The 129,891-nt window shown below is 42.1% G+C and overlaps 4 protein-coding genes across 4 annotated transcripts; 3 read left to right on the forward strand and 1 right to left on the reverse strand.

The window, feature by feature from the left end:
• The first annotated feature begins 11,901 nt into the window (after positions 1 to 11,901).
• On the forward strand, positions 11,902 to 18,595 carry LOC144689972 (G2/mitotic-specific cyclin-B1-like). The gene is made up of 10 exons (XM_078557506.1): positions 11,902 to 11,919; positions 12,024 to 12,063; positions 12,907 to 13,082; positions 13,761 to 13,877; positions 14,703 to 14,879; positions 16,645 to 16,803; positions 17,181 to 17,417; positions 17,797 to 17,937; positions 18,044 to 18,154; positions 18,488 to 18,595. The coding sequence occupies exons 1-10, from the start codon at positions 11,902 to 11,904 to the stop codon at positions 18,593 to 18,595; spliced, it is 1,284 nt and encodes a 427-aa protein (XP_078413632.1).
• Positions 18,596 to 28,896: 10,301 nt separating this feature from the next.
• On the forward strand, positions 28,897 to 39,594 carry LOC144693402 (uncharacterized). The gene is made up of 4 exons (XM_078563285.1): positions 28,897 to 28,930; positions 33,861 to 33,935; positions 38,415 to 38,490; positions 38,908 to 39,594. The coding sequence occupies exons 2-4, from the start codon at positions 33,881 to 33,883 to the stop codon at positions 39,176 to 39,178; spliced, it is 402 nt and encodes a 133-aa protein (XP_078419411.1). The 5' UTR covers positions 28,897 to 28,930; positions 33,861 to 33,880; the 3' UTR covers positions 39,179 to 39,594.
• A 1,703-nt stretch (positions 39,595 to 41,297) lies between these two features.
• On the reverse strand, positions 41,298 to 91,667 carry LOC144693305 (uncharacterized). The gene is made up of 9 exons (XM_078563082.1): positions 91,433 to 91,667; positions 85,016 to 85,257; positions 79,057 to 79,133; positions 67,780 to 67,862; positions 62,954 to 63,071; positions 61,964 to 62,100; positions 56,992 to 57,152; positions 50,236 to 50,353; positions 41,298 to 43,316 (listed from the first exon to the last, which is right to left on the reverse strand). Exons 2-9 carry the CDS (start codon positions 85,231 to 85,233, stop codon positions 43,074 to 43,076), a joined length of 1,155 nt encoding a protein of 384 aa, XP_078419208.1. The 5' UTR covers positions 85,234 to 85,257; positions 91,433 to 91,667; the 3' UTR covers positions 41,298 to 43,073.
• Positions 91,668 to 91,812: 145 nt separating this feature from the next.
• cenph (centromere protein H) lies at positions 91,813 to 119,538 on the forward strand. The gene is made up of 10 exons (XM_078563273.1): positions 91,813 to 91,890; positions 100,693 to 100,836; positions 104,386 to 104,441; positions 107,767 to 107,815; positions 107,984 to 108,055; positions 111,128 to 111,184; positions 112,898 to 112,961; positions 115,211 to 115,262; positions 115,695 to 115,855; positions 118,941 to 119,538. The coding sequence occupies exons 1-10, from the start codon at positions 91,862 to 91,864 to the stop codon at positions 119,046 to 119,048; spliced, it is 792 nt and encodes a 263-aa protein (XP_078419399.1). The 5' UTR covers positions 91,813 to 91,861; the 3' UTR covers positions 119,049 to 119,538.
• Positions 119,539 to 129,891: the final 10,353 nt, after the last annotated feature.

Below are 129,891 nucleotides of genomic sequence, written 5' to 3' on the forward strand. Positions count from 1 at the left end.
TTGAGATACCCCTCTGATTAGGGAGGTGAAGTTCTGATAAGCATGATCTGTAACAAGGGGATCAAGTCACCTTGAGGGCAGTTGACTTAAGTAAATTGACTGACTCAAATATTTGTAGTCATTTCCATTAGGATAAGGAACTTCTGATGTTCATTTGATGTTTCACATAGTGTGAAGCATTATTGGATTGTAATTCTCTACCTTGCTTGAATGCTTTTCATACTTCCAACATCCAAAATACTAACTTTGGAAAGTATCAGTTTACATTAATGCCCACTAGCTAGTTAAAGGTTCACTTCAGAACCCAAGAGAATATTGTACATTTTGGTTTCACAGAGCAATGGTAGACAGGCATGCAATTTAATCCAAAATACCAATAAAGAGTGCAAAACACCATATAGTATTTATCTTCTGTGGTTGTGGTTCTGTTCTACTTGAATGCTAACCTGGAGTTTTGGACATTAAATGATCTGGGCCCCAAGGAAATGGAATCCACATTAGTATGTCTTAGATTTAAAATAAGTTTCAATTAACTTAACCAACATGTGTGCACAATTTGGCTCAACATCTTTAAGAACCTAAAGTCAGGGAAGTTGTGATATTGTCATAATGCATTGCAAAATAATATGGTTGTGGAGGGATAACTTTAAATTAACACAATTGCATTTAAAGACATTTCCTGCTTCACCATCCAAACCTGGTTGTGATGAGACCTCACATGCACAACTGGTCAATAATTGCATTGGGTCTAGGTTGTGGGTGGAATTCATTTGAACAACTGTTCGATGGAAGGATATCGAAGATTTGAGACTTGTGTAGGTGTGCATAGAGCCTCATGTTCTGAGATTGAGGGTGCTACATGTATGCAAGATCACCCTGTTTAGTTATGGGCTACTACCAACAACCTCTAGTCATATAGTATCTTTAACAAATGTCCCAAGGTACTTTATGGGAGTGTTATAAAGCAAAACTTGACATCAAGGTGATATTAGGACAAATGACCAAAAGCTTGGTCAAAAAGTAAGTTTTGAGGAAAGCAAGGTAGTGTCTGAAAAGTGTAGAGGGGGGATTCTAGAGTTTAGGGCTGAGGTGACTGAAGACATAGCCACCAATAGAGCAATTAAAATCTGGGATGGTCAAGAGACCAGAAATAGTGCAGAAAACTCGAGGGTTGTAGGGCTCGAAGTGAGGCCATGGAGAGATTTGAAAACAAAGATGAGAATTTTAAAACCACCAGTGTTTGTATAACACAGCAAGACCTGGACAATATCCAGGCTTGGACTGTCAAGAGGCAAGTAACATTCATGCCAGGCAATGACCATCTCCAACAAAAGAGAATTTAACCATCATCTTGTCATGAAGATATTAATGTATGTTATTGGAAATTAATTTAAATTGGACTTGTAGTAGTGTTTGTGAGTCTCTTAATTGGATTAAAGCCAGCTAGTCTGGGTGCTTTGACATATAATAGTTTTGAGATGTTAAAACTATAAGGTAGGGGGTACATTTTGTTGAATAAACCATTCAAAGACTAGGGGTGAAACATTGCACCTAGCTAGGAGACACCAAGCAATCTGTTTATATTACTAATAAAATTGGTACTATGAAACAGGTATTATTGTTGGAAGATGTGGAGTTCAAAGGCCTTGTGATACAATGAGAATTTGCATTCAAAGGGAAGGCTAGGAATGTGCAGAAAAGAATTTTGTGTGTAAGTCAGAGGCATGCCACCTGTAAGCCTACAACTGTGCGAAGAAACCTCATTTTGAACTTGTAAGATAAAATGTGCTTTGCCTGGTGTCTGTTTAAGTTTATGGTTTATTGTTGCCTTGGTGAAGATATTTACCTGGGAGTGATTAATTTGGAGATTTAATAGTTGTAGTAGTTTGTAGTCACGTGTAGGTGTTTAATTTCTTGTTAAATTAATAAATGTTTAATTTAATTTATAAAGAACAAGGCTTGGTGGGTTTCATTTCTGAATTCAGAGCTGCATCTCAAACATACCAGTTGAAAATATAGGTTATTGCAATTGTTTTAAGTTTCCCTCTGGGATTTTAAATAACTCAGCCTTTTACCAACTGCTGTGTCATAACAGTCCCTTGACATTCAATGGCATTGCCATAGCTGAATCCCCCATCAATATCCTGAGGGTTACCATTGACCAGACACTGAACTGGACTAGCTATATAAATACTGTGGCTACAAGAGCAGGTCAGAGGCTAGGAAACCTGTGGTGAGTTACTCACATCCTGACTCCCCAAAGCCTGTCCACCATCAATGAGGCACAAGTCAGGAGTGTGATGGAATACTAAAACAAAAACAAAAATACCTGGAAAAACTCAGCAGGTCTGACAGCATCTGCGGAGAGGAACACAGTTAACATTTCGAGTCCGTATGACTCTTTAACAGAACTAAGGAAAAATAGAAAAGAGGTGAAATATAAGCTGGTTTAAGGAGGGGTGGGACAGGTTTAGCTGGATAGAGGGCCAGTGATAGGTGGAGATAAGCAAAAGATGTCACAGACAAAAGGACAAAGAGGTGTTGAAGCTGATGATATTATCTAAGGAATGTGGTAATAAAGGTATAGATAGCCCTAGTGGGGGTGGGGTGGGGGGAAGGGATCAAAATAGGCTAAAAGGCGGAGGTAAAACAATGGATGGAAATACATTTAAAAATAATGGAAATAGGTGGGAAAAGAAAAATCTATATAAATATTTGGAAAAAAGGGGGATCAGAAAGGGAGTGGGGATGGAGGAGAGAGTTCATGATCTAAAATTGTTGAATCAACGTTCAGTCCAGAAGGCTGTAAAGTGCCTAGTCGGAAGATGAGGTGCTGTTCCTCCAGTTTGCGTTGAGCTTCACTGGAACAATGCAGCAGGCCAAGGACGGACATGTGGGCTTGAAAGCAGGGTGGAGTGTTGAAGTGGCAAGCGACAGGGAGGTCTGGGTCATGCTTGCAGACAGACCGAAAGTGTTCTGCAAAGCGGTCACCCAGTCTGCGTTTGGTCTCTCCAATGTAGAGGAAACCGCATTGGGAGCAGCGAATGCAGTAGACTAAATTGAGAGAAGTGCAAGTGAAATACTGCTTCACTTGAAAGGAGTGTTTGGGCCCTTGGATGGTGAGGAGAGGGGAAGTAAAGGGGCAGGTGTTGCACCTTCTGTGGTTGCATGGGAAGGTGCCGTGGGAGGGGGTTGAGGTGTAGAGGGTGATGGAGGAGTGGACCAGAGTGTCCCGGAGGGAACGATCCCTGCGGAATGCCCCCGGGGGGGGTGAAGGGAAAATGTGTTTGGTGGTGGCATCATGCTGGAGTTGGCGGAAATGGAGGAGGATGATCCTTTGAATGCAGAGGCTGGTGGGGTGATAAGTGAGGACAAGGGGGACCCTATCATGGTTCTGGGAGGGAGAGGAAGGTGTGAGGGCGGATGCACGGGGGATGGGCCGGACACGGTTGAGGGCCCTGTCAACCATCGTGGGTGGAAAACCTTGGTCAAGGAAGAAGGAAGACATGTCAGAGGAACTGTTTTTGAAAGTGGCATCATCAGAACAGATGCAACGGAGGTGAAGAAACTGAGAGAATGGGATGGAGTCCTTACAGGAAGCAGGGTGTGAGGAGCTGTAGTCGAGGTAGCTGTGGGAGTCGGTAGGCTTGTAATGAATATTGGTGGACAGTCTATCACCAGAAATTGAGACAGAGAGGTCAAGGAAGGGAAGGGAAATGTCAGAGATGGACCATGTGAAAATGATGGAGGGGTGGAAATTGGAAGCAAAATTAATAAATTTTTCTAGGTCCAGACGAGAGCATGAAGCAGCACCGAAGCAATCATTGATGTACCGGAGAAAGAGTTGTGGGAGGGGGCCAGAGTAGGACTGGAACAAGGAATGTTCCACATACCCCAAAAAGAGACAGGCATAACTCGGGCCCATGTGGGTACCCATAGTCACACCTTTTATTTGGAGGAAGTGAGAGGAGTTTAAGGAGAAATTGTTCAGTGTGAGAACAAGTTCAGTCAGACGGAGGAGAGTAGTGGTGGATGTTCAGGCCTCTGTTCGAGGAAGAAAGGGAGAGCGATCAGACCATCCCGGTGGGGGATGGAGGTGTAGAGGGATTGGACGTCCATGGTGAAGAGGAGGCGGTTGGGGCCAGGGAACTGGAAATTGTTGATATGATGTAGGGTGTCAGAGGAATTACAGATGTAGGTGGGAAGGGACTGAACAAGTGGAGAGAGAATGGAGTCAAGATAGCAAGAAATGAGTTCCATGGGACAGGAACAGGCTGACACGATCGGTCTGCCGGGACAGTCCTGTTTGTGGATTTTGGGTAGGAGGTAGAAGTGGGCCGTCCGAGGTTAGGAGACTATCAGGTTGGAAGCTGTGGAAGGAAGATCTCCAGAGGAGATGAGGTCAGTAACAGTCCTGGAAACAATGGCTTGATGCTTGTCCCTCTGTCCCCATCCCATCTTCCAATCCCAGCCCCGGCCATGTATTCCCCATACCCCCTGACCTTCCCCTCTCTGATGCTGAACGTTCAGTGCTCAGCAAAGGACTTAATTTCATACCCTTACGCCCTCATCTCAATGAATTTTGGGTTCGGCACGATGCTGAACTCTTCTTCCGCCGCCTTTGTCTCCATGCTCACTTCTTTAGGCAGGAGTCCTCTCCCGTTCAACGGATCCTTTTACCCACCTCCAATATTCTCCCTCCACCTGGACCCCTCCCTCTGGATTCTTACCTTCTCTTGATCTTTTCATTGAGAACTGTCGGCATGACATCAGACGTCTCAATTTCTCTGCTCCTCTCACCCACTCTAACCTGTCTCTCTCTGAACTTGCTGCACTCCGTTCTCTCAGGTCCAACCCTAACATTGTCATCAAACCTGCTGACAAGGGTGGTGCTGTTGTTGTCTGGCGCACTGACCTCGACCTCGCAGAGGCTGAGCGTCAACTCGCAGACACTTCCTCCTACCTCCCCCTGGGCCATGACCCCACAACTGAACATCAAGCCATTGTTTCCAGGACTGTTACTGACCTCATCTCCTCTGGAGATCTTCCTTCCACAGCTTCCAACCTGATAGTCTCCCAACCTCGGACGGCCCGCTTCTACCTACCCAAAATCCACAAACAGGACTGTCCCGGCAGACCGATCGTGTCAGCCTGTTCCTGCCCCACGGAACTCATTTCTTGCTATCTTGACTCCATTCTCTCTCCCCTTGTCCAGTCCCTTCCCACCTACATCCGTGATTCCTCTGACACCCTACATCATATCAACAATTTCCAGTTCCCTGGCCCCAACCGCCTCCTCTTCACCATGGACGTCCAATCCCTCTACACCTCCATCCCCCACCGGGATGGTCTGATTGCTCTCCACTTCTTCCTCGAACAGAGGCCCAAACAATCCCCATCCACCACTACTCTCCTCCGTCTGACTGAACTTGTTCTCACACTGAACAATTTCTCCTTAAACTCCTCTCACTTCCTCCAAATAAAAGGTGTGGCTATGGGTACCCGCATGGGCCCAAGTTATGCCTGTCTCTTTATGGGGTATGTGGAACATTCCTTGTTCCAGTCCTATTCCGGCCCCCTCCCACAACTCTTTCTCCGGTACATCGATGATTGCTTCGGTGCTGCTTCATGCTCTCGTCTGGACCTGGAAAAATTTATTAATTTTGCTTCCAATTTCCACCTCTCCATTATTTTCACATGGTCCATCTCTGACATTTCCCTTCCCTTCCTTGACCTCTCTGTCTCAATTTCTGGTGATAGACTGTCCACCAATATTCATTACAAGCCTACCGACTCCCACAGCTACCTCGACTACAGCTCCTCACACCCTGCTTCCTGTAAGGACTCCATCCCATTCTCTCAGTTTCTTCGCCTCTGTCGCATCTGTTCTGATGATGCCATTTTCAAAAACAGTTCCTCTGACATGTCTTCCTTCTTCCTTGACCGAGGCTTTCCACCCACGGTAGTTGACAGGGCCCTCAACCGTGTCCGGCCCATCTCCCGTGCATCCGCCCTCACACCTTCCTCTCCCTCCCAGAAACATGATAGGGTCCCCCTTGTCCTCACTTATCACCCCACCAGCCTCCGCATTCAAAGGATCATCCTCCTCCATTTCCGCCAACTCCAGCATGATGCCACCACCAAACACATTTTCCCTTCACCCCCCCCCCGGGGGCATTCCGCAGGGATCGTTCCCTCCGGGACACTCTGGTCCACTCCTCCATCACCCTCTACACCTCAACCCCCTCCCACGGCACCTTCCCATGCAACCACAGAAGGTGCAACACCTGCCCCTTTACTTCCCCTCTCCTCACCATCCAAGGGCCCAAACACTCCTTTCAAGTGAAGCAGTATTTCACTTGCACTTCTCTCAGTTTAGTCTACTGCATTCGCTGCTCCCAATGCGGTTTCCTCTACATTGGAGAGACCAAACGCAGACTGGGTGACCGCTTTGCAGAACACCTTCGGTCTGTCTGCAAGCATGACCCAGACCTCCCTGTCGCTTGCCATTTTAACACTCCACCCTGCTTTCATGCCCACATGTCCGTCCTTGGCCTGCTGCATTGTTCCAGTGAAGTTCAACGCAAGCTGGAGGAACAGCACCTCATCTTCCGACTAGGCACTTTACAGCCTTCCGGACTGAATATTGAGCTCAACAATTTTAGATCATGAACTCTCTCCTCCATCCCCACCCCCTTTCCGATCCCCCTTTTTTCCAAATATTTATATAGATTTTTCTTTTCCCACCTATTTCCATTATTTTTAAATGTATTTCCATCCATTGTTTTACCTCCACCTTTTAGCCTATTTTGATCCCTTCCCCCCACCCCACCCCCACTAGGGCTATCTGTACATTTATTAACACATTCCTTAGCTAATATCACCACCATCAACATCTCTTTGTCCTTTTGTCTGTGACATCTTTTGTTATCTCCACCTATCACTGGCCCTCTATCCAGATCTACATGTCTCACCCCACCCCCGCCCCTTAAACCAGCTTATATTTCACCTCTTTTTTATTTTTCCTTAGTTCTGTTGAAGAGTCATACGGACTCGAAACGTTAACTGTGTTCCTCTCCGCAGATACTGTCAGACCTGCTGAGTTTTTCCAGGTATTTTTGTTTTTGTTTTGGATTTCCAGCATCCGCAGTTTTTTGCTTTTATCTTAGTGTGATGGAATACTCCCCGCTTGCCTGGATGAGTGCAGCTCCAACAACACTCAAGAAGCTTGACACCATCCAGGACAAAGCAGCCTGCTTGATTAGCACCACATCAACAAATATTCACTCCCTCCGTCACTGATGCACAGTGGCAGCAGTGTGTACCATCTACTAGGTGTATTGCAGAAAGTCACTGAGGCTCCTTCAACAGCACCTTCCAAACCCACGACCGCTACCATCTAGAAGGACAAGAGCAGCAGACACATGGGAACACCGCCACCTGGAAGGTCCCTTCCAATCAATGCACCATCCTGACTTGGAAATATATCGCTGTTCCTTCACTGTTGCTGGGTCAAAATCCTGGAACTCCATTCCGAACAGCTCTGTGGGTGTACCTACAACACATGGGCTGCAACAATTCAAGAAGGCAGCTCACCACCACCCTCTCGAGGGCAACTAGGAATGGGCAATAAACGCTGGGCTAGCCAGCAATGCCCACATCCTCTAAATGAATAAAATAAAAACTGGGTCAATTACTTCAATATCTCTTTTCTTTCTTCAGTATGCTACACTTGAGCTCCAGGTAAACAACTCATCATTCTAGGGTCATTGTTTGCGTATACCTATGACTATCTATCTTACTGATCAAGAAGTTCCCAACTACTAAAATTTATGTGACTTAATGACTGTGACTTTGTCCAAGCTATCTTTCAGTTTTAGGTATCTTTTCTTCTATGGCTTTTACATATTGCTAGATGATGCCAGCTGGCACACTTAATGTAGCTTTGTTTCTTGATCGTTTTAACAACATTACTCCATCCAGTACCCTTACTTCCTTTGTTGCCCTCCACATGTCTTCATTTTATGGTGACCTGCCTTGTACCAGTTTCCCAGCTTCATTTCTCAATGATTCCCTAATGAAGTTTAATATTAACCCAGGAATATCATTGACGCATGATGAATCAATGACTGATTGATAGTCACCTTATTGTTGTCTCCATTTGCCAGTTCCTGTACCACCTTCTTTAAAGGCAGAGGCTGATCATTATCAAAGCATAGGTATTTTTGTCTACTTATTAAAACTAATTTACACATATGTTAAATTCCCACAGCAAATATACCTCGTGACCTCCATCTACAATATACTTCATGCAGCTGCTCCCCTTTAATCTACTCTCTTTATGTCTTTATATTTAATCTTTCATGTGCCCTTTATTTATTTTACTTCTCTCATTTGCTACTTGTAATTTTAGTTCTGCCAGGGCTTCCCTTTGAATTTAATTCTCTCAGGTGCTCTCTTTTTAAATTCACTTCCCTCTAGTGCCCTCTTTTAATTGTTAAGTAATTTTCAACCTCCCCGGGTGCCCCTTTTTAATTTGAACTTCCTTCGGGGATACTCCTGTTTTCAATATTTGCTAACCTCAGGTGCTCTATTTTAATTTTGGTGTCCCCTTCTTTTTCTTCCCTTTCAATTTAACTTTGATCAACTGCTTCCCTTTTGATTTCTCTTTGGAGCTCTCTTTTTAAACTTGCTTCTCTTTTTGCTGCCACTTGGAAAGTTCTGGTCAGTGGGTTTCTTTATACATAATTATTTTACTCCCACTGTATCTTGGCTGGTTTTGAGGAAGTTTCCTGCTGAGTCCTGGGACTCCAGATAGTGCAGCTCTGGGTGAAGTGCTGCAAATTTTATTTAACACTGTACATTAATTTTCTTTCTGGTACACTTTAGCAATTTCATACAAGCATCAGTGGCCAGTTTAGCATTCATTGTCATCCCTAAATGCCCTGTGGGTAGTAATTTTCTAGTTTAACTGAGTGGCTTTTTAAATCATTTCAGGGGATAGTCTATTACTATGGTGTGGAGCTAGAGTGACATATAAGTCAGATTCACTTCAGTGAGCCAGCTGGGTTCTTACATCAAACTAGTCATTTTTACTGATACTAATTTGTTTTATTTCCACATATAGTTTAAACTGAATTCACATGTTCAAGGTGCTACGCTGAGATTTGAATCTCGAATTGCAGGATTACTATTCTAGTCATAACCACCACATTATCTCACCAATAGCTTCTTTTGAAGTCTATCACTTGTTTTTACTTCGTTGTGCAGGGCCATCGAGCTTTGGCATTCATCTGCTTCAATGTTTATGGATTTTTATTTGAGATGCAGGAACTTCTTTAGCAGCAGCTACACCAGTTGACCAGAAGTCGTGAGCCCATCGTGTGCAAACTAAACCAATTTAATATAAACCAGGAACAGTAATAGCACCAACGCCAATCCCTGCCTCACTTCACTCATTTTTCACTCAGTACTTTCTTCCCTACCTCCCTCATGTCATCCCCTTCCAGCTGATGCTATGTTTCCTTCAGCTGTTTTCTCACCCACATCTACCTCTTACCTTAACTTCCACTGCTTTTAGTTTCAATATCAGCCATTCATGAGGAACTTAGCCAAAGAATTTCCAGGAATTTAAGTCCGTCACATTATGCATTTTTCATGGTCCATTTGGGAAGTCACTTCCTCAGAAAAGTTGGTCACACAGCATCTTTTCCTTCTGAAGCCATACCTAGGGATTTAGGAGCAGGAGTAGGCCACTCAGCTCTTCGAGCCTGCTCTGCCCTTCCATTAGATCATGGCTGATCAGATTGTTGTCTCAATTCCACTTTCTTGTCTGCCCCGCAGAACCCTTGACTCCCTTATCTGTCAAAAATCTATCCAAATCAGTGATCCAGCCTCATTTACCCTTTTTAAAATTCATTCATGGGATGTGGACATCGCTGGCTAGGCCAGCATTTATTACCCATCCCTAATTGCCCTTGAGAAAGTGGTGGTGAGCTGCCTTCTTGAACTGCTGCAGTCCATGTGGTGTAGATACACCCACAGTGCCATTAGATGGGTTGGTGGAGTGGGCAGTAAAGTGGCAGATGAATTTTAACATAGAGAAGTGTGAGGTCATACATTTAGGGAGGTCAAACAGTTACAGAGATTACACAATAAATGGGAATACACTAAGAGGAGTAGATGAAGTGAGAGACCTTGGCGTACAAGTACACAGGTCTCTGAAGGCAGCAGTTCAAGTAGACAAGGTTGTAAAGAAGGCATATGGAATGCTCTCCTTCATTGGCAGAGGTATAGAATATAAAAGTAAGGATATAATGTTGGAATTGTATAAAACACTGGTGAGGCCACAACTTAAGTATTGTGTGCAGTTCTGGTCACTACATTACAAGAAGGACGTAATAGCTCTGGAGAGAGTGCAGAGGAGGTTTACAAGAATGTTGCCAGGGTTAGAAAAGTGTAGCTACGAGGAGAGATTGGATAGGTTGGGGTTATTTTCCTTAGAACAAAGAAGGCTGAGAGGTGATTGATTGAGGTGTAGAAAATTATGAGGGGAATAGATAGAGTGGACAGGATAAAATTGTTTCCCTTGGTGGAGAATTCTAGAACCACGGGATATAGATTCAAGATAAGTGGCAGAAGGTGTAGGGGAGACATGAGGAAGAACTTTTTTACGCAGAGGGCAGTGGGTGTCTGGAATTCGCTGCCCAAGTTGGTGGCAGAGGCAGAAACTCTAAACTCTTTTAAAAAGTACTTGGATCTGCACCTAAAGTGCTGTAAACTGCAGGGCTATGGGCCGAGTGCAGGAAGGTGGGATTAGAAAAGGTTGTCCTCGGGCTGGCATGGACAAGATGGGCCGAATGGCCTCCTTCTGTGCTGTAACTTTTCTATGGTTCTATGGTTAGGGAGGGAGTTCCAGGATTTTGACCCAGCAACGGTGAAGGAATGGCGATATATTTCCAAGTCAGGATGGTGAGTGACTTGGAGGGGAACCTCCAGGTGGCGGTGTTCCCATGTGTCTGCTGCCCTTGTTGCATATTTATTTTCCCTTATCTATTAGATTATTCTTAGAATTGTTTCTCTTATTTCACCCATTCTTCATGTAAAACTGAGAAGTCCATAGTTATGTTGAAATTCATCCTTCTCTTTTGAACATGAATACAAGCTGCCTGTTTCCAATCAAAACGGTTCTCAACGTTAGCACTGGTCCAGGAATACAACACATAACTTCCAGTTTGCAAAGAACATACTGTATTCACAGATATGTTAAAAACATTGTCACGTTTGAGTCTGAGAGCATACTCGCCTTTTGGGGGAAAGTGGAAAATGGTATCGGGTTATGTGATGTAGCTCCTTCAAACCTACATCTTAATCCTTATTCAGCTTGCTCCAGTCCAGCTGCTTTCAGGACGAAAAAAAAATTCCAAACCCCACCTATACCAAGGAAGACTTTTGCACAGCGTCCCTCAGAAGAGGGCAGCACACAGACTCCCATGGCATGTGATCATGTTTGCACACATTCTGCCAGACCTGCAACGTGACACAGAGGGATGTCCATACCAGTGTATCTACACAACAAATAAAGCTATGGTTTAGAAAGTTCAAAAAAAAATGACGCGAGATCATCATTTTTTCCAACGTCGTTTAGATATTGGTGAGGTTCCTTTGTGCCATGTCACTCTTACAAATCTACATCTTAATACTTACTCAACTTTCTCCACTCGAGTCGGTGAAAGCCGGCCAGAATGGTTGTTTTCAGCCAATAATAGCCCTCAATTAGTTTTTTTCTGGTCTGTTCCAATGAGAATTCGAGGCGATAAGTTTAAAAGACCCGGGGAGCAGTAGGGAATTAGGGTGACTGGAGGTGGTTAGTAGTTTAACAGCAGATAAGGGGGCGAAACAATGGTGCGCGTAAAAAGGGTAAGGTTTCTAGTAGCGTTTTAGTGGTTTCATTGGAAATGTTAGTGCGCCTTCTATAAAGTGAGACTCATTCTTAGTTCTTTAAACTTTGTTGTCAATTGCAGGTGGAGCTTTATCGAAGCCACTTGGCTTTCTGGGCGCAGCGTATAGTTTGAAGCTCCACTCTTTCAAACTTTTCCTATTGTTTTTGTTTGTGCCTAGAGGGAATTTGTATGTTGTACTTGTTCTTCGGTGTCTTCCCCAGTCGACTGAATTAATTCACTTCAGCGCTATGTTAATTAAAGCTGCCTGTATCTTTTACTCGAGCTATCTATGACTATTTTGGTAATTGACCGAAGAGTGCATTGTGATGGCCCTGTCAATAAAACAGGCTGCCTTGTTTCCACTACTTTCATCCTGCACGTTAAGGCTTTTCTAGCTTTGTTTAAATTGTCAGGCTCCTGTTTGACATGTACAGTATGTATATGGTGCTCTTTATTTATATGCTGGCACCATTATGGGGTTTTTTCCTCCAGTGTTAAAATTGAGTTTTTGTGACAAGCAAGTAGACTCTTGAATAAGTTTCCTTGCTTCATAATTTTGTTTCTAATCTTGGAACAGCATTCATATTAAGAATGTCTGGTCTGAAGTACTCTCTGAACTTTTAAGAATTCCATTGCTCCACTGACTACCTGAGACAATGGCTGCAATTTAGTATCTCTGGCATTGTTTAATGCTAGACTCTATGGGACTTCCCCAGGATTAAACATGACTCTCTTCCAAGGAGGTTGGGACTGATGGCCAAAAGCTTGCTCAAGAAGGCAAGTTTTTAAAAATCATGATGTGATAGCATTTTAGACCACAAAGTAACTTGCCTATGTGGGGGGTGGCTTTTAAAAGTCAGAAGAAACAATGTGGGGAAAGCAATGCTAATAAATGCCTGGTTGCATAATAAACACCTTTTTTCAAACATGACAATTATCATTAATTGACTCCTTTCTTTCCTAGTCTACAATAAACCCTCCTCAGTAACTGCAGTATTTTTCTTCCAGGTTACTCAACCTGCTGCTACTGCAGCTGATGTCCAAACAAAAAATTGTCAACCAATGAGTGGCTTGGAGCGTAGAGTTGCTTTGGTGGATATCATAAATAAACCTTGTGGACCTCGGATGGCTCTGAAAAAGGCGAGTCTGCTTTAATACTGAATTCCTGTAACTGGGCAATTCCACATCTATTCCCCTTTGCCCTGTGCAATGGCTTCTTTTGAGTTGTGTTAAACCATTTGTAGCCTAGCAACACTCTAAGCAAATAAAATATTCTTTCAAATTTAATTTTTTAGCATCTAGTTTATGGCAATTGGAATTTTAAACCTGGCCTTCCTTACCTACTTGCATGTAATTATATGCAGGTACACTTGACATAGCTACTTTGGTTTGCTTGTCAATTTTGACTGACTACACCAACTGAATACTTTTTTTAGCCTCATTAAATCTTATTTTTTGTTTTGGGGTGTTAGTTGACTAAGAACCATAGTTGTAAATAAACTTGCATTTGACTAGCTCCTTGATTATAGGTGAGGGGTTTATAATGCACTTATGGTTGAGTGCTTTTGTCATTGGAGGTTAATAATATCCATCAATGATATTATGGTTTTATGATAGTCTCAATGAAGTAGACATTTTTCTAGTTTTGGGGCAATGGGAAGACTCTTGACAGAATTGTCTTCTCCAGCAGATGCTAAGATTTGAACTAGTTGCACCTGGTGTTCTTGACTTACCTATTTTCTCTTAACCATGATGATTTTGCTGGATTGTTTTGGTTAGTGCAGGTATAAATGACTCCAATTGTATTTTAACCTGTAGGAACAAACTGTGATCACTTCAAAAATGGCCCCCAAAATGGAACAAGTGAAGATGTGCAAACAACTGGAATTTCTACCACCAAAAGAGCACTCCACTGAAGATGTAGTAAAGCATGAGGTTTGGATATCAAGTGTATTATAAACAGTATGTTTAAACATTAGCCCTTGCTTGGTAGTGTATAATTTTGTTTCTAGAAAATGAACTTCTGTTGCTTAGCTAAACCTCTAGTTAAATAAAATAGTAACTTGAAATTCAACTTTAAACAAAAGGAACTAATTAACATTAGAGCTCTCAATAGAATATAATATACCCCTAGGACCTGTTGAGACTGATTTAATTAAGCTAGGAATAGTTTTTCCCCCAACATATGTACAACATCCCAGAACTGTGGGATGGATTCAAAGTGAAGGAAATTTTAAACCTTGGACTATATCAACAGTAATTTTGTTGATCGCTAAATGTTAAAGTCAGTGGCTCTTTTTTTTTAAAAAACTAGTTTCTACATATGAATGATTTCATGGTTCTTAAGGGAATTTCACAATCTAGATATGACTTTTGTTCCAAAAGGCAGAAGCAAAATAAATAAATAAAATGTAAAAGCAAATAACTGGTTTTAAACCATAATCATTTTTCCATGAAGGAGTGAGGACACTTGTTACTCTTTTTTTTCAGTAGTTGGGCTGACTGCCAGAAACAGTAGTAGGAAAAAACTTATTGCACAAATACAAATTATACACAGCAATCTATAGCCAGTGAAGGGTGAATTTTGGTGGGTTACAAAACTATTTAAGAGACATAATTTTTCTCCTGGAGCTATGATTTATTTTGAGCATCTTTTCAGTAAGATGGCAAATGATATGCAATTGAAAAATCAGAATGCTTGATTTAACTCGTGTCTAGCCTGTCCAATCATCTGGTTACTCATTGTATCTATTGTAGCAGGTACCGACATTACCAACATCCCCAATGGACATTTCAGCATGCATGACTGAAGAGTCACCTGAAGCCTTTTCTAACGAAATCTTACCTGTTGAAGATGTTGATATAAGTGATGGCAACAATCCAATGCTGTGCAGTGAATATGTTAAAGATGTCTACAAATATTTACATGAACTTGAGGTCTGTTTTTCCTTCTTAACCATGACAACACTAAGTCTAGAGCATTCTGTTGCTGGGCTAGTGGATTCTGTCACACTGAAAACCATTTGAACCTCAAACAAGAGTAACTGGATAAATTTAATAAGACAGGCTATGGCTAATAAATTATAAATGACAAATACTGTTTTGTAGGAAGTGGACCTTGTTGATCTACTTATCAAATTGACACTTAAGGTGTGTGTGAGAGATATGTGGTGTTGAGCCTTTCTCATAATCAAAATATCCATTGCCTTTGGATGGAGATTGAGTGGCGACTTGATAGAAGTTTACAAAATTGAGTGGCATGGACAGAGGGGATAGTGACAAGCTTTTTCCCAGGGTAGAAGAGTCAATTACTAGGGGACATAGATTTAAGGTGAGAGGAGAAAACTATAGAGATGTGCAGGGCAAGTTTTTTTTTTTACACAGAAGGTAGAGTGTCTGGAATTTGCTGCCAGAGGAGGTGGTGGAAGCAGGTACGATAGTGGTGTTTAAGAGGCAGTTTGACAAATACATGAATAGGATGGGAATAGAGGGATACGGACCCCGGAAGTGCAAAATGTTTTAGTTTGATAGGCAATATGATTGGCGCAGGCTTGAAGGGCCTGTTCCTGTGCTGTACTTTTCTTTGTTCTATAACCAGGATTTCTTGATTTAGTAACTTGCTGATGTGGTAGTCAGTGGTACTAAGATTGGTATGAACTAAGAATTCATTGTGACAATAGTCCCAACCAATTTTGGACTTGTGATATATGTCAATTTAAAGTTCACCCTTGAGAGCAATTCAGTTTGGAGCTTGGCAATAGGAGCAGCCCAGGGTTTGCACCTGGCTGCTCCAATAGTAACTGGAACTCTAGAAGGGAAAAGGCAAACTTCTGCCTATTGAAACTAAAATGAGCAGTGTTTCAGTCCGTAGGCAGAGAAATAACTTGCTGGGGAATAACTATAGCATCTGACTGATCAACGACCCTTGATGTGAGACAGCAATAAACAAAAGCAAATGAGTTATTTTTCAAATTGGATGTTGGATCCTATGGAGCATGTGGAAGGTGTATGATGCCTTGGTTAGATTGAATTGGAATGTGTATGTACAACTCTAAATTCTGTATCATGAGAACATTCTTCTACACCTTTTGATGTAGACCAAGAGCTCAATTCCCATTGAGAGCTATTAGGTGTCTGAAGGTACCCTTTGAGCCAAATGTATATAGCCAAATATCAAGTCCAAAACAGTACACTGATCTAGCAAGATGAAAACGTACAACATTTGGGAAAGATATTTATTTAATGAACAGTTAGTTTAGATTACTGAGCTGGGTGAAGTTGAACTTCAGCCATTATCAAGACATGGGTAGCTATTTAAATGTAAAGATGTATATGGATGGTTTTCTAGAGATACAATCAAATGATCTGAAGGAAGACCCATTTTTGTTCTCCAATTTTAATAGTGGCTTCCCAGCAACCTGAAGCAAACCTTCCCTTGCCTCAAATTGTACACGTACTCCCTAAGAGTGGCGAAAAAAAATCATCTTTGCCCAACCCCACTACCACTCAGTCTACTGTAGCAACTCTGGCAATGTGGTTTTTAAAACTGTGCTGTCTTCTCTTGATCTTGATATTGAATTCCTGTTTATATTTGAAGCCCTGTTTATACTTGAGGCTTTAACATAACTGCTCAATGCAAAAAGTTCAAATCAAATGAGCATGTGGTAGCTAGTCAATTGTTTTACATCTGTTTTATTTACAGACCAAGCAGGCAGTGAGACCAGACTACTTGATGGGGCAAACAATAACTGGAAGCATGCGTGCTATCCTAATTGACTGGCTTGTGCAGGTTCAGATAAAATTCAGGTTACTTCAAGAAACTATGTACTTGACTGTGTCTATCTTGGACAGATTTCTTCAGGTAAGATTGATTTTTTTTTTTAACTGGGAGAAATATGGCCTCATTTCTCTTTTCACACTTGTTTCCCCTTTGTAAGTTGGCCCACCCAACTATTCTGACCCAGAACAAACCTTTGAAAGAAATGTTAGCTCTAGGGACATGATCCATTACTAGTTTACATCAAAATGAATGCCATACTCTATACTACAACTTCTCTGCAGATGAATTTATGGTGTAAACATTTAACTTTACCCTCTTTAACTTTTGATTTTTCACTTTTGAAATGTTTGTGATACAGCCCATTTAAGTCTTGACCCTAGTCAATTGTAATCATGCCTGAAAAATTCAGGACTCATTAAATGAGGCTCTAAATTCTACACAACTGACTACTTTCTTAGGATAACCCAGTAACCAAGAAGAATCTACAACTTGTTGGTATAACAGCAATGCTTGTCGCTTCCAAGTATGAAGAGATTTATCCTCCGGAAATTGGGGACTTTGTCATCATCACTGATGAAGCTTACACTAGTGCTCAAATACGGCAAATGGAGAGGTTGATTTTAAAGAAACTTGACTTTTCTTTGGGCAAACCACTTCCACTACACTTTCTCAGAAGAGCATCAAAGGTTGCAGAAGTAAGCTTTCAGTCTCTCTAATGAGACAAACATTGCTTCTATCAGTATATGCAAATAACCAATGGAAAGTATTCCTAAACTTAATTTCAGAGTTGAATTTTCTAAAGGCTTAGTTTCCCCAAACTAACCTGTCATTATAGAACTTTGGCAAGTGAAATTGAGATCTTAGTTCAAACTTCATTTCTTGTACTTAATCACTGCCTAATTTTAACAAATGGAATGCCTAACCTTATGGCATAAACACCACCATAATTTTGACAAGATTAGATGCCCTATTGCATAGGCTAAAATTCCTTGGTCACTGAGCATCTGGAGAATACTACTAAGAACAATTTATTTTCAATTTTTATTTGAATAATGTAAACTCTACTTTGTTCAGGTTAGCACTGAACACCATGCTCTTGCCAAATACCTCATGGAGTTGACAATGGGGGATTATGAGATGGTGCATTATCCTCCATCTCTGATTGCTTCATCTGCCTTCAACCTTGCTCAGAAACTCTTCAATTGTGGTGAATGGGTAAGTACGTTTTCTTAAAAGCAATGGCAATGTTTTGGAGCTAACTGATACATCACATTGCTCCATATGCTGAGTCTTGGCTATTATCTGATTTTTTGCTTTTCAGACTCCCCTCTTGCAGTACTACCTGTCCTATCAAGAAGATGAACTACTCCCTGTTATGCAACACATGGCTAAGAATGTTGTGCAGGTCAATAACCACCTCACAAAGCACATGGTAAGTTTGAAGACAGCATTATTTTTTCTCTTGGAATTCTACAGGCTACATCTTGTTTCTCCGATTAATGCACTAGAAATGCATAGATACCTGAGGTTCTCTTGAGGGACATTGTGCAAGCTGGAAAAAATACAACTAGACTTATTTTAACAAGTCTGACCAGATAATGTACTGTTGACCACCAGCTGAGATTTACAGGTGTACAGCAAAAACTAGCAATTAAAATATAAATGTACTACACTCTAGACCTTAGACTATAATGTTAACAGTCTGCTGGATAATTCTTCATAGAATATGACTTGCTAAAGAGTCCTCTTATTGTCTTTTATGCAGACTGTTAAGAACAAGTATGCTAAAAACAGCCAAATGAGGATCAGCACCATCTTGCAGCTGACATCTGTATTTATTTTCAATTTATCAAAACCATTAACGTCCTCCTGAACTGCTTCAAAATCCTTAAAGCAATATTGTCTGAACCCATTACTGGTACTGTTTTAAATTATAATTCATTTTTAACTCTTGCCCAATCTTTTATTCTGTCAGTCAATAAAGTAGTTTTTAAATGCAATTCATTAAATGCTTCAACTTTTACTTCTAATGTAGCACTACCACTGGAACCAGAAGTATGGAAGCTCTATCTGCTCTCACTTGCACTTCATAAACTAGCTGTTGCAGTTTGTGTAATGATGGGCTTTCCAAAAATATATCTTTTTGAGGACTTCTGGAGCTATCTTTGCCTTTCTGGCACCCTGGTGTGGTTTGCTCTAGTAATGTCTATTTTCTCAGCTTTTTACTGGGGGCTTTCTATCCCTCCCTTTTAAGCTCTGTGCAATCCACAATTTGATTCAGATATGTGAAAGGCTTAATATTGCATTAATATCTTGCATTAAAGATTGCTTCCTCTGGGCTCACCATGAGTATAAAAAGGATTCTTTCTAACTTTCTCCTTGGACCTGATATACTCCAATGGTTTATAAATTCTCTTCAGGATGCTAAATTTTTTTTCATTGGGATTGTCCCAGATGAGTTTAAATATAGGTTCTACTTTTAAGAGCTTTCTGAATTTCAAGATTGCATTGCCATTCACCTAGAGATGAGGGATTTCCCAGTAATGGTGGGCTTGCTCTGCCTGAGAAATTTTCAATAATGGCTGCCTGGAACAATTGCCTGCAGAGTTCTCTTGCTCAGCATTATACTTTCAAAGTCGTGAATTGTCAATCCTGGCTTTTGCTTTGTCTTGGTTGTATTTAGAAGTTGTGATTCTCTTGGATTATTTGTGTGTGTGTGGCTGGATATTGGGATCTTAAACACTTTGAATGAGAGAGGTAAATAGTGCATTTCTTGTCATTGCATGGGAAGATGATGTTGGAGGGGTGTTGCCCTTAATGTGGCCACCCTCTTCCAAGCATCTAACCTTGTGGAGTATCTAAAGACTCTTGACATAATTCAACTGTAAAGTGAAATAAGCAACAGCTTATATAGCAAAAGTTTGCATACAGGGGAGAGTACCCTTTGTCAAGAAATATCATGTTTTCCTAATGTGGGATATTTTAAAGTGGGTTTGTGTATTGGTTGGTTCTGTCTGGCTAATTTAATTAAACTCAAGACAAATGGACTGCAAGGTTAAGAGGTGCAAAACAGACATTTGAAATGGAGGTAAGTAAAGCTAAGAGTCTCAGCAGAGACTCTTTACTCTTTTTTAGAATAGTGTTTGGCTTTTTCAAAAGGATAAGGAAGATGTTTACAGCTGGCAAGATAAACTATCACTTTGCCTTTTTTCCCCAAAAGTACTGATAATATGAGATTTTTGTATATTCGGGGGAAAGTAACTTCAAAAGACAAGTTGAAATTCTTCAAAGAGCATTTAAAGAAGGATGAAAGGCTGTGAAGTGCGGCCATGTGAAATTTTGAAAGGTGACTAACAGACTTTGTGGGGAGGGGGGAAGGAAGGGAAGTGGGGAGAGCCTCGAGCCATCCTGCAGAGCTTTGCTGCTCCAGTAACAAAAGTGGTGTTAAAAGTCTTTTGGAGGCCAATTGTCCAGTGGGTGCTTGTGATAAAATTAGTGGATGACTTTATAAAATTTGAAATCTGTGGTGCGCCACCGGCCTTGTGCGCCACCGGCCTTGTGCGCCACCGGCCTTGTGCGCCACCGGCCTTGTGCGCCACCGGCCTTGTGCGCCACCGGCCTTGTGCGCCACCGGCCTTGTGCGCCACCGGCCTTGTGCGCCACCGGCCTTGTGCGCCACCGGCCTTGTGCGCCACCGGCCTTGTGCGCCACCGGCCTTGTGCGCCACCGGCCTTGTGCGCCACCGGCCTTTCCTTTTGCAAGTAGCACTATATTGTCTAATCAGCTTATCTTGGTCATATATCTCACTGCACTCACTCCCTCGTTGGCTTTTGCTGCAAAACACATTTTAAATCTTTATACCAGCAATTTTGGTCAAGGCTGAGTATACCAGAGTGCACCACTTCATCAATACGGTGCATGGTTTTTATCCAATATAATTTTCTTTTGGGCTTCCTTACTACTTTAGCAATTTATGCTGGGGTCCTCTATTCCTGCAGTCATACTTCAACCTGAAATGCTGATCCAGATTAGTACTTAACACCCAATCTTTCCTCATCTGTCAACCTTGGTACTGCTCCATGGGTCGGTGAACCAATTACAGGATTTATACCCCTTCAGAGCAGGAGTTTTGTAAAGTACAGCATTTTTCTACTATCCCCTAAACAGATGAATTGTTCACCAACATTGCTGTGCACAACTGTTTTTATCTCTTGCTACATAACAGCTGTTCAAAGGAGTGCCACATCCAAAGCATGAGGGGCTATCTAAATGCATGGGTTTCTGTTTGCCTTGCTGCTTGTATGGTATTGCTCCCAGAGCTCTAATTTTCCTAATTTCCTTGTAAGTAAAGGCATTCTGGGGAAATAAGACTAAAACAAACTCTGGCTTAATGAGACAATACTTTCATCTGGGCGTAATGGGGAAAGTTCAGCTGCTATTCCCAGTAGGTCTGGGAACCCAGAAGCAAAACATCTCAATATGACTGCAGTCTGTGTGGGGTGTTATTTGAAAAATGCAACACACAGCCTTTATTTTGGAGCCATTCAAGGCCATGCTGAATAATCCATGTTGTCCTTGATTAGGACATAATCCTCAAGCCTGCTTTGCGTTCAAGATTGCAGCTGAATTTCTAGATCAATTCCATTTTCAAACTGAAAATCTGCAGCCCTTGGTTTCAGATAACTTAACTTAAATTTCTCTGCATCTCAGTCTTAAAATTGTCAATTCCTTATCTTGAGCCTATGGGCAGAATCAGCCAGTCCCATTGGCAGTGGGCATGAGCAGACAATATGGCAAAGGTCAAAAAGCAGTATCATGCCATTGTGACACCATTTTGAGATCATCTGCTCAGGCCACATTTCCTGCCACCTCATGTTGGGAACCTAACTTTAATACTTTAGAATCTCATCATAAGCCCTGCTTGTTGGAATCATCGCCCAACTCTGGATCATCTGGGCACATCAGTGTGATTGCATGCTGATGTCGCTTATGTACAGTTGTGCAACACATGTACTTGGTGAGCTGCACTTTGCTCAGGACTGAGGTTTGTTTACCTACCTTGCTTCAGTCAGCACTTGCGGTCATCAGCGCCAGGCTTTGCAGGCAGCACCACATCACTTTTAGGGGGGCTGTTAGGCAGCCATAAGGCGGGGTGACTTTTCAACGGCCGCAGGACTAGGTCTTGCTTGGGGGGAAGGGGGAGAAGTGGCCTCAGGTCAGGGAAGAGGCTGCAGGGCAAGGGCTGTCCTAGGGAAGGGAGGTATCCCAGGCTGGTGGGTTAGTGTTTTTCACACCACTACTGCACTTAATGCAAATCTGGGACAATTCATGACTCTTAGTTCTAGACTGCTAATTCATAGATTTGAGGTGTTTGTGAATGATTAAGGACCACACATACAGACAGTCACAATAGATTTATTAAGCAACACAAGTTTAACTATGTAGTACTTTACATGGGTGGCAGTATATAGCTGTGTCTTCCATGACTCCAGTCCTTGGCTCCTGAATCACTGGTACTGTTTCCAAGTGTTCTGTTGATTGGTCTTTGATCCTTCTATTAATATCCACTGTTTCAAAGCACCTCCCCTTTTATACTTATTCTGATGGTCTACCCTGTTGGTCATATTCCAGTCTCTACATTGGCTTAGTCTGATGTCATAATCTCTTTACATTTCAGTTCACAGACACTCAGGTTTTCTCTTTTTTCTTAACCATTCTTGCAAAAGAATCCATGGTCACCATTCTACACAGCATTCTAAAGCTGTTCATATTACAACAAATTCTAAACATTGTAACTACATTTGCTATTCCAAAGCATTGATACATATGATTAGACTATTAATTCACTTCTCAACAAAGACTTGTTCCTTAAACTTCATGTCACAAACTACAATACTATATAATAGCTAATAGCTATTTCAGCATAAAGTGTCAGCCTGTGTTAAAGTTTGTTAAATGCCTTAACTATTTTGTCCTTGCCACTGCTTGCTTAACCACATTATTTAACAATCACATCCTGACATATTTTTCTGGACTGGATTAACCATTATACTTTGCAATTTGCCCTTAACATAAAAAGACAACTAACATCATAACCCTACAAAACTCTCCAGCCAAAGGAAATAGGCCCACAGCATCTCCCCTGCCAAGCACTCCCAAGAATTTGTTGTTTTCCCCTGAAAATCACACTTCATAAATATAGGCCCATTCTCCTGAGGCCAGCCCTCTGATTCCAAAACCAATCTAATGCACCTTCATTGCACCCCCTTCAAGACAAGTATATTCTTCCTTTGGTAAGGAGACCAGTAGTATGTACATCATTCCAGGTGCAGTCTCAAGTCCTATATAATTGCAATAAGACGTCCTTATACTGTAGCCCCCTTGCAATAAAAGTTAACACATCATTTGTCTTCCTAAATGCTTGCTGTGCCTGCATATTAATTTTCCATGATTTGTGAACAAGGACCTCCTTGCCCTCTATATATACACACGCACCATTTATTAGTGTCCCCTTTTTATTTTTAAAATAACTGCTTTTCCACTCTTCCTATATCTCCTTTGGAGCCTGTTTGCATCATTCTCATTGCTTAGTTTCCCTCCTAGTTTTGTGCTGCCGGCCAACATGGATACACTACACTTGGTTTCCTCATCAAGCCATTAAAATAGGTTGCAAGTAGCTCAGGCTCGAGCATTCCACCAGTCACATTAACCTTTCAGGATGGCAGGCTGTAAGTAATTCATTTAATAGTCAGAAGAGACTTGGAGAGATGTAATGTAAAGGATTAATTTAACTAGTTTACATCAGTGATGTAAGATCACATGGCAACAGCATGCCAAGTTCTATGTGGACCCTTGTGCTAAACTTTCTTGTATGTGGTTAGAATGTTAAAGTTTACCAACAACATTGCCTGCAGCAGTCTCTAGCATTCCTAACTAAGGACAGCCTCAGCTAAGACTCACTCTCCACTCAATCCATGTTAATATATTACCCTGTCCTGTGAGCCCAAATCTTGTGTAAAAACCTATTGTGTGGCACCTTGTCAAATACCCTCTGAAAATCCAAATACACTACAGCCACTGGTTTTCCCCTTTATCTACCCAGCTAGTTATATCCAGCAAAAAACCTCTAGCAGATGATTTCCATTTCACCAAATCTGTCTAATCATATCGTGACTTTCAAGTGCCTTGCTAGATGTCCTTACTGCTATCTGTCCAACTGTTCACATTCTGTGACCATAAATGGTCATGGAGTTGGCAAATAGCCTTTTTAAAAATTAACTTTTTGGAGTCAAACGAGGAGAGCTATTTGATCCCTCCTCACCCAATCATAATCTCATCAGATCTGTAGTTCCCTGCAATCTTCAAGTATTTTCTTGTCTTTAACTGCATCCAAGAAACCAGCTAATCCAAATCAGCCATAGCTGACCTACACCTCAAAGGACGCTAAACCAAACCTTTTTTTATTGGATTCCAATTCCTCTTATTTCTGGTGTGTGTGCCCTAAGGGCTGCAGGCTTGACATTGCATTTTTATTACTTTTCTCAGGTTTAGTGGTTAATAAATTTGCTCTTTCTTTGACTCAAGAAAACCTTGCTTGATTGGCTCCTTATTGCTCACAGCTTAAATAGTTAAATACATTCTGATCATGCCAAAGAAATTTAAACCTTTGTGACTAACTGAGGAGGTTCAATAGAACCTGGTCGTAACAGTAGTTAGTTTCCTAGTTTAAAACCATTATTGCCTCAAATATTATTCAAATCGCTACGTGTTAAAATACAAAGTGAACGTCTTTCCGCCTCGCACCAATTTCCCACACAGCAAATTCTCAACTTTCCACTCTAGTTGCGATACATTCCGTTAACGTGGCGATCTGTGGTTACGCTCTGTCTTAGTAGACACCTTTTGAGTAATAATAAAAAACTACTGCGGATGCTGGAAATCCAAAACAAAAACAGAATTACCTAGAAAAACTCAGAAGGTCTGGTAGCATCGGTGGAGAAAAGAGTCGACGTTTCGAGTCCACACGACCCTTCAACAGAACAGTTCTGTTGAAGGGTCGTGTGGACTCGAAACGTCGACTCTTTTCTTCTCCACCGATGCTGCCAGACCTCCTGAGTTTTTCTAGGTAATTCTGTTTTTACCTTTTGAGTAATACTCAAGTTACAAGGTGCTTGGTCAGCTTTCGCTTCACAGTAATTACCCCCTCTTCGGCCAGTTGCTCTTTTCTGGTTCCCGTGCAACCACCTTGTGTATCCCAACAATAGGGGTTGTTTTCTGGTAATCATCCATTAACCAGATGAAATCAAGCCCCTCTTTGCTCCTTACTTATTGCGAAGTTATCCCTCCGTGGCTCTGCTAAGCAACTCACTTAAATCCCGATGCTGCCTAGCAACTATATACAACAAATACAGAAGACACACTTCACACTTTATCCCGCCTCTGTGGGCTCTGCGCGAGTGTTGATAAGTAGTGGCACTCACTTGAGGGAGACGCCTGTGAATAAACTTCCCTGAGATGGGTCGCCAGGCCGCTGGCGCTTGGAACTGGAGCAGAGGTCAAGCCCCTTGTGGACTGGGCTGCAGGGGGCTCGGCACTGCCAGATGATGCCAGCGTAGCTTCCTCGCTTTTCTCAATTCACGAAGGCGGCCTTCAAGCGATGTCCCGATCGGTCAGCAACCGAAAAAAGAAAGTAACTTTTAGAGAGCAGCTAAATTATTGTGAGTTCCTGCGCTGAATCCTTTCCCTGTGACAGATGTGATTTCAGTTCTGGGCTGGATGCAATTGCTAAAAGTACAGTAACCGGGTGTATATTCCACCTACACTTGGCTGTTCCGGGATGTGTGTATTTAACCTGTAATAATACAGAATTTCAGCAGAATCTCTGTCTTCATAGCAGGGCTTTAATAATCATTCTTATATCTTTTTAAAATTAGGTGAAAAGACTGGCAGAAGAGGGAACTTCCATTCCAATGTAATTCGATCCTATTTCCCTTTCCTAGTCAAACAACTCAAGTTGTCTCCTCCTCTATATCGAAGTTTGAAGGAGAAGGGGGTCTTAACCACTGACCAAATAGGACAGATTGAGGTAGGGGTCTCTTCGATTTCCCTCTTTTCCATTGGAAATTTGACCACCATTCACCTTGGTGTGTCTATGAAATGACTGGCAGGTGCATCAGACTGGACACTGGGAGGCCTCTGATTTTCCTTCTATGTAGGAGTAGTGCCTGGGCTGTCTTCGCTGGGGAGGACTGCCCCATGGTGACTTTGTAAGGAAGCCAAAGTGACTGGGACAAGGAGCAGGACCACCACCCCCCCTCCCCACCCCGGCTCCCAGAGCCCTTGAATGTTGAACCTGTTAATCAAACAGCAAACTCGCCTTGCTTTGTACCTCTGTTGGTGGTTTTTTGACTACAGATGTTTTTCTTTTAGTTGCATTAAATTACAGAATGGTTACAGCACAGAAGGAGGCCATTCAGCCCATTGTGTCTGTGCTGGCTCTCTGCAAGAGCAATTCACCTAGTACCACTGCCCCGCGTTTTCCACGTAGTTCAGCAAAGTTTTCCTTTTCAGATAATGATCCAGCTCCCTTGTGAACGGGAGGTGTGAATCTGCCTCCAGCATACTCTCAAGCAGTGCATTAAAGATCCTAACCACTTTCTGCATTCAAAATGTTCTCCTCACGTCATCATTGCTTGCTCTTTTGCCAATTTCTTTCAATCCATACCCTCTGGTTCTCAATCCTTCCACCAATGGGAACAGTTTCTCTCTATATAGTTTGTCCAGACCCCTCCTGATTTTCACTGTAGTGTTGCTTCCGTTTTTGTCATAATATAAATCATCATTCTGTCTAAAAAGAGCAAGCTAGAAATATTTTACTGAAGTTAAATAATTTTCTGAGGTTGGTTCCTTTCCAGTAAGGATTATTGGCGCTGACAGCAGCTTAAGAATGTGAGCTGCCCTCCATCTCTATAATTGCCAGTAATTGTTAGTCATTCTAGGACCTGTCAATAGTAATACATGTATTTTTGACTGGGGCCTTTCTGTATTTTGACTGGGGCCTTTGCTGGATCTCTGCCACGAGTCTAATCCCATGATCATTGACCCATGCAACTAATTCTCAAGTCCTTTTCACCTTGTTCTCAATGCAGCACCTATGAAAATGCAAATGTTGGAAGTTTGAAATACAAACCAAAAATGCTGCAAATACACAGCGGACTAGTCAGCATGCTCAAAAAGAAAGAAAGGTTTAATATTTGGGGTGTAACTGAACAAATGTGACCAAGGATTAACTTGATCTGCTGTATATTTCCAACATTTTCTGTGAAAATAACACTGCAATTTTAAATGGTGTACTCTCGGGGTGGTTATCAGACTGATCAGCAACTATGTCTATAGTTTTCTTCTACTTAATGAAAGCCTAATTTTATTTTTAAATCTCCATTTTACTGACACTTCTGTAATCTTTAATTAACATCACATTTTAGTCTTAACTTGGTTAATTTAGCTTGTCAATGTAACATGGTAATGGTAACAGAACAGGGTCTAGCCTGGAGGTTAGAGCAGGTGAATTCTCAAGACGTGCCTTAATGGTATGGTTACCGAACAGCTCCATGCAATTCGGCGCGCTCCCCCAGCGGGGTTAATATTGATGGATTCCACCGTAAGTGTCAAGATTTTTGGCCCTCAAGGGACTAGATTGCAGTAAGGAGGAAGTTATGCTTCAGCTAAATAGAGCCGGACCTCAACTCGGAAACTGAGTTCAGTTTTGGGCAATTTGAAATCTGTACATCAGAGATTCAACAGAATGATACCAGGACTTAGAGGTTGTGTTATGGGGAGAGTTTGAATAAACTTGTTTGCACTCCCTTGAGGATAAAAGATTGGGGGTGCGGGGTTCATCAGATCGAGGTGTTTAAGATGTTAAAAGGAGTTGATAGGCAAACTACTTCCTCTGGTGGGGTAATCAAGAACAAAGGGCCATATATTTAGAGCTAGATTATTCAGAAGCAAAGCGAGGGCACATTTTTTTCTTAATGGAAATCTGGAACCCTTTTCCTCAGAATGCTTTGGATGCTGGGACAATTGGGGCTTTCAAGACTGAAATTGATAGATTTTTGTTAGGCATGGGTTGTTATGGAGTAAAAGCAGGGGGAGGGAGTTGAGCTGCAGATCAACCTTCATCTAATTGAATGGTGGAGAAGGCTGGAGAAGCTGAATGCCTGTTCCTCTTCCTTTTGCACCACATATGTAAATTCAGGGCCTAAATGTTTGCTTCAATTTAAGTACGACGTATAAAATTTCCACTGAAGTTCTCTAGCTGAAACTTGTTAGAACTCCCGGAGAAATGGCGTAAGCAAATAAGACACACATTTAAATTTCCAAGGATTCCGTCAATCTCGCTGAAATTACAGCAGTAATTCAGTTTCTGAGAGTTTATGGATGTTCCTGCAATGTTTCAATTAAATACAACTAGTCAAAACCATACTTGCCAAGTAAGTCAGTTTGCAAGATGGAATTTGTAAGTTACAGATTGAGTTGCTGAATGTTGCCTGAAGATAAAATTATTTTAGCCACAATAAATCTAGTTGTTGCTTTATTATTTAATGCTGTATTATAGGGCCACATTAATGATTTAATGTAAGAACACAGAGTATTCATCAGCAAAGGTGAAAGTATTTGGATGTGATTACTGATGCAGTTTTCGGCAATTCATTTTACACAAATTGTGATTGTAAATCTGGGGAACAGGAGAAGGACATCAGCAAGATCTCAAGTAAGATTAGAAATGAGAATTTTTTTCTTTTGTGGAATAGACTCCAAGGAAAAGTGGTTGATAGTGTATCAATCACCTCTTTCAGAACATCTGGTTAAGAAACCAGACTGAATGTTATGACACAGATGTTAAATTTATCTATGGAATATCAACAATAGAATACAGCTCGGGGGTTATCAGTAGGAATAAATACAATTTATTAAAAAAAAACAAATCTTTTTAAAGAGACCAAACAAACTAACACAGTTAATTGCTAATCCATACAGTTAGAGGACTTGGCAGATCTGAAGGTGGCCAAACTTCTTGAGATTGTTAGAAATGCTGATGGCCACGTGTTCAAGTCATTTTGCAGTGTTCTGGGTGAGATGGGATACTGGTACCTTGCTCAGACTCTTCAAACAGCTGCTGAAGGAAAGGATTGCACATCTTCTACAGGTAAAGAGTGAACTGAACTGAAACAGATTCTTCAAACATTGGCGTAGCTATTTTGTCCATTTTGGAAATATTAGGTCCTAGTAAAACCTTTTATACATTTCCAACTGCTTTTTATAAAGTTCATTGAGATAATGTATCAGCATCCAGATTTAAATTTACTTTGAATATTATTTGTTTTGTTTATCTAAGTAAATATTACCATTTTTTATTAATTGGATCAGATTGTCCAAAGGAGTTATAGAGATTGTTAATTTTAAAAATGGAAGTTAAACCTCATATTTCACATAGGGGCACATGCCCTTTATCTTTTCCTATGCTGTTGACTCAAATTTCACAGTTTATTGGACAAACAACATTTCCAATGTTAGTGGGTGGTTAAATTCAAGATGTCAGGATATATTTTACCCGTATGTTTACAGTTAAGATAAATTATTTTATTTAGCTATCACAGTTTAATAAAGCATTCTTTCTATCTCTACAAACAAAAAATATACCCTTTTAATGTATTTGTGAACAAAATTCAGTGTTATGATCTGCATAGAGACTATTAACATTTAAAGAGAAATTTGAACACCCAGTTTAATGAAGCCACAAGATTCTACAGTTTAATACGAATAATTTTACTATATATGAGTCAAGTAAAGTAAACAGTACTAAATAAAAACTCTTAGGTAATTACTTATACTTTACATTGAAAATCACAGATCCTTTAGACTAAAACTTCAACTGAACCTTCCAATTTCCACTATGACTCGTCCCCAGAAAATCATTGGCTACTTATCGGGTTCTTGAACGTTATTCATTTTCCTGGGACCAGCTCCAAACTTTTCCCCAACTGCCTTGCAAGGTCTGAGACTTTTCAGCTTGAGACTGAGCTTCACGTGTAATTCCTGCTCAGTAATTTCAACAGAAATTTAGAAACACCCTGGTTTCTAATAGCTCTAACCTCCTGGTCCACAGCTGTTCCACAGTTCTTGGCAGATTTCTCTCTCTGGCTGATTCCAAGCTGAAAGGCTTGTTTTCACTATGAGGGTTACCGTAGATTTCTTCCTCAAGCTCCAAGCTGGAAAAACCTTTTGGCCTCTTTTTCCCTCATGAACTCTGTCTCCAGACTTACCGCGAGCTCCCACATTCCACGTGGTGAATAAAGTTTGTATTTTCTCTGCTTAAGGTGGCTTTATATCTATCTCTTTTGCTCCCTTTGCTCAGTGAGCTGCAAACTACACAAGACCAAAGCTGAACTGCTTCTATCTGCTTCTATGAGTCCAGTGTCCAGAGTCTGGAGGGGTGAATAAATTAATAAGATGAATTAAAAACAAAGGAACCTCCCTAACCTGACAGCTCACTTCCTTGGCAATGTGGCATATCTGGGATGCTCCAAACAGAAGTGTAAACAAATTATCTTTTACCTTCAACACAGCCCTTTGATTCTGGGACCCACATGAATAATTTATATCTGTAATGGAGTTATTAGCCCTCTTTCCAGACTCTGGTTCCACCAAGAAACTCCATTGTTTACAAAGGGTACTTTTAGTTTCTTTGATCTGGGAACTACATGTATAATCCAAATCCCTCATTGAAGTAACTGTAGATCTCCTGTCCCTACCAAAAGCTCGAATATAGTTTTAGGATTTCTCCATTCTAACTCTTTAAACTATAATTACTCCAGGTCTGTTTGAATAGTACTTACTTCAGGCTTGTTTATCAGTTTCTCAATCAGATGTTTCCATTTATCTTAAATTTAACATTTTAATTCCTAAAACTGGAAGTTATACGTCTAAAACACATGAATTATGAAATTAGATATTTACGGCATCAGGCAGAAAACCTATTTTTAAACTGAAGATTAATTTTTTGATCGTGTTATTCATTGTGTTGCAAAGTAACCATAACTATCAGTGCTGAGGACTCTATCCATAACAAATTTACTTTATTAAATAGTATCATTTGATTGGCATTCATGGGTATTGTAGAGGTGCAGTCCTGTATAGCCATTCAAAAACTGACCAATACTGGGCATTAAAACCAAGAAATTGGTGTGAAATGAAGGATAAATTCTACTTCCAATCTTCCAAGTGGTGAGACTGTCAATTGTCTAATGGCCAACTAGTGTTAAATCTCCTTGGGGGAGGAGTTAAGTGGCCTCTGATTGGCTTCAAGATGACATACCTTGTGATGTGAGATCCGTGCCAAGTCTGATAGTGGACTTGGGAACCTGATTCTTCTTATCATGTCCACAGACAGTCTATACATGGCCCAGCCAGAACTGGACACATTTTTGCGCCTTGTTGTTGAATTCAGCAAGATCTGCAGCAGTGCAGGGTTCCTCTAGCGATAGGCATTGCAGGAGATGTTGCATAGTCTGTGGCTCAGTTCCACATTCACAAGTTGTCGGGCTGGTTGTATATCCCCATTTGCTTAGTGACAACTTTAAACGACCTACACCAGTCCTAAGCCTGTTAAGGCACTTCCAGGTTGCCCAGTTGCAATTAGCTCCTGGGGGAAGGCTTTCATCCGGTAGAATTTCCATCGCTGGGGGTTGTTCGAGACTGGCGAGCCGGTCTTTCCACAAGGCGATGCGGGCTTCAGATGGGGTTGATTGTAATGGAACAACACTGTTCATGAAGCTCTTCCTTGACGTTAGGCGGCTGGGTGTAGGTGTATGACCATGTAGAGGGTGCCTCTCACCTGATGTTTGACGGAGTCGCTCTTTCTTGCTGGCTACCGTTCTTCTTATATCAGGGGGAGTGATACCCGCCAGGATATATAGGCTGTTGGTGTTTGTTGGTTTTAAACAACCTGTGATAAGTTGGCAGCTTGCATTCAGAATGGCATCCATCTTCTTAGCATGAGTAGATCTTTCCCATGCATGGCAGGCGTATTTGGCAGTAGAATAGCAAAGAGCAAATGCACTGGTTCGCAATGTTTTCGGGCTTGCTCCCCATTTTGTGTTAGTGAGCTTATTCAGGATGTTGTTTCGTGCGTTCACTTTTGCCTTTGTCTTTTCGATGTGGTTCTTGAAGGTGAGGCATCTGTCAAGGGTGACTCCTAAGTAGATAGGGTGCTCGCAATGTGTCAGTGTTTCTCCACACCAGGTTACTGTAAGCTGGCATTTGGCTTCACGGTTTCTGAGGTGGAATGCACAAACTTGCGTCTTTGATGGGTTTGCGCGAAGGTGGTTTTCTTCATAGTAGGATGTTAGTCCCTCCAAGGCCTCAGAAAGCGTTTTCTCCACGGTGTTAAAATCAGTGCTTTGGGCAAGGAACCTGATACTTGAGCCAGATACATCCAGTGCATCATTGATGTTTGGGCAGCAACCCTCACTGCCCCTCTATCTGTTATAAACATTCTCAGAACCCAGATTTTCAGCCAAGTTTTTGTTAATCCCTTCTATCTCTTCTTGGCTTGGTAACTCTTTCCTTACACCTAGTTTTAAAGTCCCTTGAAATGTTTCTTTATATTAAAGATGCTATATAAATGAAAGTTACTTCTCTTATTGCTTTTAAGTTGTGCAGTTTTAGCTGGTTCATCTAACAATACAGCTGCACACTATTGGTGTCCTAAGCTACATCTCTTGGCAACTTTCACTTAAATATTCTGGACTTAAATAAGTTGTATTTTTATATATGTATAATTGTAAACTAAATACTAAGAAATATTCAATTGACTAAATGCTAACAAAAGAAAAGCGATGTGATTTATGTTGGTAACTAATGAAGAATGAGCAAGTAGCAGAGCGCAGTCATAAATTTACACGTTTAATTTGTCCACTTTATCAAAGCTTTATTCTTTTTAATTATCGTATTGGTTAAAAGTTCCTATCTACAGGGTTCTGATGTAAAATTCTTCCATCTACTTCACATCTTTTTTTCTTTAATTCCCCAGATTTATTATGCTTAAATATTCAAGAAGGGGGCTCACCGCCACCTTCTCAAGAGCAAGCAGGGGTGGACAGTAAATGTTGGCTTTGCAAGGGATGCCCATATCTTGAGAATAAATAATATTTTAAATAGGATTGTCCTGCTGCATGCCCAAGTCCCTGCCTGAGAGCACAAGCAGGTGGTCTGCTCTCAGGAGAATAGCAATATTCTATAGGGCGGGGAGTGCAATATGGCCTGTGCACAAATGAGCAGACCTAACTGAACAAGGCAAGGTAATCTACTTACATAATTTTCTGGTGATTCTAGTGTGTCTCTCCATACTGTGCAGAAAACACCGGGATCGCACTGTCAGGTATCAGTAGCCAATGAAGGGCTACTGGTTGCCTGTTGTGTGCCAGCTACAGGAGGGAGGGACACTAGGCATGATGCATACAAAGGACAGGAAGGGCCCAACGGAGGCCCAACGGACTCAGGATTGTAAAAGGCAGGGGCTCTTCCTTTTTTAAAAAAAAAAAAAATTGAATGCGGGACTTCCTTTCAGTTCACGTTACATAAGTCTGGCTAGAGTGTTGCTCACGGATTTCAGCCAAATGGAGCAGCTGCCTAATTAACATAGAAGACTGCAGCCTAATGAGTCATGGTCACAGCTTATGTGAAGGCCCTTGGACTCCTTGTACTTTACACCTGGTTTGGAGTGCAGTGGTCACCTCAGGCATGTTTGAGGCCTTGGTGATGATTTTCCAGGGATGCATGATACACTTCATCTTCTGACGTTATCTTTGAAAATAGTGCTGGTTTAAATGTAAGAGCCACCAGATGCTTCCATGAATAAAATGGCGTACTGTACAGTCTGATTACCGTGTACTCTTGTAGAGATAGCTAGACCTCCACAAGCCTGAGACTTTAATTAAAGGTGCTTCATTTTGCATAGCCTGAGCTGCTTTCCTGGTACTGTTTGTGCTGCTTTTAAAATGTTGTTTCTGTAAGTTATGCCATTTAGCCAACACTCTCTGATATGTTTGTTTTTATGGGGGGGGTGGGGAATCAAGGTAGTTCCAAGACGATACACATGGAGATGGAAGATTGGAACTCAGTGAAGCTCAGTAATCTAATGCCTGAGCCAGGTAAGACATACAGTACTTCAGGGAACTGATCATGTTTGGCTAGCCATTTGAATCAACCAAAGAATGTGGGTGAGTAGATCCTGCTGATTACCACATACTGCCCTCTCACAGCTGATGAATCAGTGCTCCTCCATGTTGAGCATCACTTGGAGGAAGCACTGAGGGTGGCAAGGGTGCAGAATGTACTCTGGGTGGGAGACTTAAACATCCATCACCAAGAGTGGCTCGGTAGCACGACTACTAACTGAGCTGGCTGAGTCCTAAAGGACATAGTTGCTAGACTGGGTCTGCAGCAGGTGGGGAGGGAACCAACAAGAGGGAAAAACATACTTGACATCATCCTTACCAACCTGCCTGCTGCTGCAGACGCATCTGTCCATGACAGTATCAGTAGGAGTGACCACTGTGTGGAGACTAAGTCCCGCCTTTACATTGACGATACCCTCCATCATGTGTGGGACTACCACCGTGCTAAATGGGATAGATTTTAAACAGAGATAGCAACTCAAGACTGGGCAGCCATGAAGTGCTGTAGGCCATCAGCAGCAGCAGAATTGTACTAAACCACAATCTGTAACCTCATGACCCGGCATATCCCCCACTCTACCATTACCATCAAGCCAGGGGATAAACCCTGGTCCAATGAAGAGTGCAGGAGGGCGTGCCAGGAGCAGCACCAGGCATACCTAAAAACGAGGTGTCAACCTGGTGAAGCTATAACACAGGACTACTTGCGTGCAAATCAGCATAAGCAGCAAAAGCAGCAAATGATAAACAGAGCTAAGTGATCTCACAATCAATGGATCAGATCCAAGCTCTGCAGTCCTGCCACATGCAGTCGTGAATGGTGGTGGACAATTAAACAACTCACTGGAGGAGGAGGCTCCACAAATATCCCCATCCTCAATGATGGAGGAACCCAGCACATATGTGCAAAAGATAAGGCTGACGTGTTCGCAACAAACTTTGGCCAGAAGTGCCGAGTAGATGATCCATCTCGGCCTCCTCTGGAGCTCCTCAGTATCACAGATGCCAGTCTTCAGCTAATTTGATTCACTCCACGTGATATCAAAACACAGCTGAAGGCACTGGATACTGCAAAGGCTATGGGCCCTGACAATTTTCCAGCAATAGTACTGAAGGCTTGTGTTCCAAAACTTGCCGCACCCCTAGTCAAGCTGTCCCACTACAACTACAGCACTGGCATCTACCCGGCTATGTGAAAAATTGCCCAGATATGCCTTGTAAACGAAAAGCAGGACTAATTCAAGCTGCCCCATCCGTCTACTCTCGATCATCAGTAAAGTAATGGAAGGGGCCATCATCCGTGCTATCAAGCGGCATTTGCTTAGCAATAACCTGCTCACTGACGCTCAGTTTGGGTTCTGCCAGGGCCATTCAGCTCCTGACCTCATTACAGCCTTGGTTCAAACATGGACAAAAGAGCTGAACTCCCGAGGAGAGATGAGAGTGACTGACCTTGACATCCAGGCAGCATTTGACCGAGTGTGGCATCAAGGAACTTTTGTTAAACTGGAATTAATGGGAATCAGGGGGAAAACGTTCCATTGGTTGGAGTCACACCTAGCACAAAGGAAAATGGTTGTGGTTGTTGGAGGTCAATCATCTCAGATCCAGGACATCATTGCGGGAGTTCCTCAGGGTATTGGGTGAGGCAAGGGAGGAGATAGCAGGGACGCTGGCAATAATTTTCAATACCTCTCTGGCCACAGGAGAGGTGCCAGAGGACTGGAGGGCAGCCAATGTGGTACTGTTATTCAAGAAGGGAGGAAGGGATAAACCAGGGAACTACAGGCCAGTTAGTCTAACCTCAGTGGTGGGGAAACTACTGGAAGCAATTCTGAGAGACAGAATTAACGTACACTTGGAGAGGCAGGGATTAATCAAGGATAGTCAGCATGGTTTTGTTAAGGGGAGGTCATGTCTGACCAATTTGATTGAATTTTTCGAAGAGGCGACCAGGTGTTTAGATGAGAGCAATGCATTTGACGTCGTCTACTTGGACTTCAGCAAGGCTTTTGATAAGGTCCTGCATGGGAGACTGATAATGAAGGTAAGAGCCCATGGGATCCAAGGCAATTTGGCAAATTGGATCCAGGATTGGCAGAGTGGCAGGAAACAGAGGGTGATGGTCGAGAGGTGTTTTTGTGACTGGATGCCTGTGTCCAGTGGGGTTCCACAGGGATCGGTGTTGGGTCCCTTGCTGTTTGCGGCATATATAAATGATTTAGACTTGAATGTAGGAGGGTTGATCAGTAAGTTCGCAGATGACATGAAAATTGGTGGGATGGTAAATAGTGAGGAGGATAGCCTTAGATTACAGGAGGATATAGATGGGCTGGTCAGATGGGCTGATCAGTGGCAAATGGAATTTAATCCAGATAAGTGTGAGATGATGCACTCAGGCAGGACAAACAAGGCACGGGAATACACAATGAATGGTAGGACCCTGGGAAGTACCAAGGATCAGAGGGACCTTGGTGTACATGTCCACCGGTCCCTTAAGATAGCGGGACAGGTTGGTAAGATGGTTAAGAAGGCATATGGGATACTTGCCTTTATTAGCCGAGGCATAGAATATAAGAGCATGGAGGTTATGCTGGAACTGTATAAAATGCTGGTTAGGCCACTGCTAGAGCATTGCATGCATTTCTGGAATCCGCATTATAGGAAGGATGTGATTGCACTAGAGAGAGTGCAGAGGAGATTTATCAGGATGTTGCCTGGGCTGGAGAGTTTTGGTTATGAGGAGAGATTGGATAGACTGGGGTTATTTTCCCTGGAGCAGAGGAGATTGAGGGGGGGACATGATTGAGGTGTATAAAATTATGAGGAGCACAGAGAGGGTAGACAGGAAGGAACTTTTCCCCTTGGTGGAGGGATCATTAACCAGGGGACATAGATTTAAGGTAAGGGGCAGGAGATTTAGAGGGGATGAGAGGAAGAATATTTTCACCCTGTGGGCGGTGGGAACCTGGAACTCACTGCCTGATGGGGTGGTAGAGGCAGAAACCCTCATAACATTTAAGAAGTACTTGGATGTGCATTCTCGATGCCATGGCATACAAGGCTATGGGCCAAGTGCTGGAAAATAGGATTAGAATAGTTAGGTACTTGTTTGACTGGCGCAGACTCGATGGGCCGAAGGGCCTTTTTCTGAGCTGTAGACTTCTATGACTCTATGAGGGTAGTGTCCTAGGCCCAACCATCTTCAGCTGCTTCATCAATGATCTTCCTTCCATCATAAATCAGAAGTGGGGATGTTCGCTGATGATAGCACATTGTTCAGCACCATTCGCGACTCCTCAGATACTGAAGCAGTTCATCCAAATGCAGCAAGACCTGGACAATATCCGGGCTTGGGCTGACAAGTGGCAAGTAACACAAATTTCAGGCAATGACCATCTCCAACAAGATAGAATCTAACCAGCACCCTTTGACATTTAATGGCATTACCATTGCCAAATCCCCCCACTATCAACATCCTGGGGGGGGGGTTACCATTGACCAGAAACTGAACTGGACTACCCATATAAATACTGTGGCTACAACAGCAGGTCAAAGGCTAGGAATCCTGTGGCGAGTAACTCACCTACTGACTCCCCAAAGCCGGTCCACCATCTACAAGGCACAAGTCAGGAGTGTGATGGAATACTCTCCGCTTGCCTGGATGAGTGCAGCTCCCACAACACTCAAGAAGTTTGACACCATCCAGGACAAAGCAGCCCGCTTGATTGGCACCACATCCACAAACATTCACTTCCTCCACCATCCATGCACAGTAGCAGCAATGTGTACCATCTATAAGATGCACTGCATAAACTCACCAAGACGCCTTAGGCAGCATCTTCCAAACCCATGAACACTACTATCTAAAATGACAATGGCAGCAGACATTTGGAAATATATCACCATTCCTTCACTGTTATTGGGTCAAAATCCTGGAACTCTTTCCCTAATAGCACTGTGGATGTACCTACACCACATGGATTGCAGCGGTTCAAGAAGGCAGCTCACCATCACCTTCTCAAGGCAATTAGGGATGGGCAATAAATGCTGGCTTAGCCAGCGACACCCACATGCCATGAATGAATAGAAAAAAAATTATGTAATTTGATAGGTTGATGTATTGTTAGATGTGTTTGTGTAATTTTCTGTAATATTGTATTCATTTTATATTTTTTATTGATGTATGTTTCTGATGCTCATCTATTTAATTTCTAATTTTATAATGTGGGTAAGGTCGGGTACAAATTTGTCAATGCTTATAATTGCAATGTTATGGGGTTTTGTTTTTTTATTCCAGTGAATTTGGTGGGCAAGGGGAGTTTTTAAAATTTACATAGATTTATTGCAGTGTATTTTTGAGATACAACAGCTGTATATTAATCTCACTGTAACATGCATCTATTTGTGAAAAACAAACCTTGAAAGAAATTTTGCTCCTTTCTCTTACAGCTTACAGAAATCTGAAAGAAGACAATCTGGAGTTAAGTCAAAAGGTGCAGCATATGAGGAAGGAATATTTGCAGAGGTAACATCAAAAACGTAAACTGTTTCCGAAATGTGAACAGAAAAGTTAGTACAATGGTGCTAAATTCCCATGTTAACATTCTATTAAGTGCTGGTCTCTAATTCTCAAAAATTCTGGATTTATGATCTCTGTAAAATGTAACAGTAAGGAGAAATTGGAGGGCACATCAACCAGAACTGCTTTCTGGTCACTGAGCAACACTGGCAGAGATTTATTACCTTCTCGGACTGGCCCTAAGTATGAGGGTAGGCCTTGGAAATAAAAAAAGAATCCAGAGTGGAAATGGCTCATAAAATGAATGTGGTCCGATATTCAGCACCATAAATTCTCTTTTTGATTCACAATTGGGATGCCCAAGATTGCATCTGTGTAATAATGTCAAGGCTTTATTATAACATTAACTAATTTCAACTTCAGAATAAAAGAACTTGAAGAAGAGTTGGCTTTGGTGAGCCGGGAAAGAGATATGACTGTGAGGGAACGTAATATCACAGTTGCAGAAAATCAAGAACTACAAGATCTTAACCACGAACTCCAGGAACTTATAACAAAGCTCGAAAATTCTAGACTTAATATAACATTGAAGTGCCCTCGACACAGTGTGCACATGCTACCTGTAAGGCATATGACTGATGGACAGACAAGCCTGCTGATCACCTTCAATCAACAAAGGCAAACATTTGATTGATGTAATGCAATCGAATTGGACACCTGCACACCTGTTGAATGGTCTGTGACACAACGTGCAAGCTGGTATTTTAGAAAAAGTCAACTATCTCAAGAAGATTCACATGGAACTACAGTTACAATTGCCCGGAACTTCAGATATCCGGGGGTGTCGTATCTGGGAGGTGCCCAAGAAGATGCGCTGGGGACCCCCTGGAAGTCTCCGCACAAAGACTGCATGGCAGTTGCCAGGAAGCCCAAACTTCCGTTGGGCAATTACCCTGCACTGGGAACCACCCGATACTTGATTTAAATCGGATGGTTCAAACTCTCTTAGCAGAATAGTTACCCAGGAAAAGTTAGAAGGACTGAAACCACTTCTAATTCCTGGGTAACTATACTACTGGCCCCCGCGCCCTCCACTGAAGTCCCCACTGGACCCCCTCAACTACACCCCCCCCCCCCACTGGACTTCCCACCTATTCCCCCACTGCCCAACTACCCTCCAGAACCCCAACTACCCACCCAAACCTCGACTAACACCCCCACTCCCCTGCTCACCCCCCACCACACCTTACCCACCTGACTATGACCACCAGACTCATCCTACCCCACCCACCCCATGATTAACCCCACTACTCCCACCTGATCTATCCATCCAACCCCCCCTCCTCCCCAAACTACCCACTTACCTTCTCCCAGGCTTCTCAAAGTGGCTGGGACCTTTAAACTTACCTGGTTTCAGCAGCTAGTGTCGTAAAAAGGGGGCGTCACTTTGCTTCCCCCGAGCAGGTTTGCTGTACATTTCTTATAGGCCTGAATTGGAAGGTTGGGTGAGAAACGTTCAGCTCCCGCCTAAGTTAAGTTAAAAGGAGCAGAGTGTCAATCTGACTGTGATTGCCACTTCTCAGGAGTTGGCTCAAAAGTTTTTTTCCACTGTCTTACTGTGTGTTCCTTGTAAGTGTGGACCTTTAGCATTAGTAAATGCTGCCCACTCAAAATAGCCTAAATCTTGTGGGGTTTTTTTTTGTGTTTCATGGGATATGGACATCACTGGCTAGGCCAGCATTTTGTTGCCCATCTCTAATTGTCCTTGAGAAAGTGGTGGTGAGCTGCCTTCTTGAACCGCTGCAGTTTTTCTGGCAAGGTACACCCACAGTGCTAGTGGAAATGGAGTTCCAGGATTTTGAACCCATGACAGTGAAGGAACAGTGACATAGTTCCAAGTTAGAATGGTGTGACTTGGAGGGGAAGTTGCAGGCAGTGATGTTCCCATGTGTCTGCTGCCCTTGTCCATCTAGGTGGTAAATGCTGCAAGTTTGTAAGGTGCTGTTGAAGGAGCCTTAGTGAGATGCTGCAATGCACCTTGTATATAGTACGCATTATTGCCATTGTGCATAGTGGTGAAGGGAGTGAATGTTTAAGTTGGTGGATGGGGTGCTGATCTGGTGGGCTGCTTTGTTTTGGATGGTGTCAAGCTTCACAAGTGTTGTTGGAGCCGCATTCATCCAAGCAAGTGGAGTTTTCCATTACACTCCTGACTTGTGCCTTGTAAATGGTGGATAGGCTTGGGGAGTCAGGACGTGAGTTACTTGCCTCAAAATTCCTTGCTCTCGTAGCCACAGTATTTATATGGCTGGTCCAGTTTGGTTTCTGGTCAATAGTAACCCCCAAGATGTTGATAGTGGGGGAATTCAGCAATGGAAATGCTATTGAATGTCAGGGATGGTTAGATTCTCTTGTTGGAGATGGTCACTGCTTGGCACTTGTGTGGCGCAAATATTACTTGTCATTTAGAGTGTACGAGCCATTGGTTAGCACTCATTGACCTATGGTGTTTGATGCTCCCTGAACATGGCCACTCTTTGCACAGATGAAGACATAAGATCAAAGGCCTGCAATATCATATTTCATACTGTAGATTAATTCTTCCAATCTCTTTCCAGTTATGCAGTGCAGCCTGCCAATATCTTAGGGATGTCAGTAACTCTGAAATGGCAATAACTTCAAATTGCTAATAGCAATCAAATCAATAACAATCAACAAAAAGGAGAAAAATCATAACAATCAGTTCATTTTCCTCCATTGTGGAATGTGATAACACTAAACAGAAGTTAGGAATAAGATGGGAAGAGAACGGGTACCAGAAGTACAACGCTTTATTAACAATGCAGTGCTTCATTGTGTGATTTTTACATTCAGTAATTATTCAAAAAGCCAGTCTAGATGTAGAGTATGGCCTGCTTTTCATATTGTGCCTTGACTAAGTCACACTGGAGGTAGATTGTGTTAAGTTTTCCATCTGATCTACGTGTTTTAAGTTGAAACTGAAAGCTTGAAGTTGAGTAATTGTGTGTAAAATCAATTATCTAATGCAGATTTTTCATGATATAATAGTTGGACAAAAGACTGAAGATGGGTTCAATTGAGTTTATGTAAAAAGTTTTTTTTACTTTCACCCATCACAATTTCATACTCGTGTATTACAGAAACAAGATAATTAGGGTTCTCACTACAGTCTTATAACTGCTACAAAATTTTCCAGTCTTATTTCAGCTTCTGTCATTCACAGTCTAGCTTCCCAATTTGCAGTGTGCATTACCAGGCTCTTCAACTGCAGGGAATATCACAAATGAACCAATCTTTCCTGCACCAGACGTCCACATATACACAATCATCAAGGATCATTGAATAGCAACCTTGTCTGGAAACCCTGGCTGATTTGTCCACTCCTTGACTTAAGTGGTTGAGGCTAATTGTAGTGAAGGTGAGCTGACTCAGTACAGTCCAGGGATTGAAACTTTGGACCTTCCTGGCTCTGTATGGCTTAGGTACTTGTGCATAATATAAGAATGGCATAATTAATGCACATTTTCTGTCCATCACATTTCAAGTATCAACTTTAAACTTCTGTGTTGCATTTGCAAGTGTAACAAAAAAGGGAACTAAATCTAGTATATCCTCTAATTTATCAGCATACCAGTTACATTGAGGTTTACTAATATCATGTTAAAAAGTGCGCACTTCCTGTCCATTACACTTCATCGGACAGTCAACTGAAAATTTGACACAAGTTGGAAAAAAAACTAAGGAAACAACAGCACTCATTTGGAATGTGCAAACTCCCCTAGGCAAAGATCATGGTGGGAAGTGCAAATTAATTTGTCCTGAGAAACTAAGGCATAGCCTTACTGAATTTCAGAACAAGGAGTACTAGCCATGGTATTATCAGACACCTTTGTGTTTTATACATCAAGTTGGAACCACTATTTTATATGGAGCAAAAGTGGGTTTGTGAAGTTGGGGTTCAGATCAGCCATCATCTAATGGAATGGAGCAGCAGGTTCAAGGGGCTAAATAGCCTATTCTGCTCTTACGTGAGGTACGGTACATGATTATATCCAGTTATAGCTAAAATCATCTCAAAGTCAAACCCCTTTTTAAAACTGTATTCATAAATCTTTTGCACAAATGTACAAGTCTATTCTAAATTACAATTCAAAATCACTTGGGAGTGCAGAACTTGAATATTGCTGAAAAGAGAGACATGTTGCTGAAGCTTTTCATCTTGTACTCAATGATGAGTGCAAGACGAAAAACTTCAGGAACGTGTGTCTCTTTTCAGCAATATACAAGTCAAAATGTTGGTCCAGAATAAAAGAGTTACATTACTTTTAAAACAAGCAGTTATATAGACCAGTGAGAGAGTAATAAGTTTTTAAGACCAGTCTGCTCTAGAATTAGTTACAATTTTGACAATATTATTGACCAATATTGCTAGCAAAACAAGTAGCACCTAAAAAATCAGAATACAAAAATTGATCATTATCAGTTATATATATTTTTAAACAGTGACATAGCATTTTTAATTAGACATATAATCTGATTTGGAAGAAAGTTAAAATTGCACAGTCTGTTTAGCAGACACGTGGCCTGCTGTAGATAGTCTTCAATGCAAGTAATAGTTTAATAACTGGTGTACACAATGCAGTAATCACTGGCAGGCTATAGTAATGAAAGTAAAAGGAGATATCGTGGACTTTAATTAATCCGAAGATGTTCAGTATCCCACGGGTTGTTGGAGGAAGGCATCGGAATCGCCAATAGGTAACAATGTCATGGTAGCAGCGAAGATCATGACCAGTTACTGCCAGGTTGGCCTGAAATTATAAAGCACATGTTAATTAGTGATCATCATCACAACTTAAAATGAACCTCCCAATTTTGCAGAGGAGTGCTTTCTTCCATGGGGTAGCTTTGTCTTTGTTGTAAACTTTAGACTTAAAAAATCAAAGTCACTGAATCTGGTTCTATTGCAATCTACTCTAAGAAATATACTGTTGAGAGAAGAACATGCTAGTTCCAAAATATCAGCTAAATATGAAATACACAAGAATCCAAACATTGGAGATCACCAAAACCCCACTGCAACCGTATAGTATTGACAAGCACACATCTGATGCTATAAGTCAGTAGTGTGTGTTGCTAGGTTATTCTGGTCGGAAGGATCAGGCATGGTCTTGGTCATATCAATTCTTTTTTTATTCATTCACGGGTTGTGGGCTTCACTTGCTGGGCCAACATTTATTGCCCATCCCTAGTTGCCTTTGAGAAGGTGGTGGTGAGCTGCCTTCTTGAACTGCTGCAGTCCATGTGCTGTAGGTACATCCACAGTGCTGTTAGGAAGGGAAGTTCCAGGATTTTGACCCAACGACAGTGAAGGAATGGCAATATATTTCCAAGTCAGGATGGTGAGTGACTTGGAGGGCAACTTCCAGGTGGCAGCGTTCCCATCTATCTGCTGCCCTTGCCTTTCTTGATAATCAAGAAACTGACAATAAAAAGCAAAAAATTCTGAAGATACTCAGTGGTGCTGTAACTGGAAGATAGTGCTTGGCACTAGCTGGCAATCAAGCCCAATCTCAAGGCCATGCTAGTCAGACAGACATAAATGCACCAAATAAGGCCTAACCGATGACAAACTGTTAACCTCAAACATTGTGGGAGCAGATTTGGGGAGGATCCTGATATCAAATTGTGAGGCATATTGATGCTTGGGGGAGACATAATCCAGGGCAGAGCAATTCACTTGATCTATATCCCTGAGCCAGGACTCGTTATCCACTTTCTACACCACAGATGCAATATAGGATCTACAGGACACACTACAGAAATTCTCAAAGATTTCTACAAAGAGCACCTCCTTCCCGTGTGATCCTGACCACAAAAGTAGCAATGCTAAGTGAACTCCAGTGCCTCCAAGCTACCTAAATCATCCAACATTTTGAGTTGGATGTATATTATTGTTCCTTCATTATCAATATCCTGATATTCCTAACATAACACCATTGTGGGAGAACCGTCAGTGCAAAACACTGGATACTGGAGATCTGAAATAAAAACAGAATACTGGAGAAACTCAGGTCTGTGGAGGGAGAAAGAGTTAACATCAAGTCCAATATGACTTTCCTTCGGAACAAAGTAGAGGAAAAAAATGGGATGGGTTTTATGCTGTTGAAAAAAGGGAGGGGGTCAGGTGAAACAAAAGGAAAGGTCAAGAAAAGGCTAGAGGGAGGGGGAGATTAAATACTAAAGCTGCCATGGAACAAAAGCAAAGGAAGCGGTAATGGTTGTAGTAAAGAAACAAAGCATAGGTCCAGAGTAGGTGTTTATAGCAGGATAAAAGTCAGTTTAGTCTGAAAGCAAAAACTAGAGATAGACTGGCACTTGATTTTTAAAAAATCAAAATGGAGGACAGAGTTCATGGTCTGAAATTGTTGAACTCAACATTGAGTCCAGAAGGCTGTAAAGTGCCTGAGGTGCTGTTCCTCCAGCTTGCGTTGAGCTTCACTGGAACATTGTAGCAGCCCGAGGACAGAAATGTGAGCATGAGAGTAAGATGGTGAATTGAAATTGCAAAAGACCAGAGGAAGTGTTGACTGACTGAGGGGAAGTGTTCTGCAAAGCTGTGCCCAAGTCTGCTTTTGGTCTCCCTAATGTAGAGGAGACCGCATTGTGAGTGGCAAATACAGTATACTAGCTTGGTAGAAGTCCAGGTAAATCACTGCTTTACCTTGAAGGTGTGCCTTGGACCTTGGACAGAGAAGAGGGAGGAGGTAAAGGGGCAGGTGAATGCATGGGAAAGTGCCATGGGAAGGGGATGAGGTGTTGGGGGCGGTGGAGGATAGATATACTCCTGCGTTTAAAAAGGTATGCCACCAGCTTCTCAGCACAACTGGGATGGGCAGCTTTATAAGCATTGCCCAGATCTTGAGAACAAAAGAATGAGATGTGGGCATGTATATGCCTGGGAACTTGGGTTTAAGAGTAGCTGAAGGATGGAGGTGGAGAAACCAGTGAGAAGTACATTTGAGAAACAAATTCTTTTGTAGTCAAGGTGTAGGTTACAACAGGGCTGGAAGTGAGATGGAATCAAGAAAGATCAGAGTCAGATTGGACACCAGGTTTTAAGTTCTGCTCAAGATCAAATGACATTCAGAGAGGTTACACGTCACATGGTTCAGCCAAAGAGACTGAAGAAATCAGTGGCACATGTGTAAATGAAAGATGTACAAGATGCCTGTGCACTTGTGTTCAGAATTTCAGAGGAAACCTGACCATCAATTGAAGTCACACAGTATGATCCAGGGCAAAGCAAAGTAGGTACAATTAACTAATTCTCTCAATGCTGCTCAGATTAGAAGGCAATAACTGGAGGTGAAAGTAAAAAGTGTAATGCAATGAGAATATTTATTCACATGCTTATTACAACAAAGATTTCAGATTCTTTACAGAAATTCACTGTGAACCATGACTACAGTCTTTAGGTTTTGTAGATTAATCTCATTCTATAGAAATCACGATGCAAGCGACCAAAATCAGAACGAAAAAAAAGGCACAGGAATGCAGGTGTGCAATTTAAACCATTCTCTAATGCTTCTCCCCTTTGTCAAGGCACTCCTCTGTGCCAAGTGCCATAATTAGACTAGGACCATGGGTGTTATTGTGCAAAATTGAACTGCTGGTTCATTTTAAGATCATTGCAGTAGTCTAAAAATAAATTTTTTGCATCAGACTTGACTCCTGTACTATTTTTACACTGTAATATGGGCCTATATGTAGCTTTAATGTGTCACCGGCTTTGACTTCCTCCCAAGTGTTTTTTTTCCCAAAACTGTGTTACTTGTTCTCGTTATTAGCTGTCCCAATCTTTGTGTCAACAATGACCCTGCTTCTCTGGCAGCTCACAAGTTTAATTAAAGTTTCCAAAAAAATGAAAGCTGCATTTTCTAAATTTCACAACCTTTGAAGATTCAAGGGGAGACACAGTTCTCAGATTTATTGTACCTGCACAAAATCCACATTCTTATCTGTAAAATGTACTTCTGGAAAGCCAGATAAGAATGTGGATTTTGTGCAAGTACAATTTCTCATGAGATATATTTTCTGGAGCACATTTAGAAACATATCTATTACATACACACACGGAAGGTAATTGAGTCAAGATCAATCAGCACTTCTACAAAATGAACAGCATTAATATTTATTATGATTTATTTATTTATGCATTCATTCATGGGACATGGGCTTCGCTGGCTGGGCCAGCATTTATTGCCTATCCCTAGTTGCCCTTGAGAAGGTGGTGGTTAGCTGCCTTCTTGAACTGCTGCAGTCCACGTGCTGTAGGTACTCCCACAGTGCTGTTAGAAAAGGCAGTTCCAGGATTTTGACCCACTGACAGTGAAGAAACGGCGATATATTTTCAAGTCAGGATGGTGAGTGACTTGGAGGGGAACTTCCAGGTGGCAGCGTTCCCATCTATCTGCTGCCTTTGCCCTTCTCGGTCATCAAGAAACTGATAATAAAATGGAAAAAATGCTGATGATACTCAGTGGTGCTGTAACTGGAAGAGAGTGCTTGGCACTAGCTGGCAATCAAGCCTAATCTCAAGGCCATGCTAGTCAGACAGACATAATTGCACCAAATAAGGCCTACCCGATGACAACCAACGGCATTCCCATCCATCTGCTGCCTTTGTCCTTCTAGATGGTAATGGTCATGGGTTTGGAAGGTGCTGTTGAAGAAATCTTGCTGAATTCCTGCAACGCACCTTGTAGATGGTACACACTGCTGCTACTGTGCGTTGGTGGTGGAAAGAGTGAATGTTTGTGGATGTGGTACCAATCAAGCAGACTACTTTGTCCTGGACAGTGTCAAGCTTTTTGAGTGTTGTGGGAAACTCGTCGCACAATTCCTAGCCTCTGACCTGCATTTGTAGCCACAGTATTTATATGGCTGGTCCAGTTCAGTTTCTGGTCAATGGTAATCCCCAGCATGTTGATAGTGGGGGATTCAGTGATGGTAATGCCATTGAACATCAAGGGACGATGGTTGGATTCTCTCTTGTTGGAGATGGTCATTGCCTGACACTTGTGTGGCACGAATGTTACTTGCCACTTGTCAGCCCAAGCCTGGATATTGTCCAGGTCTTGCTACATTTGGACATGGGCCGCTTCAGTATCTGAGGAGTCGCGAATGGTGCTGAACATTGTGCGAACATCTCCACTTCTGACCTTGTGATGGAAGGAAGGTCATTGATGAAGCAGCTGAAGATGGGTGGGCTGAGAGCACTATCCTGAGGAACTCCTGCAGTGATGTCCTGGAGCTGAAATGACTGACCTCCAATAATCACAGCCATTTTCCTTTGTGCTAGGTATGACTCCAACCAGCAGAGAGTTTTCCCCCCTGATTCCCACTAACTCCAGTTTTGCTAGGGCTCTTTTATGGCACACTCTATCAAACGCTGCCTTGATGTCAAGGGCAGTCACTCTCACCTCACCTCGGCAGTTCAGCTCTTTTGTCCATGTTTGAACCAAGGCTGTAATGAGGTCAGGAGCTGAGTGGCCCTGGCGGAACCCAAAACAGGCGTCAGTGAGCAGGTTATCTCTAAGCAAGTGCTGCTTGATAGCACTGTTGATGACCCCTTTCATTACCTTATTGATGATCGAGAGTAGACTGATGGGGCGGTAATTGACCAGGGTGGATTTGTCTTGCTTTTTGTGTACGGGACATACCTGGGCAATTTTCCACATAGCTAGGTGGAATCCAGTGTTGTAGCTGTACTGGAACAGCTTGGCTAGGGGGTGCGGCAAGTTCTGGAGCACAAGTCTTCAGTACTATTGCCGAAATATTGTCAGGGCCCATAGCCTTCGCAGTATCCAGTGCCTTCAGCCATTTCTTGATATATCACATGGAGTGAATCGAATTGGCTGAAAACTGGCATCTGTGGTGCTGGGGACCTCTGGAGGAGGCCAAGATGGATCGTCCACTCGGCACTTCTGGTTGAAGATTGTAGTAAATGCTTCAGCCTCATCTTTTGCACTGATGTGCTGGGCTCCTCCGCCATTAAGGATGGGGTATTTGTGCAGCCTCCTCCTCCAGTGAGTTGTTTAATTGTCCACCACCATTCACGACTGAATGTGGCAGCGCTGCAGAGTTTAGATCTAATCCGTTGGTTGTGGAATCGCTTAGCTCTGTCTATCACTTGTTGCGTATGCTGTTTAGCATGCAAGTAGTTCTCTGTTATAGCTTCATCAGGTTGACACTTAAGTTTTAGGTATGCCTGGTGCTGCTCCTGGCATGCCCTCCTGCACTCTTCATTGAACCAGGGTTGATCTCTTGGCATGATGGTAATGGTAGTGTGGGGGATAAGCCAGGCCACGAGGTTACAGATTGTGTTCGAGTACAATTCTGCTGCTGCAGATGGTCCACAGCGCCCCATGGATGCCCAGCCTTGACTTGCTGTGAAGGCAGGACTTCGTCTCCACAATGATTGTGCAGTGGCCACTCCTACTGATACTGTCATGGACAGATGCATCAGCAGCAGGCAGGTTGGTGAGGTTGAGATCAAGTATGTTTTTCCTCCTTCTTGGTTCCCTCGTCACCTGCCGCAGACCCAGTCTAGCAGCTATGTCATTTAGGACTCGGCCAGCTCGGTCGGTAATGGTGCTACCAAGCCACTCTTGGTGATAGACATTGAAATCTCCCACCCAGAGTACATTCTGCACCCTTGCCACCTGCAGTGCTTCAATACGGTGTTCAACATGGAGGAGCACTGGTTCATCAGCTGAGGGATGTTGTTAAGTGGTAATCAGCAGGAAGTTTCCTTGCCCATGTTTGGCCTGATGCCATAAGACCTCGTGGGGTCTGGAGTCGATGTTGAGGATGCCCAGGGCAACTCCCTCCTGAGTGTATACCACTGTGCCGACACCTCTGCTGATCCTGTCCTGCCAGCAGGACAGGACATACCCAGGGATGGTGATGGTGGTGTATGGGACATTATCTGTGTGGTATGATTCCATGAGGATGACTATGTCAATTTTGGCACTGGTCCCCAGATGTTGGTAAGCAGGACTTTGCAGGGTTGACAGGGCTGAGATTGCCGTTGTCATTTCCGGTGCCTAGGTCGATGCCGGGTGGTCCTTCCAGTTTCATTCCTTTTTTGTGACTTTGTAGCGGTTTGTTACAACTGAGTGGCTTGCCAGGCCATTTCAGAGGGCATTTAAGAGTCAACGGGCCTGGAGTCACATGTAGGCCTGACCATTAGTGAACCAGATGGGTTTTTACAACAATTATTAGACTTTTAATTCCAGATTTTTATTGAATCCACCATCTACCGTGGTGGGATTCGAACCTAGGTCCCCAGAGTATTACTAGTCCAGCAACAATACCACTACGCCATCACCTCCCCCTGCCTATGATGTAGAATGCAATATTCTAGAGATATTAAATAGCACTGTTTGTTTTTTTTCCCCCTTCCAGGAAAGGGAAACTGGTGTTCTCTAAAAAAAAAAGGGATCAACACGTCAGGTGGAGTTCCTGATCTAATAATTATCCATTGACTCAGGATAGAGAAGGTTCAAGGGGGCTAATGACCTTTTCTTGCTCTGGATTTTATTATATTCCTGTGTTTATTGTTTCAACCATTCATAAAAAGTGTAGAATCCGTCTCGCTAGAATCTAATTTGTATGTTGTGGTGATAAATCAAAGGTTATGATGTGATAAACCATGTCCCTTACCAGTTCTTCTATCAATGTGTACACTGTTCCTTCAATTGCTTGTTCCAGGTGGTGTGCAGCAACCAGCAGCTTTATCATAAGAAAGGTCCAGGATGCAGTAACCACCAGCAGAGTCAACCTATTTAAAAGAGTAAATACATTTCTTATAATGACAGCAACATCAATGGTTTTGCCAGCAGACAGTATTACAATGTGAAGGCATAAGAAAGGGTGCAGAAAAGATTCACAAGAATAGTTCCAGAGACGAGGAGCTTCAGTGACATAGAGAGATTGGACAAGTTAGGACTGTTCTCCTTGAAGAAGAGAAGGTTGAGAGGAGATTTGACGGAGGTCTAGACAGAGTAGATAGGGAGAAACTGCTCCAGATTAAAGGTAATTGGCAAAAGAAGCTATGGCCTCATGAGGAAAAAAATTTTCATGCAGCGAGTGTTTAGGATCTAGAATGCACTACCTGAAATTGTGGAGGAGACGGGGTCAATTGAGAATCGGATCATTATCTGAAAAAGAAAACTTTGCAAAACTACAAGGAAAGGCATGGGAATGGCACTCGGCAAACTGCTCTTTCAGAGGGCAAGCACAAACACGATAGGCCAAATGTCCTCCTTTTGTACTGTAGCTATTCTACGATAATAGTGACATTAGACAGTCCTCTTTAAGGTGTCCTAATGTATCTATGTTTATTGCAATACACACATTGTACACATTGCATGTAAATATCTTTTAGCAGACATATGGGAACACCACTACTTGGAAGCTCCCCTCCAAGCCACACACCATTCTGACTTAGAAATATATCGCCACTCCTTTGCTGTCGCTGGATCAAAATCCTGGAACTCCCTCCCTAACAGCACTGTGAGTGTACCTACTCAGATCCCATAAATGAATTTAAAAAAATTATAAGACACCGGTCACGTGCGATGAAATGGTCAAGTTGTGGATTCCTTTAGTCTTATTAGTACAGGCTACATCAATATCTCATATTGTTGTTATGCTATATATCTGGTACTTAATTCATGGCCTGCAACCAAATCAAAAAAACTCTTTTCAGTGAGATTCACCCAAGATAAATCAGCCAACACTAGATTAGTGTCATACTGTAAACTGGCTAATCAATTTACTGGAGTCAAAGTCCACCATGCTCTCACCCACCACACTCACCCCATCTTCCCAGCAGCAGATTCACACAAGTAAAATCATGTGGCTTCTGAAGTAACCCTTACACACAGGCATCATTCTAGGAAGGTATCATCACTTGCACCAGTATCTTAGATCAGAGGAAGCATCAAAGGGACTTTAAAAAAAAATTCAAATATCTAGGTTGTGTCACAGTTCTACAAGCATAGATAATCTAAAATATATTGCAACAAGAAAATCTTTTAAAAAGTCAAACAGCTTCCAAAATGTGAGCCTTGAACTATATTCCACACAAGCATGGGAACTTCACTCTACATGTGCATACAGATTGGATTAGAAACAACATTTGACAGGCAGGTGCAAAATTCTGCTGTTAATAGTTCAATCACTGTTCCAGCATTAACAATATAAGGAGTGCTATTTGTTCCACTGATAACTGCCAGCCATTTCTTACCACAGAAAGTTGCAAGTCCATCACCATCTGGTAGGTTGGCTTAAAGAGGATTGCCTGGTACCATATTTCAGCAACAAGTCCACAACTGCAGGAAACGCATTTGATTTCCTCCAGATTCTACGACTGATCAGCTCAACGCTAACCATGACATCGTGTGATCAATGAGGAAAAAAAAATTGGATAGGTTCTACACAGGTAGGCAATTCACTAGCTAGGTTACTGCCCAGGCAATGAAGGTGAAAATTACCCCCATAAAATCTTTTGAACCAGTCAAGTTTTCCCCTGTATTAAGTGTGTTGGTGACATCCAGTGATAGTAAGAAGTTACTACAAGAAAATTCTGTAATTTTCCCCAAGGACCCGTCAATAACTGTTTTAAGAAATTGATGATGTTGCACTAATAAAATTACATAAATCTATTTTGGTTCACTTAAAACAAGTTAAGAAGAATCTAAGCAGTCCTGATGTGAAATGGCATAGGGAGAACAATATAGAACTTTAAATAACAATGGACTAAAATACCTCATACAGTATAACTCCTTAAAGCATCCTTTAAATAAATAACCATATTTCATACATAGCACAGTACACAACTCTCAACTCTCTCCTGCACCAAGCACAATTCTGTTACTTGCAGAAGATGTCAAGAAACATATTGTAGATCTTTTTCCATAAGTATGTTCTGATTTAACTCATTGATTACAGGGTGGAAGGTCATATAACATTAAAAAAACTCCTAAAAATATTTGACATTAAATTCTATTAACTTCAGCAATGATTGAAAACAGAGTAGAAATAGATCCAAATTGTGGTTGATTATTTTAACTGTCATTCATTTTGCATCTGTAATTTACAATGAAGCAACATACTGTAGAATGTACTGATGGATTTCAAGCACAAACTTTGTAACAATTCAGAACAGATATTTGCATTTTGCCACCGATTTCAAAACGAGAACCAAAAATATTTAGCTAATAGATGTTTACAAGTAGAGTCAAATTCCAGTGATCAAATCTGGGTGAGATTAGGTTGTGTATTGTTTAGACCACTATTCTCCAATACATTAGCCACTTGCTTATGTGGCTAATTGGGAATCCAGATATGGCAAATTGTATTTTTAATTGGTAAGTAAAAATAAGTAGTACACCCAATCATTGGATTAATGGAATCTTATTTCAATAATCATATTTTACCATGTATGCATATGTTTGTTAACTGTTTTGTGCATTTGTTGATTAAATGGCAAAAATGAAAAGCCATGTGCGTGTGTTTTTTATGGTTTGTGCTTTACTTCCTTAGTTCCTGCTTATTGATTATCTGCTAAAATGGTGTTTCTCCCATATTGATGAAAAGGTGAAGGAGGAAGACTGAAAATACTTGCAAAGAATAATGAGAGATATGTTTTAAGTTATATACACATGAAGTACATTTACCTGCATTGTGTGTAAGGTGTTTTCTACTAAAATGATAACACTGCTAAAATAGTGTTGCCATAGCCACAACTGTAGCTAGTCAGCAATATTTATTGGACAAAACAGATTTTAACTCTCCAGTCTAAACCAATGATTAGAACAGTTAGTATATGATGTACTGGACAATGTCCACAGACTCCAATGTCCTCACCCAGGGCTTAAACTTGTGATAACAAAAGGTGTGATTATAGTGGCTGCACTAGAGAATAATATTTTTGGGTAAATAGTCGATTCATGTTGGTAGAACCATAGAAAAGTTACAGCACAGAAGGAGGCCATTTGGCCCATCTTGTCCATGCCAGCCTGGGGACACCCAGGTGCCCTTTCTAATCCCACCTTTCTACACCCGGCCCATAGCCCTGCAGTTTACAGCACTTTAGGTGCAGATCCAGGTACTTTTTAAAAGAGTTTAAAGTTTCTGCCTCTACCACCAACTTGGGCAGCGAATTCCAGACACCTACTACCCTCTGCGTAAAAAAGTTCTTCCTCATGTCCCCCCTACACCTTCTGCCACTTATCTTGAATCTATGTCTCCTGGTTCTAGAATTCTCCATCAAGGGAAACAATTTTATCCTGTCCACTCTATCTATTCCCCTCATAATTTTGTACACCTCAATGAAGTTACCTCTCAGCCTTCTTTGTTCTAAGGAAAATAGCCCCAACCTATCCAATCTCTCCTCGTAGCTACACTTTTCTAACCCTGGCAACATTCTTGTAAACCTCCTCTGCACTCTCTCCAGAGCTATTACATCCTTCCTGTAATGTGGTGACCAGAACTGCACACAATACTCCAGTTGTGGCCTCACCAATGTTTTATACAATTCCAACATTATATCCTTACTTTTATATTCTATACCTCTGCCAATGAAGGAGAGCATTCCATATGCCTTTTTTACAACCTTGTCTACTTGAACTGCTGCCTTCAGGGGCCTGTGTACTTGTACGCCAAGATCTCTCACTTCATCTACCCCTCTTAGTATATTCCCATTTATTTTGTAATCCCTGTAACTGTTTGACCTTACTAAATGTATGACCTCACACTTCTCTATGTTAAAATCCATCTGCCACTTTACCACCCACTCCACCAACCCATCTATATCGTTTTGGAGATTATGGCTATCTTCTACACTATTCACTATTCGGCCAATCTTTGTGTCATCTGCAAATTTTCCAATCGTGCCCCCCACGTTCACGTCCAAATCGTTAATATATAACACAAACAGCAAGGGTCCCAACACCGAGCCCTGTGGAACACCACTTGAGACAACTTTCCATTCGCAAGGGCATCCATCAACCATTACCCTTTGTTTCCTGTTACAAAGCCAACCTTTTATCCAGTTTGCCACATTATCCTGAATCCCATGGGCTTTTACTTTCCTGACCAATCTGCCATGTGGAACCTTGTCAAATGCCTTGCTAAAATCCACGTACACAACATCCACTGCACTACCTTCATCAACCCTTCTTGTCACTTCCTCAAAAATTCAATCAAATTTGTGAGGCAAGACCTTCCTTTAACAAATCCATGTTGACCATCCCTGACTAGCCCATGCCTTTCCACATGACACTTAATCCTATCTTTTAGGATTGATTCTACTCACCACTGATGTAAGACTAACTGGCCTATAATTGTTTGGCATTTCCTTTGATCCCTTTTTAAACAATGGAACTACGTTTGCATTTCTCCAGTCCTCCGGTACCTCCCCTGTATCTAGTGAAGATTGGAAAATCATCCTCAGAGCATCTGCTATCTCCTCCCTGACTTCCATCAGCAGCCTCGGAAACAATCCATCTGGCCCTGGTGACTTATCAACTTTCAAGGATTTCAACCTTTCGAGTACTTCCTCTCTCTTTATGACTATCCCGTCCAATATCTCACAGTGTTCCTCCTGGACTACTATATCTGCATCCTCCCTTTCCTTTGTAAACACGGAGACAAAATACTCATTCAAAACCCTTCCCACAGCCTCTGCATCTACACACAAGTTTCCATCTTCATCTCTGATAGGCCCCACTTTTTCCTTAGCCATATAAAAGCATACAGCTGTGTTTCAGTAGCATGAACATAACACCAGGATACTATTTAGAGGTTATAGCAACTGGTTATTGTATATCTTGCAATAGAGTGAAAATCCTTAATATTTATGCAGACTTCAATTTAAAAATAAATTCTGCATTTCAGATATTAAGGGGCAAGACAAAACAACCATACTGTGTTTGCTTTATGGAGACTAGGAATGCTTTTTATATATGGCACCACTTGTGAGGTCACAAAAATAACCTGCTTACAAAATACATTTTAAAGGAAAAGAGTAAATTTAATTTTGCATTTTTAATCCTTGTTCAGGATATAGCTCCTAATTTGACTCGTTAGTGTTGTTGTAGTGAAAGTGGACTGGTAATAATTCAGAGAATGACAGTTCAAATTCCACCATAGAATTTAAATTATTTGCTCATTTAAATTAAGTCTGGAAATAAGAAATCTGATGTCAGTAATGAAACCATGAAACAGTCAGATTGTTGTAAAAGCCTGACTGGTTTGATAATATCCTTTAAGAAAGGAAAAAAACAGGTAAGGAAAATAGGATATATGTGAATAAAAACAAAATACTGCTGGAGATCTGAAATAAAAACACAAAATGCTGGAAAAACTCAACAGGTCTGACAGCAACTGTGTGGAGAGAAACAGAGTTAACACTGAGTCCAATATGACTCTTCTTCAAAACTGAAGAGAGGTTGGGATGTGATGGGGTTTTATGCTGTTGAAAAGTGGGAGGGCGGCCAGGTGGAGCGCAAGAGAATGTCAGGGCTAGGTTAGAGGGCAGGGAGATTAAATAACAAAGATGCCATGGACACAAGGCAAACAGAGTGGCAATGATAGTATTAAAGGCACAAAGCATTGGTCCAGTGTTGGCGTTAATAGCAGAATAAAAGGTCAACCCTGTCTGAAAGCAAAAAACATGGGAAGATGCAGAATGGGGAAATAAATGCGACTCCAGTCCCATATCAACATGACTGCTCTCTTAAATAACCTAGCACGCCATTGAGATGTGTCAAAGGACCAGCACCATCTTTTCATGGTAGCTAGGGATGGGCAATGTCAGCCTTGTAAATGATGCCCACATCCCAGGAAGAAAGCAAAAATATTACAAGTAGGCATGTAAGTAGAGATCTAACCAGCGCAGGATTGCAGTATAAATCTAACAGTTAAAGCACACTCCATTTAGCACACTGTAAATACACTATTTTATTTGTTCTTGGAATGTAGCAATGCTGGTAAGACAGTATTTTATGCCCATCCCTAGTTGCCCTAAAGGCATCAATGGTTAACCACATACTGTGGGACTTGAGTCACACATAGGTCAGATGAGGCAGTTTGCACTGTAAAGCTCTACAAACAGCAATGAGATAATAACTGAACAACTCTGTTTTTCAGATAGGTTGAGTGTGGAAAGTGACAGACTCCCTTAACAAGAGTTTCATGTTCCACAACTTTTGAAAGATTAGAAGCAACATTGAAAGTGGCCATGGTGAAGTGTAGAAAACTGCTTCTAGCATACAGACAGCACAGATATGATAGGTCAAATTACCACCTTCTTGTATGGTTTTATGGTTTTGGCATTCCTCTCGAGGAGACAGATGGGAAACAAAAGGTTGTGGCTGTGCACGTATGGATATTAAGCAATGGGAAACTTACCAGATCTTTATTCTCTTTGGAGTGAGTCTACTTTTCTGAATCATGTTATCCACTAGGTAGTAAAGCAGCACTGTTATTCCGGCAATGTAAAACATTATATACAGGATGAAGGTCACGTGCACACAATGAAAGGGTGCTTCAAACTGCCGTTGAATGTTATCCTGTAGTTTAAGCAAATTACACCAAGAAAGAAATGACGTCATTTAATATCGATGGAAATAATTTATTCATTATCTGAGGTTTCATCTAAATAACATTAAAAATACCAGCTCAAAGAACGGCTGTGATATCATTGTTAGAGTCCAACTGCAACACCAGATTCCCACTCAGTTTTCACACCGATCTGAAATATTAGCAGCCTGAGGAAAAGAGGAAAGAGCGTCTGGAAGCAGCAGATATCCCTTTTCACTCTTGGATAGTAGAAAGCCCGACATTCCTCAGGTACTGAAGCGTCCGTGTCCATATGCAGCAAGACCTGGACAACCTTTAGGCTTGGGACGATGAGTAACATTCATGCCACATAAGTGCCAGGCAATGACCATCTCCAACAAGAGAGAATCTAACCATCTCCCCATGACATTCAATGGCATCACCATCACTGAATACCCCACTATCGACATCCTGGAGTTACCATTGGTCAGAAATGGCACTGGAAAGACCATTTAAATACTGTGATCACAAGAGCAGGTAGGTCAGAGGTTGCCAATTCTGTGGTGAGCAACACACCTCCTGACTCCCTAAAGCCTGTCCACCATCTACAAGGCACACACAAGGAGTATGATGGAATACTCTCCACTTGCTTAGATAAGAGTGGCTCCAACAAAACTCAAGAAGCTGGACACCATCCAGGACAAAGCAATCCACTTGATCAGCACCCCATGCACCAACTTATACATTCACTCCCTCCACCACTGGTGCACAACAGCAGCAGTGTGTACCATATACAAGATGCACTGCAGCAACTCACCAAGGCTCCTTCGACAACATCTTCCAAATCCACAATCTCTACCACCAAAGGAGGACATGGACTGCAGATACATGGGAACAACAACACATGCAAGTTCCCCTCCAAGCCACATCATCCTGACTTGGAAGTTCCTTCATTATCACTGGATCAAAATCCTTGAAATCCCTTCCTAACAGCACTGTCGGTGTACCTGCACCAGGTGGACTCAGCAGTTCAAGGCAGCCCCTCACCACCACCTTAAGGGCAATTTGGGGTGGGCAACAAATGCTGGCCCTGCCAGGGACACCCACATCCCACAATCAAAAGTCAAAGAATTAACATAATCCTCCTAAACAAACATCTTGTTATTCTGTACAAACTGAGAGTTGGAAAAAGGAGGAAAAATACATTTCACTGAAGGAACCCACCACTGATAAACCAGTAAGTAAATGCAGACATTTAACATCACACAGAGAGGGGATAAGAGAATTTGTTTAAAAAACACAGAAGATTGCTAGAACAGCAATTAAACACAATGCTAAATGTGCTCAACAATCAACAAAACTAACAGAAGATTGAACGATATAATCAGAATGGTAAAGTACAAGTCAGAGAATCAAACTGCACATTGTGCTGTTCAGACTATATCTCAAGTAGTGTCCACTTCTGATTACCAAGGCCAAAGGAGAAATCTGAGAGCTGGATGCAATTTCTCAGATAATGACGCAGTACATGCCTGCATTCAAGACGACCTGGGAGTTGGTGGCTGATAAGTGGCAAGTAACTTTTGTGCTATATACATGCCAGGCACTGACAACCTCCAACAATCACTTCCCCATGTCATTCAATGGCATCATCATTGCTGAATCTCCCACCATCAACATTCTGGGGGTCACCACTGGCCAGTAACTTTACTGAAATAGCCACATAAAGGTCATGACTAATAGAGCAAGTCAGAGACTGGGCATTCAGTAGCATTTATTCTACGGCATTTATTTCCAATCCCTGATTGCCCTGGATGGATGAATCAAAATGGGCTGAATGCTTTCAAGTCATAATTATCTTGTGTGACATGGAATGCCCTACCAGAAACAGCGGTTAAAGCAAAATCCAAAAAAGCATTTAGAATGATTTGAAAGAAAAAAGGAAATGGAGAAAAGACAGAGGAATTGGACTAAGTGGGCAAGTCTTTTAGAAAGTTGGCCAAGGTGTAATGAGTCAAATGGTATCCTATGCCACAGGGCTCCTATGATTCTGTAACACAAGATTGCTTTCAATGCAGCAATAAGCTAATAAGCTCTCTTTCATGCAGTGCTAAATGCACACATTTGAAATAATATTCAGTAATTTAGCGTACTACGTTTAGGGAAGGCTTTCATAACATGAGTTAACAGCTCGACAAGAAACGTGGAGAAACACACCATACTTTCAGGACCTCATTGTGAATATTGTGTATTCAATAAATTAACTGTCTAAGTACTCCAAGCAATCTGGAATTAATTAAGGGGTAGGAATTGACTAAAGCTAGATCAAAAAATTGCATTTTAAGGATGCATTCACACTATGCAATACACAAACTCAAGATGGAAATTTACTAAGTATTAACATCAAACAAAAGTAGTAAACAGTTATACAACTTGTATTGATAGAGACTTTAATGTAATATTATTAATAATAATAATAAAACGGTCGCAGTACCGTTTTAAAGCAAACAATGGCACTGAGCCACTAGGATGATATTCGTGCAGATGGCCAAAAGCTTGGTCAAAGAGGTAGGTTTTAAGGAGCATCTTAAAGGAGGAAAGCGAGATAGAGAGGCAGAGAGGTTTAAGGAGGGAATTCTTGAGTATAGGGGTTAGGCAGCCGAAGGCACAGCCGCCAATGTTGAGTAATTAAAATCTGGGTTGCTCAAGGGGCCAGAATTAGACGAGCACAGCTATCAGGGGGTAGTGGGACTGGAGGAGACTACAGAGATAGGGAGTGGCAAGGCTATGGAGGGACTTGAAAACAAGGATGAGAACTTCCCCTCCCTGCTTGGTTTTTTTTAAAGTTATTAGGACATTGTTATTAGCTTTCTGAAATCAGCATAATTTAGTTGAAGTTTATTTAACATTCAAACAGCACAAAAATGCTAACGTTGGGATCCTCCTGCTAACGTAATAGCCAAAATTCAAGTCAATACTGGATTTTTAGTCCAATGTGTACAATACATTCATTTTGTGCTCATCTTTTCTCACTTGCCCTATTAGAAAACATGAAGGATTAAGACAATTGTGACTAGAACAAGTCAGACTACAAAACTGAAATAGCAGATCCATGCACTATTTTGTAACAGTTCATCAAGCTGTTTCCAGGACAATAAATGTCAATACTTGCATAAAATATTTAGTCTAATCATACGTTAGTATTCAAATTTACAATTTGAACAAATATGCATCATGTATTTTAAGTATATGATCAGATTTTTTTTAAAAAACCTAATTTAGATCTCCGAAGCACCATAACCAGTACCTGCCTGCAAGCACAAGCAAGCAATCTAGTTACAGCTCAGCAAACATGCTTTGGAGATGCAGGATAGTGGTACAGGCTAAGTCCTTATTTTTCTTAGAGATGACTTGGAGATGACCAGTCCATCAGTGAATAGATGGCTGTATGATCAGTTGTTATTAATATATAATTTAATCTCAACACAATAATTTGTGTACTGTAGCTTGTTTCATCATTTTTATCTGTAGGTTAAAAGCACTTTAACTGTTTTCAGTCTGCCAGGACATCATTTTATATTCATATTCTGCCTAATATCATCCAACTTTTTAAAAAATTTCTTGTCCTAAGAACATAGGAACATCTTCTATGTGGCACTTGGTCACCAATAAACTGCCTAGTTGGGGTTCCACCAGGACCACTTAGCTCCAGACCTCATTACAGCCTTGGTTCAAGCATAGACAAAAGACCTGAATTCAAGAGATGAGAGTGACAGCCCTAGATAACAAGCCAACATTTGACTGAGTGTTGCATTAACAGTGAAATTGAAGTCAATGTGAATCAGGGGAAAAATCTCCACTGACTGGAGTCATTTATAAGCACAAAGAAAGATGTTTTTGTTGTTGGGGGACAATCATCTCAGCACCAGGACATTGCTGCAGGAGTTCCTCAGGACAATGTCCCAGGCTCAACCATTTTCAGCTACCTGATTAGTGACCTTCCCTCCAACATCTGTTCAGAAGTGACGTTATTGGCTGATGATTGCCCAGTGTTCAGTTTCAATCGCGACTCCTCAGATAATGAAGCCGTCCATCCCTGAAAGCAGCAAGACCTGAACAACGTTAAGGCTGGGGCTGATAAGTATAATATTCACAACACACCAATCAGGCAATGATCATCTTCTAACAAGAGAATTAGATTATGAGCTTAAGTCCCTGGAATGGGGCTTGAACCCATAACCTACTGACTCAGAAGCAAGAGAGCCACCACACGGCTATCCTATTTAATGGATAAATAGGGGAGCAAAACATTGTTTGGGACATTGGGACCTGATAGAGATGTATAAGATTATGAGGGGCATAGAAAGGCATTTTTTCCATTAGTAGCAGGAGTCAATAACCAGGGGGCATAGATTTAAAGTAAGAGGTAGAAGGCCAAGAGGGGAGTTGAGAAGAAATTTTTTCACCCAGAGGGTGGTGGGAGTCTGGAACTCACTGCCTGAAAGGGTGGTCGAGTCAGAAACCCCCGTAACATTTAAGAAGTATTTAGATATTCACTTGCGTTGCCATAGCCTCCAGGGCTATGGGCCAAGCGCTGGAAAATGGGATTAGTGTAGTCAGATCTTGGTTGACCGGCGCAGACATGATGGGCCAAATGGCATCTTTGTGCTGTAAACATCTATAAGTCTATTGTTCATGATAATAGCTAAGCAATGGAGCTTTGAACCAGTTGTAGTTTATGCAGGACTGCTGGTAAGGAAAGCATCAGAGAACTCTAACTTTGATTTTCTATTAATAGGTTCTCCAGCTGTTCATTACTCACCAATAGTTTCCAGAAATCCTTGTGCCACCTTATGAGTGATTGGTTGAGTGCTACTTCTGAGCTGCTTATAATAGGGTGGCACCCATGGAATGTCCTCACTCTACCATTGTAGTAATTCAAATGCAACAGTAGTGGACCTAAAAGCAAATAGAAGTTCAATTATTAACAATGTTATGGTGACTTAGTGTGCCCTATTAAAGTTAAAGGATAACGAGATTCAAGAATAAATTGCTTAAATTGTACAAAACACCATGGGGAAGGAAGATTCTCCTAGGATCAGAGACTCGAATATGATTAAACTGAGCACGGTCTCAGGGGAGACGGTGGCATAGTGGCAATGGACTAGTAATCAAGAGACCCAGGCTAATATTCTGGGGACATGGGTTCAAATTTAAATTCAACTAATAAAATCCGGATTTAAAAGCTACTCCATAGTCAGTAACGTTGACTGTCACAAAAAAAAAACCCATCTGGTCCTTAAGGGAAGGAAATCTGCTGCCCTTATCTGGTCTGGCCGACATGTAACTCCAGACCCACAGCAGTATGGTGGACTCTTAACTATCCTCGGAAATGGCCCAGCAAGCCACTCAGTTCAAGGGCAATTAGGGATGGGCAACAAATGTTGGCTTTGCCAGCAATGCTCATATCCCTGAAAGAATAAATTAAAAACACGAAAGAGCTGAAATACAAAATCCCATTAAGCCTGCTCCTGCCAGATCACAAACCAGAGTGCAAAAATTCAACAGCTTCAAATAAAACAATTTAATCTGAAGAAAAAATGTAGATGATAGATTTTAAAATAAAAATAAAACATTGGGACCAATGTGTATTTCCATCAACATTTGAAAAAAGAAAAGCATTTTGGAGAGAAGCCCTTCATCAGAATTTCCTCTGCTCCACATAGGTTATCTTTTGCAGCTAAAACTGCAGTGAAATAATGGATATTTTAAATCAGACTTTGACCCTTCCAGTACTAAACTGAACACATACCATGCAAGTATTCAAACAAGATGACGACAGCAAAAATTAGGAGCAAAGATGATATAATGAGAACAAGTACTTCTCTTTTAGTAAGTCTCATATCATCCATTTCTGGCCATAGGCTGATCTGAAAATATAGAAATTGGATCATTAGACGCCTATGCTAAGTACAAGATTTTTCTGTTAGCGTAATTCTTAAGGTGATTCTTTTTGCTAATCAACATGATGATCTTCCATGTTTGAGAATGGAAACATTTTGGACATCCAAGTTAGATATAGTAGAGCTAGATATGGAGTAAAACTCCCCCTATTCTGCACTATCATATCTTAGTCTCAACTCCATGGTGATATTCTTACCTTTCCAATGTTTTGCAATCTTCTAAACTTAATAAAATTTACAATTGTGCTATTTATGTCAGATTTGGAGGATTTAGTTCCCCTAAGCGCATACATTCACTAGTAATTGGCTTGTCTACTCAGAGGTTTTACATAATATCTTTATAGCTGACAGAGGGAGAGGATTTATCACATCAAGTTAAGCTGTTTTCAACTACAGATCCCACAGGTGATTTTGTGCTCCACCTTTAATGTGCTTCTCTCTCTCCACCCTGCATCATGCACAAAACTTATAATTGAAAATAAATTGATTAAATTGAGATTAAATAAATTGAGATTAAATATGATGTTATGTTATTTAGTCTGGATGGACCTACTTAGATAACTGCTTAACAAATAGGAGAGAGAGAGAATGACAAAGACTCTGTATAATTATGGACTGCCACATTGATTTGTGACACTAAGGACTTGAAGTACTGCAGCTTACAGTTCCCCAACAATGCAACACTATTTCAAATACAAGACATCTCCTCCAGCAAACAGCAGGAGATGTCACTTCATAACAGGAAACAAGGGAGAGACAAGAGTAGAGATTAGAAAACAGAAATAAATTGCTTGTTTCAAAATCCAATTTCTTAAGCTTAAATAAAAAGGATACAACTCCCATAATCACTACCTTAGCTACTTTTACTACTGATTGTGCTACAAAGTTCGAGATTTTGGAATGCTTTAGTTACAGTAATTTTGTGACGGCAGCACATGTTCAAGATGATGTTGTGACCCGAAGGAACTGTGATAATAATGGCATGTGCCAGAAGTGCAATGTTATTGTTTGCAGTCTGGTTACATCCACACGTTCTCCTCTTCACAACACAGGAAAGGTAGACTGACAAAGAAGCTACATTCTGCACGGATTGAAAATTGCCATCAACATCCTTCTCCATACTCAATAGCACCTTTCAATTCACTCTTACTTGCCACATTAGTGTAACATCACACTGTATAATCAAACACTCAAAATTTTTACCACCCAATTTATTCAGATTAGTAAATTCAGCTTTGACATTTCATCTATTTCCTATACAGTTAGTGCTCATGTATAAAGATATTTTAAATCATTTTAAAATAATTGCACTTATCTAATGAGTAAAAGATGTTGAAAGTATTACACAAGGGGATAAAAATTCATTATGGCATTTTCCAAGGCAAAATAATGAAAAGTTTCACTTAATCCTTCAGAACAAGGAATTTCTCTACTGTGGTAGCTTTCTAACTGGTTAAATCTCTGTTTGCCACACTGCTGTGAGCGTTTTGAATCTCATTTTAATTGACTTTCTCTTGTAAGACAGTTGCACACTTCTAATGGCTATCTACATCATTTAAAATATGCAGCCGCATGTTGGCACATGATGCCATCCAGGACAAAGCAGCCTGCTCGATTGATAACCCATCCAACAGCTTAAACATTCACTCCCTCCACCACTGAAGCACAGTTGTAGTAGTGTGTACCATCTACAAGATATACTGCTGCAACTCATCAAGACTCCTTTGACAGTACCTTCCAAACCCATGACTTTACCTCCTAGAAAGGCAAGGGCAGCAGACACATGGGAACATCACCACCTACAAATTCCCCTCCAAGCCACACACCATCATGACTTGGAACTATACAAGTTCTTTCACTGGATCAAAATCTTGCAACTCTCTTCCTAACAGCACTGTGGGTGTACCTACACCACATGGATTGCAGTGGCTCAAGGCGGCAGCTGAACATCACCTTCGCAAGGGCAATCAGGGATAGGCAACATAGGCTGGCCTTGCCAGCAATATCCACATCCGTTGAAATATATTTTTAAAAATAGCCTGCTGCTCACAGACCTGAAGCTTCAAAGGAGAGAGGGGGTCATTAGAGTGGTGCAGCTTGCAGAAGGTTACACAGGCAGTGGATAAGCTTCCTTGACATGTCGGAACAGAAGTGAAGTGCTTCAGGAGGCTCAGGGTCTCCTGTCAAGTGGTGGCAGACATGTGTAGCTTCCTGGAACAAGACCTACTGGCCACACTGCCCTCAATTTCTTTGCTTATGGCTCCTTCCAGGACCCGGTGGGAGATATTTGCAGTCAACAGTCCACAAATGCATAAATCAGGTACTGACTGCATTGGAGTGTCAACCTTCTTATTCGGAGGTCAGAATGCTACCAACAGAGCCATGCCTTAATCTCAATTTTAAAAAAAACTCCATACTGCTAAGAATTGTTTGTGGTGCCTTTTATCTACAACCAAAACATAAAGCAGTTATGGAAACTAAAACCTCAATAGGTCAAGTTATTATTACCGTAGTTAAAAATGGCACACAGTGAACTTTATTTGAACATTTTGATATTAAAGTAAAACATATTAGCTAACAAAGAAGTGGTTATAGTACTGGACTATAAATCCAGAGGTTGAGAGTTCAAACCCTACTTTATAAAATTGGGAAATTAAATTTAATAAAGCAACTAACATGGGCTAGGTCTAGAAAATGAATTACTGTAAAATTTGCCCTAGCCTCATAAAATACCAACAAGCTCACAAATATTCTTTAGGAATGGGAAGTTGACATCAGTTCCTGGTCTGGCCTACACATGCCTCTGGTCTCATCCCAGTTTTTAAATTCCTTCATGGCCACACCTCTCCCAGCTCTGTAATCTTCACCAGCCCACCAAGATCTCTGTGCTCTTCCAATTCTTGCCTCTTTCCCGTTCTGCATTTAAAATCACTCCGTCATTGGCAGCCATGCCTACAGCTGCCTAGGCCCTAAACTTTGCAATTTCCTCCCTAAACCTCCATGCCTCTCTATTCTCCATTAAGACCCTCCCTAAAACCTACCTCTTTTACCAAGCTTTTGGACATTTGTCTTAATATGTTCTTTTGTGGTTCAGTGTCAAATTTTTGTTTAATGTTCCTGCAAAATTATCTTGGGGCATTTTACTATGTTAAAGGTGCCATATAAATCTAAGTTGTTGCAGTCCACACTATATGTTTGTCTCTTAATGCCTTTTTCTAGTAGTCTAGTAAGCCACTCCATGTAAACCGCACTGCTACCATCTGAAGGCAAGTGGCATGGGCAATAATCATGGCCTTGTCAGCCACAAAGCTCTTAAGGATAAAAAAAATAGTTTAAAATGACCCATCAATTGGTGCCAATTGATGTCAATCATCCTTCATTATGGACATCACTGCACAATTATATGAAACATTTTTCTCATTTCTTCCACATCATCCACAAGTGAGGGATGTGAGTACACTGCTCCCAGGCTCACCAATGCTTGCCTTAAACCACTGGTTAGAAGGCAGATGAGCACACACCAGGGTATTTCTGGATTTCTCCTCCATGTTATGAAGGGTTTTGTGGCTGGTCAGCACCTCCCGTGACAACATCACTAAGATGGATCACTTACAAAAGAGAGGAATTGAAGTCATGGGCCAGGAGGGAGACCTGCCTCAGAGTTGCTAGCCAATCTATTGGCCAACAGCTCTCGAGTCCTTGCAACGCTAGAGGTCGTGGTGGAAAGGACTGGGACTGCGAGCGGTCCCAAAGACCAAGTCCCGGAAGTCCAGGAAAGTTTTGGGGTTCTCAGGGCAGGATGGGGAGGTGAGGCCCATGGGGATGTGCAGAATGGGGTGGGGGGATTGTGGAGTTCAGGGAGGGCGGGTGGGGGTGAGGGGGGAGTGGAGAAAGAGGTGCCCGATGTTAATAGGAGGCTGCTGATGAAGGCGCACCCCCCACCCCCTTTCCTACCCAGGACCTGAACAGGGTTACATTTTGGGCATTTCCCCCGCCACTGCTCCTGAATTGCCAGCCTGAAAATTGAGGCTTAGTGGGAAGTGGCCCTTAAAGTGGTCAATAATTCTCCACTTAACCGCCTCAACTGGACAAAGGGTGGGCAAACTGGCATAGGCCTCGCCCGTCTCAGTGTAGAATTGCGGAGTGGTTGGGGTGGGGGGGGGGGGGGGGGGGGGGGGTGTGTAGCGGGAACCCAGTGGGAAGGTCATCCGAGAAATTTTACAGGCGACCCCCGCTGCTTACAAACCCACCTGCGGGGGAATGTAAAATACTTCCCGTAAACCCATGTCTCATCGTTCTAAAGTGCACCACATTATCCACTGGTGTCTCTGTGTTCTTAAGTGATGGATATCTGGAGTAAGGTCAAGGCTATAGATTAAATTTTTTTCCCCTAATCAACTATCTGGTACTAATACTTTAAATAACTGCAGGAAAATAAATGATTTCTTTAGTTTGCACCTGTTCATTTAGGAACTTGAATTTTATTTTTAAAGGTGTAGCTCTTAATGAGAAAATAAATGCACCTTTTATCCACTAATGGAACACCACAGACATGCAAAGGAAATGCAACGATGCTTGCATAGATGCCCCATTATCCAGTACACTGTGTTCTCAGCAAACATCAGAATGTATTCTAATACAAGGAAAAGCATTCAGAACAGAGATAAATACTTACCCCACCTCCCACAGGCATCTTGTCCACTGAGGATTTTGCCTTCAAATGCTTTTCCTGTAAAAGCTTTTGTTTCTGTTGAAGACCTGGTTTATCAAATATGCAAAATATAGGTTAAAAGACTTACAATTTTACTTGACATGCTACAATTCTGCAAGTGCAAACAATAGCTTTTATAAGAACAGTTTGACAGTTTAAGCACATTATACACTAATGTTGCTGAAATCAAGGTCAGGTCAGGTTTGATGAGCAAATATGCTTCAGACAGTTCACAATAGTTTTAAGAGAACGAGCATTGTTAATTGTCAGGGGCTTTCATTGATTTAGCATGGATCAAACAGCAGGGAGAGGCCATAATTGCTTGTTTCTTGCAGGAAAATCATCAGCAGGTAAAATATGAGCCAAATAAGAAAAAGTGGAATATTTGAGAAGTTTATATAATATGCTCAACTGTAACACACCGTTACATGTTACAACTGCAAATGATGCCAAAGTGTACTTCTCTTGCTTTCGGTTCCAGTTAGCAATATAAATGTCAAATTCCTGTTCTATCAATAGCAGAGATCCATCTTTCTCATGAGTCTTAGGAGCTGCTGGCTGGATTCACCAGTTCTGCTTCTGCTCAACATACAATGAAGAACAGTACAAGATGGACATTAAGAGGCAGCCTGATGTAGCACTGCTCTCTCAAAACTAGCCTTGAAATATAAAGGCAAAGAGACTTTTCAATTCATAGCCAAAGTTACTGCCAGATCTTTCATAATTCCTTGGGCTCCCTTCCATTCATAGTTGCATTGTTCTCTCAATAACCAAACAACTCTGGTTGAAATACTTCATCCAATTTGTAGCGAGTTTTTATGGTAGGACATCCCATCCTTATGTGTTTATGGGTTATATAGATGCATACCACAAGCTTCTTGAGGGGACAGCACATAAATTTTGAATCCATGTTTTACTATTTTGCCTGCATAGTAAATTACATCAATTGATTTGACGGTTCTTAGCATTTTTATTTAGATTTATTCACCGACGAGGTAACAGCATCAGGAACAATGCTTTCCAAACAGGACAAACCATTAAAGAAAACAGAAATGGGCCCCAGTTGGCTGGGCTCTAACAGCCACATTACCCAGATGCAGGGGCTACTCAAGGTCAACATGTGACAGTTTGGCCTGTTAATTGTTTGCAGGGTGGGCATGAAGTAGGATTTTGTGCCCCTATAAAAAGGAAGACGCTGAAACTTTGGGGGTTGACTTAGGAGGTGAATGCTTGTAATGTGTAGCTCTAACTAAATGCTCATAGTGTGTAAAAATTGGTGACAGTTTTATCCTTCAACCGGCTTTCTGGATTAAACAGTCATTGTTCAACATTGAGGAGAGGTAATACTGCTGATTCTGCTGCTGCCAGTGTAAGCTGAAGCCTGGAGAGGATTGTGCCAGACCAGTTCCTGCTGTCCCAGGTGAAGACATCTCCCACCACCACCAGCAAGATCACTACTTAAGAGACTAATAATCTCGAGAAAATGCCCCCTGCAGCACCCACCTACCAAACTTGGCTTTGAGTGGCGACCCTGTCCCTGTAAAATTTTCACTGTCCCTCCTTTTATCTTTTGCTCACTCTCTAATTCTGATAGGCAACCGACACAATCTTCATTCTTCTCACTAAGTGTTGTTTATAATTTAGAAGTGCACAGGAGAAAAGCCAATCTCCCATCATTATTTAATGGTGTTTTTTTTCCTTTTCAGTGCCCTTCTGTGCAGATGAAGGTCATTGTCAGAAACATCAGGCCTGAGACTTGGGGCGAATGTAACTCGTAAAACTACAACGGTGACTCTGTGGCAGGGTCTGCAAGAACCTACATGGGAAAGGCTGCCACTTCTACTCCCACTGCTTCTGTGGCCACCATTTATGCTAATTACTAAAAAGTATGGGGGTGAAGAGCTACACTCACTCCAATTTGGCATGCATCCAGATCATGCCTGGGGTTGTCGGCCCTTCAGCCATTCTAGCTTCCTCAAAGATGTATGGTAAGGCTGTGCCCATTCTGAAGACCAACCGGGGTGGAGCACCTGGCCTTCGAAAGGGGGCTCATGGTGGGTGGGGTCTGCCTTCCAATGGACTCTCTGGAGGCCAGTGTGCTGCCGATTGTTACCTCCAAGATCCTGCCCTTTATCTGGGTGTACTCTTCCTCCGACACCTTCACCAACTGGGGGAGGTGAGATTGGGGATAGTGCTGATCCTGCTCAGCTTTAGCAAGAGCAGCCTTCACCATATCTTCTTCAAAGAACAAAGAAAAGTACAGCACAGGAACAAGCCTGCGCCAATCATATTGCCTGTCAAACTAAAACATTTTGCACTTCCGGGGTCCGTATCCCTCTATTCCCATCCTATTCATGTATTTGTCGAGCTGCCTCTTAAACACCACTATCGTACCTGCTTCCACCACCTCCTCTGGCAGCGAATTCCAGACACTCATTACCCTCTGCGTAAAAAACTTGCCCCGCACATCTCCTCTAGAGTTTTCTCCCCTCACCTTATATCTATGTCCCCTAGTAATTGACTCTTCCACCCTGGGAAAAACCTTCTGACTATCTACTCTGTCCATGCCACTCATAATTTTGTAAACTTTTATCAAGTCGCCCCTCAATCCCCGTCACTCTAGTGAGAACAATCCGAGTTTCTCCAACCTCTCCTCATAGCTAATAACCTCCAGACCAGGCAGCATCCTGGTAAACCTCCTCTGCACCCTCTCCAACGCTTCCATATCCTTCTGGTAATGTGGCGACCAGAATTGCACGCAATATTCCAAGTGTGGCCTAACCATGGTTCTATACAGCTGCAGCATGACTTCCCAACTTTTATACTCAATACCCCTGCCGATGAAGGTAAGCATGCCATATGCCTTCCTGACTACCTTATCCACCTGTGTTGCCACTTTTAGTGACCTGCGAACTTGTATACCCAGATCCCTCTGCCCGTCGATGCACTTAAGGGTTCTGCCATTTACTGTATAATTCCTACCTGTATTAGACCTTCCAAAATGCATTACCTCGCATTTGTCCGGATTAAACTCCATCTGCCATTTCTCCGCCCAAGTCTCCAATCGATCTATATCCCATTGTATCCTTTGACAATCCTCTTCACTATCTGCAACTCCTCCAACCTTAGTGTCATCTGCAAACTTACTAATTAGCCCAGTTACATTTTCCTCCAAATCAGTAACGTATACTACAAACAGCAACGGTCCCAGCACTGATCCCTGCGGAACACCACTAGTCACAGCTCTCCATTCAGAAAAGCACCCTTCCACTGCTACCCTCTGTCTTCTATGACCAAGCCAATTCTGTATCCATCTTGCCAGCTCACCTCTGATCCCGTGCGACTTTACCTTTTGTACCAGTCTGCCATGAGGGACCTTGTTAAAGGCCTTACTGAAACCCATGTGGATAACATCCACTGCCCTTCCATCGTCGATCATCTTTGTTACTTCCTTGAAAAAGTTAGTGAGACATGACCTCCCCTTCACAAAACCATGCTGCCTCTCACTAATACGCCCATTTGCTTCCAAATGGTAGTAAATCCTGTCACGAAGAATCTTCCTGTGCCAAATCTTTGTGCAAATGGCAGAGGGCATAGATAAGGCATTTGGCATTCAATACCTGGGGGACCGTCTCCCATGTCTTTGAGGCATCTGGTGGCATCGATATCATGCCTGTAAGGAAATGGGGCAGCTACAAAAAAAAACGTCCCACCTCATGGGTCACCAGAACAGCCAAAGCAGCTGAGGCTTAATGGGAATGGTGGCATAGTGGTATTATCACTGGACTAGTAATCCAGAGACCCAGGGTAATGCTCTGGGGACCCAGGTTCGAATTCCGCCATGGCAGGTGTGAAATTTGAATTCAATAAAAATCTGGTGATGACCATATTGATTTTTGTAAAAACCCATCTGGTTCACTAATTTCCTTTAGGGAAGGAAATCTGCTGTTCGTACCTAGTGTGACCTACATGTGGCTCCAGAACAACGGCAATGTAGTTGACTCTTAGCAAGCCACTCCGTTCTATCAAACCACTAAGAAGTCTCAAAGGAATTAAACCGGATGGACCACCCGGCATTGGCCTAGGCACCGGAAATGACAATGGCAAACTCAGCCCTGTTGACCCTGCAAAGTCCTCCTTACTAACATCTGGGGGCTAGTGCCAAAATTGGGAGTGCTGTCTCACAGGCTAGTCAGGCAACAGCCTGACATAGCCATACTCACGGAATCATATCTTACAGATAATGTCCTGGACACCACCTTCACCATTCACGTCCTCTCCCATCGGCAGGACAGACCTAGCAGAGGTGGTGGCACGGTGGTATACAGTAGGGAGGGAGTTGCCCTGGGAGTCCTCAACATCGACTCTGGACCTCCTGAAGTCTCAGACAACAGGTGAAATATAGGCAGAGAAACTTCCTGCTGATTACCACGTACCAACCCCCCACCCTCAGCTGATGAGTCAGTGCTCCTTCATGTTGAACACCACTTGGACAAAGCACTGAGGGTGCCAAGGGCACAGAATGTACTCTGGGTGGGGGACTTCAATGTCCATCATCAAGAGTGGTTCGGTAGCACCATTACAGACCAAGTTGTTCGAGTCCTAAACATAGTTGCTAGACTGGGTCTGCAGCAGGTGGGGAGGGAAACAACAAAAGGGAAACACATGCTTGACCTCACCCTCACTAACCTACCTGCTGCAGATGCATCTGTCCATGACAGTATCGGTAACTCTGTTTCTCTCTACAGATGCTGTCAGACCTGCTGAGTTTTTCCAGCAGCTTTTGTTTTTGTTACACTATTGGTAGGAGTGACCAGATGTGGAGACGAAGTCCCATCTTCGGACTTGAGGATACCCTCCATCGTGTTGTGTGGTACTACCATCGTGCTAAATGGGATAGATTTTGAACAGATCAAGCAACTCAAGGCTGGGCAACCATGAGGTGCTGTGGGCTAACAGCAGCAGGATTGTATTCAACCACAATCTATAACCTGATGGTCTGGCCTGGCATATCCCCCACTCTACCATTACCATCAAGCCAGAGGATCAACCCTGGTTCAATGAAGAGTGCAGGAGGGCATGCCAAGAGCAGCACCAGGCATACCAAAAAATGAGGTGTCAACCTGGTGAAGCTACAACACAGTACTACTTGCATGCCAAACAGCATAAGCAGCAAATGATAGTCAGAGCTTAGCGATTCCACAACCAACGGATCAGATCTAAGCTCTGCAGTCCTGCCAAATCCAGCCGTGAATGGGAGTGGACAATTAGACAACTAACTGGAGGAGGAGGCTCCACAAATATCCCTATCCTCAATGATGGGGGGAGCCCAGCACGTTAGTGCAAAAAATAAAGCTCAAGCATTTGCTACAATCTTCAGCCAGAAGTGCCGAGTGGATGATCCATCTCAGTCTCTTCCAGAGGACCCCAGCATCACAGATGCCAGGCTTCAGCCAATTTTATTCACTCCATGTGATATCAAGAAACGGCTGAAAGTACTGGATAGCGCAAAGGCTAAGGGCCCTGACAATATTGTGGCAATCGTACTGAAGACTTGTGCTCCAGAACTTGCCGCGCCCCCCACCAAGCTGTTCCAGTACAGCTACAACACAGGCATCTACCCAGCAATGTGGAAATTGCCCAGGTATGTCCTGTACACAAAATGCAGGACAAATCCAACCCAACTAATTACCGCCCCATCAGTCTACTCTTGATCATCAGTAAAATGATGGCAGGGGTCATAAACAGTGCTATCAAGTGGCACTTGCTTAGCAATAACCTGCTCACTGATGCTCAGTTTGGGTTCCCCCAGGACCACTTAGCTCCTGGCCTCATTACAGCCTTCGTTCAAACACGGTTAAAAGAGCCGAACTCCAGGGGTGAAGTGAGAGTGACTGTCCTTAACATCAAGGCCACATTTGACCAAGTGTGGCATTAAGGAGCCCTAGCAAAACTGGACTCAAAATGAATAAGGGAGAAAAGCTCTTTGCTGGTTGGAGTCATACCTAGCACAAAGGAAGATGGTTGTGGCTGTTGGAGGTCAGTCATCTCAGCTCCAGAACATCACAGCAGAAGTTCCTCAGGGTAGTGTCCTAGGCCCAACCATCTTCAGCTGCTTCATCAATGATCTTCCTTCCATCGCAAGATCAAAAATGGGGATGTTCACTGATGATTGCACAATGTTCAGCACCATTCGCAACTCCTGAGATACTGAAGCAGTGCATGTCCAAATGGAGCAAGAAACAGAGGTGACGGAGGTGGAGGTGTCAGAGGTGGAGGTGACAGAGGAGATGGAGATGGAGGTCTCCCTCCGAGAAAAGGAAGCAACAGTGCTCGGAAGTGGGGGGAGAACCTGGAAAAGGGATGTTTCACCGTGGAAGAGGGATTGATGCCCATTGCAGATCCTGTTATGTCCTCCAGCCACCATGTGCTGTTGGTGGGTTATTCAACCCTCAGGGAGGGCAAGACAGATCCCTCTATCCAGCCTGTGCCTCCCATGGATGGGAGGGAGGAGCAGGGGATACACTTGGCATAATCCAGGCACCAGTTACCAGGTTTAGCATCTTGGAGGCTGAGCTCGCCCTTCAACCAGACATGGTGCAGGAATTGTTCAACCTAGCCAAGGATTTGAATAAAATGCCCCCACATGCTAGGTCACTGACTGGCAATGAGGGAGGGGAACACCCCCCTTTCTCAGTCTCTGACTTTGGCATCAGGGGTATAGTGCTGGGCATGGTATCCATGTCGTGGTACAGGCCAGTGCCTGAGGCGGGGCAGAACCACAATTCTCTGCTGCCCTCTGGCCTAGACCCTCAAAGAAGCCCATGAAGAGCCTATCTGCTGTCAACCCTGGGAGTGGGATGGTGTCAGAGGTAGGGCCAACTAGGCCACCTGCTGCACCCTGTGCTGTAGGCGCGTCAGTCGCTAGTGATGACGAACTGGAGGAGGACCATGGCTCGGTGGAGAGCACCAGGGATAATCTGGGAGTCCATCATTAGCAAGGTGGTCGACGCTCTTGTGCCCTCTACTGAGCTTCCTCTCATCCCTTTTGCAGAACTGAAGGAGTACCTGGCCAATAGCTTAGGTCGTTGTGACAAGCTTCAGCTGGCACTCAAGTAATGGTTGGGGCTAGCACTGCTGGTCAGATCTGTCTACTCTGCTATAAAGACCACAGGCATGAGTAAGGACATGTCAACTCGACCTGGCGATGAGGGAGGGGAACACCCTCCTTTCTCAGTCTCTGACTTTGGCATCAGGGATATAGTGCTGGGCATGGTATTCATGTCATGGTACAGGCCAGGGCCACAACAACGTGCTGCTGCCCTCTGGCCTAGACCCCCAAAGAAGCCCACGAAGAGCCAATCTGCTGTCGCAGGCCCAAGGCATTCCTCACTGAGCTATTGAGAGATTGAGGATCACCAGTGACTCTGCCCCCTCCCCACTATAGAGAGTGTATGGTGGTTCCAGTAGACTCGTACCATGAAGAAAACCATAACCAGCCTCAACAACAAAGGCAGCAGAGATTTCTCAACTTCTCAGAAAGGGGAAGGATGCAGTGTGCTTCCTGCAGGAAACCCACATTGTACCAGGAGACAAAGCTAAATAGCTCCTTGAGCGGCAAGGAAGGCTCCACTTGAGCCACTTCACCTCCAGTTCAGGGAGGGTGGCTATCTTGCTTCATCTCACTTTCTGGTTGGGCAACATGCTGCTTCACCCAGTGAACGTATTTGCTCCCCAGGCCAGCACACAGTAGGCTTACTTCTTTGAAGTGTCAGCTAACCTTGACTCCAATGATGCTACCGCAAGCAGTGATTTCAACTGTACCCTTGAGCCGAGGGATCACGCAGATACCCCAAGCAGCCAGCCGGCATTGGAGAAGTTGAGACACCTGGTTGGGTCCTATGATTTGGTGGATGTCTGGCAAAATCTCCCCCAGGATACCAGCACTTTCACTTTCTTGAGGTTTGGAGGAGGGGGGTCCAGAATAGATCACCTTGACATTTCTTGAGTGTATGTCTTCTGCATTTCAGTGGCTTCTACGTGGCCAGTGCTGTGCTCGGACCACCAACCGAGGGGCGGATAGAGTCTGTGTGCTGGCATTTTAACAACCTCCTTCTGGAAGATGAATGATTCTAGGTCGACCAGTGAAGGAAGCAGGGGGCCTTTCCCTCCTTGAGGCTCTGGTGGGAAGTGGCCAAGGCTCACATCCATATCCTCTTTCAGCAGTACATGAGGGAGTCAACCAGGGAGTGGAAGGCCAGCATCAAGCGTTGGAGCAGGCGGTTTTTGAACTGGAGGCCTGTCTTGGTTAGGCCAAAGACCTAGCCCTGAGTAAGATGTACGAAGAGAAGGAAGGCATGCTAAAGGACCTGCAGTTTGTTAAAATCACATGGAGCATTTGCAAGGTCGTGGATTTGGTCCCTCCAGAACTGGAATGCAGCTCCCCCTGCTACTCACTGGAAAAAAAAGTCAAGGGTTCATGAGCAGCTTTTGGGGTCGTTGGCTGGTGACAGGTTCCTTGTCTTGAATCCAGAGGGCATCATTGCCCAGGCCCAAGCCTTTGATGGTGCTCTGTTTACTCAAGATCTGTCCAGCAAAGATACCTAGAGTTTTGCAGGAGGACCTACCAAAGGGTTGCCTGGAGGGCGCTGAGTGACTCGATGCTCTGCTTAGCCTGGCTTTCTCTACCTGCTTAAAAACTGGCAGTTCTTAGCGTGGTCTAGCAGAGCCATGTCTGATTGCCTCAGTACCGTGCTGGCCCACGAGCTGCCCTGACCAGTCCTACACGGTCCAGCTGGACAGTCCACGATAACATTCACTTGGTCTGGGACCTGATCCAACATTCCCAGACGGTTGGTCTGTCAGTCACTTTCCTTTGCCTATTTCAGGCGGTGTTGGACAGGGTGGATCACACATACTTATCCAGGACTCTGTGGGCATTCGGGTTTAGGCATGTTTTATCGCCCAGATCTGACTTTGTACACCACTGCAGAGTATCTGATTAAGGTTAAGGATATCTCACTTCAGGAGAGGATGGCATCAGGGGTGCCTCATGTCTGGCCAGTTGCATGTCATCAGTGCAGAGGCTTTGTTACAAATATGAGGTTTATGAGATTGTTATATTTTGTGAGTGTGTCTTTAATTTAGGGTAAAACGAACAGGGTCATGTGCCTGTTCTGAAGTCTGCCTGACAACAGGTCTGGGTGATGTGGCTGTTAAAGATTAAAAGGGAAGCCCAGATTGTTTTGCTGGGAAGAAGGTGTAAGTGTGAACACCTTACAATGGCAGTAGCAATTTTGTTTAATGTTAGTCTCCAAAGTCCCAGGAAGCTGCTGAGTGTGTAAGGTTGTAAACAGTTCCAAGATAGATGAGAGTTTAGAGTCTAAAGAATACCTAATCAGCATTTCTACCTGGATACAAGGCACTTGTGATTCACGTTGCCTTGGAGGTGGACTTTGAGAGGGGTAGAGTCCTTAGGAAGCTATTGTGAGATTGCATTGCAAGCTTCTAAATATTATTGAATATCACAGACAGGTTAGTCTGCCAGGAGAGAGCGAGCAACTAGAAGCTGAAACTCACTGTGGTTCACTGCTCAGGAATGTGGGTGGGAGCTTGCACTTGGATTGAAAAGACCAAATTCATGAGTTGAAACGAGACTGGAAGATTTGCCTAGCTTGCACTAGAGAGAGAATCTTCAGGAAAACGCTCACAGTTAAGGATAGTTCCAGGGTTAAAAATTACCAGGCTGACAAAGGAAAAGAATAGGAGTAAACCCTCAGGAGCAAAGAATCATTTTGGATTGATTCCAGGAGAATTGAATGTCTACTTCAAGGTAAGTACAACGTACACCTGTAAAATGTTTTTTTTCGGTTGTGCTATAAGTAACAAGGGAAAGTTCTGTTCTGTAGTTTAAACAACAAGTTGCCTACAAAAAAAAAAGTGCATAGTCAATAGTGCCTTTAGGCTGTTTGTAACGTTACACATCTTAAAATGCGAAACGTTGTGTTAGTCTTTCAGTTATTAACTGGAAGTTTGAATTTCTTTTTAAAATTTATCAGACTCACAGGGATTGGTCCTGTGCCTCCTCACATGAGCTCCCTGTCTTTACTCAGGAACTGATCAGGGTCTGGAACTTGGGCTGACTCCACCTGGAGCTCTCTCCATTAGGAGTGGCGGTTATCCTCTGGGAGCTACAGTTCAGGAATCCGCACCTCCATCAGTACAGGTTTGTAAGGCTGATGGGGAAGAAAGCATGAGCTGCTAAAGTGACCAGAGTCAGGGCGTCGGAGGAGCAGGGTGGATGCCACCAGAAAAGCTCACATGCATCCTTGGGTGGTAACCAGCCTGCAGCCAAAGCCATTGAGGATCATAAAGTAGTGCTAAGTCCCAACTACACTGTGGTGAGTGGCTTAGGCATGTAGGACACTTCCGTCCGAGCTGACCCCTGTTTGGACAGAATTTCTCATCAGTGCTCCGAAACCTTTGTGCAGAAGGGATTCCTGATAGACTGCATTTGCACATCCTCCTCCCTTGTCCGCTATCTGGAAGTGCTGTGATGTCCTTTTCTGCCATCTGGAGGAGCAGGGGGTCCCAGGTGGGAGGCTCCCTATGTGGAAGTCCTTCTTTTCTCCATTGAGGATTTGGGCATGGAGGGAGTTGCACACGAAAGTCCAGTGCAATAGACTGTTAAGCCAATTCAAAGACTCCCAGACCACCTGCAATTTCTGTGGCCTGGAGTAGTCCATGTTTCACGTCCATTTAAGATGTACGAGTTTGCAGTCCTTGTTTCATTACGAGGAGGCTGTTCCTCAATTTCCTCAATTCATTTCCATCCCATGCTCCTGATCTTTGGCCATCTGGCGTGGAGGGGGGTGGTGGGCAGATTAGAGGTCCTCCTCATGGATTTCCTCCTGTGCCTGGCCAAACATCACTTTAATTTAACTGGTTCACCAAAGTTTTAAATTTTTGTTGGTGTGTTAGTGGGCACTTAGTTCCTCTTTATTGGCAACTTTCTGGTTGGATCAAAAGAGGTATAAAAATGAACAGACTAAAACTGTGGGGGTTGGTTAGGAGGTGCATGTTTGTAATGTAGATCTCTCTAAATAAATGCTTATAAAGTGTGTAAAAATTGGCTCCAGTGCCATATCCTACACCACCTGGCTTTCTGGAATATAGCAAGAACACTCCACATTTATAACATTTAATTTGAAGTGTAAGATTTTTATCAAACCACCAACTCACCCGGTGTCATTCTAAGCATCTCAAGATTTGGGCTGACCGGTTTTTCTGACTTTCTTTGACTGTTTTCAACACTAGAGCTGTATAACACAAAACATTTTTTTTTTTAAAACAAAGGAAACTAAAAAGTTTTCTTTCCTGTCCTGATGATACCAGAATTTTAACCTTCATTGGTGGCAGAAAGCAGAAAGCAGTGGGTTGGCCACTTACTTTACATCTCCCCTCAATGAGTGACTGATCCATTACTACACATTTCCCACCATCAAAAGTTAAAATCAGTTCTACCGATTCTTATTGGTTATTCTTTATTGTGAGCTCAGACAGTGGGAGGTGGTATCATAGCCAAACCCAAACCTGCCATCACCCCATTCATTTTCAAGTGGGTGTATGGTGTATATATACCAAGCCAGAGTGGGAATCGTCGCTGGTTTTCCATCTTCTCCTACCCAACACAATAGCAACTCAACCATTGACCAGGCTAAGATGAACCAGCTCAGCAAAATTCAGGAATTGAACCCCATACTTCCGTTCTCGGTGATTCAGTTCCACACCAAAGAGCACATTTATTCACTGGACTACCAGGGAGCACAACAAAATATTTAAAGAGGTTTCTATCCATCCCTTATAATGTATTAACAGGTAAATATTTTAATGGTGAAGAATATATAACAACAGTACAATGCATTTTAAAAAATATTTTCTCAATAAAATCAAATGAATGCCATGACTTCCTTGGCATGGAAAACACTCTGCAGACGATGCTGGAGTGAGATTTTCCAAGTGGTGGGTCACTGCAGTGACATCTGAGCTACTGTGGGAAAAAACAACAGCATGCAAACACCAGGGAAAAAAGTGGAGGTCATGGAAAAAATCAAAACATCTGCCACCCATTCAAGGATAGGACTCTGGAGATAGAGTGCATTTTCCCACACTCAGTGGGCGTGCTGACAAAATGCAAAGTTCTACTTGTGTTTTAATGTAACGTTAACTTAAAATGTTGGCTGCCCCACACCCAGACTTTTTTTTTCTTTATTCTTTCGTGGAATGTGGGCATCACTGGCAAGGCCAGCATTTGTTGCTCATCCCTAATTGCCCTTCAACTGAGTGGCTTATTAGGCTATTTTAGAGGGTGGTTAAGAGTCAACCACATTTCTCATAGAGGTCGACAGCATAGAAAAAGGCCCTTCGGCCCATCGAGTCTGCACCGGTCAAACAAGTACCTAACTATTCTAATCCCATTTTCCAGCACTAGGCCCATAGCCTTGTGTGCCATGGCATCGCAAGTGCACATCCAAATACTTCTTAAATGTTCTGAGGGTTTCTACCTTTACCACCCTATCAGGCAGAGATTTCCAGGTTCCCACCACCCACAGGGTGAAAAAATTCTTCCTCACATCCCCTCTAAACCTCCTGCCCCTTACCTTAAATCTATGCCCCTGGTTATTGATCCCACCACCAAGGGGAAAAGTTCCTTCCTGTATATCCTATCTATGCCCCTCATAATTTTATACACCTCAATCATGTCCCCCATCAATCTCCTCTACTCCAGGGAAAATAACCCCAGTCTATCCAATCTCTCCTCATAATTAAAACTCTCCAGCCCAGGCAACATCCTGGTAAATCTCCTTTGCACCCTCTTTAGTGCAATCGCATCCTTCCTATAATGCGGATTCCAGAAATGCACACAATGCTCTAGCTGTGGCCTAACCAGTGTTTTATACAGTTCCAGCAGAACCTCCCTGCTCTTATATTCTATGCCTCGGCTAATAAAGGCAAGTATTCCATATGCCTTCTTAGCCATCTTATCTACCTGCCTCGCTACCTTAAGGGACCGGTGGACATGCACACCAAGGTCCCTCTGATTCTCGGTACTTCCCAGGGTCCTACCATTCATCACGTATTCCTGTGCCTTGTTTGTCCTGCCCAATTGCATCACCTCACACTTATCCCGATTAAATTCCATTTGCCACTGATCAGCCTATCTGACCAGCCCATCTACATCCTCCTGTAATCTAAGGCTATCCTCCTCACTACTTACCACCCCAATTTTCATGTCATCTGCGAACTTACTGATCAACCCTCTTACATTCAAGTCTAAATCGTTTATATATGCCACAAACAGCAAGGGACCCAACACCGATCCCTGTGCAACCCCACTGGACACAGGCATCCAGTCACAAATACACTCCTCAACCATCATCCTTTGCTTCCTGCCACTCAGCCAACTCTAGATCCAATTTGCCAATTTGTTATCAGTCTCCCATGCGGGATCTTATCAAAAGCCTTGCTGAAGTCCAAGTAGACTACGTCAAATGCATTGCTCTCATCTACACACCGGGTCACCTCTTCGAAAAATTCAATCAAATTGGTTAGACACGACCTCCCCTTAACAAAACCATGCTGACTGTCCTTGATTAATCCCCGGCTCTCCAAGCGTAGATTAATTCTGTCCCTTAGAATTGCTTCCAATAGTTTCCCCACCACGGAGATTAGACTGACTGGCCTGTAGTTCCCTGGTTTATTCCTTCCTCCCTTCTTGAATAATACTGCCACACTGGCTGTCCTTCAGTCCTCTGGCACCTCTCCTGTGGCCAGAGAGATATTGAAAATTATTGCCAGCGCCCCTGCTATCTCCTCCCTTGCTTCACTCAACAGCCTGGGATACGTTTCATCCGGGCCTGGAGATTTATCTACTTTCAAGCCTGCCAGACCACTTGGAACCTCCTCCCTTTCTATGCTAATTTCTATAATTATATCACAGTCCTTCTGCCTGATTTCCATACTCATGTTGTCCCTCTCACTTGTGAACACGGGCACAAGGTATTCATTTAGAACCCAACCTACATCTTCTAGCTCTACACACAAATTACCACTATGGTCCTTAATGGGCCCTACTCTTTCCCTAGTTAGCCTCTTACTTTTAACATACTTGTAAAATAACTTTGGATTTTCCTTTATTTTACCTGCCAATGTTTTTTTATGCCCCCTTTTTGCTCTCCGAATTTCCTTTTTAAGTTCCCCCTCCACATTCTATACTCCTCTAGGGCTTCTGCTGCTTTGAGCCCTCGTTATCTGCCATAAGCCTCCCTTTTTCTCTTTATCCAATCCTGTATATCCCTCGACATCCAGGTTTCCCTGGATTTGTTGGTCCCACCCTTTCTCTTTACTGGAATATGTTGGCCCTGTACTCTCCCTATTTCCTTCTTGAATGAGTCCCACTGCTCTGACGCAGGTTTACCTAAAAGTAGCTGGCCAAATTATATCTGATCTTATTAAAAATTGGCCTTCCCCCAACTTAGAACTCAGATTTCTGGCCCATCCTTTTCTATAACAACCTTGAATCCAACGGAGTTATGATCATTATCTGCAAAATGCTCCCCCACTGATACCTCTACCACTTGCCCGGCTTCATTCCCTAAAATTAAGACCAGGTCCGCCCCCTCTCTTGTAGGACCTTCTACGTACTGGCTTGAAAAGCTCTCCCCGGATGCATTTTGAGAATCCTGCAACCTCTAAACCTATCACATTATGACTAACCCAGTTAATGCTGGGGAAATTGAAATCCCCCACTATTATTACCCTATTATTTTTACACTTCTCTGAAATTTGCCTACATATCTGTTCTTCTATTTCTCTCTGACTGTTTGGGGGCCTATAGTACACTCCCAACAATGTGATTGCTCCTTTTTTATTCTTAAGTTCTATCCATATGGCTTCATTTGAGGAGCCTTCTAAGATGTCATCTCTCCTTACTGCTGTAATTTGTTCCTTGATCAATATTGCGATACCACCTCCTCTTTTACCTCCTTCCCTGTCTCGCCTGAAGACCCTATATCCTAGAATATTGAGCTGCCAATCCTTCCCCTCTCTCAACCATGTCTCTGTGACAGCAATGACATCATACTTCCATGTGTTAATTTGTGCCCTCAACTCATCTGCCTTATTTGTCAGACCCCTTGCATTAAAATAAACACCATCCAACCTTGCCAAACTCCCTTGTGCCTTAACAGGCCTATAATTTCTATGCCTTCCAGACTCACTTGCTCTCTCTTCTAATTTTGACTGTACATCTCCCCCTGCTGAACCTCCTCTCAGGATCCCATCTCCCTCCAAGTTAGTTTAAACCCTCCCCAACAGCACTAGCAAACCTCCCCGCAAGGATGTTGGTCTCATTCCAATTCAGGTGCAACTTGTCCGCCTTGTACAGGTCCCACTGCTCCCAGAAACGGTCCCAATGTCCCAGGAATCTAAATCTAAAGCCTTTCTGCATCATCTCTCCAGCCACGCATTCATCTGGACTAACCTCTTATTTCTATACTCACTAGCACGAGTGCGTCTGGACTCACATGTAGGTGAGACTAGGTAAGGATGGCTGATTTCCTTCCCTAAAGGACATTAGTGAACCAGATGGGTTTTAACAATAATCTATGACTGTTGTCATGGTCACTATTACTGAGACGAGCTTTCAATTCAAGCTTTATTAATTGAATTTAAATTCCACCAGTTGCAATGGTGGGATTTGAACCCGTGACCTCAGAACATTAGCCTGGGCCTCTGCATTACTAGTCCAAGGACATTACCACTATGCCACCATCTCCCCTTATATCCCACTAATTTAGACCAAATGTCTATGCAAACCTGACTTTCATCATCTTTTCTATATAAAAAAAGGAATTGAATATCCTCAGCAGTAAACATTTGATTTATCTGTGCACAGGTAACCTAGTTAACTTAGTCAGCCATTGAGTCAGAAAGGGAATATCTACATCCCACTGTGAAATTCCTGATGACTTGATGTATCTGAGCTTTTAAAAAGGTATTTGAGGAAGATTCACATGAAAGGCTATTAGTTAAATTCAAAGCTGAGAGATTCAGGAAAATTCTTGGGAACTGTTAAGGGAGGGCTGAAGGGTAGAAAATAAGGAGGACTCTTTAGAAGAGTGGTTTTGGGGAGTACTGAAAGGGCATCTCAGCTTATTGTTGGGTCTGCCAAGCTTACTAATTTACATAAATTACCTCCATGCAAATGCTCAAACTTGCAGATGGCACCAAAATAGGAATAGTAGATGCAGGGAGGCAGCTCATAAATCAGACTGAATTGGACAAAATATAAATATGGGCAGATAAACGACCGATGAATTTTCATGCAAAATGTAAAATGACTGTACATGGGAGTAAGAAAAAACAGCATGGATGGTGCTGAAATAGCTACAGGTGAAGGTGAAAGTGAAAGAGGAGTCTTGGTAGATTCAATGCTAAACTTGCCCAGTCAATGCAAAGCAGTAATCAGCAAATGCAATATTGAACTAGTGATCAAAATAGGGTACGAGTGGGGAAAGTTTCAATCAAACTGCACAAACAGTTCTCTGGTTAGACTGCATGGTGAGTTGTGTCTTGTTCTGGTTGTCACAACATTCGACCACTGGAGGGAAAGGTTTGAATTATGGGGGAAGACTACAGAAACTTGGACTATGAAGCCTGGAAAGAATGCACTCGAGGGGATGATCTTACCGAGATCAACAAGATACTTAAGGGAACCAAATACTTTAGGCAAATCTAGAATGACACTTCCCTGCAATGCTGAAGGAGTGCTGCATTGTCAAAGGTGTCACATTTTGGATGAGACATTAGACAGGGTCTAATGGCCATTCAGGATCCAGCGGTATATTAAAAAAAGCAGCAGCAGTCCCAGTGTCTTGGGGATTAACTTTGCTGTGTCCACCAATTATGCCAAAATGCACAGTTCATTCATGTCAACATGGACATGCTTATGGACAATGACTTCTCCTTTTGTCCACATAACAGTAACTGCACTTAAGGTAATTTATACTGTGAATTTGAGATATTTTGATGTGATAAAATTTTATACAAATGCAATAATTTAATATTGAGAAGCAAGACTGTATGCAGTAAATCATTTGAATTTTTTGCCTGCTTTTCTATAGTTAACCCCAATACTTACATCAGATGATTCAGTGTGTTTGAAATTAGTGGCGTCACCAATCGCTGTCGTGGAATAAAAGCAGTTCTGTTTTTCTCAATAGGTGTCTCCATGTTTTCTCTTCTGTTTGTGAAGAGGTTTTGAGATTGCATTTTAACTCCTATTTGGAGGTTCTTGCATCCATGGTATGGTGTGCCTTCTACTTGTTGAAATTTGTTTGATCTAGGAGTAAGAGCCATCTTGTGGTACTATGCACAACTAACCTAGAAAAACAACAGATTATATTTAGATTGACACAAATTCCTTATTAAAAACTGAAATCTATGCACTGTCTGGCTTAGGGTAATCAGCAGTGGTAAACCAAGCACTAAAAATTTACACTGTACATACTGTTGAATTCATAGCCAGCAATGTACTGTGACATTGGGCAACATTTGCACCAAATAAGTTGACCAATGTTGTTGTGCTGATGCTAGCAGGAGAAACAAAGCAGAGCATTGAGTATGCTTCGAATGTGGCATGATGTCAAAAAGACAAAGTTAAGGGCACTCTGCCTGAATGCATGTAGCATTCAAAATAAGGTAGATGATCTAAAGGCACAAGTAGAGGTAAATGGGTATCATATAACTGCCATTCTGGAAACATGACCAAGACTGGGAACTGAATATTCAAGGATATCCAACGTTTAGGAAGGACAGATAAGAAGGGAAAAGAGGTGGAGTTGTGCTGATAAAAGATGGGTTCAGTGCATTAGTAAGGGAGGATCTCAGATTGGAAGAACAATGTGTGGAATCCGTTTGAGTGGAGCTAACAAACAGCAAAGGGCAGCACACATTGGTTGGAGTTGTTTATCGACCACCAAATAGTAGTGATAATGTGGGGCATGGTATTAATCAGGAGATGAGAGAAGCATGTAGCAGAGACAATACAGTAATCATGGGTGACTTCAATCTCCATATAGACTGGTAAACCAATTGAGCACTAATGCTGTGGAAGGCGAGTTTCTGGAGTGTGTTGGGGATGGTTTTCTAGAGCAGTGTGTGGAGGAGCCGACTAGAGGCAGGTTATTTTAGATCTTGTATTATGTAATGAAAACAGGCTAATTAATAATCTTGGAGAAACTCAGCAGGTCTGGCAGCATCGGCGGAGAAGAAAAGAGTCGACGTTTCAAGTCCTCACGACCCTTCAACAGAACAGTCGTGAGGACTCGAAACGTCGACTCTTTTCTTCACCGCCGATGCTGCCAGACCTGCTGAGTTTTTCCAGGTAATTCTGTTTTTGTTTTGGATTTCCAGCATCCGCAGTAGTTTTTTGTAATTAATAATCTTGTTGTAAAAGAACCTACAGGGGTAAGTGACCACAATATGATAGAAATTTGAAAGTGAGATAGTTCACTCTGAAGCAAGGGTGTTAAAGTTGAATAAAAGAAATTATGAAGGCTTGAGGGACAAATTGGCTGAGCTCGATTGGGAAAATACATTAAAAAGTATGACTGTACATAGGCAATGGATAGTCTTCAAAGAACTATTACGTAGCTTACGGCACCTATACGTTCCTTCAAGGTGCAAAAAACCAAACAAAGTCAGTCAACCGTGGCTGACAAAGGAAGTTAAGGGTTGTATAAGAATAAAAGAAAAGGCTTATAAAGTTGCCAGTAGTAGTAGTAAATCTGAGGATTGGGAGGTTTTTAGAATACAGCAAAGGAAGACCAAGAAACTGGTAAAGAAAGGGAGAATAGAAATGAATGCAATCTAACAAAAAACATAAAAATGGACTGCAAAAGCTTCTATAGGTATGTAAAAAGGAAGCATTTGGTTAAGACAAATGTGGGTCCATTACAGGCAGAGTCAGGAGAATTCATCATGGGGAATAGAGAAATGGCAGAGAAGCTAAGTGATTACTTTGTGTCTGTTTTCACTGAGGAAGATACAGGAAATCTCCCAGCTTTAGAGGTCCAATGGACTAGGGAGAATGAGGAGTTGAAAGAAATTAGTATAAATAAGAAGGTTGTATTGGAGAAATTAATGGGACTGAAAGTTGATAAGTTCCCAGGATCTGATATTCTATTGAAAGAGGTTGCTATAGAGATAGTGGATGTATTCGTGGTCATTTTCCAAAATTCTGTAGATTCTGGAATGGTTCCTGAAGATTGGAAGGTAGCAAATGCCACCCCACTATTTAAGAAGGGAGGGAGAGAGAAAACAGGGAACTACAGACCTGTTAGCCTTATATCAGTAGTAGGGAAACAGCTGGAATCTATAATAAAGGACGTGATAAATAGATACTTGGATAACCATGATCTGATTGGGCATCATCAGCATGGATTTGCAAATGGTAAACCATATTTGACAAACTTGGAGTTTTTTGAGGATGCCACTAACAAAATTGATAAAGGAGAGTCAATGGATGTGGTATACTTGGATTTTCAGAAGGCTTTTGATAAAATCCCGTACAGGAGGTTGATTAGCAAAATAAAAGCACATGGGATAGGAGGCAATATACTGGCATGGATTAAGGATTGGCTAACAGGCAGAAAACAGAGAATAAGAATAAACAGGTCATTCTCGCATTGGCAGGCTGTGACAAGTTGGGTACCGCAAGGATCAGTACTTGGGCCCCAGCTGTTCACAATATATATGAACGGTTTGGATGTGGGGACCAAATGCAATATTTTCAAGTTCGTAGATGATACAAAGCTAGGCGGGAATGTGTGTTGCGAGGGCGATGTAAAGCTGCTACAGAAGGGTTTGGACAGACTTAGTGAGCGGGCAAGAACATGGCAGCTTGAATATAATGTGGAAAAATGCGAGTTTATCCACTTTGGTAGAAGGAACAGCTGTGCAGAGTATTTCCTAAATGCTAAGAGATTAGAAAGTGTAGACATACAAAGGGGCCTGGGTGTCCTTGTCCATAAGTTACTGAAAGCTAACATGCAGGTGCAGCAAACAATTAGGAAGGCTAATGGAACGTTAGCCTTTATCGCAAGAGGATTTGAGTACAGGAGTAGTGAAGTCTTGCTTCAATTGTATAGAAGCTTGGTTAGACCGCACCTGGAGTACTGTGTAGTTTTGGTCCCCTTACCTTAGAAAGGATATTATTGCGATAGAGGGAGTGCAATGAAGGTTCACTATTCTGGGGATGGAAGGGCTGCCTTATGAAGAGAGATTGGGGAGACTGGGCCTGTATTCTCCAGCATTTCGAAGAATGAGAGGTGATATCATTGAAACCTAAAAAATACTTGAAGGGATAGACAGGGTAGATGCAGGTAGGATGTTTCCCCTGGTTTGGGAATTTAGAAAAAGGGGACACAATTTCAAAATAAGGGGGAAGCCACTTAGGATGGCGATAAGGAAAAATTTCTTTCTTCAGAGGGTTGTGAATCTTTGGGATTCTCTACCCCGGACGGCTGTGGAAGCTCAGTCATTGAGTATGTTTAAGGTAGAGATTAATAGATTTCTGATTAACAATAACGTAAAGGGTTATGGGGATAGTATGGGTAAAAGGCATTGAAGTGTTCGATCAGCCATGATTGTATTGAATGGCAGGCTTGACAGGCTGAATGGCCTTCCTATGTTCCTTTATGGGTTAATTTATGTCCGCTTACTGCACTGTTCACATTGAAATATAAGGCAGTATACATACAGTATAGAATGTGGTCATTTGGCCAATTGTGCCCATGCCGTGGACTTGCAAAGAGCTTGTTAAGGCACAGCGGATGGTAAATGCTGAGCTGCTCAAATCCCAGAGGGAAACTTGAAACAGTTGCCATAACTGTTTTGCAATTTGTATTTTTATTTTGAGATGTGTGCCTTGAATTCAGTAGTAATAAGTCCATTGAGTCTTAGAGGGTTTTTTTAGAAAACTAAATTAAACAGTTATTAATAGTAGAAAAGATTTTTGAAGCACACACATAGGTCTACAAATTACTACTATAAGAACACCTAACTCCCCTAATTAACCTGACTCCCAGTTACACCTCAGTTTAAGGCAACAATAAAACAACATAGATTTCAACAGACCCAGGCAAAGCACACAATACCCTGGACAGGGAGATTCAAAGTGAGTTAACTTTGGATCCTGTAGTCAGCAACTTAATGCATAGAGGCTGGAGGCTTTTCACACTTGTGTTAGATCTTAGAATGCCTTCCTCCTTTATACATGTTTCTCCATTTTTAATGTAAATTCCATTGTTCCAATATGTCTTTGCAACTTCACTTATTCCATTATATAAATCTTTCAGAGTAGTAATATCATCAGTAATCTTTGGGAAAAATAAACACACTGGCCTAGCTTCATATGGCTAGGCGTAACATCTCATCATCTCTGAAATTCAAACTACCCTGGTTTATCTAAAAATGCAAATGTTCCTCACACTTCAGTCTAAAACTTCAGCCATGATTACGTATTTAGTATTTCAAACCTAGCTTCCCTTTTTGATACATCAAAGCTCCAGACTAGCTATTTCTAATTCAATTAAATCCACACACACATCCACACAGAGAAATTAATCCAAACCCTATTATTAACCTATGTTTACAATGAAATTATGAAAACTATTATATTTTCATGACAGAGCTATCCAATTAGTTGCACTCCCTGCTTCTTCATAACACTGCAAACTTGTCCTTTTCAAGTATATATTAAAATCCCTGTTTGAATGATGCTATTGAATCTGCTTCAACAACCCTTTCAGGAATGCAATCCAAATATACCAACTCACTGCATTAAACAATTCCTCCTCTCCCCTCTGGTTCGTTTGCCAATTACCTTTAACCTGTGTCCTCTGGTTACTGATCCTCCTCAGTGGAAACTTTTTTTCCCTTATTTACTCCTAGTGAGAGGTTCTTAAATCCATGGGATGGCCCTTCATAACACAAAATCAAAACCTTTCATAAATTTTGAATTCCTCTCAAATCTTCCCTCTGCCCTGTGCAAATAATCTCAACTTCATTAGTCTCAGAAGGCTTAAGAATTTAAAAAATAATTAAAGACATTAGTACCTGAAAATTGGGCTGGGTCCTTGAAACAGGTATATAACTAATCCATAATGCCCAAAACATAGTAACACATGCTGTAGCAAAATCTTAAATACAATAATGCCAGTACAAAGATTTACAAATTAAGTAAAACCCATTTCACACCAAATAAACTCATTTTTAATTCAAAATTGCGACAATATCATAAGTGCAGATATAGGAATGCCTGGATAAAATCAGTTAATGCAGTCACACAGGTAACTGTACTCCTTAAAGAAATAGCTGCAACTAATCTTGAAAAAAAATATTTACAACAGAACAGTCAGGCATCCCCACAAAAAGTTCCTTCAGGAAAAATGAAGTTTTTTTAAGGACTGCCTTTCAGCAACTTAGTTCTTTGGAGACATACACAAAACTACAACTCTCAAACTACCACCTCATCTAAAAAAAACTCTCTCCTACACAGGCAATAATAGGAGAAAGCAACACCTGACTGTTTTGAACATAAAAAATATTTAGAGGGGTAGGCCACACAATCTTTCCTCATAGCACAACCCTTTCATCGCAGGAACCTTTGTTGCACCTCCATTAAGATTAAAACTATACACAGTATACCAGGCGTTGTAAGACTACCTTACTCTTATAATCCAACAGCCTTGCAATAAAGACCAGCATACCATTTGCCTTTCCAATTTCTTGCTGTATCTGTATGCTAACTTTCTATGATTTGTGTACAAGGACAACCTAGCCCTTGCCCCTGAATACCAACATTTGTTAGTTTCTCACCTTGCAAAAAATACTCTGCATTTCCCTATGAAAGTGGATACTTTCAGACTTCCCAATCATTTAACGATCTTGTATCCCTTTGTAGCCCTCTTCCCATCATTCTCTCAGCTTATTATCCCACCTAGTTTTAAGCTTCGGCAAAGTGTGCATGTAGCACTCAGTCCCTTCAACTAAATCTTTGACGTCGATATGGTTTCAACAGGCTCCAGTCCTGCCTTCTATCTGTTCTGACATTTGTAACGGGAAACCAGGGTGGGAGCGGGTTTGGTGATGGTCTTTCTGGTGAAGTACCAAGAAGTTGAAATTGTTTACAATCTAACGGTCGACATGCCCGCTACCACGGCCTTTCAGAAACTAGGAAACACACTGAGGGTCTGTGAGCAGCTACAAAGAGAGATTTATATTTCATCAAAATCGAACACTGAAAAATCAGTAAACGTTTTGTAGTTTCTTGAGGAGAGAAGTTATATTAGTCCTGTTTATGCAACTGTTTCACCCCCCCAGTTTCCAGTCCTTCCCAAACATTAACACTTCCCATTTATAGATGCTGATGCATATTTCCAGTATTCTCTATTTTCATTTCCCATTGCCAGTTTGCAAAGCCTCCTCCGTCAGGGGCTCCTCTCTACAAAACTGCTTGTGAACTCAGGGAAGTCCCTGTCCCAACCGCCCATACCTCACTTTGTGCTTCTGTTTCCTGGCCATTAGCTCATGTTGTAATCAGTCTGTAGGCTAGGCCGGGCCCGGCCGGTTCTGCCCTGTTCCCCCGCCCCAGGCCTGCGCCCAGTCACTCCGCCTCTACACCCGGACCAGCTGCTCCGTTCCAACCGCTCCCGCTTCAAATTGAACTTGACCCGGCTGATCAGACGTAACGAATCGACCGAGCATCAACCCCCTCCCCATTCCCATCCATGTACGCTGCAGTCGATTGGGTGGGGGTGCTGGTGATTGACGTGCCTCAGAACCAATCGGAGGCCCGGGCTAGGTACATTTTCCCCCGCCCCTCCCCTTTCCCTTGCTTGCTGAATAGACCAATCGGCACGGTGGATGGGTGGAGACAGGGCCAACGGCGGGCAGCGGTTGAAAAAGTGTCTGTGGGTCGGCGATGGAGCCGGGAGCGGTGCAGAATATGGGGTAAGAGAGCGGTCCCCTTCGTTAACGCAAGGAGTTCGTTCGAGGCATATTATAACGGTTGGAGAAATCCCCCCGGGATTGGGAATGTTTCAGTTGGATTTTCGCTGTTGCTGGCTGGTGATAGACCTGCGGACGCTGCTGGTCCTCCCTCAGGGCCAGTCCCTGTGAAACTCTTTCGAGTTATCAACAGTCACAGATTGCAACTCTTTCGAGTACAATCACAGTTCTTGGTTTCCGGGAGTGGGACGTGAACCCACAACCCTCTGATTCAAAGGCGAGGGTGCTATGAACAGGGACAGTGGGTGCTAGCAGATTACTGGCCTGTGTCTGTTGGGCTCTATAGCATGAGATTGCTAGGGAATATAAAAGAACAATGGCGAGTTCACGGCGCTTGCTATTATTGGTGCGTAAACCTCCAGCAATTTGAGGGGGGGGGGGGGGGGGGGAAAAAGAAGAGACACATTGTAAACAAAAACAAAAATACCTGGGAAAAACTCAGCAGGTCTGGCAACGTCTGCAGAGAGGAACACAGTTAACGTTTCGAGTCCGAATGACCCTTCAACAGAACTAAGTAAAAATAGAAGAGGTGAAATATAAGCTGGTTTAAGGGGGGAGGGTGGGGTGGGACAAGTAGAGCTGGTTAAAGGGCCAGTGATAGGTGGAGATAACCAAAAGATGTCACAGACAAAAGGACAAAGAGGTGTTGAAGGTGGTGATATTATCTAAAGGAATGTGCTAATTAAGGGTAGAAAGCAGGACAAGCAAGGTACAGATAGCCCTAGTGGGGGTGGGGTGAAGGAATCGAAAAAGGCTAAAAGGTGGAGATAAAACAATGGATGGAAATACATTTAAAAATAATGGAAATAGGTGGGAAAAGAAAAATCTATATAAATTATTGGAAAAAAAGGGGGGGAGATTGGAAAGGGGGTGGGGATGGAGGAGAGAGTTCATGATCTAAAATTGTTGAACTCAATATTCAGTCCGGAAGGCTGTAAAGTGCCTAGTCGGAAGATGAGGTGCTGTTCCTCCAGTTTGGGTTGAGCTTCACTGGAACAATGCAGCAGGCCAAGGACAGACATGTGGGCATGAGAGCAGGGTGGAGTGTTGAAATGGCAAGCGACAGGGAGGTCTGGGTAATGCTTGCGGACAGGCCGAAGGTGTTCTGCAAAGCGGTCACCCAGTCTGCATTTGGTGTCTCCAATGTAGAGGAAACCACATTGGGAGCAACGAATGCAGTAGACTAAATTGAGGGAAGTGCAAGTGAAATGCTGCTTCATTTGAAAGGAGTGTTTGGGTCCAGTCCTACTCCGGCCCCCTCCCACAACTCTTTCTCCGGTACATCGATGATTACTTCGGTGCTGCTTCATGCTCTCATCTGGACCTGGAAAAATTTATTGATTTTGCTTCCAATTTCCACCCCTCCATCATTTTCACATGGTCCATCTCTGACACTTCCCTTCCCTTCCTTGACCTCTCTGTCTCAATTTCTGGTCATAGACTGCCCACCAATATCCATTACAAGCCTACCGACTCCCATAGCTACCTCGACTACAGCTCCTCACACCCCACTTCCTGTAAGGACTCCATCGCATTCTCTCAGTTCCTTTGCTTCCGTTGCATCTGTTCTGATGATGCCACTTTCAAAAACAGTTCCTCTGACATGTCTTCTTTCTTCCTTAACTGAGGTTTTCCACCCACGGAGTTGACAGGGCCCTCAACCGTGTCCAGCCCATCTCCCACACCTTCCTCTCCCTCCCAGAAACATGATAGGGTCCCCCTTGTCCTCACTTATCACTCCACCAGCCTCCGCATTCAAAGGATCATCCTCCGCCATTTCCGCCAACTCCAGCATGATGCCACCACCAAACACATCTTCCCTTCAGCCCCTGGCGGCATTCCGCAGGGATCGTTCCCTCCGGGCCACCCTGGTCCACTCCTCCATCACCCCCTACACCTCAACCACCTCCCACGGCACCTTCCCATGCAACCGCAGAAGGTGCAACACCTGCCCCTTTACTTCCCCTCTCCTCCCTGTCCAAGGGCCCAAACACTCCTTTCAAGTGAAGCAGCATTTCACTTGCACTTCCCTCAACTTAGTCTACTGCATTCGTTGCTCCCAATGTGGTTTCCTCTACATTGGAGAGACCAAACGCAGACTGGGTGACAGCTTTGTAGAACACCTTCGGTCTGTCCGCAAGCATTACCCAGACCTCCCTGTCGCTTGCCATTTCAACACTCCACCCTGCTCTCATGCCCACATGTCCATCCTTGGCCTGCTGCATTGTTCCAGTGAAGCCCCACACAAACTGGAGGAACAGCACCTCATCTTCCGACTAGGCACTTTACAGCCTTCTGGGCTGAATATTGAGTTCAACAATTTTAGATCATGAACTCTCTCCTCCATCCCCACCCACTTTCCGATTCCACCCCCCCCCCACCCCCCCCTCTTTTTTTCCAATAATTTATATAGATTTTTCTTTTCCCACCTATTTCCATTATTTTTTAATGTATTTCCATCCATTGTTTTATCTCTACCTTTTAGCCTTTTTCGATTCCTTCCCCCCCACCCCACCCCCACTAGGGCTATCTGTACCTTGCTTGTCCTGCTTTCTACCCTTAATTAGCACATTCCTTAGATAATATCACCACCTTCAACCCCTCTTTGTCCTTTTGTCTGTGACATCTTTTGGTTATCTCCACCTATCACTGGCCCTTTATCCAGCTCTACTTGACCCACCCCCCCTTAAACCAGCTTATATTTCACCTATTTTTACTTAGTTCTGTTGAAGGGTCATTCGGACTCGAAACGTTAACTGTGTTCCTCTCCGCAGATGCTGCCAGACCTGCTGAGTTTTTCCAGGTATTTTTGTTTTTGTTTTGGATTTCCAGCATCTGCAGTTTTTTGCTTTTATCTTAGACACATCATGAGTTCAGGTGGGCACAGAAATTGTTGGAGTGGTGTGTATCTTCCACTGTGAGTGAGCGAGCCAGCCACACTTAACTTTTCACTGCACCTTATTTGTATTTGTGCTGCATATGTGAATTGATAATGGTGCACGTGAACGTTGTGTGCAACCTCCTTGGCCAGTGAAGAAACAGAGTAAATGATGGCGAAGGAAAAAGGATCAAATAGAGACAAAAGACAAATAGAAAAAGAACCAAAGAGAATGGATTGAAAGAGCGAAAGAGATTGAAGGGAAAGAATAAGCAAAATAAAAGCAAAATACTGCAGATGCTGGAAATCAGAAATAAAAACAGAAAATGCTGGAAAAACTCAGCAAGTCTGGCAGCATCTGTGGAGAGAGAAAGAGTTATGTTTCAAGTCCGTATGACATCTTTGGAGCCCTTTAGCTCTAAGAAGAGTCATACGGACTTGTAAAGAATACACAGTTGTGTTTGGAATTTTTAAAAAATTGGTCCTTGTTGTGAATGGCAGATTACTTGCGTGAGATGTACAAATATTCTTGAGCCGTCAAACATTGAACCAGCATGATCCTTATGATTAGGGACAGTGAAACTGTTTTTATCAGAATATGGGAATTGTTGGTAGTTGCATGATATAAATGACATGACTGGAGGATGGCAAGATATGGACAAAAATACTATCAGGATGGATTTAATTTTAAATTAAAACTTCTAGGAACAATTTGCAAGATATGGGGATGAGGCTGTACTGTTCATTCCCTTTTTCAACTCAAATGGTGAGTGGCATGTCTGGACCATAACTTATGTTATTAATGGAGTTGTTAGATCATAAATCACTATGGCTGAATGGCTGTGATGAGATGATTTCATATAACATGTAAATCCAGCAATATTATAACATTCAGTTTATTTTAATGAAGTTACTTTTTTTTGCCTTTGTCAATGCTTAGCCATACTTAGAATATTGTGTATAGTTTTGGCCTCCATTTTAGAAAAGAATATAATACACTGGAGAACGTGTAGAAAAGATTGAATAATTCTAGAACTGCGAAGTTACAACTGTCAGGAACGACTGAATAGGCTGTTGTTGTTTTTTCTAGAAAAGAGAAAGCTGAAAGGTGACCTAACAGAGACTTTTAAAATTATGAAGGAGATAGGCAAATGGTAAAATGCTTCCACTTGTGGGAGTCCCAAACTAGGGGCCATAAACATGAGATAGTCATTAATAAATCCAAAAAGGAATTCAGAAGAATTTCTCTACCCATACAGTTCTTAAAATGTGGATTAGTTGATATGAATAGCATAGATGCACTTAAAGGGAAGCTTGGTAAAGACGAGGGATTGAAGGATATGCTAATAGGATTAGATGTGGGAGAAGGCTTGTGTGGAGCATAAAAACGTAGATCAAACAGTTGGGCTGAATAGTCTGTTTCTGTGCTGAAAATGCTACGTAATTAATGTCAGCAGTGCAAATCGCCTGGTAATTTGTGGGAAATGGAACTCCTGGAATATCCCTTCACAAGTTGCTGCAAACTTAATGACTAATGAACGCTGTGAACTCGTCGTTCTTTTTCAAGCAAATGCTCACCTATTAAGTCTCCTGTTGTCTGCGCAGATACTGACTGACTTGCAGAGTCTTACCGGCATTTTATATTCTTTTTTCAAATTTTCAGGTTTTGTTTAAGGTTTGCTAAACTTGGGAGATGGAATTAGGATCTGTGTGGTCCAATAATGTATGCGATGGTTTGATTGCACACTGAACAAATTGAAAAAACTCCCTGCTGTGTATTTTTCTTTATATACATTTTGTAAAGCAGCCCTATTATTGTAATTTAAAAATAGAATGTTGGCAGAAGAAAATTTCCAAACTTGGATGAGGCTGTATTGACAATTTTTAATTCCAACTCCATGTTAGTTGTAAACTAGGGAAACACAGCATCCAATTTACAAACATCAAGTCTCCCCAATCATCGATAAGAAGAATGAGTGAATAATCTGTTTTTGGTGATGTTAATTGAAGGATAAATTACCTGCTTTCAGTGTCAGCCATGGCCTCTGCATCAGAGGATTTTTTTTTAAAATTGCGCATGGGATGTGAATGTCACTACCAAGGTCAGCATTTATTGCCCAACTCTAACTGCCCTTGAGAAGGTGATGGTGAGCCACCTTCTTGAACCGCTGCAGTAAATATGGTGTAGGCACATCTACAGTGCTATTAGGATGGAAGTTGCAGCAGCAACAGTGAAGGAATGGTGATATAGTTCTAAGTCAGGATGGCATCCGGCTTGGAGGGAAACTTGCAAATGGAGGAGTTCCCATGCATTGGCTGCCCTTGTCCTTCTAGGTAGTAGAGGCCATGTGTTTGGATGGTGCTGTCAGAGGAGGCTCGGTGAGTTGCAGCAGTGCATCATGTAGATGGTACACACTGACACTGTGCCGGTGGTGGGGGAGAGTGAATGTTTAAGGTGGTGGATGGGGTGCCGATCAACCAGGCTGCTTTGTCCTTTATGGTGTCGAGCTTCTTGAGTGTTGTTGAATCTGCACGCTCAGACTTGTGGAGAACATTCCATCACACTCTGGACTTGTGCCCTGTGGATGGTGAATAGGCTTTGGGGAGTCAGAAGGTGAGTTACTCGCTGCAGAATTCATAGCCTCTGATCTGGTCTTTTAACCACGGTATTTATATCGCTGGTTTAGTTAAGTTTCTGGGCAATCATAGCCCCCAGCATGTGATAGGGGATTCAGCAATGGTAATGCAGGTGAACGTCAGGGGGAGATGGTTAGATTCTCTATTGTTTGAGGTAGTCACTGCCTGGCACTTGTGTGTCACGAATGTTACTTGCAACTTATTAACCAAGCCTAAATATTGTCCAGGAGGTCTTGACTGCTTCAATTTGAGGATTTGTGAATGGTATTGAACGCTGTAAACACCCGCACTTCTGAACATATGATGGAGGGAATGCCATTGAAGAAGCAGCTGAAGATGGTTGGACACTAGGACAAAGATCTCCTGCATTAGTGGCATGAGGCTGAGTTGATTGGCTCCAACAAACACAGCCATCTTCCTTTGTGCTCCCCAACCAGAGTAGAGCTTTTGGGCCATGAAGTTACAGATTATTGTTGAATACAATTTTGCTGCTGCTGCTAGCACAGTGCTTCATGGATGCCCAGTTTTGAGCTACTAGGTCTGTTCTGAATCTATCCCATTTAGCACTATGGTAGTGCCACACAACATGATGGATGGTATCCTCAATTTGAAGATTTTGTCTCCACAAGGACTGTGTGGTAGTCCCTCTTACCAATACTGTCATTGACAGGTGCATTTGCAACAGGTAAATTGGTGAGAATGAGGTCAAGGAAGCAAAAGAAAAGGAAAGATCTTCACTCTTATTTTCTCGCTTCACCTGCTGCAGGCCTGGTCTGGCAGAATCAAAATACTGCAGATGCTGGAAATAAATAAAAACAAAAAATGCTAGAAGTACTCAGCAGATCAGGCAGCATCTGTGGAGACAAAAACAGAGTTAAGGTTTTAAGTCTGACCTACTGAATTCTAGTATTTTCTGTTTATGTTCCAGTCTGGCAGATATGTCCTCTAGGACTCTGCCTGCTCAGTCAGTAGTGGTGCTACTGAGCCACTGTTGATGGATATTGAGGTCCCACACCCAGAGTACATTCTGTGCCTTTGCTACTCTCCAGTGCTTCAGTGTTCAATATGGAGGTGTACTGATTCATCAGCTGAGGGAGGGCAATAGGCGGTAATCAACAAGAGGTTTCCTTGCCCACATTTGATCTGAGTCCTTGAAATTTCATGGGGACCAGAGTCAATGTTGAGGACTCCCAGGGCCATTTCCTCATGACTGTATAGTATACCACTGTGCCACCACCTCTGGTGGGCCTGTGCTGCTGGTGGGAAGTGATAGAGAAGTTTGGGACATGGGCTGTTGTAAATTTCCACAGCTTCCATGGTCTCTGAAGCATTAATCCAGGCCTTTAGATCATTAATCCAGTATCATGATCACCTTTCTACTATTCCCATTGTGGGTTCAGTTCCACTTCAGCAGCTTGAGCTGAAATGTCAGTGCTGTGTTGATAGTGGAGCATTGTAGGAGGTTCTGTCTTTCAGATGAGGCCCGGACACGTGTCTGGAAAAGATTCCATGACACTATTTCAAAGCTGAGCAGAAGGAGTTCTCCTCAGTGCCCTGACCAATGTTTATCCCTCAGTCAACATCACAAACAGATTATCTGATCATTATCTCTCTATTTGTAGGACCTTGCTGTATGCAAATTACACACTGCAGCAACTATAATTTCCAAAAAATTATCAACTTTTGGTGCATTATTCTCCGGTGAAGCATGTTGAGACATTTTACTGCAAATGAGATGTATATAAATGCATTTGCTGTTCATTGACTTTCAACCCCAATGGGACATCCTGAAGTCATGAAAGACACCATATGATTGGAAGTTCTTTCTTGCTATTTGAATAGTGCCATGGAATTCTTTAACAAGCCATAAAGATCTAAACTTAACATCTTATCTGAAAGGTGGCAACTCTGATAGTACAACATTTAACAGGGCACTGAAATGGTAGCCTAAATTCAGTGCTAAAGTCCTGGAATATGGCTTGAACCCCCAATCTTCTGACTTAGAGGTGAGAGTGCTATCACTGAGGGCGCAGGCAAAAATATATAAATGGGAGATGCCAGAGTATGAACCAATGTCTTCAAATGCAAAGTGTTACGGTATGGCAGATGATATGTGCCAGGCGGATCAAATCCACGAGGGAAACTTGATCACAACAGTTTTGCAATTTGTATTTATTTTGAGATGCATGCACTGAATTCAGAAGTATTAAGTCCACCAAGACTGTTAGAATATTTTTTAAACTAAATTAAAATGTTTATTAAAAGAGATTTCAAGCAAATACATAGAACTACAAATTACTACTGTAATAACTCCTAAAATCCCTAATTAACCTGACTCCCAGTTACACCTCCTTTAATGCAACTGTCCAAAAATAAATTTTTAGATTTTAAACAGATCCAGCAAATTAACACAATACCCTGGACGGTGGAATTCCAAATGACCACGTCCTCCAGTGTCAGTTTCAGTAGGCAGCCAGCTTATGCACAAATGCTGGAGGCTTAATTAAAGCTATTTCAAACACTTCTGTTAGGTCTCATAATGCCTTCTTCTGACACACAGCCTCATTCTCCTTTATATATGATTCTTTCCTTTTAATATGTAAATTCCATTGTTTCCATATGTCTTTGCACTTTACCTTTCTCATTATATAAATATTTTCGTGTTGCCAATAGTCTCATTAACCTCTTTGAAATTCAAACTCCCTTCATCTATCTTACAAATGAAAATTCCTATCACACCTTACATGCTAAGACCCCAACCATGTTTACCTACTTAGCATTTTAAAGACACTTCTACACCTTACTACTTTTGATAACTTCAACTTGCCATCTGCTTGGTTACAAAATGTAATTAAATTACACCCAGGCAGGGAAACAAATTATTATACTTTTGTGACAAAAGCCTCCTTCCTTTTTCCAGTTTTTCCATTTGGGGGAATCTCTGACCCCTATAGAAGACGTGACTGACATCTATCCACTCTGGAAACAAGGGTACACTTCTAAGCAAACAGTTCTATTTCATGTATCCAGTGTTGGCATCAAGTACTGACTTTTAGAAGTTGTGTAATGGTAGCTCAGTTCTTCTTCTCCTTTCCTCTCGTTGGGGAGGCCTCTGCAGAAGCTGTGACTATGATTCACTCTGCAATTCTTAGAAATCGCATGTTCTCTTTTTTTCCTTTTTTGCACATTCTCTGTTTTCCATCTTGTGATACTTGTTCTCTGTATGTCAGTTATGAAGCAGATACACGTATTCTTCAGGAGCTTGGTAATTCCTGCATGAAGCTTGGACAGCTAGCACTTGATAACTTCCATGTAACACCAGCAGTTGGTCAAGAAAATCCTGTGGTAATGGACTCCATTCTGCATCTCATGTGGTGAGTAATGGTTGTGCATTGATGTAAAGTATGATAGATTTTCTATATCACTTTGTCACAATAATTGGAATAGTAATAATGAAAGTGTTAAATTCAGGAAAGAAGTTTACTTTTGAAAATGTTTCAGTTTGAAGTTAAATTTTAGAACTTCCTTTTATTCTCTGGTGGATTCCTAATTAAGTGCTTCATCTGAACTTTCAGTGGGCTCGTATTCATAGAATCATATTGCATAGAAGGAGGCCATTTGGCTCATCATACTTGTGCTACTCTTTGAAATACTGTTGCTAACGAATTCATCCCACTCACCTCTTTCCCCATAGCTCTACAAATTTTACTCCTTCAAGTACATATCCAGTTCCATTTTGAAAATTTGTATTAAATCTGCTTCTGCTACCCCTTCACATCATCATAACTTGCTGTGTTTTAAAGAAAAACATCCCATCTCCCTTTTGGATTTTTTGCCAATTACGTTAAACCAGTTGAAACACATGTTCTGGCTAATGACCCTCCTACCAGTGAAAATAGTATTCAGTTTTGTATGGAGATGACTTATTTTATTGTATCAAGATGCATTTTCCTTGCAAGCATTAAGAACAAGTGTGCATATACTTCTATTTAAATATCGATTGCTATTTTTCTAAGGAAAGGGTGTGTATTATGGCAGGATGGTATAATTATAGCATGCCAAGTTTACAATGGTTTCCATTGTAAATGTGGGCAGACAAATGTTGTCAGCTGTAAATTTAAAACAACATAATGATTTATGTCTGGCCTTGTCACAGCAAGTGTTCATGAGTCCCCTTCAAACATATTGAAGAGCACCTGTGTTAAGGGTGCAACCACCTAGTTCTGATCACAAGGGGATACTATTGCATAAGTAGATATAGTACAGCAAGAGTCAACTCTCACAAAGCAAAGAATCCTGTGTAGCACCTCAGTTTGTTGATCCCTGAAAATTTTTAGCTTTAAGATATTTCTTCAAGTTCTAATTTTATCCTAATGGCACAACATGAAGAAATTTTAATTGTCAAAATGTGTTTATAACTTAGACTTCTATGGAGCTTAGTGAAATGTAATCTTCTTTCTTATTCACTCAACCTGCACATAAAAGTAGGATAATAACATCGTGTGTAGGGTGGGCAGGGGAAACCCTGAGGACATTTTTCCATGAAATATATTGGCCTAGATCTTCCAATCTCTGGATCGTTAGAGACTGGCTATACCCCCAAAAATGTGCTTCAGGAACCTGCAGAAATCTGATGCAATTATTCAATAGGATTTGCCTTGGAAGTTTGAACTTCTGACAGGCAACTCCCCTTCCCCTTTGGGACCCACCCACCCCCTGACCTCACACGACCAGCCCCCACCACCCAATATTTTTTTTCTCTTCCCCCAACCCAATCTGACTGACTCCCACCACCTGACTCAACCATCCCCCTGCCAACCACACCTGACTAAGCCCCAACCTGACAACCCCTCTCTGACTACCCCCAATTCACCTACTCACCTCATCCGCCCTGTTCCAATCACCACCCTGCCCACTTACACACTTATCTCATCCAACCTACCCACTTATGCATCTACACGTTCACTAACACACTGAAAAGCTGTTTAAAGTCCCAAATCTTTTTAGTGTGTTAGTGAACACTTACCAGCTAGTGCCGTAAAATGGGGGCGTGACTTGTGTTGCCCTGACAATCCAGTGCTACGAGGAAGCTGTTTGATGGAAGACTGCTCCACATTTCTGAAGAAGCCAGGATCAGAAGACTCGGCCAGAAATGCGGAGCTCCATCGTGGCATGGAAAAGTAGGAGCGGAGTTGCAATCCGATGGTGATTGCTGCTCCTTGGAAGATTTGGGCCATTGTCTTACCTAGGTGATCTCCCCACTCATCATTGGTGTTAAGTATGGCCTATTCTGAACATTGTCTTGATCCATTTCCCCCTTGTTTCTGGAAATTTTGGTTTCCTGTGGCACACTTCATTATATATAGAGGTTGAAAAACACAGAATTACCCGAATTCAGTAGGTCTTATTTCTTGAGCGCGATTCACCCTCCGCATTTGAAACTCCTTATGTTGACATTTCTTTTTCCTCTAACATGGCTTGTCTTATATTGTTTTGTTATAAGTAATGCCTCAATTTTAAACTTCTCATCCTTGTTTTCAAATCCCTCCATGGCCTAACCGCTCCCTATCTCCGCAATCGCCTCCGGCCCCTCCAACTTTCCATTACATCTGTACTTCTCCAATTCTGGCCTCTTGAACATCCCTGATTTGAATCACTGCACCATGCATGTCCATGCTGTCAGCTGCCAAAGCCCTAAGCTCTGTAATTCCCTTCCTAAACCTCTCCACTTTCTCTATCTCTCCTCTCTAAAATGCTCCTTCAAATGCTTGGGCCAAGACATGAGTTTTGTCATCTGCTTTAATATCTCCTTATTTAGCTCACTGTCAAATTTTGTTTGTTAATACCTTGTGAAGCACCTTGGGACATTTTTCTACATTAAAGGCAATACATAAATGCAAGTTGTTGTTAGGTGCCAGTGCTCTTGTTATGAACCAAGGTCCTGGTGCTATTTTCTTCAAGCAAACTGCTGGGCTACAGACTAAATTGTAGCCTAATGTACAGCAAAGTCAGAAGACCATGATAGTGTACAGGATGTGTATTTCCTTAAGAGGCAGCACCTTAAGTTTCCCCTCTTCTATGCCCCTAACCCATGAGTTGACAATATTCTACAACAGCAAAACTTTTCAAAACTCTTCACAAGAAAATGTGAATTAAGCAGGACTTTAGAGAATAGTTAGATCAAAGCCCTGTTGAAGAAGTAGGCTTCTGAAGGCGAGGAATGATTTTCAAGGTGGGAGGCTTTAAAGAGAGAATTCCATAGAGTGGAGCATTCTGGCTACAGGCTCTGTCTCCAATGTTGGAATGGAGGGTGGAAAGAAGATACAGTATACCTGAATTAAAAGAGCGAAGTCTTCGGGTTGGAAGAGTTTGCAGATGTAGAGGGGGTCGTGCCCATGGTGGAATTTGTAAATAAGAATTTTTGAAATAAATGCAAAGCTAGAAGAAGAGGCACATTGGGAGCCATTGAGGACTGTGGGTAGGTGAGCAGGACTTAGCACAACATAGAATGTAAGTCGTGAAGTGAATGGTTGCCATTTGTGTAGGGTTGAAAACAAGAGGTCAATGAGAAGAGCACTGAAGAAGTTGGGTCTGGAGACACTTCAGCAGTGATGGGAGAAAATAAGCAACCTTGGTGTTTGACTGAGTATTGAAGCTTGGCTCAACTAAGCAGTACATCAAACTTGCAAGTTGCTAGGTTTCCTATGTATATGGAGGATCAACGTTGCTCAATGTCAAGTAAGTATTTCCTTTTTCAAACGGAACTCTATGGTAATAAGATAAGCCCAATGCTGGTTTTACTCCTGAAAATATACGAAATCAGCACATTTTGTTTTCCCATCTTGGTGGTCCTCACCTGCCCTGGAATGTACAACAGAAAACATTTGTTATTCTTATCATTTCTGTATGTTTTTTCTTCTTAGGTTAAAGGATCAAGTAATCCAACAAACAGTGGAACTGGAGACGAGTGTAAAAGCTTGTAAGTTCTTATGAATTGTATGATAGGTCATTTGGGTACACCTTCAGGGCTGCCTTTAGTAATGAAATGTTGTAGCTTTTATTTCTTTTTGTTAAAACCAATGTACTTAATTTGAAAATATGTGTTATGGACAGGAGGGGGATTTAATTTAAACAGCCCTGATTTCTCCTCTCGCAGCCCATCCGTAAACAGAAAAGTGTTTTTGCTTTTTGATTTCCCCCTTTTATAACTATTTTCTCCGATCCCTCAATTTTGGAGTGATCCAATCCTCTATTAATAACCCCACAGCAAACTCGAGATAGAATTAATTTATTTTACACACAATCAAAATGTGGGGAAGGGGTGTCATTCATACTCTAAAAGAGGGATAAGGGAAAGAAAGAGGTACAGGGGAAAGACCACAGAAAAAGCAAAAATTATTGTTTCACAGAATCAAAAGTCCAGTGGTGTATTCCTTCAGAGTCGGCAGTTGAAGACTGATGCTGGATAATTCACTCTTCCAATAGGAATGACTTCCACAATGAGATGGGCCCATAGGGATGAATTAGTCTTGTAGACACGAGTACAGAAGTTCTTGTAGAAACAGTGTAAATGCGGGCAAGGCAATTTAAACCTGGGCAGAGCTCTGGTCTGCTGCGACAGACTGCCTTTTGCAGCTTCACAAGGCAATATTACAGGTTCAAGCAGCTTGTGGGTTGGGGGAGGGAGGGGGGCATGTGACATAATTCCTACTTCCCCAGCTTGGTTTGGACAAAGAATGCATCTTTATTATCTGGATTCTTGAGATGGTTAATGTTTCATCCATTAATAAGTTCAGCAGAGGTTTCAGGATCCTTTGCCCTCACAATTGCATCATTCAGTTAGCCAGAGCCTGGCATTATAAATATAAATAGTCTTTGTACAACTCCTTGGGATTTGATCTTGGTAGTCACAGGGGGCATTAGCTCCTCTTTAGAGACAACAAGGTTGCTGCTGTTTCTGAAGGCCAGAAATTCTTTTTGTGTGAGTCATAGCAGTTTTTATAAAAATAGAGTGAGGTCTTAGCCCCCTGACATGTAATAGAATAACTCTTTCAACAAATAGATTTATTTAAAATAAAAATAGGAAATACTGGAAAAACTCAGTAGGCCTAGCAGCATCTGTGGAGAGAGAAACAGAGTTAACGGTTCAAGTCTGTATGACTCTTCTTCAGAACTGAAGAAGTCACATAGACTCAAAACGTTAACTCTGGGAGGGGGGTAGAAAACAGAAAACTATGGGCCAGTAGCTTGACATCTGTCATGGGGAAGGTATTAGAATCAATTATTAAGGAGGTTATAGCAGGGCATTTAGAAAAACTCAAGGCAACCAGGAAGAGTCAGCATGATTTTGTGAAAGGGAAATCATGTTTAACCAATTTATTGGAGTTCTTTGAAAGAGCAGTATGCACTGTGGATAAAGGGGAACCTGTACTGCACTTGGATTTCCAGAAGGCATTTGATAAGGTGCCACATCAAATGTTGTTATGAAAAATAAAAGCTTATGGTGTAGGGGGTAACTTATTAGCATGAGTAGAAGATTAGCTGGCTGGCTGGCAGAAAACAGAATATACATAAATGGGTCTTTTTCTGATTGGCAGGATGTGACAAGTGGAGTCCCACAGGGATCAGTGCTGGAGCCTCAACTTTTTTGCAATCTATATCAATGACTTGGTTGAGGGGAGGAAGGCATGGTAGCTAAATTTGCAGATGACACAAAGGTAGGTAAGAAAGTAGGTTGTGAAAAGGACATAAGGAGGCTGCAGACGGATATAGATAGGTTAAATGAGTGGGCAAAAATCTGGCAGATGGATTATAATGTGGGAAAATGTGAAGTTGTTCATTTTGTTTGGAAGAATAAAAAAGCAGAGTATTACTTAAATGGAAAACGACTGCAGAATTCCTAGGTGCAGAGGGATCTAGGTGTTCTAGTGCATAAGTCACAAAAAGTTAGTATGCAGGTACAGCAAGTAATTGAGAAGGCTAATGTAATGCTATCCTTTATGAGAGGAATTGAACATAAAACTAGGGATGTTATGCTTCAGTTATACGGGGCATTGGTGAGACCACATCTCGAATAGTGTGTGCAGTTTTGGTCTCCTTATTTAAGGAAGAAAGTAAATATGTTGTAGGCAGTTCAGAGGAGGTTTACTAGATTGGTACCTGAAATGAGCAGGTTTTCTTATGAGGATAGGTTAGACATACTGTGCTTGTTTCCACTGGAGTTTTGAAGAGTGAGGGGTGACTTGATTGAAGTATATAAGATCCTGAACAGTCTCAACAAGGTGGACATGGAAAGGCTGTTTCCTCTTGTGGGTGAGTCCAGAAGTAGGGGGCACTGTTTTAACATTGGTGGTCTCCCTTTTAAGACAGAGATGAGGAGAAACTTTTTCTCAGAGGGTTGTGCGACTTTGGAACTCTGCCTCAGAAGACAGTAGAGGTGGGGTAATTGAATATTTTTAGGGTGGAGGTAGATAGATCCTTGTTAGGCAAAATAATCAAAGGTTATTGGGGGTAGATGGGAATATGGAATTTGAAACAAATCAGCCATGAACTTATTGAGTGGCAGAACAGGCTCAAGGGGCCAAATGGCCTACTTCTCCTATTTCACATATTTGTATGTTCGTACATGATTCCCCAGTGGATCCAGTAGTAAAAGCCTGCTTTGTGTGAAACTGAGCCATAAAAAGTAGAAAAATCACAGGTTCAATGCTTAGTCTAGATCCAGTTATCTAGTATCAGCCTTGGCAACACTGGGCCTGATAATTGGTCTTAGTTATAGAAGTATAGAATAGTTACAGCACAAGAGGTGGCCATTTGGCCTGTTGTACTCTTACTGAGTCCCTGTGAGAGTAATTCACCTAGTCCCACTCCCCCATCTTTTTCCAGGAATTTTACAAATTTTTTCTCTTCAAAAAAGACTAGATAATCATCTGAAGGTCTCCAATGCACTTAGGCAGTGCATTCCAGATCCTAACCACTCCTTGCGTAAGGTTTTCCTCATGTTGTCATTGCCTCTTTTGCCAGTCATTGTTGTCCTCAGGTTTTGGATCCTTTCTCCATAGGGGAGTCAAAAGATCAAACAGGATTCCTACTGGAGATAGGTTCTCGCGTACCAAAAATCAATATTTGTAACGTGTGAGGTATTAGGAATGTTAATACTCGCAGATACATAAAGCGGCATGAGTAATGACTATTGTGAATCGTGTGACTGCTTTGTCACATACACGCACACTCCGCATTCTCACTCGCTCACTCTGATTCGCTTTTAAATTCTAACTTAATTGGTATCTGTATTTTATTACCAGGCGCTGAAACCAATACTGAGGCTGTATCAGAAGACAACCTTAAAGAAGTGTATGTTTTTAGCAACTTACCATCTTACTATGAACTAAAATATAGATTATCTTTCATTTCTATCATTACAAAATTATTTTAAATACTGAGAAGCGTAATGGTAGGGCAAGGTGACCTGTCAGTTATTTATAAAATTATTACTTTCTTTCACCTCTTTTAATCCTGTAGGATTCAAGTGCTTGAAAAGGAATTAGAAGATGTTTCAGTATCTTTCCAGCACAAAACCATGGCTCTTCACAGGTATGAAAAAATCCTGATCCCATTTTTGTCCAAGAACTTTTACCTTGTTTGTGATTCAGCTCCAAATTTAAAACATTCCAACTAGCTACCCTTGGTGGTAGGCTGCCTCCTTGAACTGCTACAATCCATGTGGAGAAAGTGCTGTTAGGTCGGGAGTTCCAGGATTTTGGCCCTATGATGGTGAAAGAATGACATTGTATGCCAAGTCAGGATGGTGTGTAACTTTGAAGGGAACTTTAATTTTTTTAAATTAAAATCTTCACTAGACTACAACAAACCTTTGCTACTATTTGCTTCCAAATAATAATAATATATGGTGTTTTGGTGGCTTAAATTTTCCATCCATGCCCTGTCAACATTTTTCTTTTAATATACCTGGGATGGGCATTGGTGAAAACTTGCTCTGGAATATGCTCCACCACATCCCCACATCTTCTAATCTACCGCAAACCCCCACCCATTTTCTAGTTGGCAAACAGGGCATATCGCCATATGTGGGAAGGTGCATGAAAATTGAATTAAATTAAGGTAAATAGGGACTCCGCCATATTCTTTTCACTGTTTTCTCCAGTTGTATGCTGGGACAGTCTTTTGGGCTCTAATGTTGTAAGGACAGCAGAGTTGGGGGTGCTTTAGGGCTCTAATTAAGAGGGGTCTCTTGCTGTTGCTGTGCACAAGCCCCATCAGCAACAGGCATGTTTTTATTTGCAGGTAGTCCTTGGCTTCCGTTTTCCTATTATGATAGGCTCCTAATGCCCACAGTAAGGTGAAACTCTCTGCAGAGACCAGGGTCTCTGTTTCCCATCTGCAAATAATTCCAAGCCAGATATTTGGCCAGGGTCAGGAACATCTCCAATACTAAAGCACCCTCAGTTTAAAATCCAGGCTAACATCTTTAAATCAAGGTATTGAACTTCCTCTTAAGAGTGCAAGCTGTAATCTCAGACATGTCAACCTTAAGCTGGATCAATCTGTCAAGCAGCTGAAAAAGACAGAACAATCCTTCATGATGGGCATCAGTCTTGTACTTCCTGAAAAATTTCATTAAAGAAACTTATGAGCAAATTATATTGGGACCCTGTTACAATTTGGTCTGCTATAGTGTGGAATTCTAAGATTCAGGTCTGTCATGGACCCAACAATTTTCATGTAAATTTATCATTTCAGAATGAATTGCAGAAGTATAAATGTTCCACAGATTATCTGGAAAAAAGCTAATGAGAAGGCAGCCTCATGACTAATTAAGGGGACAGTTTTCTCTGTATAAATACTGGTCAAACTTGAACTTATACCAATACAATGATCAATGCAAAATCATATATACTAATTCGGGAAAGAGAAAATCTTACACCATTGCCAAGAAGTTGAAATTCATCGCCCAGATCTAGAAGATGCTACGCAAGAATCCATTTCACAAAGAATGGGGATCGCTGAATCAATGCTTCATGGATAGCTTAAAGATGAAGGGAAGCTGAGGAGGGTGTCAACTGAGATGGCTGAAGGTGGCCAAGCAAGAAAGAAAGCTCAATGCCAACAGCACGCCTCTCAACAAGGCTGTACCCATGTGGTTTACCCAGCAGAGAGTTGATGGCATACCCATTTCTGGTTCTGTTATTCGAGCTCAGGCTAAGAAGTTGTGCCTTAAAATGAATGGAAATACCAATGACCCAATGAAGATTGGAGCTAGCAAAGGATGGCGAGCAAGATTCAAGAACTGGCACGGCATTTTGAAAGAGGAGAACAACAGTGCAAAGAAGCCAGCCACATAATTTCCCGCTGAATTAAGGAAAATTTTCCAGTCCTCTTGTTGCTGTCACAAAACTGGTCTACACAAGCTGACTTTACTTGTCATCAGAAGTTTTGCCAAACCATGCTGCTTCCATCATCTAAATCTAAAATCACTGCCATACCATACTCATGTGGCTTCAAGGTCAGAATGACTTCATCAGTTTCCAAAGACTGGTTTCACCATGAATTCATATCAACTGCCAAAAAACATCTCAAACAGAACAATTGAAGAAGCCATCTTGCTGCTTGGCAACTGCCTTGCACACTTACCCCAGAAAACCTAGTAACACAAGATGAGAACATCATCTGTTTCTACCTACTGAAAACCACAATGTCAAAAGTTCAACCCCTTGACCAAGGCATCATTACGACCTTCAAATGTAACTACAGAAGAGAATTGATCAAGAGAATGGTGGATATTAAGGATGACGTGACAGCTCACCTGAAAAAAATTCAACGTGAACGAAGGAATCTGCATATGTGGCTGTGCCTGACAAGAAGCGACAATCAACTGTATCAAAAATTCCTGGAGAACACATCCTAGGTGCTGTATTTGAAATGGAAACCAACAGCAAAGAAATGGAGGCTTTTGAAGGGTTCACTCAAAAAGTAATACTTGAAAATAAGAAGACAGTTGTAGATTACGATCTGAACAACACCAGGTTGTATTTGAAGCTGAATTAGATATGGATGGCTTCAATGCATGGCTGAATATTGACACCCAAGAAGCTACCAATATTGACACCCAAGAAGCTGAAATATTGATCCAAACCCTAAAAATATCCAGCAAACTAAAGATGATGATGATAAGTATACTGCAAACTGAACCACTGCCATTATCCCATACAGTCATTCACTGCCTAGACAAATCACTAAGTTGGTTGCAAGTCAATGAAAAATCAACTGCCAAAAGTGTTACACAACTTTAGAACATCCTACACCTAGCAAAGGCAGAGGTGAGGAGTAAATGTGACCAGTTAAAAATTACTGATTTCTTCAACTTGTGCCCAACTGTTCAATAATGATCAGTTGTGCATGTATATTCCCATTATTTGAAGTTAATGTCTTCATTTTGTTTGTTTTATTATCCTGGCTACTGGCTTGGCACTTTGGAGAGAACCTCGTTATAAAGCGATCTCACCTATAATGTGGCTATGTAATGTGGGCCACAGAATAGTGGAGTCCTAGTGTACAGTTTTTCCACCTTTAGTTAGAAACTTTCTTGGGAATCAAAAAGAAGAAACACACAAAGTAACTAGCTGTTACATTCCTTTTGGTTTACAGGATTCAATTCACACATGCAATTCGAGAAGCAGTGCAGATGAATGATGAAGAAGGGAAGTAAGTATTTCCAGTACATGAATTTTAGTGAATGCTCTATTGCCTTTTCCATTTGCGTGTATCTGTTAAAGTCAAAGTAGGTGCTTAAGTCAAATTTCTGCTTAATTTCTGTCTGCTTTTTTTCTTGATTGCTAAAGTTAAATTTGGCCTTTAGTACAACTGACCTGATTTAGTACAATGACAGCTTTTATATAGTGCCTTTTAACATAGTCAATCATCCCAAGGTGCTTCACAGGAACAATATGAAATGAAACATGACACCTTGCTTTGGCTCCCTCTCCCCCTCTTCCTCCCGCTCTCCCTCCCCATCCACAATAAGTTCATGGATAGCAAGGGCCTTGTTCACAAGTGAACAAACGTTCTGGGGGGGAGATGCATGGAAAGGCGGTCAGAGCTGATCTGCTGGCAGAGTCCATGGGGTCAGCAGTGGGAGGGATGAGTTAGTTAGGAAGAAGATTGGCCTCCACTGGGCACACTGGGTGTAAAGGACGATGGAAGAGTTAAGAGTTATCAGGGAGCTGTTCACTTGATTTTTATCAAATAATTATCCATTTTTATTGTTGTAAAATTACAGCCACACAATTTTTCTAAAGTTCATTGTTCTAAAAGTATTTTCCACTCTTTCACATTCATTTTATTGATGGCAAAGCTTCTTAAAAATATGCTGCATAAGGCAATTTGGGCATGATTTTTGGCAGATATTTCAGACACTAAAGAGGTGGCCAAGGTGAGGTCTTGAGTGAGATGCATGTTTAGCCTGCATTTAGTGTAAGATGTCATCTTGTTTAAGGAGTTAAAGCCAGCAATAAGAATGGCTGCACAGAGGTAAGTTATACAGCTGACTGTCACTTTAATGAGCACTAGCAGGCATTTTAGGAGGCTGCATGGCATTTTGGTGGCTGGCGCTTAACTAGCGCCCTCTCCTAACAGCAACCAGTTATTTGGGAATAAAAACATTGCCGATGTCTGTTACAAGCACCACTTAAAGGGCTACTCACCGCTTCATGGTCATTGCTGCTGGAAGAGGACATTCAAAACACATCGGGAGACCAGACGTTTTGTCAAGATGTCACCAACACTTAAAGAATTTTTGGAATAAATGATGTTAAGGATTTCACCTAAAAAGAGTAGGTGCTGTACTACTCCATCATATATGAGTCACCAGGAGAAAGGGAATGCTTGGTCATCAGCATCTTGCTAGGGGCCTCTTTGATCTGACCAAAAAATGGGAGGAGGACGTGAGGCCAGGGAGAGCAGCACTGGCTGAGGCAGGAGGCAGGGCGAGGCAGCATTGTGCATGCAGGACACCCATCCTCTGCCAGGACCTCCAGTGCTGCATCTGATAACCTGGACGCTCTCTCCATTAGTCCCTGAGCCATCCTGCAACATGCTTCTTGTGCCAGTCTGCATACTCCACACTTTTGATAGAAGTGGGTGCAAAGAGTCAACATCTTCCATGAAAATTTCATCTAATTAGCACTTGAGTGCTAAACCTGCTGGTTTCTCTTTAATGCCTGCAGGCAAGTTTTAATCTTGGTAATCATCACTAGCCTGAAATTGCCTGCTAAATCTATCAAACAGATGTTTCTTATTAGTGCAGCACCCAATTAATGCTTGTTTTCAACCTTTGGCTAAAATAATGAAAACCAATGTTTATTGTAGTATGCAACTCAAGTCTTTAGCTTTTTTTCATAAATTATTGCTTGTTTTTAGGTTGATAATGAAAACAATCAAGCACTCTTTAGATCTTTGTTTTGAGATTCAAGCAACGCAGAAAGTAAGTCTAATATGATTAATAACTCCTGTATTTTGGGGTTGAAAATTGTTGCCAACATTATGTAATGTTTTATTATCTGCAGGTACTTTACATAGCAGCATCTTCAGTTATAAGCTATTGTAGTTCACTTTCTTTTTGTATAGCAACAGGGATAGGTCATTTAGCCACTCACGCCTGTTCTGCCATTCAGACAAATTTTGACTGATCTGTGACCCAACTCCATATACCTGCATTTGTCCCATATCCCTTAATACCTTAGATTTTTGTTAACCAATCAGTTTAAGATTTAAAATTAATCAAACATCTAGCATCAACTGCTGTTTGCAAAAGAGTGTTCCATACCCCTACCACCCTTTTTTGTGTGGAAATGTTTAACTTCACACCTGAAAGGCCTGGCTCTAACTTTTCAGCTGTGCCTCCCAGTCCTTGACACCCCAACCAATGGAAGTGGTTTCTCTCTATCTACCCTATCTGCTCCCCTTGATATCTTGTAAGCTTTTCCTTCTAAATTCCAGGGAATGCAACCCTAGTTTATGTAATTTTTCCTGGTATTTAACCCTCATAATCCAGGTATTATGCTGATAAATCTGCTGTTCCCTTTCCAAAGCCAATATGCTTCCTAAGGTATAATTCCCAGAACTACTCATAGTATTTCAGGTGAGGTCTAACCAGGGAATTTTGTATCTGTAGCATGATGCCTACCCCTTTGTATTCAAGTCCTCTTGATATAAAGGCCAAAGGTGCGTTTTCTTGTGAGGTCCCTGTTTATTCAGAGTTCTTCCAGTGTTCGAGCCAACATTTACTCTTCAACGAACTGCCAAAAAGACAGATTATCTGATTATTTGCCTCAGTGCTGCTTGTGGGACCTTGCCTTACTGTGCGAAGATTGGCTGCTGTGTTTACCTACAGAACAAGTGACTACAATTGAAAAGTAATTAATAGGCTGTAAAGCACTTTTGGAATGTCTGAAGGATGTGAAAAGCACGTTTGTTTGCACTTCCTTTCTATCTGCGGCCAAGGTGCACTCTTTCCATATAGAGCTGACAAATTATTTGCTGCATAGTTTTGTACTTAACCACAGAAAATGCTGGAAAAACTAAGCAGGTCTGACAGCATCTGTGGAGAGAGAAAAACAAAGTTAATGTTTCGAGTCTGTAGGACCCTCCTTCAGAGCTCTAAGAGGGGTCATACGGACTCGAAACGTTAACTTTGTTTTTCTCTCTCCACAGATGCTGTCAGACCTGCTGAGTTTTTCCAGCATTTTCTGTTTTTTGTTTCCAGCATCCGCAGTATTTTGCTTTTATCTTTGTACTTAATCATCCTGTCAATGCAGGCTAACGCTTTTAAAAAAAATATTCAAAGCATACAAAATGTCCACAGCACTACTTGTGGATCTTCAAAGATTTGTACAGAATTAAAATACCCAGCTCATTTTCTTACTTGGCAGCCTTGAGCAGTCAAGCCTACTTGGTTTACACATGCTTGGTGCTGGCCCTGCCCATGTGCGTAACATAATCTTGGAGATGCAGGTCCACTGCCCCTCCTCTTCCCCCACCTCCCCAAACTAGATCCACTGGAAATCTATTTTCTCATCTAAGGTTTTAACACACGCACATTTCTTTGTATCATCCACAAATTTGCAGATGGTTGACCTTCACCCAGATCATTGATAAAGATGGTGAAAAGCAGTGGTTAACACCAATCCCTATGGACTCTGTAACTGGTCCTTGTGCAGAACCACTATTATTAATCTATCTTACGAGATTTAGACCAGTTCTTTATCCAACCCCAAATCTCCCTGCTACTCCACCAAGACTTCTATCTTATTTAGTAGCCTATTATGTAGCACCTTATGAAAGGCTTTTTGAAAATCAAGACTGGACTACCTGTATGCACCAACTTGGTGACTTCCTCAAAAAGTTCAACCAGGTTGGGGTGAGAAAATCATTCCCAGAAGCCATACTGAGATTGAATAGTGCTCTTCTGGGGTTGTTGAGGCAGAATGGAGGAGACATTACTTTGAATTTGGCTGTGCTGTAACTGACCTGAGAATGCTTGATGCAAATGCTGCCTGAAATGGGAAGCATTCCATTCCTCAGCACTAATACGAGCATACAAAACATGCTGCTGACACTTTTACTCCATTTGTTTAATTAAGTGGTTAATTATTATTATAGTAAACACTTAATTAATATTCAACATTGAGAGATTTTGATGTAAACCAATTACTGATTTTTTTTTTGTTGTAGGAAGTTCACACTTTGGAGAATGCAGTTCTTGAAGTTCAAAAGCAGAGGCTAAGTAATTACAGTAGAGATACATTTGTTTCATTACTGTATAATTGTAAATATTTTGGTAACATTATTTTAGGCCACTACTGTGTTGTATCAATTATTGGTTAGCTAGCTAGACTATATCATTCCACTCCGTTTTAATTTCAAAATGAAGAATGATTTTTTTTTTTGTTTTGGTCAGGAAGGCATCAATAGCTCACTGACTGCATCCAGACCTAACAATGCCTCCTTTAGCCAACTGCTAGGAGGCACAAGTAGAAACAAATTGCTAATATTTACAACAGACACATGTGGTTTAATATAGTTATTAGGTAAATAAGTACAAACAAGTTTGAGATAGTATCGGTCTCTTCTGAAAATAAATACAAAGTTGGGTGTACATCCTCAATCTTCCACAAACTTGAAACAGCGATGTATGTATTTTTTTTTATTTACTTAGTGTTAAAACGAAAGATGCAAGGTGTGTTGCAGGACATGAGAGCTGAAAAGAAAAAACAGCAACAGTTGCTTCAACAACTGGAGAATGAGCTTCCAAAACGTGGAGAAAAAAACTTGCTGGAGCATGTGAAGATGGTGACATTGATTCAGAAGGTTTTGCAGGTAGCGTTTGTCAACATTTAATAACTAAAGCAAATATTTAAATACCATACATTTGTTTTATTTTGTATATTTACATATTGATCATGGAATTTTCTAGTTTGCATTTTAAGATGTTCTCCCCTCCTTTCCTGATTGCCTTGACTGCCTCGCATGTACAGTTTGGGCATCATCTAGAACCTCACCAGATATTTGTGCTTCATATGCAGTCCTGGCCACCAAGACCATGGTTTTCAGGATTTTCCCCTGTGGACTTGCAGCTCCAATAAAATAATGATAAAATAAATAGGTTTGCAACTGTACAGGTATAAAACTCTGCCCTAATATTGGAAGGTTATTCAACTGCTAGGAGCATCACCACTGAGTCCAAACCTAGCCTCTTCCAACATCCACACATGCGCACAAACCCACGTTTTCAGGCAGGATCATTGAAGGCAAACCAAAACTTGCCTTTACGTACTCCTGTATTATATCTCATGGAAATGCTTCAAAACATTTCAAAAACAATCATTTCAATTTAAAAGTGTTTTGACAGTCATGCAGGAAAATGCAGTGGTCATTTTGGTCACAGACAGCTGCTACAAAGTGTAATGAGGCAAGTGGTCAATTAATCTTATCTTGACAGTATTGGTTTCCAGAAGAAGATTACCTGGGACACCAGGAGAACACTTACACCAATCAAATAGTGCCACAAGAATAGCAAATAGGAAATAAAATTCTGCAGATGCTGGAAATCTGAAATTTAAACAGAAATTGCTGGAAACACTCAGCACGTTATCCAGCCTCTGTAAGGAGAGGAAGATAGGGTTAATGCTTTATTGACCTTTTGTCAGAACCAGTTGACGTTACAGCAGACTAGCAATAGAGAAGGGAAACATGGAAAATTTGGAAAGGCAGAGGCCCAGGAGTAAGGTAGAAATAAAATTAAGAGTCCTGTCAACTGTTAAGTTTAGTGGTTGGCACAAAAGCTTAATGGTGCTACAAAATCTTTTAGAATGTCCATGGACTAAGCAGTCCCTTTTACTGTTCTTGGACCGGTGCGATGGTACTTTTAGGCTTTTAATATATCTGTTAGTAGATGTTGATAAAATGTTTCCCCTACAATTATTTCTTAATTTTGCTATTCTGTTTTGCTATTCTATTGTCAACACTCACATATTCTCCTTGTCTTTGCTACATCTTTTATTTCTCTACTTTCTATATAGGATATATGGCACGGAGAAAAGCCATTTGGCCCAATCAGCCCCAACCCCACTCGAGCCTCTTCCCATCTTTTGTCGTCTAAATCTACCATTGTAACCCTCAATTCCCTCCTCCCTCATATTCTTGTCTAGTTTCCCCTTAAATGATCTATACTATTTGCTTCAGCCACTTCCTGTGACTATTTGCTTCAACTATTCCCTGTGGTGGCAAGTTCTACATTCTCACCACTCTTTGGGTAAAGAAGTTTCTTCTGAATACCCTATTAGATGTCTTGGTGACTATCTAATATTAATGGCCTCTGGGAAACATTGTCTCTGTATCCACCCTGTCAAAACCTTTGATAATTTCAAATACCTCTATTCAGCCACCCCTCAGCCTTCTTTTTTGAAGAGAAAAGAGACGCAGCTTGTCAAAACTTTCCTGATATATTTACATTTATATGCATTTCTGGTATCATCCTTGTTAATTTCCCTACACTCTCTTCAGTGCCTTTATATAATATGGCGACCAGAACTGCACTGAGTACTCTAGTTTAACCGTGGTTCACGACAAGTTTCACGTAACTTCCCTATTTTTCAATTCTATCCCTCTAGAAATAAAGCCTTTTGCTTGGCTTGCTTGTTTTATGGCCTTGTTAACCTTTGGTGCTACTCCCAGTGATTGGTGAATTTGCACTTCTAAATTTCTTTGTTTCTCTACCCACTCCCCTCACCCTAGACTTGCACCTCCCAAGTAATAAGTGAACTCCCTATTCTTCCTATCATAATGTACTAACTCACATTTATCTGTGTTCAATTTCATTTGCCCATTTTGCAAGTTTATTAATTTGTTGCAGTACACCTCAGTATTGACTATTCCTCCCAATTTCATGTCATCTGCAAATCTAGAAATTGTGTTTTTGATTCCAAAGTTCAAATCGTTAATGTAAACTGTGAACAGCACTGATCCTGTGGAATGTCACTTTCTACCTTCTTTCATAGTGAATACCTACCCCCCTACCCTTCACTTCCATTATCTGCTTTCAGTCTTGAAGCCAGTTAGCTATCCATTCTGTCACTTGTCCCCTTACTCCACCTTCTCTGACCTTATTCATTAGTCTATTATGGGGCACCTTATCGAAGACCTTTTGAAAATTCAAATAAATTACATCTACATTATCATTGTCTATTCCCTCTGTTGTCTTCTCAAGTTCAGTAACATTAGTCAAGCGTAATGTTTCCCTTTTGAAATCCATGCTGACTATCCATTATTATTTTTCACATTTCTAGATTGTTCTCCTATTCTCTCCTTTTAATAGAGATTCCATTATTTTTCCTACCACCAATCTTAAGCTGGCTGGTTTATGATTCTCAGGACGTGTTCTGTCCCCCTTCTCTCATTATTGCCTTTTTTCTCATCCCATCACAACTTGATCATCTCCTGCCCTCTGCCTAGTTACATTTGTTCCCTCGGCTCTGTTCCTCTTTGCTGGCTCTTCCTCTGTACTATCTCCCAGTTTGACATAAGGTCGTCAGTATGCAATGTTAACCCTACCCTCATACTGTTTCCATTATTTTCTTTTATAATTCGAGGCAGTTAGGATCTTTGTTTGTAATGTCACCTGAAGGATGATACCTCTGATAATGATCAGGAACTGTGACTGACTGGTCCAGAAGTTAGTTACTGTGCCTCTATTGAAATCCCAGCTGAGGTCATCTACCTTGACACAAGCTGGAAATTAAATCTGTTATGCTGTGGTTCATAAAGCTTTGTTACATGTTGGCTTTATTAATTGTGTCACTGGGGAACCATATAATTTTGTATGGAAAATGTGTAAAACAGTTTTAGTACTAAGTTTTTTGATAATTTGATGAGTAATTACAAGTATTGACTTTTACTTTAACAGGGTGTTATTCTTTCCAGTGGAGTGAACTGGGCCAAGGATCCTGAATTGAAGGAAATTGTTTTGCAGCTAGAGAATAATCCACTTGATGATGCAGATTCATGCAATTGATTTTTTCCAATTGTATTCAGTGGTGAAGAGCAAAGTGAAGCACAATTTAATGTGCTAAGTATCTATACCATCCCATCACTGCCTCCTTTCTACTACAGTTGGTAAATAGATGTGCTGAATATGAAATGTGAACAGTCCCAGGATTTTGTTTCAATTTTCTTTTAAGTATATCTTTCTTTTAAATTCAACTTTTTTGATATGCTAATTTCATGTTGCAGTGAATTTAAACTGCAATTGTGTTTGGTCTTCAATTCATATATAAATATAAACAAACCTTTTAAATTAGTTTTTGATGATTATTTAAATTGCCCTTATAGTAAGGTGTGATGTTTTGAACCTGTGTCAAGTATGATGTGTTGAGCGATTTTAAAATGTAATATATCTACACATATTTACATTCTGCCATCAGTGGCAAATCCAAGTGCCTGCTGTTAATACTGTATGTATAATTTTATCTTTGTAATATAAATAAAATGCTCAGTCCTATAAACTTTATTTTTCCTGTATTTGTGAGTATGTATATGGATAGATACTGTGTGTGGCTGACTAAGTCTAAAGAAGTGCTATTTTATTGTGTTAGTGACAGAAGTCAATCAACAGTTTGCTTGTGGCTCTCCTGCTTTTATTTTTTCAGTGTCAGATTTATTAAATTTGTGACTGACATGATTCCCAAAGGTAAATTTTATTTACTCGGTATATTTTAATTAATTGTGTAAGTCACAGTTATTGGCTCATGCTTGTTGTCCAAGTCCATGTATTTAAGCCAAAATCATTTATTTATTGAATTCCTTCCAGGTCTGCTCCTCCGAGACAGAATACGTGGATTAATGAATTTACTTAATGCCCAAAGGCCCGTTTACTCAAAACTACATTTAATTGATCTATTTTCCAACTGGTTCCCCCTCCCTCCTTTTGCCTTTGCTTAACTGACTTTTAACTGACTTAATTTAGATGGATTTACTTAATTGATGATTCTTGTAAATGACAGCACTATAACGGACTTCAGTGTTTAAATGCATTTTTTTCAAAATCTAGTAACTTCACAGTTGCTGTCGGTACTATTTCATTTTGCTGAAATTGAATACAATTCAAATTCACTTCAGTTCAATCGATGGATAATGACTCCAATGCTGTTTTATTCCAACAAAAAGCAAACGACTGTAGACGCTGTAAGCCTGAAACAAAAACAGAAAATTCTGGAGATACTCAGCAGGTCAGCTACAACTGGCAAGGAAATGCAAGACGACTGAACTTTCAGGTTAAAAAAAAACATTCTTTAGAACTAAAGATATGACAGATCAACAGCATTTAGAAGGAACAGAACAGGAGAAAGGAGAGAAAAACACAGACACAAACTCAGAAAACAGCATGAAATGATCTATAAGGTGAGGATCAGGAAATTGTTAAAGATCGGAAGAGATATGCGCAAGAGGCATTATGAGAGAAATAAAAGATATGTAAGGCAGAATGGAAGAAGAGCCAGAGGGATCAATAAGTAGAATAGGAAGTATGAAAAACTGGTGAAGTGAAGCAAACTCCAGCAATCGGGGCTCTGATGGAAGACAAAAGTAGGTGACTGCTAAGGGCCGAATTTTCAACCTCTGTCCATATCGAAATGGAGGCTGTGGCTGATTCTGAGATTTCTGTCTCCATTCCTGGGGTGTGAGATTTTTATGGCCCCGGAATAAGGGTACGGCTAACGAGCTGGTACGCAGCAATCCCGCTCTTACCCATTCCATTGCAAGAGAGTGCATTTAGATACCCTGCTATTTTCACAGAGTTGGACATGTTTTGTTAAGAGACATGGTACATGGCACCTCAGGAGTTGTGAACCTTGTGGGGAAGCCTATTGTAGAGTTGGGAACCTTTTGACAAGTAAGTTTAAAAGGTCTTGCCAACTTCAACTGTCATAATTAGATGTATGATAATTTCAGTGTTTTTAATGCAGTGATTGATCATTGGGTTCTCAAAAGTTAAGTGATCCTTAGGGTGACCTGCATTGTATAAATGTCCACATGTATTAGAGTTCCTTCCCCAATGGAGAAAGGGCTCTTATGCATTCAATATTAATGAGATCAGATATTAATGAGTCATCTGGAAATTGTGCTTTCAACTTTACATTGATTTTAATGTCCTAACATTTTGAGCCTTTAAAGCACTCTTCCAAAATCTACTATGGGCAGAACTCATGAGCCCTATAATAATACTGGGAAGTCTTTGACATACTCATGAAACTGTCAAAATAAATAAACATCCATTCAAACGTCTCATGAGAAAAGGCTTAGTCCAATTGAGTGTTCATAAAACTTTCAAAATAAACCAATTCAAAGAAACTATCCTCTCAGCAGTTCATAACTGTCCAGGAAACAAAACACAGTCCCTTTGACAACTGAGAGATGCAATCCTGTTATGAATGCTTGGCTGAACTCAAAACCCACTAATGAATTCAGCTCTGTAGGGGTTGTTTACAGAGCTGTTAATGGAACTGAGTTCTATGAACTTCTGAGAGCATTGTTTCTTTGAAATGTTTTTTGAATATTTATTTTGACATTTAAGAGCTCTTATTAAGATCAGAGGAATTTGAATGGATGTTTTTTAACCTTGACAGTTTCATGAGCATTTCAAAGACTTCCCAGTGTTATGAGAAGGCTCATGGGTTCTGCCCATAGTGGATACTGGGTGAGGGGTATGAAGGATGTTTGGGGGCATGTAGGATGCATGAGGGGTCATGGAGAGGGATAGGAGATATGAGGAGTTATGAGGACGATGGAGGTGGGTGGACAGTATTGAGAGAGTACAGGGAGCACTGGGTGGAGAATATGGCAGCAGTATGAGGTGGAGGGGTGAGGGCTAAGGTAATTAACAGTCATGCTCAGAACTGAGCCATGTCCTAGTGAACGGAGGTGGGCCTTTGAATCTGCCAGGCCCTCCACCTGCCTCTGTTCCCACCCTGGGTCCGCTTCCAGAGGCAGTGGCCCCAATTCCAGACCATCCCTGCAACGCCATGATGAACATCTGCAGCAGTGCCTGCCGACAGTAGGGAATGATCAGGAAATGGCCCGACTTGCAATTCCCACATCGAAGATGAAAATGCAGGCCCAGGGGTCCAGACCACCTCCCCAGCAGAGTGTTCTGAACCCTAGCACCAAATCATTCTCCTACCTAGCATCTGGATCTGCATCTTTATTAAAAACTAATCAGTTTTTCCTTGTGGTGTATCCTAGCTATGTATCGGTTTTGTTGAAATCCATCCATTAATTTTTGAGATACATTATTTACAGACTAATAGGAGCGAAAACATTTCCTCTGTCCACATTCAGTGGTGGAGGTAGTGAACAGGATTAGACTGCCTTACAATGCTTTGCTAGTTTTTAGAGAAAGGACAAATTTTTGGCTGAATTCCTTCCATGAGTGCTTTCCACAATCCAGTATCTTATCAATGTGAGTGTTCTGCAAAATAGCTGAATTCATTAGTGGGTTTTGTCATGAACATCACATCTAAATGGCTTCCTGTGCTGTAAGATTTAATGTCATAAGGTGGTTCGGTAAACAGCGAAGTGAACTATAAAAGACTTGGAAAAGACTTAATCAGGTTAGCAGAATGGGAGAACAGTTGAAATCAATTGTTGTAGAGGTACAATTTAATGTAAATAGATATGAGGTAATAGTTTGGCAAGAGTAGTAATGAGAGTATAGATTGGGAAGACAGTTAAGAGTGTAGATGAACAGAGAATTTTAGGGATTTGAATACATAATATTTGAAAGATATGAAGCTTTGAAGCAGACCAACCACTTTTGGGTTTTTCTAATTAGGGGCAGAGTACAATGTAAAGTAATAAATTTTGCACGAAACATTGGTTACAACAGAGTAATGTGTGCCATTTTTGAGTAGCCATTATAGAAAAGATGATAAAGCATAGAGTGTGTAAAGCATAGATTCACCCCAACGTTATCAATGATGGGAAGCTACATTTACGAAGAGAGACTTGGAACACTTGTACTTTTTTTAATGGAGCAAAGAAGGGTAAGAGATTTAATTTACATTTTTTAAAATTATTGAGTAACTTGATGGTGTCAATAGGGAAAGACTATTTCCACTAGTTGAGAAATCAGTGATGATTATTAAGAGCTGAGGAGCAAAATAAAGTAACAGTTCTATATCCAGAGGGTTGTTTGAGCATGAAGTGTCTGTCACTGGTAGGAATTGAGGTAGAATTAAGCATTGCATGCTTAAAGGTTATGGAGGTAAATATTTGAAACAAGAATACACACAGCTTTGGTGAGAAATTGGGGCAATGAGATTGGCTTTGAATTGCTCTAACATGTAGACAAAAGGGGGTGAATATCTTTCTTTGCTGTAAAATACTAGGGTTCTAAACATTAGAGCCCAGAATGGCTCTTGCAAGTAATGATTACACTGTTTAGATGTTAGATGGTGGAATAGCCTGGAATACTGCAAATCAGCCTACTTCACCGCAGATCAGAGAGAGTGGAAGTCTCAGAATTGCCTTGGGTATGGATCCCAGCATTTCCTACACAGCCAAGAACAACAGTAGCAACATGTCAAGAGAAGAGCAGCCAGTAATGAGTGAAACCTCAGAATTTACTTTGGGTAAATAGTGAAAGATGATTTTCACTGGTAGGCAAATAGGGTACAAGGGAACATAAACCAAGATTTCTTACTGGAAGAATCAAAGGTTCTGGAACTGAGGACTATTAGCCCATAGGATGCTTCATCACAAGTGGTAATTGAGGCAGAACATCATTTAAAATAATCTGGGGGAGAGAAAGGGTTCACTGGGAAAGCAGCAGCCCTGCACATGCACCAGGGTCAACCGGCCTCCACATCTGCTACAATTTCCATTCTTCTTCAGGTGCCATGTTCTGCAATGTCAGTGATATGGCTCTCCTACTTTCACGGTCTTTGATAACAGCCAACATATTGGTGTTGTTCTCAAATCTTGGACTAGTTCTGCTTCTTAAGCTGTTGGTATATTTACTTCTTTGTCTCCCTCTTGCTCTTCTGCCCTCGATTTTACCAATCACTACCAGATGTTCTAGTTTCTCACTCCTAAGTATGTGCCCAAGGAATTGTAATTGTCTCTTGGTGATTGTTTGTAAAATTTCTTGTGTTGCCTGCCTTCCTTTTTATAAAATTCATTCATGGGATGTGGGCTTCGCTGGCTGGGCCTGCATTTATTGCCCATCCCTAGTTGCCCTTGAGAAGGTGGTGGTGAGCTGCCTTCTTGAACCACTACAGTCCATGTGGTGTAGGTACATTCACGCTGCTGTTAAGGAGGGAGTTCCAGGCTTTTGACCCAGCAACAGCGAAGGAACAGCGTTATATCTCCAAGTCAGGATGGTGAGTGACTTGGAGGGGAACTTTCAGGTGGTGGTGGTGTTCCCATCTATCTGCTGCCCTTGTCCTTCTAGATGGCAGTGGTTGTGGGTTTGGAAGGTGCTGTTGAAGGAGCCTTGGTGAATTCCTGCAGTGCACCTGGTAGATGGTGTACACTGCTGCTACTGTGTGTCGGTGGTGGAGGGAATGAATGTTTGTGGATGTGATGCCAATCAAGTGGGCTGCTTTGTCCTGGATGGTGTTAAGCTTCTTGAGTGTTGTTGGAGCTGCACTCATCCAGGCATCTCCTTAGTTGTGTGTTATCCAACTAATTCTCATCATAGGTCTCAGAAACATCTCTGTTGCCTTTTATCTTCTATTGTCTTGTTCATATTCCAGCTTTTGCTTCCATATAGTAACTGTGACCAGATGTAGCATTTTAATAAAAGAAAAACACTGCAGATGCTGGAGATCAGAAATTAAAACAGAAACATTAACTGGGTTAGTCATAGTGTGATAGGTTTAGAGGGAGTGGAATTCTTAATGCATCCAGGAGAGCTTTTTAAGCCAGTACGTAGAAGGCCCTGGACTTAATTTTAGGGAATGAAGCCGGGCAAGTGGTAGAGGTATCAGTGGGGGAGCATTTTGCGGATAGTGATCATAGCTCCGTTAGGTTCAAGGTTGTTATGGAAAAGGACAAGGATGGGCCAGGAATCAGAGTTCTAAATTGGGGGAAGGCCGATTTTAATAAGATCAGATATGATTTGGCCAGAGTGGACTGGGAGCAGCTACTTTTAGGTAAATCTGCGTCAGAGCAGTGGGGCTCATTCAAGACGGAAATAGGGAGAGTACAGGGCCAACATATTCCAGTAAAGAGAAAGGGTGGGACCAACAAACCCAGGGAACCCTGGGTGTTGAGGGATATAAAGGATTGGATAAAGAGAAAAAGAGAGGCTTATGGCAGATACCGAGGGCTCAAAGCAGCAGAAGCCCTAGAGGAGTACAGAATGTGTAGTGGGGAATTTAAAAAGGAAATTTGGAGAGCAAAAAGGGGGCATAAAAAACATTGGCAGGTAAAATAAAAGAAAATCAAAAGTTATTTTACAAGTACATTAAGAGTAAGAAGATAACTAGGGAAAGAGTAGGGCCCATAAAGGACCATAGTAATTTGTGTGTGGAGCTGGAAGATGTAAGGTTCTATATGAATACTTTGTGTCAGTGTTCACAAGTGAAAGAGACGACGTGGGTATGGAAATCAGGCAGAAGGACTGTGATATAATTATAGAAATTAGCATTGAAAGGGGGGAGGTTCTAAGTGGTCTGGCACGCTTGAAAGTAGATAAATCTCCAGGCCTGGATGAAATGTATCCCAGGCTGTTGAGTGAAGCAAGGGAGGAGATAGCAGGGGCGCTGGCAATAATTTTCAATATCTCTCTGGCCACAGAAGAGGTGCCAGAGGACTGGAGGACAGCCAATGTGGTATCGTTATTCAAGAAAGGAGGAAGGGATAAACCAGGGAACTACAGGCTAGTCAGTCTAACCTCAGTGTTGGGGAAACTATTGGAAGCAATTCTGAGAGACAGAATTAATCTACAACTGGGGAGGCAGGGATTAATCAAGGACAGTCAGCATGGTTTTGTTAAGGAGAGGTCATGTCTGAACAATTTGATTGAATTTTTCGAAGAGGTGACCAGGTGTGTAGATAAGGGCAGTGCATTTGACGTAGTCTACTTCGACTTCAGCAAAGCTTTTGATAAGATCCCGCATGGGAGACTGATAATGAAGGTAAGAGCCCATGGGATCCAAGGCAATTTGGCAATTTGGATCCAGAATTGACTGAGTAGCAGGAAGCAAAGGACAATGGTCGAGGGGTGTTTTTGTGACTGGGTGCCTGTGTCAAGTGGAGTTCCACAGTGATCAGTGTTGGGTCGTTTGCTGTTTGTGGTATATGTAAATGATTTAGACTTGAATGTAGGAGGGTTGATCAGTAAGTTCGTGAATGACACGAAAATTGGTGGGGTGGTAAATAGTGAGGAGGATAGCCTTAGATTACAGGAGGATGTAGATGGGCTGGTCAGGTGGGCTGATCAGTGGCAAATGGAATTTAATCCAGATGAGTTTGAGGTGATGCACTTGGGCAGGACAAACAAGGCTCGGGAATACACGATGAATGGTAGGACCCTGGAAAGTACTGAGGATCAGAGGGACCTTGGTGTGCATGTCCACCGGTCCCTTAAGAAAGTGGGACAGGTAGATAAGGTGGTTAAGAAGGCATATGGGATACCTGCCTTTATTAGCCGAGGCATAGAATATAAAGCAGGGAGGTCATGCTGGAACTGTATAAAACGCTGATTAGGCCACAGCTCGAGTATTGTGTGCATTTCTGGAATCTGCATTATAGGAAGGATGTGATTGCACTAAAGAGAGTGCAGAGGAGATTTACCAGGATAAAAACAGAGATCTTTTCATTGAGAACTGTCGGCGTGACATTAGTCGTCTCAATTTCTCTGCTCCTCTCACCCATTCTAACCTGTCTCTCTCTCAACTTACTGCACTCCGTTCTCTCAGGTCCAACCCTAACATTGTCATCAAACCCGTTGACAAGGGTGGTGCTGTTGTTGTCTGGCGCACTGACCTTTACCTCGCGGAGGCTGAGCGTCAACTCGCAGTCACTTCCTCCTACCTCTCCCTGGACAATGACCCCACCACTGAACATCAAGCCATTGTTTCCAGGACTGTCACTGACATCATCACCTCTGGAGATCTTCCTCCCACAGCTTCCAACCTGATAGTCGCCCAGCCTCGGACGGCCCGCTTCTACCTCCTACCCAAAATCCACAAACAGGACTGTCCCGGCAGACCGATTGTGTCAGCCTGTTCCTGCCCCACGGAACTCATTTCTCGCTATCTTGACTCCCTTCTCTCTCCCCTTGTCCAGTCCCTTCCCACCCACATCTGTGATTCCTCTGACACCTTATGTCACATCAACAATTTCCAGTTCCCTGGCCCTAACCGCCTCCTCTTCACCATGGACGTCCAATCCCTCTACACCTCCATCCCCCACCGGGATGGTCTGAGGGCTCTCCGCTTCTTCCTCGAACAGAGGCCCGAACAATCCCCATCCACCACTACTCTCCTCCGTTTGGCTGAACTTGTTCTCACACTGAACAATTTCTCCTTAAACTCCTCTCACTTCCTCCAAATAAAAGGTGTGGCATGGGCCGCAGCTATGCCTGTCTCTTTATGGGGTATGTGGAACATTCCTTGTTCCAGTCCTACTCCGGCCCCCTCCCACAACTCTTTCTCTGGTACATCGATGATTACTTCGGTGCTGCTTCATGCTCTCGTCAGGACCTGGAAAAATTTATTAATTTTGCTTCCAATCTCCACCCCTCCATCATTTTCACATGGTCCATCTCTGACACTTCTCTTCCCTTCCTTGACCTCTCTATCTCAATTTCTGGTGATAGACTGTCCACCAATATTCATTATAAGCCTACCGACTCCCAAAGCTACCTCGACTACAACTCCTCACACCCCGTTTCCTGTAAGGACTCCATCCCATTCTCTCAGTTCCTTCGCCTCCGTCACATCTGTTGTGATGATGCTACCTTCAAAAACAGTTCCTCTGACATGCCTCCTTCTTCCTTAACCGAGGTTTTCCACCCACGGTAGTTGACAGGCCCCTCAACCGTGTCCGAACCATCTCCCACGCATCCGCCCTCACGGCTTCTCCTCCCTCCCAGAAACATGATAGGGTCCCCCTTGTCCTCACTTATCACCCCACCAGCCTCCGCATTCAAAGGATCATCCTCCGCCATTTCCGCCAACTCCAGCATGATGCCACCACCAAACACATCTTCCCTTCACCCTCCGGGCTGCATTCCGCAGGGATTGTTCCCTCCGGGACACCCTGGTCCACTCCTCCAACACCCTCTACTCTTCAACCCCCACCTACGGCACCTCCCCATGCAAACGCAAAATATGCAACACCTGCCCCTTCACTTCCTCTCTCCTCACCGTCCAAGGGCCCAAATACTCCCTTCAAATGAAGCAGCATTTCACTTGCACTTCCCTCAATTTAGTCTACTGCATTCGTTGCTCCCAATGCGGTTTCCTCTACATTGGAGAGACCAAACGCAGACTGGGCAACCGCTTTGCAGAACACCTTCGGTCTGTCTGCAAGCATTACCCAGACCTCCCTGTCGCTTGCCATTTTAACACTGCACCCTGCTCTCATGCCCACATGTCTGTCCTTGGCTTGCTGCATTGTTCCAGTGAAGCTCAACGCAAATTGGAGTAACAGCACCTCATCTTCCGACTTGGCACTTTACAGCCTTCCGGACTGAATATTGAGTTCAACAACTTTAGATCTTGAACTCCCTCCTCCATTCCCATCCCCTTTCCGTTTCTTCCCCCTCCCTTTTGTTTTTTCCAATAATTTATATAGATTTTTCTTTTCCCACCTATTTTCATTATTTTTAAATGTATTCCACCCATGGTTTATTTCACCCCACCCCCACTAGAGCTACCTTGCTCGTCCTGCTCTCCAATCTTAATTAGCACATTCTTTTAGATAATATCACCAGCTTCAACACCTCCTTGTCCTTTTGTCTGTGACATCTTTTGGTTATCTCCTCCTATCACTGCTTGCTTGTCCCAACAACGCGTCCCCCCCCCCCCACCCCACCCTTAAACCAGCTTATATTTCACCCCTTTCCTATTTCTACTTAGTTCTGTTGAAGGGTCATGAGGACTCGAAACGTCAACCTTGTTCTTCTCCACCGATGTTGCCAGACCTGCTGAGTTTTTCCAGGTATTTCTGGGGTTTTTTTTAGATTTACCAGGATGTTGCCCGGGCTGGAGAGTTTTAGTTATGAGGAGAGATTGGATAGACTGGGGTTATTTTCCCTGGAGCAGAGGAGATTGAGGGGGGACATGATTGAGGTGTATAAAATAATGAGGGGCATAGATAGGGTAGACAGGAAGGAACTTTTCCCTTTGGTGGAGGGATCAATAACCAGGGAGGCATAGATTTAAGGTAAGGGGCAGGAGGTTTAGAGGGGATGTGAGGAAGAATATTTTCACCCAGCGGGTGGTGGGAATCTGGAACTCACTGCCTGAAAGGGTGGTAGAGGCAGAAACCCTCATATTTGGATGTGCACTTGTGATGCCATGGCATACAAGGCATAGGCCTAGTGCTGGAAAATGGGATTAGAATAGTTAGGTACTTGTTTGGCTGGTGCAGACTCGATGGACCAAAGGCCCTTTTTCTATGCTATAGACCTCTATGACTCTATAAAGTGCTGGAAAAACTCAGCATGTCTGGCAAAAACTGCAGAGAGAAATAGAGTTAAGTTTCGAGTCTTCAGAACATTCAGTTAGTATTTTAGTAATCTCATTCTGCTTTCCATTAATTTCCACTATTGTATGAATGTGTGAAAATTCTCCTTTATTGTCGGACCCCATGTGCGCAAATTGGCTGTCCCACCTCACAAGCTTGGC

The sequence above is a fragment of the Cetorhinus maximus genome, chromosome 2, assembly GCF_964194155.1.
Source record: "Cetorhinus maximus chromosome 2, sCetMax3.hap1.1, whole genome shotgun sequence".
Classification (NCBI taxonomy): Eukaryota; Metazoa; Chordata; class Chondrichthyes; order Lamniformes; family Cetorhinidae; genus Cetorhinus; species Cetorhinus maximus.

Excerpts from the sequence above, each read along its gene's own strand:
- LOC144689972 (XM_078557506.1), top strand. Across the intron at positions 12,064-12,906 it reads CTTGGCTTTCTGGGCGCAGC|TCTACAATAAACCCTCCTCA; the intron begins GTATAGTTTGAA and ends TTTCTTTCCTAG. Across the intron at positions 14,880-16,644 it reads AATATTTACATGAACTTGAG|ACCAAGCAGGCAGTGAGACC; the intron begins GTCTGTTTTTCC and ends TTTTATTTACAG.
- cenph (XM_078563273.1), top strand. The coding sequence starts at position 91,862 with ATGGAGCCGGGAGCGGTGCAGAATATGGG. Across the intron at positions 111,185-112,897 it reads ATGAATGATGAAGAAGGGAA|GTTGATAATGAAAACAATCA; the intron begins GTAAGTATTTCC and ends GCTTGTTTTTAG. Across the intron at positions 112,962-115,210 it reads AGATTCAAGCAACGCAGAAA|GAAGTTCACACTTTGGAGAA; the intron begins GTAAGTCTAATA and ends TTTTTGTTGTAG.
- LOC144693402 (XM_078563285.1), top strand. The coding sequence starts at position 33,881 with ATGGAGATGGAAGATTGGAACTCAGTGAAGCTCAGTAATCTAATGCCT. Across the intron at positions 33,936-38,414 it reads TAATCTAATGCCTGAGCCAG|CTTACAGAAATCTGAAAGAA; the intron begins GTAAGACATACA and ends TTTCTCTTACAG. Across the intron at positions 38,491-38,907 it reads AGGAAGGAATATTTGCAGAG|AATAAAAGAACTTGAAGAAG; the intron begins GTAACATCAAAA and ends TTTCAACTTCAG.
- LOC144693305 (XM_078563082.1), bottom strand. The coding sequence starts at position 85,233 with ATGGCTCTTACTCCTAGATCAAACAAATTTCAACAAGTAGAAGGCACA. Across the intron at positions 67,863-79,056 it reads GATGCTTAGAATGACACCGG|GTCTTCAACAGAAACAAAAG; the intron begins GTGAGTTGGTGG and ends TTGATAAACCAG. Across the intron at positions 43,317-50,235 it reads ACACATTGATAGAAGAACTG|GCCAACCTGGCAGTAACTGG; the intron begins GTAAGGGACATG and ends TTATAATTTCAG.